Source organism: Pleurodeles waltl, chromosome 6, assembly GCF_031143425.1.
Source record: "Pleurodeles waltl isolate 20211129_DDA chromosome 6, aPleWal1.hap1.20221129, whole genome shotgun sequence".
Classification (NCBI taxonomy): Eukaryota; Metazoa; Chordata; class Amphibia; order Caudata; family Salamandridae; genus Pleurodeles; species Pleurodeles waltl.
Genome location: NC_090445.1, coordinates 1,718,514,287 through 1,718,653,298, shown reverse-complemented (window position 1 = coordinate 1,718,653,298; position 139,012 = coordinate 1,718,514,287). Strand labels below are relative to the sequence as shown.

At 49.5% G+C, this 139,012-nt stretch overlaps 2 protein-coding genes across 2 annotated transcripts; one reads left to right on the top strand and one right to left on the bottom strand.

The window, feature by feature from the left end:
- Positions 1-64,545: 64,545 nt before the first annotated feature.
- LOC138301835 (GATA zinc finger domain-containing protein 14-like) lies at positions 64,546-86,650 on the bottom strand (the record flags this gene model as incomplete). Its single annotated transcript, XM_069242333.1, has 5 exons — positions 64,546-64,661; positions 75,260-78,499; positions 83,036-83,485; positions 85,785-85,975; positions 86,591-86,650. Coding segments are annotated over 5 exons (3,981 nt in total), but the record flags the coding sequence as incomplete, so codon positions are not given.
- A 1,730-nt stretch (positions 86,651-88,380) lies between these two features.
- LOC138301834 (platelet binding protein GspB-like) lies at positions 88,381-122,415 on the top strand. Its single transcript, XM_069242332.1, has 39 exons — positions 88,381-88,426; positions 89,591-89,722; positions 89,912-90,151; positions 91,982-92,113; positions 92,315-92,554; positions 92,816-93,001; positions 94,502-94,633; positions 95,096-95,281; positions 96,743-96,982; positions 97,244-97,477; positions 98,534-98,665; positions 98,768-98,953; positions 100,346-100,477; positions 100,679-100,918; positions 101,168-101,353; positions 101,729-101,860; positions 101,963-102,148; positions 103,541-103,672; positions 103,874-104,113; positions 104,363-104,596; positions 105,752-106,015; positions 106,205-106,444; positions 106,694-107,035; positions 110,510-110,641; positions 110,843-111,082; positions 111,341-111,526; positions 112,982-113,113; positions 113,315-113,554; positions 113,816-114,001; positions 115,400-115,531; positions 115,721-115,960; positions 116,234-116,419; positions 117,899-118,030; positions 118,247-118,378; positions 118,580-118,819; positions 120,578-120,781; positions 120,911-121,150; positions 121,412-121,645; positions 122,129-122,415. Exons 1-39 carry the CDS (start codon positions 88,381-88,383, stop codon positions 122,413-122,415), a joined length of 7,557 nt encoding a protein of 2,518 aa, XP_069098433.1.
- Positions 122,416-139,012: the final 16,597 nt, after the last annotated feature.

Below are 139,012 nucleotides of genomic sequence, written 5' to 3'. Positions count from 1 at the left end.
CTTACCTGTGTTGCTAGCCTATCCTCTTTCCTAGGTAGCCAAACCTCCTTTTCTGGCTATTTAGGGTCTCTGCTTTGGGGAATTCTTTAGATACCGAATGCAAGTGCTCATCAGAGTTCCTCTGCATCTCTCTCTTCACCTTCCGCCAAAGGATCGACGGCTGACTGCTCAGGACGCCTGCAAAACCGCAGCGAAGTAGTAAAGACTACTACTGCAACCTTGTATCGCTGATCCTGCCGCTTTCTCGCCTGTTTCCTGGTGGTGCATGCTCTAGGGGTAGCCTGCCTCCTTCTTGCACCAGGAGCTCTCAAGAAATCTCCTGTGGGTCGACGGAATCTTCCCCCTGCAACCGCAGGCAACAAAAGACTGCATCACCGGTCCTCTGGGTCCCCTCTCAGCACAACGAGCGTGGTCCCTGGAACTCAGCAACTCTGTCCAAGTGACTCACACAGTCCAGTGACTCTTCAGTCCAAGTTTGGTGGAGGTAAGTCCTTGCGTCCCCACGCTAGACTGCATTGCTGTGTACCACGTGATTTGCAGCTGCTCCGGCTCCTGTGCACTCTTCCAGGATTTCCTTCGTGCACAGCCAAGCCTGGGTTCCCGACACTCTAACCTGCAGTGCACAACCTCCTGAGTTGTCCTCCGGCGTCGTGGGACTCCCTTTTGTGTCTTTGGGTGAGCTCTGGTTCACTCTTCTTCGTAGTGCCTGTTCCGGCACTTCTGTGGGTGCTGCCTGCTCCTGTGAGGGCTTCCTGACTTGCTGGGCGCCCCCTCTGTCTCCTCATCCAAGTGGCGACATCCTGGTCCCTCCTGGGCCACAGCAGTATCGAAAAAACTTAACCGCGACCCTTGTAGCTAGCAAGGCTTGTTTGCGGTCTTTGTGCATGGGAACACTTCTGCAAGCTTCTTTACGACGATGGACATCCATCCTCCAAAGGGGAAGTTTCTAGCCCTCTTTGTTCTTGCAGAATCCACAGCTTCTACCATCCAGTGGCAGCTTATTTGCACCCTCAGCTGGCATTTCCTGGGCTTCTGCCCACTCTCGACTTTGTCGCGACTCTTTGACTTGGTCCCCTTGTTCCACAGGTACTCTCGTCCGGAAATCCACTTTGGTTGCTTTGCTGATGTTGGTCTTCCTTGCAGAATTCCCCTATCACGACTTCTGTGCTCTCTGGGGAATATAGGTGCACTTTACACCTGACACTCCTTCCTGCAGTGCACAACCTTTTGAGTTGTCCTCCGGCGTCATGGGACTCCCTTGTGTGACTTCGGGTGGACTCTGGTTCATTTTTCTTCTATGTGCCTGTTCAGGTACTTCTGTGGGTGCTGCCTGCTTCTGTGGGGGCTCCCTACGTTTCTGGCTGCCCCCTCTGTCTCTTCCTCCAAGTGGCAAAATCCTCGTCCCTCCTGGGCCACAGCAGCACCCAAAAACCTCTGCCACAACTCTTGCAGCTAGCAAGGCTTGTTTGCAGGCTTTCTGCGTCGGAACACATCTTCAAGCTTCATCGCAACATGGGACATCCATCCTCCAAAGGAGAAGTTCCTAGTCCTCTTCTTTCTTGCAGAATTCCAAGCTTCTTCCAACAGGTGGCAGCTTCCTTGCACCCTCAGCTGGCCTTTCCTTGGCTCCTGCCCACTCTCGACAGTCGCAACTATTGGACTTGGTCCCCTTGTCTTACAGGTACACAGGTCTGGAAATCCACTGTTGTTGCATTGCTGGTGTTGGTTCTTCCTGCAGAATCCCCCTATCATGTCTTCTGTGCTCTCTGGGGGTAGTAGGTGCACTTTACACCTACTTTTCAGGGTCTTGGGGTGGGCTATTTTTCTAACCCTCACTGTTTTCTTACAGTCCCAGCGACCCTCTACAAGCTCACATAGGTTTGGGGTCCATTCGTGGTTCGCATTCTACTTTTGGAGTATATGGTTTCCGTTGCCCCTATACCTATGTGTTCCTATTGCAATCTACTGTAACTTTACATTGCTTGCATTACTTCCTTTTGCTATTACTGCATATTTTTGGTATTGTGTACACATATCTTGTGTATATTTGGCATCCTCATACTGAGGGTACTCACTTAGATTCTTTTGGTATATTGTCATAAAAATAAAGTACCTTTATTTTTACTATATCTGTGTATTGTGTTTTCTTATATTGTGCATATGACACCAGTGGTATAGTAGGAGCTTTGCATGTCTCCTAGTTCAGCCTAAGCTGCTCTGCTATAGCTACCTTCTATCAGCCTAAGCTACTAGAAACACCTCTTCTACACTAATAAGGGATAACTGGACCTGGTACAGAGTGTAAGTACCCCTTGGTATCCACTACATGCCAGGCCAGCTTCCTACAGGGACGACATCAGGAAGAGGTGGAACGACCTACGGGGGAAGGTGCGTTCCGTGGTCTCCAGACACAGCATCGCGGTACAGCGGACTGGCAGCAGACCCCCACCTCCTCCCCCACAACTAACAACATGGGAGGAGCAGGTCTTGACTATTCTGCATCCTGAGGGCCTCGCAGGAGTCAGTGGAGGAATGGACTCTGGTAAGTCAAAGCTTTAACTACCATATCCCCCAACCTTCCTGCATGCTATCACAGACCCCCACCCTCGTCCGCTCCCCTATCACACCAACTCCTCACAAATGTCCCAGCATCACAAACCACACATCCCAACACCAAGCCCTGCATGCAGCAACAAAGCATGGACACCCATCACTAAAGCATGCCCACTACGCATACCCACACAACCCCCTAAACCATCATCACACAAGGTCCCACACAGGAATGCTAGCACTGGGGTACACGGTCACCCACCCATTGCACACCATGACACACACAGATGCAATAATCATGCCTTTACACCCCTGCAGGACCACAACCCAACATCACCAGACAGGAGGGTCCAGACATCTCCACCCCACCCACAGAGGAGGCCCACAGTGATGACAGCAGCTCTGTCCAACTGGATCCAGATGATCAGCCCGGACCATCGTGGGCCTCGAGACAGTCGGTTTCCCACACCCAGTCACAGGCCACCACAGACCTTCCACCCTCTGGTAACACCAGCACAGCACCCACCCAGCGGGCCCAAACCTCCGTCCCCAGGACACGTCAATCAGCTGTGTGTCCACCACTACAGGGAACCCAGGATAACCCACCACCCCAACAACAACAGGGACCTGGGGGCAGTGGTAGTGGGCACACAGTCCAGGGGACGGAGGCCCAGGAACACAGGGGAACTGGGAGGGCTGCTGTGCGACAGGGGGCGGACAGGCCTAGGGAACCCACTCTCCACGAGGCCCTCTCCTCCATCATGGGAGCATACCACCACTCCCAGGAGACGATGGCAACGGTCCTGGCCAAGTTTCAGGAGACCCAGCACATGCAGGAGGAACAGTATTTGGGCTTCAGAGAGGAACTCAGAACCATCAGCACCGCCCTGGGCACCATTGTAGGGGTGCTGAAGGAGATACTTAACACCAGGAGGGACACTGTGGCACTCCAAGGGGCCCCTGACACTAGCATGGACGATGAACTGCCCACCACCTCCGCCGGCGTTAGTGGACAGGAGGCACTGCCACAGGACCACCACACCAGCACCCCACCCCCTGCAGACAGAGAACCACCCGCAAACGGTCCCTGAGATCCAGGAACAAGACAGAGCACGATGCCAAGACCCCCGCCAAGAAATGATACTACCCTGATTGTGGCAATGCACCTGTGAGACTAATAGACTGGACTATGCCATGGACATTCCTCCACCATCACCCCTCACCATTTTACAACCCCCCTCCAATATTTAGCACTGCAATAAACACCCTTGAAGCACAAAACAATCTGGAGTCAGTCTGTGATTTTGAAAATGTGTATTAGCAATGACAGTGACAAAATGCGTTCTCAAATGTAATGTCAACATAACTATGTCACACATCTCAAGTCCATGAGGAATCTAAGCAAATAACACACGTTGGAAACTACACCTGTGAAACAGTAATGAAAATGTACAACTCAGTTACCATATACTGGTTGAAATCGACAGACAGGATAGAGGTAGAAGTGTGAAAGTACTTGTAGTAGGCAGGAATGTATTCTCACCTGTGTGTCACTGGAAATATTGCTGGATAACTGAGTCTCTGTTGTCAATGTCTTCTTCCTCTGCTTCCTCCTCATCACTGTCCACAGGCTCCACAGCTGCCACAACCCCTTCATCTGGACCATACTCCTGCAAAAAAGGCACCTGTCTTCGCAAAGCCAAATTGTGAAGCATACAGCAGGCTACGATGGTCTGGCACACCTTCCTTGGTGAGTAGAGTAGGGAACCACCTGTCATATGGAGGCACCTGAACCTGCCCTTCAGGAGGCCGAAGGTGCGTTCGATCACCCTCCTAGTCCTCCCATGGGCCTCATTGTAGCATTCCTCTGCCCTGGTCCTGGAATTCCTCACTGGGGTCAGTAGCCATGACAGGTTGGGTTAACCAGGGTCCCCTAATAGCCACACCCGATGCCTCTGAAGTTGACCCATCACATAAGGGATGCTGCTATTCCGCAGGATGTAGGCGTAATGCACAGAGCCAGGGAAAATAGCATTTACCTGGGAGATGTACTGGTCTGCCAAACATACCATCTGTACATTCATAGAATGATAACTCTTCTGGTTCCTGTACACCTGTTCACTCCTGTGGGGGGGGACCAGAGCTACATGGGTCCCATCAATGGCACCTATGATGTTGGGATATGTCCAAGGGCACAGAAGCCACCTTTCACTGTAGGCAAACCCTCCACCTGAGGGAAAACGATGTAGCTCCGCATGTGTTTCAGAAGGGCAGACAACATTCTGGACAACACGTTGGAAAACATAGGCTGGGACATCCCTGATGCCATGGCCACTGTTGTTTGAAATGACCCACTTGCAAGGAAATGGAGCACTGATAACACCTGCACTCGAGGGGGGATCCCTGTGGGATGGCGGATTGCTGACATCAGGTTTGGCTCCAAATGGGTACACAGTTCCTGGATTGTGGCACGGTCAAACCTGTAGGTGATGATCAAATGTCGCTCCTCCATTGTCAACTGGTCCACCAGCGGTCGGTACACCGGAGGATTCCGCCACCTCCTCACATGTCCCAGCGGACAGTGCCTAGGAAGGACAACAGCGATCACAGAGTCAAACAACTCAGAGGTATGTACCCACAGTCTACACAGAACACCATTCATACACAGAATCTGGCCTGTATTTGTGTTGTGCGACAAGGCCTAGGTCTGTGTGACACAATTGGTAATTAAGGCATGTGGGCCCCTGAAATGGCGGGTGCCTGACCTCTAAAGTGGGACAATGGGATGTGAGGTAATTGCGCTGGCGTTGTACACCATCGCGGTAGGCAGTGGAAGACCGCGGCGCAATGCTGTATTGGTTAACATTGGACCCTATGGGTCCCAGGAGCCAATGACGATGTACGCCGGCGGTTATGCTACGCACCGCCGCGGACGTTACCCGCCGCGGACGTGACTGCCATTTTCTAGCTGTTCAATCACTCAATACCTGATCTTTGACAGGAGAGGACCTACACTGCAAGTGCTGCTGTGACCTCGGTCTGGAAGAGACAATGGCTTGTGCTTCTGGGGAAAGGACCCCTGCCTTCACTGCAGAGGAGTTGGAGAAGCTCGTGGATGGGGTCCTCCCCCAGTACACGCTACTCTACGGTCCTCCAGACCAACAGGTAAGTACACAGGGAGCACGTTGTATGGACTATGCCTGTGTGGCGAGGGCTGGTTGTAAGAAAGAAGGGGGCAGAGTTCTGAGTGCATGAAAGACGGTGAATGCATGGGCCACATGGCAAGGGTGGGGATGGGGGCCACTCATTTTGACGGTGCAGTTGTTAATGACTTCTCTTCTTCCCCTGTACATGTCATGTAGGTCAGCGCCCACCAGAAGAAGGATATTTTGCGTGCCATCGCCAAGGACGTCCAGACCCTGGGGGTCCACCACAGACGGAGCACCCACTGCCGGAAAAGATGGGAGGACATTCGCCACTGGAGCAAGAAGACGGCGGAGGCTCAGCTGGGGATGGCCTCCCAACATGGGAGGGGTGCTCGTTGAACTATGACCCCCCTGATGTTCCGGATCCTGGCGGTGGCCTACCCTGAGTTGGATGGGCGCTTGAGGGCATCACAGCAGACACAAGGGGGTGAGTACAACATCATTCAGCTGACTTTGCGCACAGTGAAGGTGTCTGGGTGGGGGAGGAGGGTTGTGGGTTTCCCCAGGCCAGGGCGAGTAACGTAGGCTAGGCCCCTCCGTAATGCAGGCCGTGTGGCACCTCACCCCACATCTGTAGAGTGCCAAGTACAGGTATACATGCCCCTGTGTCATCTATGTGTGCAGTTGTCGATCATAGCCATGTAGGCCATATCCCAGGAATTGCATCTGTAGAGCCCAACAACGCGGTGTAGTGCAGGGGGCTGCTGTGTCTGTATTGTCCGCCAACGGTAGCGGTAAGCCATGCACTCACCTGTCTTTCTTCTGTCGGGCCCCCCCTTTTTGTGGTCTCCCTGTTCTTGTGTGGATCAGCATCATCAGGCGAAGGTACAGTGGCACCGGAGCACGAGGGAGCTGCATCCCACATGGCCATGGAGAGCCACACCACGGACTCGGAATACACCAGGGGAACGGAGGGCGAGGGGAGCTTCACGGCAGTCACAGGATCTGCAACGAGCGACACGGACTCGTCCTCCGATGGGAGCTCCCTTGTGGTGGCGGCAAAATCTGTGCCCCCCCACTTCTACAGGTACAGCCGCCACCCCCCTACCAGCACCGCCCTCCCAGCAGCCCCTCAGGCTTCGCCCCATGCCCGCTCACCCAGGAGGATGAGCATCACCTTCGCCCCAGGAACCTCAGCCCCTGCCCCTGTCACCTCTGCTGCCCTCAGTGAGGAGGCCATTGACCTCCTCAGGTTCCTCACTGTTGGGCAGTCTACCATTTTGAATGCCATCCAGGGTGTAGAAAGGGAATTGCAACAAACAAATGCATTCCTGGAGGGCATTCATTCTGGTCAGGCTGTCCTTCATCAAACCCTGCAAACCCTGGCCTCAGCACTGATGGCAGCCATTGTCCCTGTGTCCAGCCTCCCCCCTCCAACTTCCTCCACCCAGACCCAATCCCCTGTACCTCAGCCTATCCCAAGCACACCATCAGACCAGCATGCACACTCATCAACACACAAGAGTGGCTCAGGCAAACATAAGCACCACACATCCCACAGGCACTCACACAAGCACCATTCCCATGCAGACACAGCAACATCCACTGCCTCCACTGTGTCCCCCTCCTCCACGTCCTTCTCCTCCCTCCCAGTCTCGTCTCCACTCACACCTGCATGCACTACATCCTCAGCCACTGCCTCCATCACCAGCACACCCATCGCCACACACCGCTCATGTGCACTCACCACCCCCACTACCATTCACACATCCCCAGTGTCTTCTCCCAGTGTGTCGGTGAGCCCTCCTCCCAAAGTACACAAACGCAGGCACACACCCACCCAACAGCCATCCACCTCACAACAGCCTTCGGCCCATGCACCTTCACCAAAATTCAGCAGACGTACACCTCCTACAACCACTACCTCTACCTCCACTCCCAAACCCCCTCCATCTTCCCGTCCCAGTGTGTCTAAAAAGCTCTTCCTGGCTAACTTTTACCTCTTCTCTACACCTCCCCCCGTCCTTCTCCTAGGGCCAGGCTTTCCAGGTCCCAGCCCAGCACCTCAACAACCACATCCCCAGACACAGTGGTGCCAGCAACTGCGGGGTCATGGACTGCGCCACCTATCAAGGCTGCCAGTGTGCCACGTAGCGAGGGCAAGGACATTCCGCCTCCTGCCAAGGTGAAAAAGGTGCCCACATCCCGGCGGGAGAAACTGAAAGTACCAGCCACCAAGGGCTCAGCAAAAACCAAAGGGGATAGTGGCAAGACAACTGCGGCACGATCAAAGCTGGGGAAGGGCCAAAAGCTGAAGAGCAGGTCAGGAGAGGGCATGGTGGCACAGACTGAGGGACCAGTGTCACACTTTCCGTCCATGACCACGCCAACCTGTACGGCGGCGAACACCGCTAGCTGCCCGCCACCACAACTGCCACCTGCACTGCCACCTGCACTGCCCCCGGCACATCTACAGCCTCAACAACCGTCCCCAGCCTCTTCCCCAGTGGGCAGCCGTCCGAGGCCGCAGGAGACGTCCTACTGTGTCCCTCAGCAGGTGCTGGCCCATGCACCGCTGCTAGCACCGCCGCCAGCACTGCCGCAACAGACACTGTTGCAAGGACCGCCACCTGCACCGCCCCCGGCACGTCTACAGCCTCAGCGACAGTCCCCAGCCTCTTCCCCAGTGGGCAACCGTCCGAGGCTGCAGGCGACGTCCTGCTGTGTCCCTCAGCAGGTGCTGACCCATGCACCGCCGCCAGCACCGCCGCAACAGACACCGCCGCAAGCACCGCCGCGACCGACACCGCTGTAAGCACCGCCACCAGCCCGAGGCGTCCTCGGACACAGGCACCACCACTGACATGGCTACCATCCCCAGTGGTCAGTCGTCTGAGGCTTGAGGAGAATTCCTGGACCCTGGGCAGCTTCCATGAGGCATTTCTTCCATCACTGTTTGCACCTGCAGGTGGAAGGCACAGCCGCAGCAGTGTGGGGTATGTCGCTACCTCCATGATGTATCATGCTACCTGAACCTCGCAAATCTCATGGCACGCACACTCAGGTGAGGGAATTGTACCGGCCACACTGCACGTGGAGCACTCTGGGCACCATGCCCGCTCCAGAACCAGTGGAGTATCACATCCACTACCTCCGTCCTTGGCAGGATGAAGCACTCTGGGCACCAGGCCCCCTCCAAAACCAGTGGAGTATCACATCCACTACCTCAGTCCTTGGCAGGATGAAGCACTCTGGGCACCAGGCCCCTTCCAGAACCAGTGGAGAGATACATCCACTAACTCAGTCCTTGGCAGGATGAAGCACTCTGGGCACCAGGCCCCCTCCAGAACCAGTGGAGAGATACATCCACTACCTCAGTCCTTGGCAGGATAAAGAACTCTGTTCACCATGCCCCCTCCAGAACCAGTGGAGTATCACATCCACTACCTCAGTCCTTGGCAGGATGAAGCACTCTGGGCAACAGGCCCCCTCCAGAACCGGTGGAGAGATACGTCCACTACCTCAGTCCTTTGCAGGCTGAAGCACTCTGGGCACCAGGCCCCCTCCAGAACCAGTGGAGCGATACATCCACTACCTCAGTCCTTGGCAGGATGAAGCACTCTGGGCACCAGGCCCCCTCCAGAACCAGAGGAGTATCACATCCACTACCTCAGTCCTTAGCAGGATGAAGCACTCTGGGCACCAGGCCCCCTCCAGAACCAGTGGAGTATCACATCCACAACCTCAGTCCTTGGCAGGATGAAGCACTCTGGCCACCAGGCCCCCTCCAGAACCAATGGAGACTGGTATCCACTTGAGAGACTGTGGCTTTGCACTCCCCAGGATACAGTAATGGGCATGGAGCCCCCTCGTGCAGCAGTAGCGTTGTGCGTTCATCAGGCTGAGGTGCCCCCCTGCCCCTCCCCCTGAGGTGCCTGTATGTTTTCGAGCTGATGCCCCAGCAGTGTTCTCTCCGTTTCCAGTCAGGTATCATGTGTGGGCCTCGCCCATGCATTTTGGGCCCAGTGGTCCACGGACAATGATTAGTACATTATCCGGACTTGTGTAGTTGGTGTACATATTTGTATATATTGAATTTGGAGTTTTGACTAATGGATTTTTAATGATTACAATTGTTACAATAATTTCCTTTTGTCCTTGCGTTCTTCCAGGTGGTGAGGGGGGTGTATATGTAATGTTGCTGCATGTATTTGTGTGTATGTTGTTGTGGGTGAGGGTGCAGGGTAGGGGTGTTGCATGTGTGTGTGTCACTCTCTTTCCTCCCCCCTCCCCTGTGTTGTAGGTGCAGTACTCACCGTGGTCACCGCCGTCGCAGTTCGTACTCCTGGTAGAAGAGGAGGTAAACCAACATGGGTTACGCCTGAAGTTCGGGCTCCATGGAGTCCTGGTCCCTCGTTGGGTGTAGAGAGGTGAGTGTTTCCCTTCTGTGTACTGTTTCCGCCGTGCTTTTGATAGTGTTGGTTCCGCCCCAGAAAAGGTGGCGGATAGGCCTCTTGTAATATAGTGAGCGGTACTTTGTCTTCCGCCTGTCTGTTGGCGGTGTCCGCCGTGCTGTTTGTTTCTACCGCCGTGGCGGTCGGAGTGTTAAAGTGGCTGTCTATGTTGGCGGTTTCTGCCACGGTCGTAATCCCATTTTTTTTTCGCCGGCCTGTTTGCGGTATTACTGCCGCTTTAACACCGACCACCAGGGTTGTAATGAGGGCCAAAGTCTCTTTCAAGGACAAAGAACCTGGTTCACAGGAAAAATCTCTGCAAAGGGCCACAGAGGAGGAGAAGAGGGGAAACAAAGGGGTGTGCGTCGATTTCTCAGGCCGCACAATGCGTCGTTTAGTTTCCATGCAGGGACGGCTGCGTGGTGATTTCTGGCGCTCGGTCGTGGATCCTCTTCGGGTTGCGGGGTTTTCAGACGCCCCGGAGTCTGTGCGTAAAATCCAGGGCTCGCGGAGCGAAGTCACAAGCGCTGCGTCGTCCCGGTGGGCATTGCGTGTAACTTTCTCCCACACAGCAGGCGCTGCATCGATTTCCGCTCTGGAAGTCAGGCTGCGTTGTCCCAGGTCGGCTGTGCATCGATCCGGTGGGCCGTGCGTCGAACTTCCGGTCGCAACACAGGTGCAGCGTCTATCTTCTTCTTGCGGAGTCACGCTGCGTCGTTCCGGTTCGGCATGCAGTGAATTTCTCACCGCGGGCAGAATGTACATCGTTTTTGGCATGCTTTGCATCGACGTTTCACAGCACAAGGAGTCCAGTTGCAAGAGTGAAGTCTTTTTGGTCCTGAGACTTCAGGGAACAGGAGGCAAGCTCTAGCCAAGCCCTGAGAGACCACCTCTTCACCACAGCCGGAGAGCAGCAAGGCATCAGGGCAACCGCAAGGCAGCAATCCTTCACAGAAAGCAGTCAGGTGAGTTCCTTTGGGCAGCCAGGCAGTTCTTCTTGGCAGGATGAAAGTTCTGGTTCCAGTTTTAATCTCCAGGAAGTGTCTGAGTTGAAATGGGCAGAGGCCCTGTTTTTATACCCAAATGTGCCTTTGAAGTGGGGGAGGCTTCAAAGAGTGGCTTAGAAGTGCACCAGGTCCCCTTTCAGTTCAATCCTGTCTGCCAGGGTCCCAGAAGGGGGTGTGGCAGTCCTTTGAGTGAGAGCAGGCCCTCCACCCTCCCATCCCAGGAAGACCCACTCAAAATGCAGATGTATGCAAGTGAGGCTGAGTATCCTGTGTTTGGGGTGTGTCTGAGTGAATGCACAAGGAGCTGTCAACTAAGCTCAGCCAGACGTGGATTGTAAGGCACAGAATGATTTAAGTGCAGAGAAATGCTCACTTTCTGAAAGTGGCATTTCTAAAATAGTAATATTAAATCCAACTTCACCAGTCAGCAGGATTTTGTATTACCATTCTGGCCATACTAAATATGACCTTCCTACTCCTTTCAGATCAGCAGTTACCACTCAAACAATGTATGAGGGCAGCCCAATGTTAGCCTATGAAGGGAGCAGGCCTCACAACAGTGTAAAAATGAATTTCAGAGTTTTACACTACCAGGACATGCAAACTACATAGGTACATGTCCTGCCTTTTGCCTACGCAGCACCCTGCCCTATGGGTTACCTAGGGCATACCTTTGGGGTGTCTTATATGTAGAAAAAGGGGAGATTTAGGCTTGGCAAGTACTTTTAAATTCCAAGTCGAATTGGCAGTGAAGCTGCACACACAGACCTTGCAATGGCAGGCCTGAGACAAGGTTAAGGGGCTACTGAAGTGGGTGGCACAATCAGTGCTGCAGGCCCACTAGTAGCATTTAATCTACACACCCTGGGCACATATAGTGCACTCTACTAGGAGCTTATAAGTAAATTAAATAGTCCAATTAGGTATGATCCAATGTTACCATGTTTTTTTTGGTGTTGTAGTTTTTTATTGCATTTAACAGCAAAGAACATGCCAGGTTAATATATTGTGACATATTTCAAACTTACAAGGCAAAAAGAAAAGTTAGTCGATGCAAATTAAATTATAAAACAGCGATTCAAGAATAACATCTTCTTAGGGGAGCACGAAGATGTCGTCCAAGATACATCTATAGGTGAGTGGCACACGTCTCAATGATTGTGGATCCTAACATTTATTGGGGGGGGAGAAGGAAGAGAGAAGAGAGAGAAAGAAAAGAGGGGAAGGGATGGTGAAGAAATAGCAATATAGACCAACAAGAAGAAGTAGTGGATAAGAACAATAGTGGTAATGGTAAAGCTGATACTTCTAATATCAATAATAACAATAATAACATCAAAGGCAATCGCCAATACTCAACAAATCAGGGAATATCAACACGTGTTGGGGGGAATGGGAAATGGGGGGATGAGAAGTGATGTGATGGGGGTAGGGATGAGCAGGGGAATGCAGATCTTCCAGATGTCTTCTGATAGAGGGGGAGGGGGAAGGACAGGGGGATAGAGAGAGTCAACTGACGGTTTCGGACAATTTTCCGGAGTTTGTTTGTCTGCCCCTTTTGAACCTAGAGTCTCCATTTATCGTCTTCTCCCTGACTTGATTGGATTAGGGAGATAGGTTTTTATCCGTCTTAGTTGTGATTTTTCTGGTAGTAGTGGGGGCTATCCGAGGCTGCGTAAGTGGGGATAATAGAAGTTGTTCCCTATTAATCGGGTATTGCAATAACAAGGGGTGTGGTAGTAAAGATGGTATAAGAGTAGCATGATCATGTCTTAGACTGTTAAACAAGGGGTAGTGAGAGAAGGGAGGGAAGGGAGAGAGTATGAGAGACGATACTATGAAGAAGAAGCGGGGTGAGAGGAGAAAGGAGAGAAGGGAGAGGAAAAGAAAAAAAGAGGAAAGAGAGATGAGAGATAAAAAAAGGGATTGGATGAGTGGGAGAGGGGGGGAGTACCTGGTGTCAGAGAGGGGAGAGAGGGGTGGATAACTAAGAAAAGATAGTTAGGAGAGAGGGAATAGGGAGGGGGGGTGGGAGGTGGGAGGTGGTGCAAAGTCCAGTCCGGTGCAGTGATCCCAGGGCTAGAAAAAACAAAGAAGGGGGGTAATATGAGATGTAGAGAATAGGAAACTAGGAAGGGGGGGTGTGGGTGGGGTAGGATGTAAGGGGGAAGGAGGGGAGGGTGATAGGGGAAAGAGAAGGGGAGCTGAAGGCATATGCATGGGGCCAGCTGGTGAGCAGCAGCACTGGCTATGCTGTTGATAAAATATCAGTGAGGAGGGGGGCCCATACCTGAGCAAAGATGGCGGCCTGATCTTGAAGATTATAGATGACTCTCTCATGTGCGGCAATGTTAAACATAGCCACAGTCCATTCCTTGGGCATGGGTTTGCGGACCTCCAGTGTTGCAGGTTGCATATTTTGGCAGTTACCAAGGCTGTGTGTAAGAGTCTTTTTTGTGGTTGTGATAGGGCTGGGAGAGGGGTCATATAATGTGGTATGAGCAACGCAGGGGTAAGGGGGTTGGGAGCGGCATAGAGTCTGCCAGGGCATGCTCCACCGCCTTCCATAACGGTTGCACAGATGGGAGGCTGCTGAGCACATGAAGCAGGTCACAACGTGGTTCCGTACAACGCCAGCACTAGGCATGCGGGAGGAGGCCGGTCTTATGTAACTTCATCGGGCTCCAGTACCAATCATGTAGAATCTTGAAAAGGAAGAACTTTAGGCGAGCCTCGCGGGTCCCTCTGTCCAACGCTTCCACCATGTCTGCCCAGTCCTCCTCCTCAAAGGTCAGCTGGAGACGGGTTTGCCATTGCAGACGCAACTTGTCCAAAACAGTTTGAGAGAATATGTGGCTGACACGGACTTCATACAGGCCAGCCATGACGCCTTTATGTTTCCCCCATGTCTTCAGGTAGGCAATTATGGGTGAGGGTTGCAGTCCCCAATGGATAGTGTCAAGATCTTGACGCTTATAATTCTGGGGTTGTAAATATTTCCACTTCTGCATGGGGTGGAGATGAAATTCCTCTACCAGGCTAGTGAAGGGTTTGAGCCTGCTGGTTTCCAATATCTGGCCTAGGCTAGTTATCCGTCGCTCCAATGCAACCAGTTCAGGGCCGCACCCCCCACGTGTATACTGTCATTATGCCATAGGGGAGCCTGGGAGTGGAGGGAGGGGTGAACCCCTAAAAGACGATGGGCCCTCCTCCATGCTACGCTCGTCGCCTTCAGGATCGGATCGTCATTGTGGCAGTGGTCCTGCGGTACAGTCCATTTAGGCCTCCCCTGTGGGAGAGCAATTCCCTCTCCACTGATACTCATTGGGGCAATTCTGCAGGACTATTGAGAGTGGCAGCCATTGGTGAAAGATGTAGGGCTAGAGCATAGTGTTCCCCCGAAGGAAGTCCCATTCCGCCGTGTGACCTGCGTGCTATAAGCTTGGCCGATGCTAAGCGGGGGCGTGTAGTTCCCCATACAAAGGCCCTGATGGCGGTGTCCACCGACCTCAACGTGGATAGAGGTATCTGAAGAGGGAGAAGACCCAGTACATATGTGAAACGCGGGACTGTGACCAGGCGCACTGCCTGCAACCTGCCCCACATGGAGAGGCCAAGCTGTGTCCATTTGTCAAAATCGAGTCTCATTCGGGCCATGAGAGGGTCTAGGTGTTCCGGCGTCATACGTTCCAGGCCGCGGTTGATCAGGATCCCCAGGTATTTAAGACGCTTCAGGGTCCAGTGGAAGGGACAGCCCAAAATCGATGATTTTGTTGTCTCTCACGACAGCGGGAGGGCTTCACTCTTCGCAGTTTACCCGATATCCCGAGAGGGGAGCAAAGTTCTCTATGATTGCCATTAGGTCGGGCAGTGAGCAATCCAGGTCAGTTAAGGTAAGCAGGATATCGTCAGCATACAGGTAGAGCTTAGAGGTGACATCGCCCCGCAGTGGGATGCCCACTATCCCAGGGGATACACAAATCGTAGCCGCCAGCGGCTCAATTGCCAGTAGAAACAGAAGGGGGGAGAGCGGGCAGCCTTTCCTTGTTCCTCTGCCGACAGGGAAAGGGTCTGAGAGGAAGCCTCCACAATTGACCCGTGCAGTGGGTTGGTCATACAATAGACGTACTTTGTAAATAAATCGATCGCCCAGACCGAATTTGGGAAAAGGTATGGCCATTCTATACGGTCAAACGCTTTTTCGGCGTCGAGTGACAGTTCTAAGGCAGACTCAGGCATATTCCGGACCCCCCAGGGGGCATGTCACAATGTATGAAGGTGATTCTGTGAGCTGCGGCCCGGCACAAAGCCGACCTGCGACAGGTGTATAAGGGATGGAATGACCCTGCATAAACGGTCCGCTACGACGCTGTTTTAATATCACCGTTCAGAAGGGATATTGGCCGGTAGCTGCCGCAGAGCAGAAGGTCCCGGCCCGGTTTTGGTATAACACCGATAACGGCAGAGTTGAATATCATGCCCAGCGAGTTAGTCTGACAGACTTCATCCAGCACTCCGTGCAGAATATCAAGCGTCTCCTCCCCCCCGATTTATAGAATTCCGCAGGGAATCCATCTTCACCTGGTGATTTGTGATACGGGAGACCGGAGACAACCTGTAGAATTTCTTGGCGGGTGATGTCTCCCCCTAGCAGCTCTCGGCCTTCATCGGAAACGTAGGGCAAGGTGACAGTACTGAGAAAAGCCTCCATTTGGGTGGGGGAGGACTGTATTTCCGAGGTATAGAGGCGGTGGTAGAAGGCTGCAAATTCGTCCACTATGTTCTGCGGGTGTGTGAGGATCTCTTCCGACTGAGCCCTGATAGCCGGTATGGCAAGGGCTGACACTCTTTGATGAAGTTGTGCGGCCAGGAGGCGGCCGGCCTTCTCCCCCTGCTCATAATGATGTCCCTGCAGGAGCTGCAATGCATATTCCGCCTGAGAAGTAAAGAGTTCATTCAGAGCCATACGGGCCTACTCCAGGTCTCTGTGGGTGGGAAGGGAGGGATGGGTTGTATACTGTTGCATCAGGAGTGTAATATCAGTCTTTAAGGTAGTTTGTTACTCCACCCTTTCTTTATTTGCCAGTGCGGCGTCGCACATCATCTGACCCATATCGTTGCTTTGGCCGCGGCCCAGAGTATCCTTTTGGATGTCACTAATATTAAATAGGATCTGAAGAGGGTAAATCATTGCCATCTGTTGTTTGGGCGATGTTTTAAAAATAAGTACTTTGCAAGATTGTCCTGGGTATATGTGGATGTGTGTGCTTGCAGCTGCGCCTTCCCCTGAGGGGTTCGGTAGCGTTGTTAGCGAAGCGCCATGGTTTGCGGCCTGGGGACACTATGCCCAACTGAAGGGTTAATAAGATCAGGGAGTGGTCTGACAGGCCCCCACTCAGTATGCGGGAATCTTGGGTTTGTGCTGTGAGGTTGTGCGAAACAAGAAAATAGTCCAGTCGGGACTGGGTGCCGTGAATCAGGAATAAAAAGGTATACTCTCTATCACTCGGGTGCATCAGCCTCCATGGTTCCACCAGGCCGTTGTCGTACATTACGTCGGACTGCAAGGCCCTATCTCCGTTATTGATAGTGTCCAAAGGCCCTGTCCTGTCTAATACGGCATCTCGGGTCAGGTTCCAGTCCCCACCAATAATGTACCGGGCTGCTCCGATCTCTGTTAGGAGACGGTTGATGCGAAGGAAAAATTGTCTCTTGGGGCCTATTGGTGCGTAGACTGATCCCGCGCATAGAGAAGCGCCTCCCAGCTTTAGTTTGGCAAATACGTATCGTCCCTCCGGATCGGCCCATGATTTGGTAGTTGCCCGTGGTCTTGTGAGACGACTGTCAGCCTGGCATCTCCGGTCGTCATCGTGGGACTTGATGATGACCGCGTAGGGGAATGGGGATGGGGGACCAAAAGTATCAGAGGCCCCCTCCCTTAACTGCGGTTGATCCCACTTCGCGTGGATGGGGGATGATTGGAGGATATAAGGGGGGATAAGTTGGAAGGACCCAGAACCTCGTCATGGTTTGGCTGATGAGTGGGTCAGTCCCCTCGGGCGCCGTTGCGTCGCCCGCGCTTCAGCAGTGGGAGAAAACTGCAGACCGGAGGGGAGAGGGTGGGAGAGGGCACTCTGGAGGGTGAGGGGGTGCCGGGTTCCTTTTTTTTTATCATGGGGGGGGTCCACCCCCTGTAGGTCTCTGCAGCAAGTGTAACGCTGGTGCCCACCTCACTTTGATGCGTAGTGATTCCCCGGGTATTGAACCACAATAACGGACTAGCGGGATAGCAGGGCGGGGACGAACTTCAACTGGCGGCCTAGTGAGAGTGTCGGTCAGCTCATGATGATAGACGCCGGCTCTCATATGCTGTTAGTTTCTCCAGGGCTCTCTTTCCTCTCAGGGTGCATTGTGTGGGGGATGGGGCAGGCAAACAATGTCCAGTAGGCTGACCGGTCTCTTCGGTCTCCGTCGTGGCCCCAGATGTCATTGATTCACTGGGAGCTGTCCCCCCCTCCTGGTCAGCTGAGTGCGTGGGGAAGGGGGAGGATGAGGAGGGGGCAGGTGTGTACAGGGGGGAGTAGGGAGGCTCCCAGTGGGAAAAAAAGACAAAGGGGGTCATTCTGACTCCTGCCGGGCGCGGCCACCGCGCGCCCGGCGGGAGCTGCCAAAATACCGTACCGCGGTCGGAAGACCGCAGCGGGTATTTTGAGTTTTCCCCTGGGCTGGCGGGCGGCCTTAAAAAGGCCGCCCGCCAGCCCAGGGGAAAACGACCTTCCCACCATGAAGCCGGCTCGTAATCGAGCCGGCGGAGTGGGAAGGTGCGACGGGTGCTACTGCACCCGTCGCGTATTTCACTGTCTGCTATGCAGACAGTGAAATACAAGCGGGGCCCTCTTACGGGGGCCCCTGCAGTGCCCATGCCGTTGGCATGGGCACTGCAGGGGCCCCCAGGGGCCCCGCGACACCCCCTACCGCCATCCTGTTCCTGTCGGGCGAACCGCCAGGAACAGGATGGCGGTAGGGGGTGTCAGAATCCCCAAGGCGGCGCAGCATGCTGCGCCGCCTTGGAGGATTCTGACGGGCAGCGGAAAACCGGCGGGAGACCGCCGGTTTTCCTGCACTGACCGCGGCCAAAGCGCCGCGGTCAGAATGCCCTAAGGGGCACCGCCAGGCTGTTGGCGGTGCTCCCGTGGTCGGTGGCCCTGGCGGCCACCGGCCGCCAGGGTCAGAATGACCCCCAAAGTCTTGTCTCCTCTTTCTCCCTTGTTTTTCCTTAATTTTTTTTATTCTTTTTTTTATTTTTCCTTATCTTCCCTATTTTTCTCAATTTTTCCTCACTCTTCCTTAGGTCTCTCATTTGTCCTTATTCTTCCTCCTTGGGTCCTACAACCCCTCACGGGGCTCCTACCAGAACTCGTTGCCCCCTCCTCTTGTGGGGGTATGGTTATGTCCTCTTCTTTGTCGTTGCTCCAGAGCTCAGGTCTCACGGAGCTCTCTCCCTGCCCCCACCTCGCACAGCTCCCCAGCAGTCAGGCGGAGGGGAGGGCGATCAGCGCATTGGCTGGGGGTGTGGTGATCAGGGGCTCGGGGAAGAATCGACTCTGCGATGTCACCGCCACTCCCGGGTTGCGCCGAAACCCTGTAATGGCATCGGGTCTCGGCGCTACCAGAGGCAGCGGCTTTAGGTCCTCTCCCTGGCCACCGCGATTCCTTGGAGCCCCCACTCCATGACACTCCTCAAAGGCGGCACTGCCCGTCCGACACTGTCAAGACGACTTCACACCCCTGGGGGGAGATGTTCGTGCCCCCGCTGCGCTCCCGCCCGCAGCCCGGCCCAGCCGCCATGCGGAGCGAAGGAATCAGGCGGACATCAAGCTACGTGGCCAGACCATGCCCCGTTACCATGTTTGAAGGGAGAGAGCATATGCACTTTAGCACTGGTTAGCAGTGGTAAAGTGTGCAGAGTCTAAAAACTAGCAAAAGCAGTGTCCAAAAAGTGGAGGGAGGCAGCAAAAAGTTAGGTGTGACCACTCTAAGGCTGTCAGGTCTAACAGAGTGTTTTTGATGCAACGGGATGGAAAGAGAAAATGGATTGTGTCATATGGATCAAGGACATTGAGAGAATCAGAGACATTATTCTGTCTTTGAAAAAGAGTTATTGGCTTTTGTGTGGGGTGCTGAACATTACAAAATGTTTCTGTGCGGGACCAAGTTTGCTATAAGGACAGACCATAAGCCGTTAGTGAATATGCAGTCACCATGTGGCGATAACAGCAAGATTAGCCAGACTTGCATCCAAACTACAATCCTTCCAATATAGGGTGGAGTATGTTCGAGGATGTAACAATGCGCACACTGACTGTATGTTTAGAAAACCTGTGGAGGTGAATTTTGAAGATTCTGGAGAAGAGAATGAATGTGAAGTGGCATAGGCTTTTTTTTATGTCAGAGATTCAGGAAAAATTGTTATGGGTTTGTATTTTATAACAGAGAACAAAACTGAAAAAGAAGAGGTACTATTGGGAGTTTGACGATATATATGTGGGGGATGCCAGGAGAAAAGGATTTCATAGGTGAACTCAAGGGATTCCACAAAGTACGCGAAGAGCCGGGGGAAAATAATGATATCATTTTGAGAGGGGATAAAATTATACCTCCTTTCGCTTTAAGAATGAGCCTGATACAATTTCCCTGTGAGGGACATTGGGAATTTCCAATACCAGGTGGAGGTTGCGAGAACAATACTGGCGGCCACAAATTGATCTAATGGTTGACAATGAATGAATTAATAATTTATTGTACAGATAATGAAATCCAATAAAATTAAAACAAAAAAAGAAAAACAGTCAATAATACACTTACAATCGAATGTTACATACGAACTGAAAACACTCCATAATTTAAACGCACAAACGACAATAAAAAACATTCCTGTGTGATAATGTAAAACCATCAATAGGAATAAAAATAAGGCCGGACCACCATAGCCCAGGACCCCACATGATACATGATAAACGGAGGGGCTCACAGTGCTGAGGCCCTAAAGTGCTTTAGTGCGTTAAATGAATATTAAGTTAAATACCAGTGATGGTCGGAGCCCAAGGTGTGACATTGAAGCTCAACAACCCAGCGAATTACTACAAACCAATGAGGCAAGAGCTGGAGAAAATTCCAATCATAGTTATCTACTGCTCGCAGTGCCCCTAAATTTGATTTGGGAAATTTAAATAAATTTAGTCAATAAAACATTCAGCATTAAATCCGCAGGATCCAGGAACTTAATCATGGCCTGTCGACAGGAGCGAATCTCCACTTCATTTCATTTACTCCGAAGAAGAGAGGTACATTCCTTAAGTAGATCTGGATAGAAAAACACCACATGTTCAATTGTTTCATCCGCATTACAACAACCCCTGCACATCACACCCTCTCCAGGAGTTGATCGCCATAAGGGTTGATGTTTCAAAAAAGCCCAATCTCCCATCCGTAAGGCCATAAAAGCCTCCTTCAAACAAAACCCGTAGGAGCAGGAGAAATAGCTAGATGAAGTGCCTGGCTTAAAGGAATTAATTACAACCAGGCATGCTTGTGTTTAGCAAGGAGGGAGCACTCTGAATGGTACGAGTGTAACTGTATGATCTTTTTAACACCTAGTTTGAGCAAGGAATGAGGGTGATTACTTACCCAAAGGTCGTCGCTGTTTACATTCAACCAAAAAATGGAAGTGAGATCCCTTTGTTTTCGATGCACTGATTTCTTGTGACAGAACTGCCTCCAAGCTACCTTCCTTGGCCCGACGCAGTTTATGACAAAGCTTCAGGAAAGCGCCGGCACCAACTGTCAACTGATCCGGAAGCCCAAATTCCAACTGTACCTGCATGGGTGAAGCGAGATGCAGTACATGGAAGACTCTCTTATAGATCTTATTAACCAGCCTATTTAATAAGCAGGAGCCTTGGACCACATAGGACAGTGAGGGGATAGTCTTTGCTCTCATAACTTCTACCAGGGGAAGAAGGTTTGGCCCCTTTAAAACTTTGAATAATTTGGAAAAGGCCACCTGCAATGCCACAGCTTTAAGTTCAGTCTCCTTCCAATGCTTGACAAAGCTGCCCCTAGAGTCCAAGTGCACACCTAAATTGTCATAAGACTGGTCTAAAACGAGTTTACTACTCTTGTATTGCTAATGGGTCCCAAATGCTTTTTTCTTCGGAAGGAGACCACTGTAGTTTTGTGTAAATTGACTTCTAATGAATTCACAGGCGTATAAGATGGGAGTTGGCTAAGCAGTTGTTGAAGACCAGTCTTAGTATAATTGAACAATGCAACATCATCAGCCTAAAGCAAGTGGGTAAGCCTAAAACTACCAATCTTGGGGTATGAGAATTAACATCATCAAGAGATGATGACAAATCCGCAATAAACAGATTAAAAAGTAGGGTCGCAAGCACACAACCCTGTTTCACACCACGACCAGTGAAAGTTTTTCCGGAAAGAGAACAATCATCACCAACTTTAATACAGACCCAGGTATCCGTATGTAGTTCCATAATGGCACCCAGGAGAACTGAAGTAATACCCCAGTTTTGTAGTTTTGCTCACAGGGCACTCCTAGGATCTGGTCAAATGCTGCCTTGAAATCAACAATGCGGTGTAAAGCCTGATAGAATCGCTCTATAAAATCAAAATAGAAAGGAGTAATAGGATGGTCGATGTGCCGGAGGCAGCGGAGAACCCTGTTAGAACAATAGGGGTTAGTCCCTTCGATTCAACCCAGGCACAAAGATCTTGCAGCAAAAGACTGGCATAAAACTTGGCCTCATTGTCAAGCAGGGCTTTCATCCTAAAGTTGGCGGGGTAAGACCTTGAACCGCTTTTATATAGCAGGTGAAGAATGGCACCACGCCAGGATTCAGGGATTCTTGAAGTCAGTACTCAAAGAGATGGGCAAGATGAACTGCCCAAAAGGAAGAATCCTGTTTGCACAGCGTCTGTGGAAGGCCATTGGGACCTGGGGTTCCATCTCTCTTCGCCCTTGGGATGATATGAGGGAGACGTGATTGAAAAGAAGTATTCACTCCATGAGGGGGAAACGCAAACCCAGTGGGCACAGAGCAAGACTTAACCAGAGCAGCAATGGTGTAATAAGCCCCCTCATTCGACAGTTTCCCATCCTGCTTGTGCAGAACTGAGTAATCAAATAGGACAGAAAGACTCCTTCAGAAATATTAACAGTGCCAATACCCCTTTGATTACCTTGTAGGTTATCAATAAGGGACAAACATTTCTTAGAATTTGGATCTTTACTCACACTTAAACCTTTAGCCCAAAACTGATTGAGATAAGTCTGATGGTCATCATAAATAGCCTTTTTATGGCCTTTCCTCAGCTGCGTATATTTAATTAATAGACACTCAGAATCAGGGCTCTTCCTAATTCCCCTTGCTAATCTGTTGTAGGAGGCTGGCTTGGCTTGTAGTGGGTACCAGAGGTACTTACACCTTGTGCCAGGTCCAGTTATTCCTTATTAGTGTAGAAGAGGTGTTTCTAGCAGCTTAGGCTGATAGAAGGTAGCTATGGCAAAGCAGCTTAAGCTGAACTATGAGACATGTAAAGCTCCTAGTATACCACTGGTGTCATATGCACAATATCATAAGAATACACAATACACAGAAGTGCTAAAAATAAAGGTACTTTATTTTTATGACAATATGCCAAAAGTATCTCAGTATAAGGATAAGTTATATACACAAGACATATGTACACAAACCAAAATTATGCAGGTAATAGAAAGAAAAGTAATGCAAGCAGTGTAAAGTTACAGTGAATTGCAATAGGAGCACATAGGTATAGGGGCAACACAAACCATATACTCCAAAACTGGAATGCGAACCACGAATGGACCCCAAACCTATGTGAGTTTGTAGAGGGTCGCTGGGACTGTAAGAAAACAGTAAGGGTTAGAAAAATAGCCCACCCCAAGACCCTGAAAAGTAGGTGTAAAGTGCACCTACTACCCCCAGAGAGCACAGAAGACATGATAGGGGGATTCTGCAGGAAGAACAAACACCAGCAATGCAACAACAGTGGATTTCCAGACCTGTGTACCTGTAAGACAAGGGGACCAAGTCCAATAGTCGCGACAGTGTCGAGAGTGGGCAGGAGCCAAGGAAAGGCCAGCTGAGGGTGCAAGGAAGCTGCCACCTGTTGGAAGAAGCTTGGAATTCTGCAACAAAGAAGAGGACTAGGAACTTCTCCTTTGGAGGATGGATGTCCCATGTTGGGATGAAGCTTGCAGATGTGTTCCGACGCCGAAAGCCTGCAAACAAGCCTTGATAACTGCAAGAGTTGTGGCAGAGGTTTTTGGGTGCTGCTGTGGCCCAGGAGGGACCAGGATTTTGCCACTTGGAGGAAGAGACAGAGGGGGCAGCCAGAAACGTAGGGAGCCCTCACAGAAGCAGGCAACACCCACAGAAGTACCTGAACAGGCACATAGAAGAAAAATGAACCAGAGTCCTCCCAAAGTCACACAAGGGAGTCCCATGACGCCGGAGGACAACTCAGAAGGTTGTGCACTACAGGAAGGAGTGTCAGGGACCCAGGCTTGGCTGTGCACGAAGGAAATCCTGGAAGAGTGCACAGGAGCCGGAGCAGCTTCAAATCATGCGGTACCCAGCAATGCAGTCTAGCGTGGGGAGGCAAGGACTTACCTCCACCAAACTTGGACTGAAGAGTCACTGGACTGTGGGAGTCACTTGACAGAGTTGCTGAGTTCCAGGGACCACGATCCTTATGCTGAGAGGGTACCAAGAGGACCAGTGATGCAGTCTTTTGGTGCCTGCGGTTGCAGGGGGAAGATTCCGTCGTCCCACGGGAGATTTCTTCAGAGCTCCTGGTGCAGAGAGGAGGCAGGCTACCCCCAGAGCATGCACCACCTGGAAACAGTCGAGAAAGCCGGCAGGATGAAGCGATACAAGGTTGCTAGTAGTCGTCTTGCTACTTTGTTATGGTTTTGCAGGCGTCCTGAGCAGTCAGTGGTCGATCCTTTGGCAGAAGGTGAAGAGGGAGATGCAGAGGAACTCTGGTGAGCTCTTGCATTCGTTATCTGAAGAATTCCCCAAAGCAGAGACCCTAAATAGCCAGAAAAGGGAGTTGTTCCCACCAAGATGTGGTGCCTGGCACAACTGAAAAGAGTTCAGAAAATTGTCCAAGGAGATTTATGCAGTTGTCTTTCTGTTCTGCAGTCAGACAATCTGCCAAAACTACTCCCTCCACTAAAGCATCATTTTCAGTGGTGGAGAAGAGATCAGGGAGAGGGTCACTCTCTTCTTCCTGTCCCTCATCTGTTGCCATGAGCAGGGTGAGATCAGCCCTGTCATAGTAGGGTTTCAGGCGGTTGACATGAATCACCCTAAGGGGACTCCTGGCAGTGCCCAGGTCTACCAAATAGGTAACCTCACCCTTCTTTTCAACAATTAGATGGGGTACATTCCATTTGTCTTGGAGTGTTCTTTGTGCCACAGGCTCAAATACCCACACCTTCTGTACTGGTTGGTACTGGATCAGAACAGCCTTCTGGTCATGCCATTGCTTTTGCAGCTCCTGGCTGTCCTGAAGGTTTTTACTGGACATTTTCATGTACTCAGCCATTCTGGATCTTAGGCCAAGTACATAATCCACTATGTCCTGTTTAGGAGCTTTTAAAGGTTGTTCCCAACCCTCCTTCACAAGAGTGAGTGGACCTCTAACAGGGTGCCCAAAGAGGAGTTCAAAGGGGCTGAAGCCCACTCCTTTCTGGGGTACCTCCCTTCAAGCAAAAGGAGGCAAGGTAACAGGACATCCCATCTCCTCCTGAGTTTTTCAGGGAGTCCCATTATCATTCCTTTGAGAGTTTTATTAAACCTCTCAATCAGTTCATTTGTCTGTGGGTGGTAAGGGGTGGTGAACTTGTAGGTAACACCACACTCCTTCCACACTGCTTTCAAGTATGCAGACATGAAGTTGCTACCTCTGTCTGATACTACCTCTTTAGGAATACCCACCCTGGAAAAGATTCCCAGGAGGGCCTTTGCCACTGCAGGAGCTGTAGTGGTCCTTAAAGGTACGGCTTCAGGATATCTTGTGGCATGGTCTACAACCACCAAGATACATCTATTGCCTGAAGCAGTAGGAGGGTCAAGGGGGCCAACTATGTCATCCCCTACCCTTTCAAAGGGCACCCCAACCACTGGAAGTGGAATTAGAGGGGCCTTTGGAGTGCCACCAGTCTTGCCACTGGCTTGGCAGGTCACACAAGACTTACAAAAATCTTTGATGTCCTCTGACATACGAGGCCAGTGAAACAAGCGAACAAGTCTTTCCCAAGTTTTTATCTGGCCCAAAAGCCCAGCCAAAGGAATGTCATGTGCTAGAGAGAAGAAACTCTCTGTACTGCAGGGGAATGGCCACTCTCCTGGCTGCTCCAGGTTTTGGGTCCCTTGCCTCTGTGTACAAGAGGTTATCTTCCCAGTATACTCTATGACTGTCACTGACATCCCCATTTTGCTTTTTGACAGCTTGCTGTCTGAGACCCTCTAATGTGGGACAGGTTTGCTGTGCCACACTCAGCTCTTCACTGGCAGGCCCCCCTCCACCCAAAAGCTCAGCAGTATCTGCTGCCAGCTCCTCAGGTGTAGGTTCTGCACAAGGAGGAAATTCCTCTTTTTCAGAAGGGGAATCATCTGTAGAGGGAGGGATAGTGGATAGGGATTTACCCTCGCTACCCCTACACTTGGTCCATTGTTCCAGGATCCAAGTTACCCTGTCCCTTTTGCTTTTTGGCCTGAGCCCTGGTTAAAGCAATAATATGCCCAGGAATGCCCAGCATTGCTACATGAGCCTCCAACTCCACTTCTGCCCAAGCTGATGTCTCTAAATCATTCCCTAGTAGACAGTCTACAGGTAAATCTGAGGCAACCACAACTTTCTTTGGACCAGTAACCCCCCCCCCAGTTGGGATTCACAACTGCCATGGGGTGGCTAAGAGTGTTGTTATGAGCGTCTGTCACTTGGTACTGCTGACCAAGTAGGTGTTGTCCAGGGTGGACCACTTTTTCTATCACCATAGTTACACTGGCTCCTGTGTCTCTGTAGGCCTGAACCTCAACACCATTTATTAGGGGAAGTTGCTTGTACTTATCCATATTAAGGGGACAAGCAACCAAGGTGGCCAAATTAATGGCACCTTCAGAGACTAAAATAGCCTCTGTGGTCTCCCTAACAAGACCAACCCCAACTACATTGCCAATAGTGAGCCCAGCTACACCCTTGGATTGGCTATTAGTAGTAGATTTCCCACCACCACTGCTATTACTAGGGGCACTAGAATTTGCAGCAGGGGTGTGGTGGTGGGAGGTTTGGTGTTTTTCTTTGGACAACTGGAATCAGTTGCCCAATGGCCTTTGACTTTACACAAATAACACCAAGGCTTTTTAGGTTGATTATTGGAAGAGGATTTGGACCCACCACCCCCAGAGGATTTTTGTGGGCCTGATGAAGACTCAGAATGTTTACTTTTGTCCCCACCCTTGTTAGAATACTTACCATCCTTCTTCTTGCCGTCTTGTCACCCCATGTATGAACTTTTCTGTTCACCCTTGTTCTGACCCACTTGTCTGCCTTCTTTCCCAATTCTTGGGGACAGGTCAGATCTGAGTCCACTAGGTATTGGTGCAACAAGTCAGACACACAGTTGTTCAGAATATGCTCTCTCAGAATAAGATTATACAGGCTTTCATAGACAGATACCTTACTGCCATGTAACCACCCTTCCAAGGCCTTCACTGAACAGTCCACAAAATCTGTCAAGTCTTGAGAAGACTCTTTTCTGGAGTCTCTGAACTTAATCCTGTATTGTTCAGTGGTTAAGCCAAATCCATCCAAGAGTGCATCCTTCAATACTGTGTAGTTGTTAGCTTCACTTTCTCTAACAGTAAGGAGCCTATCCCTAACCTTTCCAGTGAAAGATAGCCACAAAATAGCAGCCCACTGCCTTTGAGGGACCAACTGTACCACACAGGCCCTCTCAAGTGCAGCAAACCACTTGTTGATGTCATTCCCCTCCTTGTAAGGGGGGACTATCTTGTGCAGATTCCTGGAATCTTGCTCTCTAACCGGATTACTATCAGGAATACTGCTGCTGCGACCATGGGGAACTAACCCCAACCTCTGTCTTTCCTTCTCAATGTCTAGGGATTCCCTATCTAAGGCCAGCTGTTGCTGTTTAAGCTTCAGTCTGGTCTCTTCAACCCTCAACTTTTTGAGTTCCCTTTCTAACAAGTTATCCTCAGGCTGGGTGGGTTGGGAATGCTTTGACACAGATGACAAATTGGAAACTTCAGAGGGGGACCTGTCCCTAACTGTCTGGACCCTGGTAACCTGGCCTCTAGGAATAAAGGATGCCCTACTGTGATGGGAACCTCTATCACTACCAGCATTACTAGGTGCCCTGTTAGGGGGCAGACCCTGATCAGAACCCTCCCCACCCTTCTCAGGGAACTCTCCTGAGTCAGACTGGGAAGCTTCTACATTTTCTAACCTCTCATTTGATGGGCCAGACTGGTTCTGGTCATCCACAACAAGCATGTTAAAAATAAACTGTTTTGTAGGGTTCTTTCCTATAACTAAACCTCTATGTAGGCAGAGACTCCTTAAACTTTTGTAGTTCAAAATGTCATAAGTAGCATTGACAGTTTTGAGAGTGGAATCTACAACAGACATGATAGTAGAGGGTTTAGAGATAGTGAGAAGAGAGAAAAAGTTTTCGAACTTTTGAAAGCACAGAGAAAAAACGTTTTCTAACTTTTAGAAAACATTTAGAAGTTTTAAGAAACTTTTCAGAACTTTGTAAAAGTTTAAGGATAGAAAAGCAAACTTTTTTGGGTTAAGTGTACATACACTGAACTGTTTGGTATATGATTCTCTTATGAAAAGTACACAATGACAAAGTGATAAAGCATTTACAAGTATTTATCCCACCGCTCCATCACCAATGTAGGAGGCTGGCCTGGCTTGTAGTGGGTGCCAAAGGTACTTACACCTTGTGCCAGGTCCAGCTATCCCTTATTAGTAGAATAGAGGTGTTTCTAGCAGCTTAGACTGATAGACGGTAGCTATGGCAAAGCAGCTTAGGCTGAACTAGGAGACATGCAAAGCTCCTATTATACCACTTATATCATATGCACAATATCATAAGAAAACACAATACACAGAGTTACTAAAAATAAAGGAACTTTATTTTTATGACAATATGCCACAAGTATCTCAGTGAGTACCCTCAGTAAGAAGGTAAGTAATATACACAAGTTATATGTACACAAACCACAAATAGGTAAGTAAGAGTCAAAAAAGTAATGCAAACAGTGTAGAATTACAATAGGTTGCAATAGGCAAGCATAGGTCTAGGGGCAACACAAACCATATACTCCAAAAGTGGAATGCGAATCACGAATGGACCCCAGACCTATGGGAGCTTGTAGAGGGTCACTGGGACTGTAAGAAAACAGTCAGGGTGTCCAAGATACCCCAACCCAAGACCCTGAAAAGTAGGAGTGAAGTACACCTACTATCCCAAAAGAGCACAATAGTCGTGATAGGGGGATTCTGCAAGGACAACAAACACCAGCAGTGCACTGACAACTGATTTCTGGACCTGAGGACCTGCAAGGGGACCAAGTCCAATAGTCGCGACAGTGTCCGGGGGGGCAGGAGCCCAGGAAACGCTGGATGAAGGTGCAAGGAAGCCGCCTCCGGATGGAAGAAGCTTGGAATTCTGCAAGAACAAAGAGGACTAGGAACTTCTCCTTTGGAAGGAAGATGTCCCACGTCGTGATGAAGGTTTCAGAACTATTCCCACGCAGAAATACTGCAAACAAGCCTTGCTAGCTGCAAAGGTCGCAGTAGAGGTTTTTGGGTGCTGCTGAGGACCAGGAAGGACCAGAATGTCACCCGTTGGAGGAGGAGACAGAGGGGGTGCTCAGCAACTCAGAGAGCCCTCACAGAAGCAGGCAGAACATGCATAAGTACCTGAACAGGCAATTGGAAGATTTGTGAATCAGAGTCCACGCAGAGTTACAAAGGAGGGTACCACGACGTCGGAGGCCAACTCAGCGGGTTGAGCACTGCAGGACATAGTGCTGGGAGAGTGCAGAGAAGCCGGAGCAGCTGCAAATCATGCAGTACACAGGTTTGCAATCTAGTGTGGCGAGGCAAGGACTTACCTCCACCAAACGTGGACTGAAGGGCCACTGGACTGTGGGAGTCACTTGGGTAGAGTTCCTGTGTTCCAGGGACCACGCTCGTCAGGATGAAAGGGGACCCAGAGGACCAGTGATGCAGTCTTTCGGTGCCTTCGTTAGCAGGGGGAAGATTCTGTCAACCCACAGGAGATTTCTCCTGAGCTTCTGGTGCAGGGTGAAGGCAGGCGACCCCCAGAGCATACACCACCAGGAAACAGTTGAGAAAGCCGGCAGGATGAGGAGCTACAATGTTGCTGGTAGTCATTTTGCTACTTTGTTGTGGTTTTGCAGGCTTCCTGGAGCAGTCAGCGGTCGATCCTTGGTAGAAGTCAAAGAGGGAGATGCAGAGTAACTCTGGTGACCTCCTGCATTCGTTATCTGAAGAATTACCCAAAGCAGAGACCCTAAATAGCCAGAAAAGGAGGTTTGGCTTCCAAGAAAGGAGGATTGGCTACCAAGAAAGGTAAGAGCCTATCAGAGGGGGTCTCTGACATCACCTGCTGGCACTGGCCACTCACACACACTGGAAGAGCTCTGGGCACCTCCCCTGGGAGGTACTGGTCAGGGGAGTGGTCACTCCCCTTTCCTTTGTCCAGTTTTGCGCCAGAGAAGTGGGGGATCCCTGAACCGGTGTAGACTGGCTTATGCAGAGATGGGCACCATCTGTGCCCATCAAAGCATTTCCAGAGGCTGGGGGAGGCTACACCTCCCCAGCCCTTCACACTTATTTCCAAAGGGAGAGGGTGTAACACCCTCTCTCAGAGAAAATCCTTTGTTCTTCCTTCCTGGGCCAGGGTTGTCTCGACCCCAGGAGGGCAGAATCCTGTCTGAGGGGTTGGCAGCAGCAGCAGCTGCAGTGGAAACCCCGGAAGGGCAGTTTGGCAGTACCCGGGTTCTGTGCTAGAGACCCAGGGGATCATGGAATTGTCCCCCCAATACCAGAATGGTATTGGGGTGACAATTCCATGATCTTAGACATGTTACATGGCCATGTTCGGAGTTACCATTGTGACTCTATACATAGGTAGTGACCTGTGTATACTGCACGCGTGTAATAGTGTCCCCGCACTCACAAAGTCCGGGGAATTTGCCCTGAACGATGTGGGGGCACCTTGGCTAGTGCCAGGGTGCCCACACACTAAGTAACTTGGCACCCAACCTCCACCAGGTGAAGGTTAGACATGTAGGTGACTTATAAGTTACTTATCTGCAGTGAAAAATGGCTGTGAAATAATGTGGACGTTATTTCACGCAGGATGCAGTGGTAGGCCTGTGTAAGAATTGTCTGAGCTCCCTATGGGTGGCAAAAGAAATGCTCCAGCCCAAAGGGATCTCCTGGAACCCCGATACCCTGGATACCTAAGTGCCATATGCAAGGGAATTATATGGGTGTACAAGTGTGCCAATGAGAATTGGTAAATTTTGTCACTAGCCTGCAGTGACAAATTTGGAAAGCAGAGAGAGCATAAACACTGAGGTTCTGGTTAGCAGTGGTTCAGTGATACAGGTAGGCCTCACACAGGGAACACATACAGGGCACATACTATGAGCACTGGGGTCCTGCCTGGCAGGATCCCAGTGACACAAGGGCTAAAACATACACACATACAGTGAAATTGGGGGTAACATGCCAGGCAAGATGGTACTTTCCTACACCCTCTACTCCAGTGCTTGCATTCTTAGCTTGGTCCTTGTGTGATAGTTGGTTTGGGGTCTGTGTGGGTATCTGTACTGGACATGCTTTGGTGATGGGTGTCCATGCATTGGTGTTACATGCAGGGCTTGCTTTTGGGATGTGTGGGTTGTGTTGGTGGGGAATCTGTGGGTTGTTGGGGTGATGGGTTTGAGGGTAAGGGTGGGAGCATGTGATGGCATTCAGGTGGAGTGGGAGGATAAAGTAGTAAAGATTTGCCTTATCAGAGTCCAGTCCTCCTGCTACTCCTGCAAGGCCCTCAGGATGCATTATTGCCAAGACTTGCTCCTCCCATGTTGTTAGTTGTGGGGGAGGAGGTGGGGGTCCACTGCCAGTCCTCTGTACTGCAATCTGGTGTCTGGAGACCACAGAACGCACCTTCCCCCGTAGGTCGTTCCACCTCTTCCTGATGTCATCCTGTGTTCTTGGATGCTGTCCCACTGCTTTGACCCTGTCGACAATTCTCCGCCATAGCTCCATCTTCCTTGCAATGGATGTCTGCTGCACCTGTGCTCCGAATAGCTGTGGCTCTACCCAGACTATTTCCTCCACCATGACCCTGAGCTCCTCCTCAGAGAACCTGGGGTGTCGTTGAGGTGCCATGATGTGGTGTGGGTGATGTGTGGTGGTGTCTGTTGTGATGTGTGAGGGGATATGTTTGTGTGTGTTGTTTGAGGTGCGTGGATGTTGTGTAAGTGATGGTGTTGTGTGTCTGTGGATGCTGCTGTTGTTTTATATAGTGTATCTCTCTGGACTGCTTTAAATTTCTGGTAGTAAGTGCTTGTGGGTAATGTGGGTGTGTGTTATATAGTGTTGTGGGTGTGTGGGTGTGGTGTGTGTATGTGTATCAGGTGTGTGTATTTCGAATTGTCCAATGTGGTGGTGTTTTGTAAATGTTTGTGTATTTTGAGCGCGGCGGTGTGTACCGTCAATGGTTTACTGCGGTTGAAAGACCGCTGCGTTGATTCGTGGGTCGTGATACTGTGGGCGCATTCTTGTTGGCGTGACGGTGTCGGTTTTGTTATTGCTATTTTATCACTGACCTTTGTTGTGGTGGACTTGTGTGGGTGTCTGTATTGTGGTGGATTCCGAGCTGTGGGTCTTAATACCTATAGCGGAATTCCGCGGCCGCAGCGGTATATTGGCTGTATTATGTACGGCGGTCAGCGGAAATTACCACCAGGGTTGTTATGAGGGCCTATATATTGTACCCACCCGGCGGAGGCAGAATGAAAACCTGGATGGATGCTGGCAGGGGGAGTCAGTGGTCCATGGGGCCATAAGAAGGCCCCCTCCCCCAACAGCCCTCAACAATATCTAAAGTTGTTGAGTGCCCTCGGTTACCAAACCAAAAAAAAAACAAAAAAAACATGGTGATAATGAAATGATTGGAGAAACTGCTCTTTTCATATTTACTGCTTCTGCCGAGAAGCAACCGACAATGCCCTACAAGGGCTTTTTGCCTTTATTTTTAGATCCTGGTGAAGTCTCTAGAAAGAGTAGAAGCATCACCAGCATTTTTTGAAAATGTTGGGGGAGAGGTGGCGCCAGGGAGCGCAGCTGCTCCCGATGAAATCACAAAAAACTGGCAGTACTTCTCCTGGATCATTGAATAAAAACCCCAGGAGAGTTTGCCATCTTTTTAGAAGAACTCTCAGCTGGATCTGTATGCTTTTCAGGCGGAGTGCAGGCCCCTTGTGGTTGGTTTTATGGCTGTATTTTGTGTGTAAAATCATAGCCATGTACATGGTAATGCATTGGATTATATTTATTGATAAATTATTGTGGTGATTTCTTGACAAAGCCAATAGGTTTGCTTTATATGTGTTGATGTGTTGACCCCCTGATAAAGCCAATAGGTCTGCTTTTTATATTTTGGACTTCTGACCCTTTGACAAAGTGAGGCGTTCTGCCTTACTTAAATTTACAGCCTTTATAATATTACTTTACGCTACAAAAAACCTCAGAAGTTCAATAAGAAAAAAAAAGGTTCTAGTGACAATATAGTTAGATGATGTATAGTTAGCTGAAACAATCAGTTTAAACTAAGGGCCTTATCACGAGTTTGTCGGTCTGCCAGACCGCCATGTTGGCGGTCTTTGGTGGTCTTTCACACTGCCATATTATGAGGTATACAGGCAGGACTGCCAACCACCAACCAAAAAAGGCAGACAACCTTTGGCTTGGCAGCCTGGATATAGGCGGCCCAACCTCCAATGCAAACTGTCTTGGTACAGGACTCATACATCTAATCTCTGCAACCTACATTACCTGGTACAATCCATGTCCACTTTGTATGTCAAAAAGCATCAGATACCTGCCAATGTCACAACTTGGAAAATGCCCACATGAAGATGCCATGGTGAAGGTGCATGTACAAAGAGCTAAACAAGGAGTATAGGCTTGAAACCATACCTACGACATAAGCCACAGAGCAAGCAATTGGAACCCAAGACATATTGCAAGGTAACTGTCACATACAAAGCAGCATCATCGAGGTGGGAATGTGCCCAAAGCTTACACATCAAGCAGCCTTTGACTGAATATTGCAGAGAATTAGCTCCTTAGCTGTTTCCAAGACACTCAACTCCACACTTTCTCACAACTACAGTTCATTGTACAGTCACAGTCATTACATCACATGACATACTCATTGCCAAGAACTCTCAAACATGTCATGCAACAACTTTAAAAGGAAAGAGAAAAGCAGTAGGAGTATGGGTTACGAAGTATCCACAGTGGAAAAGGCAAAGTCCGTATTGAAAGATGGTTTGCCGAGTCGTGCTACATGTGTTGCAAAGAAAATGCAGAAACGAGGAATCCAAGAAGGCTGACGAGTATTCCAAGGGCTAAGTTGCAGTTTTAGTGTTGCATTCAGTTTTGGTTGCTACAATATGCGTGAGCCGCTAATGAGCTTCGCACTTCAAATGAGACCTGACAGGTATCCAGATGTGTGAGAAGAGCACCTGTTGTGAGGTAAACGTTTTTGAGGCAAGTTCCGCTTCGCACGCTTTAAGAAGGACAATTCAGGTTTAACCTTCAATCATATGTAACCATTAGAAACAAGTTGAACTTTTGTTATGAGGTGACATTTTCTTTGAGGCGAGTTTCGTTTGTACATTATAAAAAAAGATAATTCAAGTTCGACTGTCAATAAATTTGACCTTTATGAACAAATCCTGTGAGGAAAGAATTATCGATGGTTATAAGCTCTAAAAGACATTCTATGAATATTCCAATATATTCAACATTCAATCTGACCTAATTATATTTTGACTATGAAAACAACCAGAGTTCAAAAACTGAATTAACTTTTGGTAATTTGAAGAAGTTAGCGAAGCACACAGGATAAAAAGATTGAAAAAGAAAACATAAATCCAGAAAACAAGTAATTCTTGTTTTCATATCAAAACACCTTTATTTGCTCCTACCTATATATATATATATATATATAGCAACTCCTTAGAACAATAAAGAAAGTTCAGATAACGAACTCAAATATACATAACAGCTCCAGGAGTGAGAAGCAACAAGCATTATATAAACTGACAACCAATACTAGAATCTCATTTCCTACAATTCAACATAAAACATTTACAGAGCAAGAGGGAGGCAGATTCCTCAGATAACTCAGGATAAGAAAGTGAGAAAGGAAATATAAAAGTTCATTAAATAAAACATAGTAAATGTTAAAGATGGTATTAGGTTTAAAGAGTGTCCTCAGTAATTATATTTGTAGTTGTTGCAGATGCTGTCATCCATTTAAGACCAGAAGTGAGTGGCAGACTGAGCATGTGAAGATTGTCAATCTCTGAGGCAGTCTCTCTAAATCCCATTCCCCTTTCAACTTCCAGGGTGCTCAAGACAGGAGTTCAAAGTAGTTGCGAGCAGTTTGGTTGGGATTGAGGACTTACCTTCTTCATTACACTTATATTCATGAAAAGTAGCTGTTAATGAGATCTTTCCACAAGTCAGCTCCTTCCTCTTCACCGCTGTCATCCTCACTTGGATTTCAGGACCCCAGTGTCTGTGCTCTCTCCTCTAAATGTGGTTAATGGTAAACTTTTACACCCACAATTGGCATGCTGGTACACACATACAGTATAAGCCCCTAGTATATGGTACTTAGGTACCTAGGGCATTGGTGTACCAGGGGACTCCCATGGGCTGTAGCATGTATTATGCCACCATTGGGAACCCATGCAAACTGTGTCTGCAGGACTGCCATGGCAGCCTGCGTGAAATGGTGCACACACCTTTCACCTAAAATATAGGGCTTGCCTTAGATCCTATTTGCTAGAATTAGACACTGTAAGTCACCCCTCTGGTAGGCCTTTCAGCTCAAAGGCAGGGTGAGTGTGAGGGTACCTCTGCATGAACATGGTACCCATACAAACCCCAGACTCCATTCCCTGGGCCTTGTAAGTGCGGGGAAGCCATCTTAAAGTATGTAGTGGACACTGGTCTGCACAAATGGTCCAACTATGTAGTGGCATCCTCGAACCTAGGCATGTCTGGTATCAAACATGCTGGAATCATGCAACTACACCAATTCCAGTGCTAGTTTCATGATCCCATTTACTCTGGGGGTTCCTTAGAGGATCCCCCAGTTCTGCCTGTGTAGCCTTAAGGGGTCTAGTTGCCATTGCTGCCGACCCCAGGCACTGTTATGCCCTCCTACTGGTGAGCCTAACTCAAGTAGGGGAAGGCAAAACAACGGATTTCCTGCAAGGAAGAGGTGTGATCACTTCTCCATTTGAAATAAGTGTCTCTGGACTGGGGTGGGGTGGCCTCTGAGGACCACCAGACTGCTATGAATAGGCACCTTTGGTGCCTTCCTTGCATAATCCGGTTTGCGTTACTTGATGAAGCCCCAGTTCCCGCTCTGGTGTGAAACCATACAGAGGAAAAGGTGACCACCTCCTTCTCCAGCTCCTCCCCTACGGAGGTGCACAGAGCACTACCAAGTTGCCGGTTGATTCTGCCATCTTTGAAACAAAGTGGGCAGGGGCCCCTGGGAGCATCTGTGAGAAAGTAGCCTCTTTCTAGCCTTGTTACCCCAACTTTGGGCCTGTTTGTGAGTGTATGTCAGGGTGTTTTCACTGTCTCACTGGTATCCTGCTTGCCAGGGCCCAGTGCTCATAGTGAAAACCCTATGTTTTCAGTATGTTTGTTATGTGTCACTGGGACCCTGCTAGTCAGGACCCCAGTGCTCATAAGTTTGTGACCTATAGGTATGTGTTCCCTGTGTGATGCTTAACTGTCTCACTGAGGCTTTGCTAACCAGAACCTCAGTGGTTATGCTCTCTCTTTACAAATTGTCACTAACAGGCTAGTGACCAATTTTACCAATTTACATTGGCCTACTGGAACACCCTTATAATTCCCTAGTATATGGTACTGAGGTACCCAGGGTATTGGGGTTCCAGGAGATCCCTATGGGCTGCAGCATTTCTTTTGCCACCCATAGGGAGCTCTGACAATTCTTACACAGGCCTGCCACTGCAGCCTGAGTGAAATAACGTCCACGGTATTTCACAGCCATTTTACACTGCACTTAAGTAACTTATAAGTCACCTATATGTCTAACCTTTACCTGGTAACGGTTAGGTGCAAAGTTACTTAGTGTGAGGGCACCCTGGCACTAGCCAAGGTGCACCCACATTGTTCAGGGCCAATTCCCCGGACTTTGTGAGTGCGGGGACACCATTACACGTGTGCACTACATATAGGTCACTACCTATATGTAGCTTCACAATGGTAACTCCGAATATGGCCATGTAACAAGTCTATGATCATGGAATTGCCCCCTCTATGCCATCCTGGCATAGTTGGCACAATCCCATGATCCCAGTGGTCTGTAGCACAGACCCTGGTACTGCCAAACTGCCTTTCCCGGGGTTTCACTGCAGCTGCTGCTGCTGCCAACCCCTCAGACAGGCTTCTGCCCTCCTGGGATCCAGCCAGGCCTGGCCCAGGATGGCAGAACAAAGGACTTCCTCTGAGAGAGGGTGTTACACCCTCTCCCTTTGGAAAATGGTGTGAAGGCAGGGGAGGAGTAGCCTCCCCCAGCCTCTGGAAATGCTTTCATGGGCACATTTGGTGCCCATTTCTGCATAAGCCAGTCTACACCGGTTCAGGGACCCCTTAGCCCTGCTCTGGCGTGAAACTGGACAAAGGAAAGGGGAGTGACCACTCCCCTGACCTGTACTTCCCCTGGGAGGTGCCCAGAGCTCCTCCAGTGTGCTCCAGACCTCTGCCATCTTGGAAACAGAGGTGCTGCTGGCACACTGGACTGCTCTGAATGGCCAGTGCCACCAGGTGACGTCAGAGACTCCTTCTGATAGGCTCCTTCAGGTGTTGCTAGCCTATCCTCTCTCCTACGTAGCCAAACCCTCTTTTCTGGCTATTTAGGATCTCTGTCTCTTGGGATTCCTTAGATAACGAATGCAAGAGCTCATCCGAGTTCCTCTGCATCTCTCTCTTCACCTTCTGCCAAGGAATCGACTGCTGACCGCTCTGGAAGCCTGCAAAACTGCAACATAGTAGCAAAGACGACTACTGCAACTCTGTAACGCTGATCCTGCCGCCTTCTCGACTGTTTTCCTGGTGGTGCATGCTGTGGGGGTAGTCTGCCTCCTCTCTGCACTAGAAGCTCCAAAGAAATCTCCCGTGGGTCGACGGAATCGTCCCCCTGCAACCGCAGGCACCAAAGAACTGCATCACCAGTACCTTGGGTCTCCTCTCAGCACGACGAGCGAGGTCCCTTGAATCCAGCAACTCTGTACAAATGACTCACACAGTCCAGTGACTCTTCAGTCCAAGTTTGGTGGAGGTAAGTCCTTGCCTCCCCACGCCAGACTGCATTACTGGGAACTGCGACTTTTGCAGCTACTCCGGCCTCTGTGCACTTCCGGCGGAAATCCTTTGTGCACAGTCCAGCCTGGGTCCACGGCACTCTAAACTGCATTGCACGACCTCCTAAGTTGTTCTCCGGCGATGTGGGACTCCTTTGTGCGACTTCAGGTGAGCACCATTTCACGCATCCTCGTAGTGCCTGTTTCTGCCACTTCTGCGTGTGCTGCCTGCTGCTGAGATGGTTCCTTGTCTTGCTCGACATCCCCTCTGTCCCCTGACGCAATTTGCGACATCCTGGTCCCTCCTGGGCCACAGCAGCATCCAAAAACCCTTAACGCACGATTTGCAGCTAGCAAGGCTTGTTGGCGGTCTTTCGGCGGGAAAACACTTCTGCACGACTCCCAAAGGCGTGATGGATCCGTCCTCCAAAGGGAAAGTCTCTAACCCTTGTCGTTCTTGCAGAAACCTACGCTTCTACTGTCCAGTAGCAGCTCCTTTGCACCCACAGCTGGCATTTCCTGGGCATCTGCCCATCTCCGACTTGCTTGTGACTTTTGGACTTGGTCCCCTTGTTCCACAGGTACCCTCGATTGGAAATCCATCGTTGTTGCATTGTTGGTTTGTGTCTTTCCTGCAGAATTTCCCTATCACGACTTCTATGTCCTTTGGGGAACTTTAGTGCACTTTGCACTCACTTTTCAGGTTCTTGGGGTGGGCTATTTTTCTAACCCTTACTATTTTCTAATAGTCCCAGCGACCCTCTACAAGGTCACATAGGTTTAGGGTCCATTCGTGGTTCGCATTCCACTTTTGGAGTATATGGTTTGTGTTGCCCCTATCCCTATGTGTCTCCATTGCATCCTTTTGTAACTATACATTGTTTGCACTGTTTTCTAATACTATTACTGCATATTTTGGTATTGTGTACATATATCTTGTGTATATTTGCTATCCTCATACTGAGGGTACTCACTGAGATACTTTTGGCATATTGTCATAAAAATAAAGTACCTTTATTTTTAGTATAACTGTGTATTGTGTTTTCTTATGATATTGTGCATATGACACTAAGTGGTACTGTAGGAGCTTCACTCGTCTCCTAGTTCAGCCTAAGCTGCTCTGCTAAGCTACCATTATCTATCAGCCTATGCTGCTAGACACCCTATACACTAATAAGGGATAACTGGGCCTGGTGCAAGGTGCAAGTACCCCTAGGTACTCACTACAAGCCAGTCCAGCCTCCTACATTGGTTGTGCAGCGGTGGGATAAGTGCTTTGAGACTACTTACCACTCTTGTCATTGTACTTTTCATAAGAGAAAAATATACAAAACAAGTTCAGTGTGTGTACACATAACTAAAAAGTTTTGCATTTCCTCTTTTCACTCTTTTCTAAAGTGCTGAAAAGTACTTCTAAACTTTCAAAAAGTTCTTAAAAGTTTAAAAAGTTTTTTTCTGTCTTTCTAAAAAGCTCTGACAAACTTTTTTCTCTTTTTCTATCACTTTAACTCTTTCTAAAAATGTCTGGCACAGGCCAAAATGTTGATCTGTCCAAACTTGCATATGACCACCTTAGCTGGAAAGGAGCAAGGAGTCTCTGTGTAGAAAGAGGTTTGAGTGTAGGGAAGAATCCTTCCTTGGAATTGTTACTTAACATGCTTAGAGAACAAGATAAGGCTAAAAGTGCCCCATCTGTTGAAAAAGTAGCTAATGGTTCCCAATCTGATCCAGGGACTCCCTCAGGAAAAGATTCAGGAAAGAAACTTCCAAGCCTGCCCATTACTAGACAGTCTAGCATAGTTGGTACTGATGTTGAGTCACACCATACAGATAGTGTTGTCTCACATCATAGCAAGAGCATTCATTCTCATCACAGTAGAAATGATGTTTCTGTTAGCCAAGCTGTTAGGGTGCCCTCTGTAAGGGACAGGTCTCCTTCTGTCAATTCTCATCATACTTCTGTTTCAAGACATGTCCCTCCCACCCACCCTGATGACAGATTGTTAGAAAGGGAGCTCAATAGATTGAGAGTGGAACAAACCAGACTGAAGCTCAAGAAGCAACAGCTGGATTTGGATAGACAGACCTTAGAAGTAGAGAAGGAGAGACAGAAACTGGGTTTAGAAACCCATGGTGGCAGCAGCAGTATTCCCCATAGTCATCCTGCAAAAGAGCATGATTCCAGGAATCTGCACAAGATAGTTCCCCCTTATAAGGAGGGGGATGACATTAACAAGTGGTTTGCTGCACTTGAGAGGGCCTGTGTTGTACAGGATGTCCCTCAAAGGCAGTGGGCTGCTATCCTATGGCTATCATTTAGTGGAAAAGGTAGGGATAGGCTCCTTACTGTGAAAGAAAATGAAGCTAATGATTACAAAGTTCTTAAGAATGCACTCCTGGATGGTTATGGCTTAACCACTGAACAATACATGATAAAGTTCAGAGAGACCAAAAAGGAGTCTTCACAAGACTGGGTTGATTTCATTGACCATTCAGTGAAGGCCTTGGAGGGGTGGTTACATGGCAGTAAAGTGACTGATTATGACAGCCTGTATAGCTTGATCCTGAGAGAGCATATTCTTAATAAGTGTGTGTCTGATTTGTTGCACCAGTACTTGGTGGACTCTGATCTGACCTCTCACCAAGAATTGGGAAAGAAGGCAGACAAATGGGTCAGAACAAGGGTGAACAGAAAAGTTCATACAGGGGGTGACAAAGATGGCAACAAAAAGAAGGATGGTAAGTCTTCTGACAAGGGTGGGGACAAATCTAAAAATGAGTCTTCATCAGGCCCACAAAAACACTCTGGTGGGGGTGGTGGGCCCAAATCCTCCTTTAATCAAAACAAAGAAAAGAAACCATGGTGCTATTTATGTATAGTAAAAGGCCATTGGACAACAGATCCCAGTTGTCCAAAGAAAAGCACCAAGCCTCCTACCACTACAACCCCTACTGTTACACCTAGTGTCCCTACTAATAGCAGTGGTGGTGGGAGCAAACCTACTAATAGCCAATCCAAGGGAGTAGCTGGGCTCACTATTGGTATCTTAGTTGGGGTTGGCCTTGTTAGGGAGGCCACAGAGGCTGTGTTAGTCTCTGAGGGGGCTATTGATTTAGCCACCTTAGTTGCTCGTCCCCTTAATATGGATAAGTACAAGCAGCTACCCCTAATAAATGGTGTTGAGGTTCAGGCCTACAAGGACACTGGTGCCAGTGTGACTATGGTCATAGAGAAACTGGTCCACCCTGAACAACACCTACTTGATCACCAGTACCAAGTAACCGATGCTCACAACAACACACTTATCCACCCCATGGCTGTTGTTAATCTCAACTGGGGGGGGGTTACTGGTCCAAAGAAAGTTGTGGTAGCTTCAGATTTACCTGTAGACTGTCTATTAGGGAATGATTTGGAGACATCAGCTTGGTCAGATGTGGAGTTGGAGGCCCATGCAGCAATGCTGGGCATCCCAGGGCATATTTTTGCTTTGACAAGGGCTCAGGCCAAAAAGCAAAAAGGACAGGGAAGCTTGGATCCTGGAACAATGGACCAAGTGCTCACCTAAAGCTAGGGCTAGTAGAAGTAAAGCACTTCCTACTATCCCTCCCTCTACAGTGGATTCTACTTCTGAGGAAGAAGAATTTCCACCCTGTGCAGAACCTACACCAGAGGAGCTGGAAGCAGACACTGCTGAGCTTTTGGGTGAAGGGGGGCCTGCCAGGGAGGAGCTGAGTGTGGCACAGCAAACCTGTCCCACTCTAGAGGGTCTAAGACAGCAAGCTGTCAAACAGGCGAATGGGGATGTCAGTGACTCTCACAGAGTTTACTGGGAGGACAACCTCTTGTACACTGAAGCAAGGGATCCTAAACCTGAAACTGCCAGGAGGTTAGTGATTCCTCAGGAGTACAGAAAGTTCCTCCTAACTCTAGGCCACGACATTCCCCTAGCTGGACATCTGGGGCAAATGAAAACTTGGGACAGGCTTGTTCCCTTGTTTCATTGGCCTAGGATGTCTGAGGACACAAAGGAATTTTGTAAGTCCTGTGAAACCTGTCAAGCCAGTGGCAAGACAGGTGGCACCCCAAAGGCACCCCTTATCCCACTGCCTGTGGTTGGGGTTCCCTTTGAAAGGGTAGGGGTTGACATAGTTGGCCCCCTTGACCCTCCTACTGCTTCAGGCAATAGGTTTATCTTGGTGGTAGTGGACCATGCCACAAGATATCCTGAAGCTATTCCTTTAAGGACCACTACAGCACCTGCAGTGGCAAAGGCCCTCCTGGGAATATTTTCCAGGGTGGGCTTCCCAAAGGAAGTGGTATCAGACAGGGGAAGCAATTTCATGTCTGCATACTTAAAGGCCATGTGGAAGGAGTGTGGTGTAACTTACAAGTTCACAACACCCTATCATCCACAAACAAATGGACTGGTGGAGAGATTTAACAAAACTCTCAAAGGCATGATTATGGGTCTCCCTGAAAAACTCCGCAGGAGATGGGATATCATGTTACCATGCCTCCTTTTTGCCTACAGGGAGGTACCCCAGAAAGGAGTGGGCTTCAGCACCTTTTGAACTCCTCTTTGGACACCCTGTTAGGGGTCCACTAACACTTGTCAAGGAGGGTTGGGAACAACCTTTAAAAGCTCCAAAGCAAGATATTGTGGATTATGTACTTGGCCTCAGATCAAGGATGGCTGAGTATATGAAAAAAGCCAGCAACAACCTTCAGGCCAGCCAAGAGCTCCAGAAGCAATGGCATGATCAGAAGGCTGTTTTGGTTCAGTACAAACCAGGGCAGAAAGTGTGGGTCTTGGAGCCTGTGGCCCCAAGAGCACTCCAAGATAAATGGAGTGGACCCCACACAGTTGTTGAGAAAAAGGGTGAAGTCACCTATTTAGTTGACTTAGGCACTGCCAGGAGTCCCCTTAGGGTGCTCCATGTCAATCGCCTGAAACCCTACTATGACAGGGCTGATCTCACCCTGCTCATGGCAACTGATGAGGGACAGGAAGAAGACAGTGATCCTCTACCTGATCTCTTCTCTTCCACAGAACAAGATGCTCTTGTGGAAGGTGTAGTTTTGGCTGATTGTCTTACTGCTGAGCAGAAAGACCATTGCATAAATCTCCTGGGTCAGTTTTCTGAACTCTTCTCTACTGTGCCAGGAACCACTTCTTGGTGTGAGCACACTATAGATACTGGAGACAGTTTACCTGTCAAAAGTAAGATCTATAGGCAGCCTGACCATGTCAGGGACTGCATAAAGCAAGAGGTGCAGAAAATGCTAGAACTGGGAGTGGTTGAGCACTCTGAAAGTCCATGGGCTTCTCCTGTGGTACTTGTACCAAAACCCCATTCCAAAGATGGAAAGAAGGAAATGTGGTTTTGTGTAGACTACAGAGGTCTCAACCAGGTAACCAAAACTGATGCTCACCCTATACCCAGGGCAGATGAGCTCATAGATACACTGGCATCTGCCAAGTATCTAAGCACTTTTGATTTCACTGCAGGGTATTGGCAGATCAAATTATCAGAAGATGCTAAACCTAAAACTGCATTTTCAACCATTGGAGGACATTACCAGTTCACTGTAATGCCTTTTGGATTGAAAAATGCACCTGCCACTTTTCAGAGGTTGGTGAACACAGTCCTGCAAGGGCTGGAAGCTTTCAGTGCAGCATATTTGGACGATATAGCTGTCTTTAGCTCCAGCTGGGATGATCACCTGGTCCACCTATGGAAAGTTTTGGAGGCCCTGCAAAAGGCAGGCCTCACTATCAAGGCTTCAAAGTGCCAGATAGGGCAGGGTAAGGTGGTTTATCTGGGACACCTTGTTGGTGGTGAACAGATTGCACCACTACAGGGGAAAATCCAAACAATTATTGATTGGGTTCCCCCTACCACTCAGACTCAGGTGAGAGCCTTCCTACGCCTCACTGGTTATTACAGGAGGTTCATTAAGAACTATGGCTCCATTGCAGCCCCTCTTAATGACCTCACATCCAAGAAAATGCCTAAAAAGGTATTATGGACAGCAAACTGTCAGAAAGCTTTTGAGGAGCTGAAGCAGGCCATGTGCTCTGCACCTGTCCTGAAAAGCCCTTGTTACTCTAAAAAATTCTATGTCCAAACTGATGCATGATGAATGATGATGAATTAGGAGTAGGGGCAGTCCTATCACAACTTAATTCTGAGGGCCAGGATCAACCTGTTGCTTTTATTAGTAGGAGGTTGACCCCTAGAGAAAAGCGTTGGTCTGCCATAGAGAGGGAGGCCTTTGCTGTGGTCTGGGCTCTGAAGAAGTTGAGGCCATACCTGTTTGGCACTCACTTCATTGTTCAGACAGACCACAAACCTCTACTTTGGCTAAAACAAATGAAAGGTGAAAATCCTAAATTGTTGAGGTGGTCCATATCCCTACAGGGAATGGACTATACAGTGGAACATAGACCTGGGAGTAGCCACTCCAATGCAGATGGACTCTCCAGATATTTCCACTTAGACAATGAAGACTCATCAGGTCATGGCTAGTCTTATTGTCCTTCGTTTGGGGGGGGTTGTGTAGGAAAGTACCATCTTGCCTGGCATGTTACCCCCATTTTTCACTGTATATATGTTGTTTTAGTTGTATGTGTCACTGGGACCCTGTCACCCAGGGCCCCAGTGCTCATAAGTGTGCCTGAATGTGTTACCTGTGTAGTGACTAACTGTCTCACTAAGGCTCTGCTAATCAGAACCTCAGTGGTTATGCTCTCTCATTTCTTTCAAATTGTCACTAACAGGCTAGTGACCAATTTTACCAATTTACATTGGCTTACTGGAACACCCTTATAATTCCCTAGTATATGGTACTGAGGTACCCAGGGTATTGGGGTTCCAGGAGATCCCTATGGGCTGCAGCATTTCTTTTGCCACCCATAGGGAGCTCTGACAATTCTTACACAGGCCTGCCACTGCAGCCTGAGTGAAATAACGTCCACGTTATTTCACAGCCATTTTACACTGCACTTAAGTAACTTATAAGTCACCTATATGTCTAACCTTTACCTGGTAAAGGTTAGGTGCAAAGTTACTTAGTGTGAGGGCACCCTGGCACTAGCCAAGGTGCCCCCACATTGTTCAGGGCCAATTCCCCGGACTTTGTGAGTGCGGGGACACCATTACACACGTGCACTACATATAGGTCACTACCTATATGTAGATTCACAATGGTAACTCCGAATATGGCCATGTAACATGTCTATGATCATGGAATTGCCCCCTCTATACCATCCTGGCATAGTTGGCACAATCCCATGATCCCAGTGGTCTGTAGCACAGACCCTGGTACTGCCAAACTGCCCTTCCTGGGGTTTCACTGCAGCTGCTGCTGCTGCCAACCCCTCAGACAGGCATCTGCCCTCCTGGGGTCCAGCCAGGCCTGGCCCAGGATGGCAGAACAAAGGACTTCCTCTGAGAGAGGGTGTTACACCCTCTCCCTTTGGAAAATGGTGTGAAGGCAGGGGAGGAGTAGCCTCCCCCAGCCTCTGGAAATACTTTCTTGGGCACAGGTGTGCCCAATTCTGCATAAGCCAGTCTACACCGGTTCAGGGGACCCCTTAGCCCTGCTCTGGCGCGAAACTGGACAAAGGAAAAGGAAGTGACCACTCCCCTGACCTGCACCTCCCCTGGGAGGTGTCCAGAGCTCCTCCAGTGTGCTCCAGACCTCTGCCATCTTGGAAACAGAGGTGCTGCTGGCACACTGGACTGCTCTGAGTGGCCAGTGCCACTAGGTGACGTCAGAGACTCCTTCTGATAGGCTCCTTCAGGTGTTGCTAGCCTATCCTCTCTCCTAGGTAGCCAAACCCTCTTTTCTGGCTATTTAGGGTCTCTGTCTCTGGGGAAACTTTAGATAACGAATGCAAGAGCTCAACCGAGTTCCTCTGCATCTCTCTCTTCACCTTCTGCCAAGGAATCGACTGCTGACCGCGCTGAAGCCTGCAAAACTGCAACATAGTAGCAAAGACGACTACTGCAACTCTGTAACGCTGATCCTGCCGCCTTCTTGACTGTTTTCCTGGTGGTGCATGCTGTGGGGGTAGTCTGCCTCCTCTCTGCACTAGAAGCTCTGAAGAAATCTCCTGTGGGTTGACGGAATCGTCCCCCTGCAACCGCAGGCACCAAAGAACTGCATCACCGGTCCCTTGGGTCTCCTCTCAGCACGACGAGCGAGGTCCCTTGAATCCAGCAACTGTGTCCAAGTTACCCCCACAGTCCTGTGACTCTTCAGTCCAAGTTTGGTGGAGGTAAGTCCTTGCCTCCCCACGCCAGACTGCATTGCTGGGAACCGTGACTTTTGCAGCTACTCCGGCCCCTGTGCACTTCCGGCGGAAATCCTTTGTGCAAAGCCAAGCCTGGGTCCACGGCACTCTAACCTGCATTGCACGACTTTCTAAGTTGGTCTCCGGCGTCGTGGGACTCCTTTGTGCGACTTCGGGTGAGCACCATTTCACGCATCCTTGTAGTCCCTGTTTCTGGCACTTCTACGGGTGCTACCTGCTGCTAAGAGGGCTCCTTGTCTTGCGTGATGTCCCCTCTACCCCCTGGTCCAATTTGCGACCTTCTGGTCCTTCCTGGGCCACAGCAGCATCCAAAAATGCTAACCGCATGATTTGCAGCTAGCAAGACTTGTTGGCGTTCTTTCGGCAGGAAAACACTTCTGCACAACTCTTCACGGCGAGTTGGAAATGTCCACCAAAGGGGAAGTTTCTAACCCTTGTCGTTCCTGCAGAAACCTCAGCTTCTTCTGTCCAGTGGAAGCTTCTTTGCACCCACAGCTGGCATTTCCTGGGCATCTGCCCATCTCCGACTAGCTAGTGACTTTTGGACTTTGTCCCCTTGTTCCACAGGTACCCTCGACTGGAAATCCATTGTTGTTGCATTGCTGGTTTGTGTCTTTCCTGCATTATTCCTCTATCACGACTTCTTTGTCCTTAGGGGAACTTTAGTGCACTTTGCACTCACTTTTCAGGGTCTTGGGGTGGGCTATTTTTCTAACCCTCACTATTTTCTAATAGTCCCAGCGACCCTCTACAAGGTCACATAGGTTTGGGGTCCATTCGTGGTTCGCATTCCACTTTTGGAGTATATGGTTTGTGTTGCCCCTATCCCTATGTGTCCCCATTGCATCCTATTGTAACTATACATTGTTTACACTGTTTTCTAAGACTATACTGCATATTTTTGGTATTGTGTACATATATCTTGTGTATATTTCCTATCCTCTCACTGAGGGTACACTCTGAGATACTTTGGCATATTGTCATAAAAATAAAGTACCTTTATTTTTAGTATAACTGTGTATTGTGTTTTCTTATGATATTGTGCATATGACACTAAGTGGTACTGTAGGAGCTTCACTCGTCTCCTAGTTCAGCCTAAGCTGCTCTGCTAAGCTACCATTATCTATCAGCCTATGCTGCTAGACACCCTATACACTAATAAGGGATAACTGGGCCTGGTGCAAGGTGCAAGTACCCCCAGGTACTCACTACAAGCCAGTCCAGCCTCCTACACGTCCCCTAACGGACGATCGACTTACCTTGTCTGTCGATTATCCGGGAGGGGACGGGAGCCATGGGGGCTGCTCCGCCGACACCACACCACCAACAGAACACCGCCGCGCCAAATCACAGGACGTGATTCGCTGGGCAGTGTTCTGTTGGCGTGGAGGTGGAGCAACCTCCACTTCCCCGCCGACCGCCAGTATGGTTGTTGGCGGCTCTCCGTCGTACAAAGGACGGAGAGCAGCCGACAGTCATAATACGCTGAGCGGCAAACCGCCACTACTGGCGGTCTTCCGCACGGTGGTCCCTCGGCGGTCTTGTTAAAAGACCGCTGAGGTTGTAATGACCACCTTAGTGTGATCCATCATGCTGGGGCCAAGAAAAGGAGTAGATCCCAAAATGTGTTTTCTGCATGAATTTTCCCAAAGGAACATTAACAGTGATACAGCAATGGCTGAACGAAATTACATCAAATTTGGCCGAAAGCTAGACCTTGATTAAGAAACTGTGCTTTTTGTTTTTTGGTGTGGTGGTGGTTTTTGTGAAATTAAGGTTTAAATGTGTGTATATTTCACACCGTGAAGGATCTGCAGCCCCGACAGATCAACAGATAACATCTGATTTGCTGCCACAACATCAACAAAGATATTGCAGCGTCTACTTTAGACCTTGTGGACTCAGTTCTCTGTCCTTCATTTTTAAAGCATTTAGGGTGGGCAGAGGAGGGATACTTTGACCCCCTTGGCCTGATGGGTCAAAAAACAGATTGTTTTTGGTATAACCGCAGAGTATTCGCAGATCTACAGTCTTGTAAAAAAACAGTGGGTCCTCACCTTTTTCATTTTTAATCCCCCCTGGTGGGCTGGGGCGTCGGGGTTCACATCTTTATTATTTTAGGGTAGGGGCATGCATTTCCCCTCCCTCGAGCCATTACACGGCCCACGGACCCCATACTCTGGGGCCACATCATGTTTTTAAGGAGGGAGGGTGGCCCCCTCAATCCTTAAGCATTTACATTTCCCCAGCCCTAAGGGCTGCATCATGTTTTTAAAGGGGGGGGGGTATACATCCCTTCTTCCTAAAGACATGCCCTCGAGACCCCATCACCCTGGCCTCAGCAAATAAAAAATACTGTGGGTGCCCCAGTCCCACTCTAGTTATCCATTATATTTACAGCGTTTGGGGCCACAGGGGAATCCTAAGGGGATCTCCCGATTTATCCTGCCGGCTTCCCTCCTTGCACTTATCCCAGGTGTGATGGAATGCATAAGTTTGCTCTTGCTTGGCAGGAGCAGCTTTTTTCTATATTCCATGCCTGGGAGAGTACAGGAGGGAGATGGATTTTTTTCCCTGCCTTCACTTCCCCGGGCAGGGAACAAGTCACTGTCCCAGGAGATGGGATCCCCAGAACACTGCTGCTATGGCCATCTGCCCTCCACCTCAAATAAAAAAATACATTGACCCCAGGAGATGGGGCTTCTGGGGCCTTTTAAATACTAGGAAAGGGAGACTGCACACCCTCTATCCAATTAAAAAAGGAATTTGCCCATGGGGAGGGAACCTTTAAAAGGCTCAAGGGGTGGGGCTTTATGCCCCACCCTAATAAAAAGATATCAGTCCCAGAGATAAAGTCTCTGGGTCCTTCCAAAGCGCCTCTTCTCAACTAAGAAATGCATTGAGCCCCGGGGGATGGGGTCCCTAGGATACTAAATTCCTCAGGAAGGAAGAGTGCACCCCTCACATGCAAATAAGAAAATAAATAGAATGCAGAAATGTGAAATGAGCAGAGCAGCCCCCCAATTTCCTCTTCACTGACCCGGCTAGGCATTGTCCCAAAAGATGCTGCAAGGGCTTTTTTCCAAACAATTGGTATATGAGTGTGGTGCCCCTGAGCTTTTTTTTAAATGTTCTGGGGGACTACAGGAAGCGCAGCAGCCACCCTAAGAACATTTGTAGAAAAAGTTGCATTCTCCTGGGCCATTGAATGCTTTACCCCAGGAGAGCACTTTCAGCTGGAGCTGTATTGTTTCAGCTTGGGCCAGTCGTAACTCAGGTAATTCTGTGCGGCGGGATCACACACAGTAACACAGAAATTCTGCAGAATTTCATGAGAAGAGTGATTCTGTATTTAGCTCTATTTCCTTAGCGCATAAATGCCCTCTTGCAGGCAAAATGAAAGCAAGGATGCATTTTGCACTAAGCAATAGACTAATGGGGTCATTATGATCCTGACGGTCACTAGGCACTGTTTCTCTGTTTCCGCCTACTGGCCAAGCAGGGAAGCCATAATAGGGCCGGCGGGGCTGAGACCTCAGGCATCCTGGTGGCGGTATGACATTGGCAGGAGGCCTCCGCCGCCCGCCAAGGTTAAAGTGAGGGCCTAAATGCAGCAGAACATGAATAGAGAGCGCAAGCACCTGCTCGCCAAATGTGCATTTGGGGTGATATGTCAACTTAACTTACTATTGGCATTTAGTGCTATTTTCGTAGTGCAAAATGTAACCTGTTTCAAAAATGGATGTAAGAATGCATTTTGCATTAAGGAATAGCACTAAAAGCAGCAGTACACGAAAAGCGAGCACCAGCGGCCTCTTACACTTGCTAAATATACTCTTGTGGTAGGATATTTTCCCCCAAATTACTCTTAGTTATGCAAGTGGGAAGAATTTTGCTATTATTGATTATTCCATGTTACTCCAGTAAAAGCGTAACTACCAAAATTACTGAGTTGTAATTGAAATTTCACCCAGGTTTATTTTTATCTGTACTGCAAGGACCTCTTGTGGTTGGTTTTATGGCTGCATGTTGTGGCCTGACGAGTGCAAAAGAAAGACTCAAACACATATTTAGAGTTGTTTGAAATAAAAATGATTTTTTGGGGACAATAACTTTTATTGTGTGTATTTAAAAGTATTATTTTAAAATGTGGTTATTGATAAATTATTTTGCTACCTTTTTCTTCATAAAGCCCCTAGCTCTGCTTTACCTAGGTTGATGTGCTGAATCCTTTCTAAAAGCAATAGTCCACCCTTTTATATTTTGGTATTCTGATTCTTTGACAAAGCCATTAGGTCTGCCTTACTCAAAATGACATATATTTATATTGTTACTTTACGTTAGAGAAAACCTCAGAAACCTCAAAATCCAGTGAAAAAACAAAGGTCAAAGTATTGTTATGGAAAGGTCAAAATGTTGCTTAACATAACGTTTTAAACTAAAAAAACATTGAAATTCACCAGTTATTGCTAACTGAAGTAACTCTAAAGCATGCCCTCGCCAAACACTGCATATGACTGCCACAAATCTTTCCAAAAAGGTGCTACTCTTCAACCAGTTTGTACATGGAAAGTGTTGGAGTGACCTGTCAAGTGGGCTGAGAAGAAAAGGGGGGTCGCAAAATGCAAAATCCCCCATGCACTTTCCATAGACTGCCTTAGACAGGGCAAAATCCCCCATGCACTTTCCATAGACTGCCTTAGACAGGGCAAAATCCCCCATGCACTTTCCATAGACTGCCTTAGACAGGGCTGCAGCGAAAACTGCTGAACAGAATTGCAACAAATTTGTCAAGAAGGTGGGACTTGGTACACAGATTGTGCTTAGCGTGATTTGGTGTAAATCAGTTCAGGAGGTTTTGAGAAATTAAGGTTAAAAAAATATAAATATCTGGGCAGTTGGGTCTGTGAGAGGCGAGAGAGACTTTCGCGATAGCGCCAGTTTGAAAATGAAGTGTTCTGATTGGCCTAGGGAGCATTTTCCCCTTGGGCCCATTTGCTCCTGCTGGAGTCTGATTGACCTGCAAAAACATCGGAAACATGTTGCTGGCAGCCATTGCAGGACTCAGAACTTGGTCCCTTGCCCTGGAGGGTTAAATAAAAAAAAAAAATCAAATGTCAGGGTGGGGGTACCTTTCCCCTCATGCCATTTAGGTGGGGACTTAGAGAAACTGCCCGGGACCAAAAGAGATGTTAAAAATCAGCAATTTTTGTAGCGATCCTTGGCTGCTGTCTTTCATTAAAGGAAGGGGACTCACTGCTCACCTTGTTGAGTTTTTATAGGCCCCAGGGGTCCCACTCCTGTATTCAATATGCGGAGGGGGCCATGTAGCTCCCCTTCCTGAACCATTATAGGCCCTGGGGAGCCAACTTTAGCGCTAAAATCATACAAAAAGGGGAAGGGAACATGTTCCCCCTCCTTGAGACACCACATGCCCCGGGGAGCCCACCCCTACGGCTGGAATGTAATCAAAAGGAGAGGAGGGACCCCCTTACAGTGCTGTGAAAAGACCTGGGGGACCTCATCCCTCAGGCCTACTACCTTTTTTAAAAGGGATCAGGGCCCCCTTCCCTCAGCCAATATTGGCCCTAAGGACCCCAACCGCCAGGGCCAGCTCACATGCTGTGTCTGGGAGAACCCACTACCGGGACACAGTGGTTTTCCTACTTGCACCAGCGTGGACAGGGAAATCTGTGTTTCCTTCCACCTGGCAGGATTATTTTAAAACTCTTGCCAAACTGGAGCAAGCACTGAGGGCCTCATTACAAGTCTGGTGGTCTGACAGTCAAATTAGGAGTTTGGAGGTCGAACTGCCAAAAGACCACTGTCTCCGCTGGGAACATTTCTCCCGACGGGCTGATGGTGGTCCTAGTTGTAATCAGCCAGGGCGGCACTCATGCCATGAAAAGGCTGGTGGAAAATAAGTGCAGGGGGCCAATGGGGGGGGGTCTCTGCACTGCCCATGCCTGTGGCATGGGTAGTTCAGGGGTCCCCTGCCCAGCAGCCTTGAAATGTGCACTGTCTGCCGTGCAGATGGTGCGCATTTTGAGGGTGTTTCCCCGTCTTTCCCACTGGACTGACTGGACCGGCCAGCCCAGTGGGAAAGTTATAAAGGGGTCAGTGGAGAGTTCGAGAGCACCGCGGCGATCTTCCCGTCGGGATTTCAGCAAATGGATGTTTCCATCCGCCAAACTCACAATCAGCCCCTGAGTCCGTCCCCAATGGGTGGGAGGTTTCAAAATGCTCCTGCCGAGTGGGAGCAGACATTTGATCTATTTTTCTGTCCAAACTGATGTGGGCAGAGAAACAGAACAAGATCTTTCTCCCATCCGGAGGGAGCAACATAAATAGCTGCTCAATCTGGGCAGTAGTAATATCAGTGACGTCATCAACTATGTCATTTGAGACATCATCAGTAATGTCGTACATGATGTCATAGAACATGTCATGAATGAAATAATATGTGATGGCCGATGTAGTGTGTGGGAGGGGCGCAAGTTATAGTTAGCTCTGCATGTCCCAGACCCAGCCCTACACATGCTGCTGCATCGCTCTTCTTCATGTCTTCTCCTTGCTTTTCTCCCATTTTTTGGGTGCCTTCTTCTTGCTTTTCCGTTCTTCAGCTTTCTCCTTGCCTCCCTCCCCCCCCTGTTTTTTGTGTGCCTTTTCCTTGGTTTTCCCACATTTTTCTGCTTTCTCCTTGTTTTTTTCACCCATTTTCGGAGTGCCTTCTCCTTGCTTTTCTCTTGTTCTCACTGTTTTCTCTATGTTTTCCCCCTGTTTTTTGTGTGCCTTTTCCTCTCTTTTCCCTAATTGTCACTACTTTAGCCTTGTTTTTCCCTCATTTTTGTGTGCCTTCTCCTTACTTTTCCCTCGTTTCACAATGCTTTCTCCTTGCTTTTTCCTCTGTTTTTTGACCTGGCTGATCGAATGAGCCATCGGCACCTGAAAGTGCATGGATACCCTGTCGGATGATTAGTCTCACTTTACACATCCTGATTATCTGATAACTGGTGAATCTCCGTTGGTTTTTTTTTTAGTTCAAAACTTTAATGTTGTCACTGATATATTCACCTAACTATAATGTTATCTTAACCTTTGTGTTTTCAGTGAATTTCTATGGGTTTTTTTAAAACACAAAATGTATACCTATAACATTACTTTAACCCTTTTTTTTCAGTGAATATATATATATATAATTTTTTTTGGTAAAAAAAAATGAAATAGCTTTTTAGATATACATTAATCAGAATTAAATGTATATTTTGGTCAATTATATTTTTTGTAAATTTTTGAACTTTACATTACATGTATGTAAAGTTTATACATTGCTTACCAATATTTTGATAATTATATTTTGCTATTTTTAATTACATGCTATTTTTGTGGTTTATATTCTTTCATTTGACCAAGTTTTGAGGCCACTGATTTTCCCGTGCCACCATTGAATGGAGTTACCCTTTCCACTGCGCCAACGCTTTTTTTACGTTTGCTCTGAGACTGTATGGTTGTTTGTGTCAGGTGGCTATAACCTTAATACTGGGTCTGATTATGGGTATTACAGTCAGCAGGGGGATTGATCTTATTATAAACCTCAGTGTCCGGTACTCACATTGGTTTTGACTGTAGTTCTTACAGTCAGGGTGGTGATTGATCCTGTCATATTTCTTAGTTTCAGGTGGTTATAATCTTAAGATTGAGTCTGTTTATAGGCTTTACAGCCAGGGTGGCGACTGATCTTATATTTCTTAGTGTCAAGTGGTTATACCCTTAAGATTTAATCTATTTATATATTTGTAGGTCTTGCAGCCAGGGTGCTGACTGATCTTAGTGTTAAGTGGTGATATTCTTAAGATTGGGTCCGGTTGTAGATCTTACAGTCAGGGTTGTGAATGATCTTATTTTAGTCCTTGGTGTAAGGTGGTTATAATCTTAAGATTGGGTCTGATCATTGGCTTTACAGTCAGCTAAGTGATTGATCTTTTTTTAGTCCTCAGTGTGAGGTGGTTCTAATCTTAAGTTTGGGTCTGATTGATCTCATTTTAGTCTAACTGTGAATTGGATATAATACTCACATGGGGTTTGATTATAGGTCTTACAGTCACTGTGATGATTGATCCTGTTTGAGTTCTTAGTGTTAGGGGGTTATAATCTAAACATTTAGGTGGTCATTCTGACTTCGGCGGTCTTTTCCTAAGACCGCTGAAGCCACAGGCACCAGAATACCACCATATTATGAGTACTGAAGGATTTCCGCAACACTTTGGGCAGAAATCCTCCAGAGGTCGTGCTGGCGGTAGGTGGCACAGAGACGGTTCCACTACTGGCAGCACCCCACCAAAAGGACTCGGCCAGCCATGTTACGAACTGTAATACGGTCTGGCGGTGTCCTGATGACGCGGTACTGTCGGCGGTGGGAGCGTCGGATCCCGTTCCCTCAGGGAGGAGCAACTCATCAGAAGAGGTAAGTGTCCTGCGCAAGGGAAGGGGGGTGGGGAGTGTGAATGGATGTGTGTCAGTGTGTGTATGCATGTCATGAATGGGAGGAGCGCCTGTGCATGCATGTGTGTGTGTCTATGTGTAAATGTGGTGGTGGCGATGCAAGTATGGGTCAATGTGAATGCTGGGTTGGGGTGCGTGTGTGCACGCATGTAGACAGGGGTGGGGTTGTGTGCGTATGTATGTTGAGGAAAAGAGGGGGTGGGGGATGGAGTGTGTATGTGTGTCAATGGGGGTGAATGTATTGAGTGCGTGTGTGAGTGGGGGTGTTGTGCATGTGTGTGTGTGTGTATATGGATTGGGGTGTTGCATGTGTCTGTGCACGTGAGTGTAAGGGTGTTATGACAGTGAGTGAGTGAGTGTCAGGGTATGCGTGTCTGTGGGTGCATGCGTGTATGGGATGGGGGTAAGTAATGGGATCAGGGAGGGGAGTGAGTACGTCTATGCGGGGATGGGGTGTCACCACTGGGAGCGGTGGGTACTGGGTGGGACTGTTGTAAGGGAAGGGGGGTAGGGGGCTCTTGGGTAGATGAGGGACTGGGTGAGTCGTCTACTGGTGACAGCAATCCAAATTCCTGTCATCGGTAGCCTTTCCGGTAGGGAGTTCATGGAGGTGCTACTGCCACGAAATACCTGGCAGAAAGGGGACTCGTGATACCGCCGGCAGTACTGGGTGGAACGCCGGGTTGGAGATGCTTGTCTCCGGCCTGCCGGTCTGACCGCCCTGGCGGTAAGCATAGGAAAATGGTGATTTGGCACAGGCCAAGCCGCCACACTCGTCTTTAGACCGCCAGAATGCCCACCTTAGAGGGTGATTTAGAGTTTGGCAAATGGTTTACTCCATCACAAGCGTGACAGATATCCCATCTGCCACATTACAATTTCCATAGGATACAATGGAACCATAATAAGGCGGACGGGCTCTCTGTCACGTCTGTGATGGAGTAACCCAATCCGTCAAACTCTAAATCAGGCCCTCGGTCTGATTATAGGTCTTACCATCAGATTAGTGGTTGATCCTGCTATAGTGCTGTGTATCAGGTGCTTATAACCTTGAGAATAGTTTTTACAGTTCGGTGGTTATTGCCCTAACAACAAATGTGCTCTTATTTCTTATTATTTGACTTAGTTGCATGTCTTATCGTGTGATTTTACAAAGAACACATCAGGGTCCTTTTGAATCTTAGATCTAAATCTTGGAGTTGGCGAGACATGGAGAGATAATCAGAAGCTTCTAAAAGACTCATTAAGGAAATGACTGCGAGTCCGATGTGTAGGCCAGGGTTCTGCAAAGTCGGTCCTGGAGAGCCGGGTCCATGCTAGATGTTTAGCATATCCACATTTATAAAAATGTAGATTTCGGAAACATCTTTTTTCTAAATGTGGATATGCTAAAAACCTGGCATGGACCCGGCTCTCCAGGACCGACTTTGCAGAACCCTGGTATTGGCAATTCTTTCTTCTGATGCTAACAATCCTACCAAACATTCAGAAGCTCCTATTCACAGATGGCCTGCTGTCTGAAAGGGGAATGTTGTCAAGACTCTTGCTTGTTTGTCAGACTATAGTTTACAAAAATATCATCCCAGTGGGTGTACATTTTCTATTACTAAAGTAGGGTATATATTTGAAAACAATATTTAAGACAATATTTCTGTCATAGTACTTAATTTTTTAAACGATACTCAGTGGGGTTTGGGTGAGAAGTCCATGGCTAACACTTTGATTATCAGGGATGCTTAATGTAAAGGCTGTGTTTTGATTCTGTCTCTTGCCTCTTTCATCCACCATCAAATTCTACCGCCCTCTTTATGTCACTTGTGCAGATTTGTTTTCTTCCTTACATTCTCCGTTTGTCACTGTTTTCTGTCTTTCTTTTCCTGCTTCTTTCTTTTTCATTCTCCATGAAAATCTGAGAAAAAAAAAACTGCCAGTCCCCAAAAATGATTAGCCCAACCTGCAACCACTGGCTTAAATTAAGCACTGTCTGTCAGACGGCAGTTTAGTTACAATATCCAGATACCATACGCCCACACTGATCAGCGTTCAGTGTCCTAGAACAGAGACAAACTGCATTAGCAAAGATTAAAACAGGATGCTGAATAGGCTATTTTTTAAGTAACTTCATTTTATTGTAAGTGCATGGGTTGGGTTTCTAGACGGTCTTCACAAGCAGTTCATCATTAGCCATGATGTGCATTTATGGTGTTTTTTTCATTCATGCCAACAAGACCATCCACCTCACCTTAATTCACATACACTCAGAATGTCTGAATGCCTCACAGATATACAGAGAGTATAAATTAATTAATTGCATTATAAATATCAATAATAAATACGTTGCAGTGTAGATTAGCACACAAGATGCCGTTTCAGACATACAGGAGACACAGAGCTGTAGTCCACCAGTAAGGGCTACTCATAGTTCTAGTGTCCGTTTAAGTGTGGCTGAAGACCCTCAACGCAGCCTACTTCCACCACGCAAGAGAGTGTCAATAAGTGCATAGTCTGCCCCTCTTTGCTAGGTGGAGGGAATGAGTGTAGACTTCACTCCATCTTCCCCACCAAGAAGTGTTTGGGCTGGATCACTGAGCCATAGAGGGTTTTCTGCAATTGGAGCACCAGCTTGACAAGGAGGGTGTTAGGTAGCAGAAAGTTACATTCTCTTTATCAAACTGGGAACCTGAGAAATGTTGACTGATTAGCTTGAAGGAATGTCGATTGGGTTCATATTGTGTGCTATGGCCTCTGAGCAGGGAAGCATTATTTTGTGGGCGAATTGCTGAAGCTCAGGAGGCAATCATCAGAAGGAGTCAGTTCCTCAAGGGTAAAACCGATACATTCTCCTGTTATGTTCCCCATTATCGTCATTTCTGTCTTGGTGGTGATGATCCCAGATATTGTCTCGAGCCCTGTGTCCATTGCGGCGATCCAGGGTGTGGTGGTGGGATGGTTCCCATTGACCCTGAAGTTGAGGACCTCTTTGATGATAGTGAGTGTTGTATCTTGGTATGTTCGATGTCAAATCTGTCCTGGCGCTGGCAGAGCTGGCAGCTGTTAGTGAATAGGAGCCCCCAAAGATCCCAAACAATCCTCCTGAGGCAAGCTGAAAGAGAAGGAAGGAAGAATGTGTAAATAGCAGCACCAAACCAATGAGAGATGTAGTCAAGACAGAATGACATAATTAACAGACTAATGGCAAGCACTGGAAGAGATTCCTCAAAATCAAATATGGGCAACACCACAAGACTTTTCTTAATATTAGAAACCTTGCAACACCCGCTGATGTGGGGAGAGCTTCATAATGAAGAGATGCTCGGTGAACAACAACTTCCACAGGGGGTGGAAGTAGCTGTCGCTAGATGTCCTTCTTAGGGACGTGTGTTCTTATCATACATATGTCCCTACAGAACAATGTTTTCAAGCTGTGGAGAGATGTTTATTCACACAATTCTCAAGTTATAGAAATTATCACCGTACATAAAGACATCCTGGAGCTGTGGAAAATCGCTAGTATCAGGGACATGGCTTCTCGTCATTAATAACCCCCATACAGAACGACATACCCTGGAGCTGTGGAGAGATGTTTCCATCAGAGACACATCTTATCATAATTATTGACCCCCTACAGAAGGACATATCCTAGAGCTGTGGAGAGATGTTTCTATCAGGGACAATATGATCATCATTAATGACTCTCTTACAGAAGGACATCCTGGAGCTGTGAAGAATCGTTAGTATCAGGGGCATGTCTTATCATAATTAATGTCTCCCTTACACAAGGACATCCTGGAGCTGTGAAGAATTGTTAGTGCCAGGGATATGTCTTATCATAATTAATGACCCCCTTACAGGAGAACATCCTGGAACAGTGAAGAATTGTTAGTATCAGGGGCATGTCTTACCATAATGAATGCCTCCCTTGCACAAGGACATCCTGGAGCTGTGAAGAATCATTAGTATCAGGCACATGGCTCATCATCATTAATGACCCCCTTACAGAAGGACATCCTGGAGCTGTGGAGAATTTTTAGTATCCGGGACATGTCTTATCATCATTAATGCACCCTTACAGAAGGACATCCTGTAGATGTGGGGAGATGTTTCTAAAAGAAGAACCAGAACCAGAAGGAGCTGGAGCTGGGCATGGACGTTTCTTTATGCAATTGTGATTCTATATAAATTATGTTTCAACATCCTGGAGCTGTGAAAAGATATTTATTTCAAGGAGATATCACATAAAGTAGAAATCATGCACCAGATTTAAAACTCTGGTGGCATGTTCCAGGTCCAATTTGGCCACTAGACGTAAGGCCCCAGTACATGTTTTTTTATAACAATCTTTGTTAGCACTCTTATGTGTTCAGGATGGCAGACTGCCCAATAGTTTAGTAATGGCAGATTGTGTTTCCATTACATTAATAGTTCTGCCTTGCTGAATGCCCTTGGCATTACGTATTGCGGGAGACTGGGAAAGAGGAGGCACTGATCGGTCCATTGATTTATCCAACACACAGTTTAAATCACCCCCAATAATTCGCTGTGCATGTATCCAGTTCACAAGGCAGGTGATAGATGGCACCATTATTTAGTTTGGTACTTTTTGGGGCACACCTACCTCTAAGTAGTACCTGAGAACCCTCATCATCAACATATGTTCATCCAACATTGAAGGAAACAACAGACTTCATCCCAATTAAAGCCCACCTCATGTATGCCAAGAATCTTGTGCTGTTTAGTTTTCCACACCAACAGCATTGCAGTTTGGGAACTTTCACACATACAAGATAGGTCTCTTGCTTTGCAAAAAACCAACCTGGGTTTTCCACCCCAGTAAAGCAGAGTGAACTTTGTGATGTTTCTACATAGAATTAATTCCCCTTTATTTCAATGTTATGCACTTATATAGAATTGCGAATGGTGCAGCATAGATAATGTGCAAAGAAAAATTACTGACTAAACATATAACTTTTTAGGACTACGATCAGAATAGCATGTCTGTCACAATAATTTTTAATTCTGGTGTAAATTGGCCTTGGTTGTGATCCTGGAGGTGGGCTTCTCACTGTGTCTCTGTGAGTCTGTTCCACTACAAACTGCAAAGATATGGGGCCAGATGTAGGAAAAATTGATTTTCGCGTTGCAATCCAGAATGTAGGATGGTGTCCCTGACACCATCTGCGACTCGCAAGGTGGTCGCAAAGGCCCACCTCATTAATATTAATGAGGTGGGTCGCAATTTGAGACCCCCTTGCGAACGGCGGCCCTCACAGGGATGGTGGCCTGCTGCGGACAGCAGACCACCATGTCTGTGACTGCTTTTAAATAAAGCAGTTTTTTTTTAATGTAGCCCGTTTTCCTTAAAGGAAAACGAGATGCATTACAAAACTAACAAATGAAAGGTTTCCGTTTCATTTTTTCAGAGCAGGCAGTGGTCCATAGGAAAATGTTTTATATGCCATTCACAAAGGGGAAGGGGTCCCATGGGGACCATTTCCCTTTTGCGAATGGGTTACCACCAGTGCACTGGTGGTAACCGCGATTGCTTTGCAACCGCGTTCGCGGTCACAAAACAATACAGCATCGCGCTGCGACTCGCAATTAGGAAGGGGAACACCCCTTCCTAATTGCAACTCACAGTCCTGTTTTGCGAGTCGGTAACCAGGTTATCAACTCGCAAAATGTGGATTGGGCATCGCAATGTGCTTTTTGCACGTCGCAAATAGCAAAATTCGCTGTTTGCAACGTGCAAAAAGGATTGTACATCGGGCCCATGGATTCAGAAACTATATAGTTTTTTAAGGAGTTTTTAATATAGCGAGCTGCATCTGTGTCTACAAGGCCTTTTGGCAAGCCTATAATGTGTACATTATTGCAGCTGGAGCAGCACTCTAAATCTTCAAGTCTGTCTTCCATGAATTGCACCCGCTCTGCAAGATCGTGACCCTGCCAAGCTAAAGCATCTGCGCGATAATGCAATTTTGTGAGAGCACGGTAGGTGTTTGGAGGTTTCTAAGTAGTTTGCATTGATTTTCACATAGTAGAGCAGAGTCAAAGCTGAATGCATCTCTGCTATTGTCATCAAAATCTAGTCTAGCTCATCAGGTATATCATCATAACCCCGAAAGAGGGCTAAAATAGTCTCAATATCGGACGTATCTGTGCTTGCAGCATAAGCAGTCCGTTGCTTATCACTATTAGAAAGATGTTTTTTTACCTGAACTGTGGAATTCCTGTGTGCCCATTTGCAACTAGAAGTGTCAGTGTAATCAATGTGGAGCTATAGATCAAAAGACAAACCAATGCATGTTATGTCAGACTAAGAATAAAAGTTGCAGGTCAGTATTATGTAGTGGCCAATAAAGAGACTGGGATTGCTGGTGGTGGTTGTGAACATGAAAAAGGGCCCACCACGCCCAGTGCTTACTGGTCATTTTCATTACTCCGAGACCTGGTCTTCCTTGATCCAGTTCTGAGTCTTGCCATCCCACTTTCTGATTTTTGGGATCATAAGACGTTTAGATGTTGATGAGCCAAGTTATTACCAAGCAGAAGTATACGTATTAATCTCCTTTAATAGAAATTGCGGACCCTCACCTTGGAGAGCTTTAAGAGCAAGGTCGTACATTTTGAAACTAATTCTACACTCCTACTGCACCCAGTAGTGGGGTCTTAGGATATACCTTGGCAATTTGTGAATCAGTCTGCCTGCTTCGTTCTGAATGGCCTGAACTCTATGGCTCAACATTTTCAGAAGAAGTATTGCAATAGTCCTTAAAGCGGTCAGTGAAGTTGGAATATTGCAACACTCTCTCATGCAATCTGTGAGGGTGGAGTATTTCAAAAGTCCCCTATAGGGGCTATTGAGAGTAGAGAACTACATTAGCTCCATAATCTGCCAATGAGGGTGGGGTATTACAATAGTCTGTAAAAACGGCCAGGGAGGGGGGAGTATTGCAATAGCACCTGAAGCGGCCAGTGAGTGTTGAGTACTGCAAATATCTCCCAACATGCCCAGTGAGGATTGAGTATTGAAATAGCCCTTAAACTAGTCAGTCAGGATGGTGTATTTCAATAGCCCTTAAAGCTGCCAGTGAGGGTGGTGTCTTACAATAGTCTCTAAAGGGGTCAGTGAAGGTGGAGTATTTCAGTAACCTCAAAAACATTCAGTGTGGTTGCCGATTTTCAACAGTCCTTAAAACTCTCACTGAAGTTGGTTTATGGCAATACGCTCTAACTCAGTCTGCGAGGGGTGAGTATTGCAATATCTCTGATAGCAGCCAGTGAGGGTGGAATATTGCAGAAAGCAGTGAGTGAGGGTGGAAACTTTTAATAGTCCCTAAACCCTTCAGTGAAGGTGAAACACTGTAATACTCTCTAACATGGTCTGTGAGAGTGGAAGGTGGCAAAAGCCTCTAAAGCAGCCAGTGAAGGTGGAATATACCAATAGTTTCTACGGCGGTCAGTGAGTGTGGACTCCTGCAGTAGTTTCTGAGGTGGCCACTGAGGGTAGAACATTACAATGCTCTTTGACACAGCCTCTTAGAATAGAGCATTGCCAGAACCCCTAGAGCAATCCGTGAGGGTGGAATATTGCAATAGTCCCTAATGGGTCACTGAGGGTGGAGTCGTTCAACATACCCTAAAGTGGTATGTTTACACAATGTGAGGAAGAGTGAGCACTATCAAAACCAAGACTGAAAGAAATTCTTTAGAATGGGAACATCCAAACTCAGCGGGATCTTGGAGCCGGGTCAAAGCTTCTCCGTAGGGTTCTCTCTTGGAGATTTGCACTTGACTCCCACCAAGAACAAGCACCACTCTTTGGATTAAATTTAAGAGGTATCCATGGGAGAGAACCTACTATCAATCCTCTTAAAAAAAAACTGGTTCCACTGCACATATAATACTCCGGTGTATAATTCCCAGCAAAGGCTCATTCTTTATAGTGGGTTTTGTCATTCCGTTGCTGTCACTTCCATACAAGATAACAGGTAAATACAAGGTTGTCACCTGTTACTGTTGTCTACACAAGAATCATGATCATTCACCCTCAGTGGCTCAAAGAGCATCTCTCCAACAATGACTCATAACAAAGATTCTGAAATTGGGATGTTTGCTATTAATTCCTCACTCATACTCAGCATGGCATTTGACTATGTAAATGATGCCCCTCCGAATGATTGTACGTAAATGTCTCTCTCATGGATATCCAGAAATCTGCTATAGATTCAGACGTTGCAGATGCGCATGTACGCGCCCAAAGCCAGCAACACTTGTTTGATGAATCCCTGACTCCCCAACCCATAACTCAGAATTTTTTATTTCCTGTTTATTGACTCTTATTCAAAGTCCATGAATGAATACAAAATGAAGACACATTTAAATCCAATTATCTCCAATCACAAATTTCCATTAGCTGACACCCAATCAGAGACTCCAAATCAATTACCCTTCTGCTCTTAAACAACAACTAACAATGTATTCCTTCTAGTGACCCTCAGTCATTAAAGACCAAGGAGAACTTAGAACAGAGAACTTGCAATCAACAGCTCTCAAAAAGTTACTCAAAATAAATGTCTCCCAGTAACCTTCAACTATTGACTCCAATTGCTGTCTCTAAATCAGTGACTCTAAACAATCAATCCAACTGATGACGTCAATTAATGACTACTAATTAATGACTCCCAGTTAACCAATCTAATCAACGCCTCCAAATCGATGACTCTAAACTGACTCTGAATCTTTGACTCCCATTTATTATTCACCCAAACAATGACTCAGATTGAGGGATTTTTATTGATTATCCCCATTGAATGAGTGCCATTCAACAGGTGCCATCCTAAGACTAAAGACTACAGAGAATGGGAGCAATTTGATGACTCCTAAGCAATGATCTCTGATTGATACTAACTGGTAACCTAATTCAATCACTACAATCAATCACTCAGAATTAATGACACACAATTAATCAAGACTTCCTGCCAATCACTTGCTCCTGGTGGAGCACTCATGATCAAGGCCTCTCAAAGCATAATGCTCAGTTTTTAACTCTAGATCAATGATTTCATGTCACTGACTCCCAGTCCTTGGCTGCCAGTCTCTGGAGCCTGTGGTCTTTGACCCCAGATCAGGTGCCTGCAATTGATGGTTTCTGATCGATTATTGATGGTACCTCAGTGATCACTGCCAAATGCTACCAATCAGTTCCTTCACTCTGTAGTTACCAGTCAAGGAGCATCATGAACAGACACCTGATTCAGGATCTCATTTAGTGAACTGTCTGGAATTACTCCCAGTCAGGGACCACTAATTGATCAAACTATCCCACTTCTGATGATCTCATTCAATGTTTCACCCTAAACGACTCTCAAACGCTCAATTAACAACTCACATTCAGTCATCTCCATTTACGTACCACCATCCCATGAATGCCATTCAGTAACTGTATTCAGACTTCCATTTAGATGCTTCTATTTAGTGACGTATATTCAGGGACTCACTCCCAGAGACTACCAGTCACTGACTCATAGTCAGTGACTGAAGCTCAGTGATTCCATTTAAGCAATTTCCCTTTTAGATTTCTATTGTGTCTGTCGCTCACAGTCAGTGATTCTCACCAAGTATTTTTGTTCAGTGACCCCCATTCAGGAGGCCCTGCCCCATGTATCAAGTATTTCCACCATCCCGCCAAGCCTCAGCGATGATGATGCGGCCGCCATGTTTGTCCTTACCATGAAGAAGAGCCCGACCAGCGTGGCTGCGACCCCAATAGCCCCCAGGCTGATGAGGATGATCTGCCAGTCACTCAGGCCTTCAACACTGACTGAGCCCCCTCCGCTGAGCTTGGTTGTCCCTAGGGGAGATGCAAGAAAAAAGGGTTAGGGGTGTTGGGTGCAACAGTCTTTGGCAGTCCTTACATGACTTTTATTAAACCACCCAGTAGTTTTCTAGATGTAGATGAGGCTGTTTGCAGACCACCTCCAAGGGCACACACAAGGGGACCAATGGAAGTCATTCCGCCCTTAAGAAGACTGCAGGTGGCCAGGACTGAACCCAATGCCATACCAAGTCTGACTACTTCAGGTCAGTGTTCCTATAGGCTGGCAGTGGCACTAAGACTACCTGAAGACTGCAGGAGGTAGGGGTGTTACAGACATCTCCCCCCCCCAGGCCCAGTAGTGCGTGGCACCAGTCTCTGTCTCCTATGGGGGACCCCTCAGTCCCTTGTTACATCTTGCAGCAGGCTCCAGACTTCTCTTCTGTGTGCAGAGACCAAGAGGCTGGTGCTGCTCTGCAAAAAGTAAAGGAACAAACGTCCTATTTTGTTTCAGTTTGTAAACCCTGGGCATGGTCCAAGCAGCAGTCTTCTCATGTCAGAAGTGGGTGTGGGCCCATGGAGATAGGCACACAGTGGAGCAGTGAGTGAGCTGGGCCCCTCAGTCAGTGTTAACCTGAAAAGATGACACAAATCAAGAGAAATCTGTGTTTCCGTTGTATGCTTTGTCTGGAAGTGGCAGCAGCCTCTCCGAGTGACAGCTGGAAACGAGTGGAGCTACGACTCACAACTCAGCAGCTGTTGGACAGGTGAGCACAGGGTAAAGCATTCCTTATTGGCTAATTCCTTGTTGGGTTACAACACATGCCTTCACCAAGCTATGCTTTTTATATATATATATATTTTTTTTAACCTGATCGCCAGTAGGTAGGTATATTTTGGACCTAGTTTCCATAGGAAGAGTGTCTTTTATTTTGCCCATAACTTTGGCGATTCTTGACGAATCTTCACAAAATTTTCAAAACCTATACTTTAGTCAGTTCAGCTACTGTCTTGAAAGTTCCGGGGTGAACCTTCAAGCAGGGGCCTATGAAAAGGGAGGGTCCTGAAACATGTTTTCCCAATGCATTTTCCCGTAGGGATTTTGAACATGACTTCAACCAGAACCGCTGGATGGAATTACACCTAATTTGGCAGAAAGATAGCTCTTCGTCCAGAAACAGTGCTCTTTGTGATTTTATGTAAATCTGTGGAGTAGTTTTTGAGATATTAGATTTTCAAAAATATAGATATCTAGGCATGCAGATATTCCACGGATCCAACTGGTGATATCTGATTGTCTGCCAACACTTCAACAAGGGAGTGTTGGCAGCCATCTTGGTACTTTGCTTGAGCTGAGTCGCACATAAATAGCTTAAAAAAGGAAACGTTGCCAGGGTAGGGTCACCCAGAGACCCTAGCCTTGGTCTAGGGGTCCCCCATGGATCTCCGCCAGGGCAAAAAAGCAATTTCTGAAAATCAATCTCAGAAAAATCTGACCTTTGGTTTTATTTTGCTATCTGGTGGGACACATGTGCCTGCTCCAAGGGCTTTTATTATCTCTGGGTCTGGTGGGAGTGGGACACATGTGCCTGCTCCAAGGGCTTTTATTATCTCCGGAGATGACCACCTTCCCGGAGCAATCAGAGATAAAAATGTGGGTGGCCGTGGGGCCCCACTGTGCTCCTGGGGACCACCATGTCCGTGGGCCAAAACGTTATGTTGATAGGGGGAAGGCCGGTATGGCCTTCCACAGAGTCCTGGGGACCACCACCTCCCCAGGGCAAAATCAAATTTGCATGTGCGGGGCCACCACCTCCCTGGGACAAACACAAATTAGACCTGGGGGTGCAGCATAGCTCCCCACAGCCTCAGAGACCACCACCTTCCCAGAGCAAATATTGAATTGCAAGCTGGAACTGAATGCCCCTCCTGCAGCCCCGGGGTCCGCCACCTCCCCGGGGCTGAAAGAAAAGAAGGAAAGGAGTCCATTACGAGCCCCGCGGACCACCACCTCCCTGGGGCAAATACAACCTAGGAGGGGGGCTATGTGCACCCCTAGTAGAGCCATACATGGCCCTGGGTACCACCACCTCCCAGGACCGGCTCTTTCTAAGTTCCCAGGTGCCCACCCCCGGGACATAGCCGTTTGCTTTTGCTTAGTGGGAACTGACAGCACTCACCAAGCAAAAGCAAACATAATTGCGCTTTCTGCAAGTGGGAGGTGTCAAACAGCTCCTGTATGCAGAAATGTGAGTTTTCATCTGTTTTCCTGCACACAAACATGCATGCGGGGAAACAGATGAAAACATTGTTTCCATAAGCAGGGAGCCGCTATTTACAACAGCTCCCTGCTTGCGGGAGCAATGCTGGCTCCCACAGCATGCCAGAAGCTGCCTAGAACCATGGGGGCTATCAGGCTGCCCCCACTGCACTCCGTTGGCAGCAAGCAACTTGCTTGCATGCCACTTTGAAGTTAGTCCATGGAGAGAATATGGCAATAACAACAGTCTCTCCATAGAATGACTTCAAAGCGGCACACAAGCAAGATGTTTGCTTGCAAATGCTATAGCTTTGTTTTGGGGCTCAGCAGATGCAAGTCTCTTATGGCCTTCTGGCAAGGCTCCTGCACTGTTACTCAGTAGGTTGAAGGTCCAAGTCCTGGTATCTCATGCAGAGTGTCCGTTTACTTACTAGTGTTTTGACTGTTAAACATTCCTAGTGATGAAACATTTACATCTTTTTGCCACAAACTTGCAATGTCTTTCCTGTGGCCTTGAGGTAAAGGTCTCAGACGTTCACTCCAAAGGACGAGGGTTCCACTCTAGGTTTTTCAGTAGTCATATTCCTGTTTTATAATCTTTTTAAATGCAAATATTTAGGATGTATGCTGAAATGTAATTGCACTCTTTGTACTTGACAATTACATTTTTCTTATCAATATGGCCTAAAATATATAATTTTAACTACATCATTTATTAAAGCTTAGAAAAACTCTCTGGCCGTGGGTGGCGAGGGTTGGATGGATATAGGGGTTGGCCGCTGGCTACGTGGTGTGGGGTTGGGTGGCCACAGGCCAGACCCTGTGGCCAACCCCTGCCATGCACTGCCAAAACCTGTGTGCAGCACAAGTTTGGGTGGCAATAGGGACTCTGCAGTCAACCTTTGCCACGCACGGCTGAAGGCCATGCGCAGCAGTGATTGGATAAAAGTATAGGGATTGAAATTACTTTACATTAAAAACCCTAGAAATTCATTGAAAAAAAACAAAGGTTACAGGGACGTTATAGTTAGGAAAATAGAATTTAAAAAACCTTAGAAATTCACTAAAAAAAGCAAAGGTTATGATGACGTAATAGTTAGGTTCTGAATTTACTAGCACAAAACCAGAGAAATTCAACAGTTATAGTTGGAGTTATTACAAGTGACTCTAACTCCCCCCCTTTACCGTCCACTGCTAATTATCCCACAAATTACAGCACTCATGACATCTTTGATAACATCATTGATAATGTCACTGTAACATCTGCAGGAAAATTACTGATCAGATACCTCTGCATGGTAGGGGTGCAAGTTATAGCTACCTTAGGGTGCGAGTAATAGTTATGTATATATATATATATATATTTTCCACCTCAATGTTTTTCTTTCCAGTTCCCTGTCGTGGCAGGTCATAACCGAGTAGCAACTCCCCTTACATCCATAACTTCCGTTTCTCACTGCTGACGCCAAGTAAACAGTCACGGCCACCAACTTGTCATTTCAGTAGCAGTTTATTTTCATAAACGTGACAGCTCTTCTAGTGCCCAACGCGTTTCAGATACTCAATCTCCTTAAGAGCCGTGATCAAGGACACTGAGTCTCCGAAACACGTTGGGCACTAGAAGAGCTGTCACATTTATGAAAATAAATTGCTACTGAAATGACGAGTTGGTGGTCGTGACTATTTACTTGTCGTCAGCACAGAGAAACAGGAGTTATGGATGTATACATAATATAGTTAGGCTCACATTTTAAGAATACGGAACCATAGAAATTCACCAGTTATAGTTAAGAGTTTCCCCAGGTAACTATAACTCGTGCCTCAAGGTAACTATAACTCGCGCCCTCGCCATGTACAGTTTTTTTAATGAAAAATGTAATTGTAAATATTACATTACTCTCAAAGATGTTATCAAAGCTGTTATGAGTGCCGTAGTTTGTGGGGTCCTTAGCAGTACATGGCAAGGGCACGAGTCATAGGTACCTTAGGGCAAGAGTTATAGTTTCTAAAGGTAACTCTAACTATAACTTGTGAATTTCTATGGTTTCATGCATTTAAAATGTGAGCCTAACTATAACGTTCCTGTAACCTTTGTTTTTTTAAATTACTTTCTTTTTTTTTTTATTCTCTTTCTTAACTATAAAGTCCCTGTAAACTTTGTTTTTTTTCATTGAATTTCAATGTTTTTTTCAACATAAATGAATTTTCATTACTATACGTTAATCCAACAACCGCTGTGCACTGCCGTACACGGCAGCTGTGGGCCTTAGGGCCCGACCTTGAGGCAAACCCTCTATACGCACCTAACCTTGCACCATGCACGGCCTTCATCTGTGTGCAGCGGAGGTTGCCTGCAAAACGTGGCCTGCAGCCAGACCCTGCGGCCAACCCCATTAACCACCCAACCCCATGCTGTGCACATCATTTTGGCAGTGTGCAGTGGAAGTTGGCTGCAGACTCTCTGGGTGTCAAAATAGGTGTGGGAAGGTGTTTCTGGGGGTGAGATTGGCTGTGAGAGTGTCTGGGTGTGAAAGTGCGTACATCAGTGTTTTAGTGAGTGTGTGTGGGCAGGATTGTGAGTGGGTGCACGAAGCTGTCAGTGGGTCTGTGAGTGGGTACGTGACTGTCTGAGAGGTTCTGTGAGTGGGTGCGTGAGGGTCTGAGAGGTTCTGTGAGTGGGTGCGTGAGGGTCTTCCTGGAGATATGTAAGTGTGTGCACAAGGGACTGAGTGGGTCTGTGAGGGGGTGCGTAACTGTCTGAGTGGGTCTGTGAGTGGGTGCGTGAGGGTCTGACTGGAGATATATAAGTATGCACAAGGGACTGAGTGGGTCTGTGAGTGGGTGTGTGAGGGTCTGACTGGAGATATGTAAGTGTGTGCACAAGGGACTGAGTGGGTCTGTGAGTGGGTGCGTAACTGTCTGAGTGGGTCTGTGAGTGGGTGCGTGAGGGTCTGACTGGAGATGTGTAAGTGTGCACAAGGGACTGAGTGGGTCTGTGAGTGGGTGCGTGAGGGTCTGAGAGGTTCTGTGAGTGGGTGCGTGAGGGTCTTCCTGGAGATATGTAAGTGTGTGCACAAGGGACTGAGTGGGTCTGTGAGGGGGTGCGTAACTGTCTGAGTGGGTCTGTGAGTGGGTGCGTGAGGGTCTGACTGGAGATATATAAGTATGCACAAGGGACTGAGTGGGTCTGTGAGTGGGTGTGTGAGGGTCTGACTGGAGATATGTAAGTGTGTGCACAAGGGACTGAGTGGGTCTGTGAGTGGGTGCGTAACTGTCTGAGTGGGTCTGTGAGTGGGTGCGTGAGGGTCTGACTGGAGATGTGTAAGTGTGCACAAGGGACTGAGTGGGTCTGTGAGTGGGTGCGTGAGGGTCTGAGAGGGTCTGTGAGTGGGTGCGAAAGGTATGAGTGCAAGTGTGAGTGGGAGAAAAAGATTGAAAGAGAGAGAAAAAGAGCGAGGGGGAGAGAGATAGAGATTTTTTTAGGTTTTGATGTATGATCTACTTAGAATACGATATTTCTGTACAATTTAAAATAAAACAAGTATCTGTCATTCTTTTGCAATTTTGCAAATTAAAATATTTTGTAATTTTAAAAAAATGAAAGCGATTCTGGCTGGACTCAAACCCTCGCACTGAGATATTGTTTTTTTTTTTCAATAGTTTTTTTGCCTTTGTAGCCTTTTTTGGGCTATCTGGGACAGCAAAGGATCCCTCAAGGGCTCCCCAGCGTTCCCTACATATTAATTAATGTATTTATTTTTTTGTTTCACAAAAATGCTATCCGGCACTGCAGGGGAAACCTTAAGGCTTCCCTCGTGGTGCCATTGCTTCAGCAAGCAAAGAGCTGCTTTGGCAGGAAATACAAATTTGAATTTCCCTTAAATTCTCAGAAACTACTGAATGGATTTACCGTAACCACAATCTGCATACCGAAATCTACCTTTCTGCCAAATTTGGCGTAATTCCTTCCAGTGGTTCAGGCTGTAGACATGTCTAAAGGTCCTATGGGAATTAACATGGGAAACACAACTTTTTTGACCCCCCCTTTTTTCTCATCCTCCACTTGATGGATCACCCCGAAACTTTCCATGTGCAACAAGAAGCAACACAAAATGTTTTTTTTGGGAAAATGTTCGTGAAAAGACGTCAGAGGGTGCCAAAGATATAGACAAGTCAAAAAATGCTTTTACTATGGAAACGTGGTCTTTACTATAACTACAGAATGACATCCGCCACTAGGTAAAATATATATATAAATATGTATTACGTTTCTAAAATGTAATATATTTTTTTTTCCATGGGGAAATTCCAAACACCCCTTTTCTTTTTAATTTATTTGTAACCTCCCTTTACCACTACACTCCCCATTGCACTAAAATTAACTTTACCCTCCTTTGCCTCTACAGGAGGTACTCCCCCAGTTTTATACCCTGAGAATTGCTGGATTCTCATCTTTTTCTGCTCAAGCTCCTGAACTTCTAAGCTATCCTAGGTGCAGTTGATTTGTGACAAATTACTTGAGATGGAAAAGCTTCACTGTCACATTTTTCTTCTCAGTTCACTTAGAGGAGGCGCGTGTGCAAATAGGCTTTTGTTATTCTGGTTAACTCTGACTGTCGTCATTGCGCCACCCTGTCCTGGCTCCACACCTCATGGCCGTGACCCATTTTGCCACCAGTCTCCGCCTCACTCCTTATGCGGGTTCCCAAAATAGGATTGTCTTGTTCACGCATTGGTCCACCAAGCTCTCACACTGACTTTATCTTCTAGCAAAGAACATTCTCTAGCAATTCAGCTCAGTGTAATGATGTACCTCCTATACTAGTGGCTGTGTTGCCTCCTGTGGTGCTGGTCGTAGTGGTACCCCCAGCAGTGGTGATAATGGTGTCTCCATCAGAGGAAGTAGTGGTGCCTCCTGTGGTAGTGCTGGTGCCTCCTGTGATAGTGGTGGTGCCTCCTGTGATAGTGGTGGTGCCTCCTTTGATAGTGGTGGTGCCTCCAGCAGTGGTAGTAGAGGTGCCTCCAGCAGTGGTAGTAGAGGTGCCTCCAGCAGTGGAAGTAGTGGTGCCTCCAGCAGTGGTAGTAGTGGTGCCTCCAGCAGTGGAAGTAGTGGTGCCTCCTGTGATAGTGGTGGTGCCTCCTGTGATAGTGGTGGTACCTCCTTTGATAGTGGTGGTGCCTCCTGTGGTAGTAGTGCTGCCCCCAGCAGTTGTAGTAGAGGTGCTACCAACAGTGGTAGTAGTGCTGCCCCTAGGAGTGGTAGTAATGGTGCCTCCAGCAGTGGTAGTAGTGGTGCCCCCAGCAGTTGTAATAATGGTGCCTCCAGCAGTCGTAGTAATGGTGCCTCCAGCAGTGGTAGTACTGGTGCCTCCAGCAGTGGTAGTAGTGGTGCCTCCTGTGGTAGTAGTGGTGCCTCCAGCAGTGTTAGAAGTGGTGCCTCCAGCAGTAATAGTAGAGGTGCCTCCAGCAGTGGTAGTAGTGGTGCCTCCAGCAGTGGTAGTAGTGGCACCTCCAGCAGTGGTAGTAGTGGTGCCTCCAGTAGGGGTAGTAATGGTGCATCCTGTGGTAGTAGTGGTGCCTTCAGCAGTGGTAATAGTGGTGGCTCCTGTGGTAGTAGTGGTGCCTCCAGCAGTGGTAGTAGTGGTGCCTCCAGCAGTGGTAGTAGTAGTGCCTCCAGTAGTGGTAGTAATGGTGCCTCCTGTGGTAGTAGTGGTACCCCCAGCAGTGGTAATAACGGTGTCTCCATCAGAGGAAATAGTGGTGCCTCCTGTGATAGTGGTGGTGACTCCTGTGATAGTGGTGGTGCCTCCTTTGATAGTGGTGGTGACTCCTGTGGTAGTAGTGCTGCCCCCAGCAGTCGTAGTAGAGGTGCTACCAGCAGGGGTAGTAGTGCTGCCTCCAGCAGTCATAGTAATGGTGCCTCCAGCAGTGGTAGTAATGGTGCCTCCAGCAGTGGTAGTAGTGGTGCCTCCAGCAGTGGTAGTAATGGTGCCCCCAGCAGTGGTAGTAATGGTGCCCCCAGCAGTGGCAGTAATGGTGCCTCCACCAGTGGTAGTAGTGGTGCCTTCCGTGGTAGTAGTGGTGCCTCCCGTGGTAGTAGTGGTGCCCCCAGCAGTGGTAATAATGGTGTCTCCATCAGAGGAAGTAGTGGTGCCTCATGTGATAGTGGTTGTCCCTCCTGTGGTGGTAGTGGTGCCTGCAGCAGTGGTAGTAGAGGTGCAACCAGCAGTGGTAGTAATGGTGCCTCCAGCAGTGGTAGTAGAGGTGCCTCCAGCGGTGGTAGTAGTGGTGCCTCCAGCAGTGGTAGTAGTGCTGCCCCCAGCAGTGGTAGTAATGGTGTCTCCAGCAGTGGTAGTAGTGGTGCTACCAGCAGAGGTAGTAGTGCTACTCCCAGCAGTGGTAGTAGTAGTGCTACCAGCAGAGGTAGTAGTGCTACCCCCAGCATTGGTAGTAATGGTGTCTCCAGCAGTGGTAGTAATGGTGTCTCCAGCAGTTGTAGTAGTGCTGCCCCCAGCAGTGGTAGTAATGGTGTCTCCAGCAGTGGTAGTAGTGGTGCTACCAGCAGAGGTAGTAGGGCTGCCCCCAGCAGTGGTAGTAATGGTGCCTCCAGCAGTGGTAGTAGTGGTGCCTCCTGTGGTAGTAGTCGTGCGTCCAGCAGAGTTAGAAGTGGTGCCTGCAGCAGTGGTAGTAATGGTGCTTCTAGCAGTGGTAGTAGTGGTGCCTCCTGTGGTAGTAATGGCTCCTCCAGCAGTGGTAGTAATGGTTACCCCAGCAGTGGTAGTAATGGCACCTTCAGCAGAGGTAGTAGTGGTGCCTCCTGTGGTAGTAGTGGTGCTTTTAGCAGTGGTACTTGTAGCACCTCCTAGGGTAGTAGTAGTGACACCTCCATCTTTGGTAGTAGGGCTACCCCCAGCAGTGGTAGTAATGGTGCCTCCAGCAGTGGTAGTAGTGGTACCTCCTGTGGTAGTAATGGTGCCTCCAGCAGTGTTAGAAGTGGTGCCTGCAGCAGTGGTAGTAGTGGCACCTTCAGCAGAGGTAGTAGTGGTGCCTCCTGTGGTAGTAGTGGTGCTTTTAGCAGTGGTACTTGTAGCACCTCCTAGGGTAGTAGTAAGGACACCTCCATCTGTGGTAGTAGTGGTGCCTCCAGCAGTGCTAGAAGTGTTGCCTGCAGCAGTGGTAGTATTGGCACCTCCAGCAGATGTAGTAGTGGTGCCTTCTGTGGTAGAAGTGGTGCCTTTAGCAGCAGTAGTACTTGTAGCACCTCCTAGGGTAGTAGTAGTGACACCTCCATCTGTGGTAGTAGTGGTGCCTCCAGCAGTGGTAGTAGAGGTGCTACCAGCAGTGGTAGTAATGGTGCCTCCAGCAGTGGTGGTAGTGGTGCCTCCTGTGGTAGTAGTGGTGCCTCCAGCAGTGTTAGAAGTGGTTCCTGCAGCACTGGTAGTAGTGGTACCTTTAGCAGTGGTACTTGTAGCACCTCCTAGGGTAGTAGTATTGACACCTCCATCTGTGGTAGTAGCAGTGGTAGTAGTGGTGCCTCCAGAAGTGGTAGTAGTAATGCCCTCAGTGGTCCCTGCAGCAGTAGTAATGGTAGAGCCTCATACAGTAGCAGTAGTAGTTGTGCTCTCTGTGGTAGCAACATTCCCTCCTGTGGTTACTGTGTCATCTGAGCTGTTGTTCCCACTCCTGTCATTGTAGTGGCTGTTGCTGCTGGAATGGCATGGGTTGTGGCTGCAGTTGTGGCTACTGTTGTGGCTGCTGTTGTCCCTGTTGTGGTGGAAGCTGTTGTTGCTCATGTTGTTGCTTCTGTTGTTGCCGGGAGTGGTTCATGGGGCTTTGATGGGTGATGGGTGGTGCATGTGGGAGGTGTGGGGCTGGGTGCGGGGGCAAATGAATAAAAAAACAAAAAAAATCACTTACCTGCTTTGCTGCCGCCGCACCGCTCCTCTCCTGCACTACAGGCACAGGCTCCCAGCCTGCCCTGCAGCCAATCCGAACGCTGCTGATGGCAGCATTTGGATTGGCTGGGACAACCCAGCCAGGGTGCTCCCAGGCAGATTAGAAGACTGTGCTTGCTCTCTCCCAGTGCACATGTGTGTTTGGCCGGCCCGCGATGGCCGGCCAAACATACATGCGCACGGGGGGGAGTGCTGAGCACTGTACCTCGCTCCCATTATAGCCCGTGGCTACGCCCTTTTATTACAAAACAATAATAAATATAGTTTATTATCATTTTGTAGTAAACAGTTTGCAGTTGCTACTGCTGGCGGGGGGTGACTCTCCTCCGCCATAGCGGAAGAGCCTCGCCTGGCTGTTGCAGCTGTTGTTGTTGCTGTTGTAACTGCTGTTGTTGCAGCTGTTGTGGCTGTTTTTGTACCTGCTGTGGTGGCTGCTGCTGTTTCTCCTGTTGTTGCAGCGACAGTTGCTGCTGTTGTTGCTGCTGTGCTGGGAGCCGAAGTGACTGCTGTTGTCCCTGGTGTGGTTGCTGCTGTTGTTGTTGCTGTGGTGGCAGATGTGGTAGGAGCTGTTGTTGCTGTTGTTGTTGCTGCTGTGCTCCCTGCTGTGGTTGCTGCTGTTGTGGCAGCTGTTGTTGCTGTGGTGGCAGCGATTGTTTCTGCAGTAGTGGCAGCCGTGGTGACAGCTGGTGTTGCTGCTGTTGTGGATGCTGTTGTTCCTGTTATGGCTGCTGTTGTTGCTGCTGTGGTTGCTGCTGTTGTGGTAGCTGTGGTTGCTGCTGTTGTGGCTGCTGTGGTTGCTGCTGTTGTGGCTGCTGTTGCTGCTGTTGTGGCTGCTGTGGTGACTGACGTTGTTACTGTTGTGGCAGCCGTGGTTGCTGATGTAGTTGCTGTTGCTGTGGTTGCTGCTGTTGTAGCAGCAGTTGTTCCTGCTGTACTGGCAGCTGTTGTAGCAGATGTTGTTGCAGCTGTTGTTCCTGCTGTAGTGGCTACTGTTGTTGCAGAAGGTGTTGCTGCTGTTCTGGTTGCTGTTGTTGCAGTGGTTGTTGTTGCAGTGGTTGCTGCGGCAGTAGTGGCTGCTGTTGCAGCTGTTGTTTCTGCTGTTGTGGCAGATGTTGTGGCTACTGTGGTGGTAGCTGTTGTGGTTCCTGTTGTAGCTGCTGTAGTTGCTCTCGTTGTTGCTTCTGTGGTGGCAGCTGTGGAAGAGGCTGTTGTGGCTGCTGTGGTTACTGCTGCTGTAGCTGCTGTGGTAGCTGCTGTTGTTGTTGATGTTGTAGTTTCTGCTATGGTTGCTGCTGTTGTTGATGCTGTGGTGGGAGTTGTTGTGGCTGATGTGGTTCTTGCTGTTGTTCCTGCTGTTGTGGCTGCTGTGGTTTCTGCTGTTGTGGCTGCTGTGGTTCCTGCTGTTGTAGCTGCTGTGGTTCCTGCTGGTGTGGCTGCTGAGGTTGCTGCTGTTGTTGCCACTGTGGTGGGAGCTGTTGTGGCTGCTGTTGTTCCTGGTGTTGTTGCTGCTGTACTGGCAGATGTTGTAGCTGCTGTTGTTGCAGTTGTTGTAGCTATTGTGGCAGTGGTTGTTGCTGTTGTACTGGCAGCTGTTGTGGCTGCTGTTGTAGCCACTGTTGCTGCTGTTGTTCCTGTTATGGCTGCTGTTGTTGCTGCTGTTGTTGCTGCTGTTGTTGCTGCAGTTGTGGTAGCTGTGGTTGCTGCTGTTGTGGCTGCTGTGGTTGCTGCTGTTGTGGCTGCTGTTGCTGCTGTTGTGGCTGCTGTGGTGACTGAAGTTGTTGCTGTTATGGCAGCTGTGGTTGCTGATGTAGTTGCTGTTGCTGTGGTTGCTGCTGTTGTAGCAGCAGTTGTTCCTGCTGTACTGGCAGCTGTTGTAGCAGATGTTGTTGCAACTGTTGTTCCTGCTGTAGTGGCTAACATTGTTGAAGCAGGTGTTGCTGCTGTTGTGACAGCTGTTGTGGCTGCTGTTGTTGCTGCTGTTGTGGTTACTGTTGTTGCAGTGGTTGTTGTTGCAGTGGTTGTTGCGGCAGTAGTGGCTGCTGCTGCAGCTGTTGTTTCTGCCGTTGTGGCAGCTGTTGTGGCTGCTGTGGTGGTAGCTGTTGTGGCTGCTGTTGTAGCTGCTGTAGTTGATCCTGTTGTTGCTTCTGTGGTGGCAGATGTGGAAGCGGCTGTTGTGGCTGCTGTGGTTAATGCTGCTGTAGCTGCTGTGGTAGCTGCTGTTGTTGTTGATGTTGTAGTTTCTGCTATGGTTGCTGCTGTTGTTGATGCTGTGGTGGGAGTTGTTGTGGCTAATGTGGTTCCTGCTGTTGTTGCTGCTGTTGTAGCAGCTGTTGTTGCTGCTGTTGTGGCTGCTGTGGTTTCTGCTGTTGTGGCTGCTGTGCTTCCTGCTGTTGTAGCTGCTGTGGTTCCTTCTGTTGTGGCTGCTGAGGTTGCTGCTGTTGTTGCCGCTGTGGTGGGAGCTGTTGTGGCTTCGGTGGTTCCTGGTGTGGTTGCTGCTGTACTGGCAGCTGTTGTAGCTGCTGTTGTTGCAGCTGTTGTGGCTATTGTTGTGGCAGTAATGGTTGCTGCTGTACTGGCAGCTGTTGTAGCTGCTGTTGTTGCAGCTGTAGTGGCTGTTGTTGTGGCAGTGGTTGTTGCTGTTGTACTGGCAGCTGTTGTGGCTGCTGTTGTAGCTGCTGTTGTTTCTGCTGTGGTGGCTGCTGTTGCTACAGCAGTTGTTGCTGCTGTGGTGGCAGTTGTTGTGGCTGATGTTGATGCTGTTGTTGCTGCTGTTGTGGCAGCTGTGGAAGCAGCTGGTGTTGCACTTGTTGTGGCTGCAGTGGTTACGGGTGTTGTTTCTGCTGTGGTGGCAGCTGTGGTGGCTGCTGTTGTAGTTGCTGTTGTTGGTGCTGTTGCTGCTGTTGTGGCTGCTGAGGTTGCTGCTGTTGTTGCCACTGCGGTGGAAGCTGTTGTGGTTGCAGTTGGTCCTGGTGTGGTTAATGCTGTTGTAACAGCCGTTGTTGCTGCTGTACTGGCAACTGTTGTAGCTGTTGTTGTTGCAGCTGTTGTTGCAGCTGTTGAGGCTGCTGTGGTGGCTATTGTTGTGGCAGTGGTTGTTGCTGTTGTAGTGGCAGCTGTTGTGGCTACTGTTGTAGCTGCTGTTGTTGCTGCTGTGGTGGCTGCTGTTGTTGCAGCAGTTGTTGCTGCTGCTGTAGTGACAGCTGTTGTTGCAGGTGTTGTTTCCGCTGTGGTGGCAGCTGCTGTGGCTGCTGTTGTTTCTGCTGCTGTTGTAACACCTGTTGTTGTTGCTGTAGTGGCAGCTGTTGTTGCAGCAGTTGTTTCTGCTGTAGTGGCAGCTGTTGTGGGTGCAGTTGTTGCAGGTGTTGTTTCTGCTGTGTTGGCAGCTGTTGTGGATGCTGTGGTGGCTGCAGTTGTAGCTGCTGTAGTTGCCGCTGTTGCTGCTGTGGTGGAAGCTGTTGCAGCTGCTGTTGTTGCAGCTGTTGCTGCTGTATTGGCAGCTGTTGTTGCAGCTGTTGTGGCTACTGTTGTGGCTGCTGTTGTTGCAGGTGTTGTTTCTGCTGTTGTGGCTGCTGTAGATGCTGCTGTTGTTGTTGTGGTAGCTGCAGTTGCTGCTGTTGCTGCTGCTGTGGTGACAGCTATTGTTGCAGGTGTTGTTGCTGCTGTTGTGGCTGCTGTGGTGGCAGTTGTTGTGGCTGCTGTAGTTGCTGCTGTTGTTGCTGCTGTTTTAGCTGCTGTTGTTGCTGTTATAGTTACAGCTGTTGTGGCAGCTGTGGTTTCTGCGGTTGTGGCTGCTGTTGTGGCTGCGGTTGTGGCTGCTGTTGTAGCTGCTGTAGTTGCTGCTGTTGCTGCTGTTGTAGGTGTTGTTGTAGTTGCAGCTGTTGTGGCAGCTGTGGTTTCTGCAGTTGTGGCTGCTGTGGTGGCTACTGCAGTGGCAGCTGTTGTGGCTGCTGTAGTTGCTGCTGTTGTTGCTGCTGTTGTGGCAGCTGTGGTAGCGGATGTTGTTGTTGCTGCTGTTGTGGCTACTGTTGTGGCTCCTGTTGTTGCAGGTGTTGTTTCTGTTGTTGTGGCTGCTGCAGTTGCTGCTGTTGTTGCTGCTGTTGCTGCTGTAGAGGCAGCTGCTGTTGTAGCTGTTGTGGCTATTGTTGTGGCTGTTGTTGTTGCAGGTGTTGTTTCTGCTGTGGTGGCAGCTGTTGTGGCTGCTGTTGTGGCTGCTGTAGTTGCTGCTGTTGTTCTTGCTGTTGTAGCTGCTGTTGTGGATGCTGTAGTTGCTGCTGTTGTTGCTGCTGTTGTTGCAGCTGTTGTGGCTGCTGTAGTTGTTGTTGTTGCTGCTGTTGTGGCTACTGTTGTGTCTGCTGTTGTTGCAGGTATTGTTTCTGCTGTGGTGGCTGCTGTTGTGGCTGCTGTGGTGGCAGCTGTTGTGGCTGCAGTAGTTGCTGCTGTTGCTGCTGTTGTAGCTGCTGTTGTTGCTGTAATACTTACAGCTGTTGTGGCAGCTGTGGTTTCTGCGGTTGTGGCTGCTGTGGTGGCAGCTGTTGTGGCTGCTGTAGTTGCTGCTGTTGTTGCTGTTGTTGTAGCTGCTGTAGTTGCTGTTATAGTTACAGCTGTTGTGGAAGCTGTGGTTTCTGTGGTTGTGGCTGCTGTTGTAGCAGCTGTACTTGCTGTTGTTGTTGCTGCTGTTGTAGCTCCTGTTGTAGTTGTAGCTGTTGTGGTAGATGTGGTTTCTGCAGTTGTGGCTGCTGTGGTGGCTCCTGCAGTGGCAGCTGTTGTGGCTGTTGTAGTTGCTGCTGTTGTTGTGGCAACTGTGGTAGTGGCTGTTGTTGTTGCTGTTGTGGCTACAGTTGTGGCTGCTGTTGTTGCAGGTGTTGTTTCTGCTGTTGTGGCTGCTTTAGTTGCTGCTGTTGTTGCTGCTGTTGTGGCAGCTGTGGTAGCGGCTGTTGTTGTTGCTGATGTTGTGGCTACTGTTGTGGCTTCTGTTCTTGCAGGTGTTGTTTCTGTTGTTGTGGCTGCTGTAGTTGCTGCTGTTGTTCCTGCTGTTGCTGCTGTAGAGGCAACTGCTGTTGTAGCTGTTGTGGCTATTGTTGTGGCTGTTGATGTTGCAGGTGTTGTTTCTGCTGTGGTGGCAGCTGTTGTGGCTGCTGTTGTGGCTGCTGTAGTTGCTGCTGTTGTTCTTGCTGTTGTAGCTGCTGTTGTGGATGCTGTAGTTGCTGCTGTTGTTGCAGCTGTTGTGGCTACTGTAGTTGTTGTTGTTGCTGCTGTTGTGGCTACTGTTGTGTCTGCTGTTGTTGCAGGTATTGTTTCTGCTGTGGTGGCAGCTGTTGTGGCTGCTGTAGTTGCTGCTGTTGCTGCTGTTGCAGCTGCTGTTGTTGCTGTTATACTTACAGCTGTTGTGGCAGCTGTGGTTTCTGCGGTTGTGGCTGTTGTTGTGGCTGCTGTGGTGGCAGCTGTTGTGGCTGCTGTAGTTGCTGCTGTTGTTGCTGTTGCTGCTGTAGTTGCTGTTATAGTTACAGCTGTTGTGGAAGCTGTGGTTTCTGTGGTTGTGGCTGCTGTTGTAGCAGCTGTAGTTGCTGTTGTTGATGCTGCTGTTGTAGCTCCTGTTGTAGTTGCAGCTGTTGTGGTAGCTGTGGTATCTGCAGTTGTGGCTGCTGTGGTGGCTCCTGCAGTGGCAGCTGTTGTGGCTGTTGTAGTTGCTGCTGTTGTTGTGGCAGCTGTGGTAGCGGCTGTTGATGTTGCTGCTGTTGGGGCTACTGTTGTGGCTGCTGTTGTTGCAGGTGTTGTTTCTGCTGTGGTGGCAGCTGTTGTGGCTGCTGTTGTGGCTGCTGTAGTTGCTGCTGTTGTTCTTGCTGTTGTAGCTGCTGTTGTGGATGCTGTAGTTGCTGCTGTTGTTGCTGCTGTTGTTGCAGCTGTTGTGGCTGCTGTAGTTGTTGTTGTTGCTGCTGTTGTGGCTACTGTTGTGTCTGCTGTTGTTGCAGGTATTGTTTCTGCTGTGGTGGCTGCTGTTGTGGCTGCTGTGGTGGCAGCTGTTGTGGCTGCAGTAGTTGCTGCTGTTGCTGCTGTTGTAGCTGCTGTTGTTGCTGTAATACTTACAGCTGTTGTGGCAGCTGTGGTTTCTGCGGTTGTGGCTGCTGTGGTGGCAGCTGTTGTGGCTGCTGTAGTTGCTGCTGTTGTTGCTGTTGTTGTAGCTGCTGTAGTTGCTGTTATAGTTACAGCTGTTGTGGAAGCTGTGGTTTCTGTGGTTGTGGCTGCTGTTGTAGCAGCTGTACTTGCTGTTGTTGTTGCTGCTGTTGTAGCTCCTGTTGTAGTTGTAGCTGTTGTGGTAGCTGTGGTTTCTGCAGTTGTGGCTGCTGTGGTGGCTCCTGCAGTGGCAGCTGTTGTGGCTGTTGTAGTTGCTGCTGTTGTTGTGGCAACTGTGGTAGTGGCTGTTGTTGTTGCTGTTGTGGCTACAGTTGTGGCTGCTGTTGTTGCAGGTGTTGTTTCTGCTGTTGTGGCTGCTTTAGTTGCTGCTGTTGTTGCTGCTGTTGTGGCAGCTGTGGTAGCGGCTGTTGTTGTTGCTGATGTTGTGGCTACTGTTGTGGCTCCTGTTCTTGCAGGTGTTGTTTCTGTTGTTGTGGCTGCTGTAGTTGCTGCTGTTGTTCCTGCTGTTGCTGCTGTAGAGGCAACTGCTGTTGTAGCTGTTGTGGCTATTGTTGTGGCTGTTGATGTTGCAGGTGTTGTTTCTGCTGTGGTGGCAGCTGTTGTGGCTGCTGTTGTGGCTGCTGTAGTTGCTGCTGTTGTTCTTGCTGTTGTAGCTGCTGTTGTGGATGCTGTAGTTGCTGCTGTTGTTGCAGCTGTTGTGGCTACTGTAGTTGTTGTTGTTGCTGCTGTTGTGGCTACTGTTGTGTCTGCTGTTGTTGCAGGTATTGTTTCTGCTGTGGTGGCAGCTGTTGTGGCTGCTGTAGTTGCTGCTGTTGCTGCTGTTGCAGCTGCTGTTGTTGCTGTTATACTTACAGCTGTTGTGGCAGCTGTGGTTTCTGCGGTTGTGGCTGTTGTTGTGGCTGCTGTGGTGGCAGCTGTTGTGGCTGCTGTAGTTGCTGCTGTTGTTGCTGTTGCTGCTGTAGTTGCTGTTATAGTTACAGCTGTTGTGGAAGCTGTGGTTTCTGTGGTTGTGGCTGCTGTTGTAGCAGCTGTAGTTGCTGTTGTTGATGCTGCTGTTGTAGCTCCTGTTGTAGTTGCAGCTGTTGTGGTAGCTGTGGTATCTGCAGTTGTGGCTGCTGTGGTGGCTCCTGCAGTGGCAGCTGTTGTGGCTGTTGTAGTTGCTGCTGTTGTTGTGGCAGCTGTGGTAGCGGCTGTTGATGTTGCTGCTGTTGGGGCTACTGTTGTGGCTGCTGTTGTTGCAGGTGTTGTTTCTGCTGTTGTGGCTGCTGTTGTTGCTGCTGTTGCTGCTGTAGAGGCAGCTGCTGTTGTAGCAGTTGTGGCTACAGTTGTGGCTGCTGTTGTTGCAGGTGTTGTTTCTGCTGTGGTGTCAGCTGTTGTGGCTGCTGTTGTGTCTTCTGTAGTTGCTGCTGTTGTAGCTGCTGTTGTGGCTGCTGTTGTTGCTGCTGTTGTGGCAACTGTGGTAGCGGCTGTTGTTGTTGCTGTTATGGCTACTGTTATGGCTGCTGTTGTTGCAGGTGTTGTTTCTGCTGTTGTGGCTGCTGTAGTTGCTGCTGTTGTTGCTGCTGTTGTGGCAGCTGTGGTAGCGGCTGTTGTTGTTGCTGATGTTGTGGCTACTGTTGTGGCTCCTGTTGTTGCAGGTGTTGTTTCTGTTGTTGTGGCTGCTGTAGTTGCTGCTGTTGTTGCTGCTGTTGCTGCTGTAGGGGCAGCTGCTGTTGTAGCTGTTGTGGCTATTGTTGTGGCTGTTGTTGTTGCAGTTGTTGTTTCTGCTGTGGTGGCAGCTGTTGTGGCTGCTGTTGTGGCTGCTGTAGTTGCTGCTGTTGTTCTTGCTGTTGTAGCTGCTGTTGTGGATGCTGTAGTTGCTGCTGTTGTTGCTTCTGTTGTTGCAGCTGTTGTGGCTGCTGTAGTTGTTGTTGCTGCTGTTGTGGCTACTGTTGTGTCTGCTGTTGTTGCAGGTATTGTTTCTGCTGTGGTGGCAGCTGTTGTGGCTGCTGTGGTGGCAGCTGTTGTGGCTGCTGTAGTTGCTGCTGTTGCTGCTGTTGTAGCTGCTGTTGTTGCTGTTATACTTACAGCTGTTGTGGCAGCTGTGGTTTCTGCGGTTGTGGCTGTTGTTGTGGCTGTTGTGGTGGCAGCTGTTGTGGCTGCTGTAGTTGCTGCTGTTGTTGCTGTTGTTGTAGCTGCTGTAGTTGCTGTTATAGTTACAGCTGTTGTGGATGCTGTGGTTTCTGTGGTTGTGGCTGCTGTTGTAGCAGCTGTAGTTGCTGTTGTTGCTGCTGTTGTAGCTCCTGTTGTAGTTGCAGCTGTTGTGGTAGCTGTGGTTTCTGCAGTTGCGGCTGCTGTGGTGGCTCCTGCAGTGGCAGCTGTTGTGGCTGCTGTAGTTGCTGCTGTTGTTGCTGTTGTTGTAGCTGCTGTAGTTGCTGTTATAGTTACAGCTGTTGTGGAAGCTGTGGTTTCTGTGGTTGTGGCTGCTGTTGTAGCAGCTGTACTTGCTGTTGTTGTTGCTGCTGTTGTAGCTCCTGTTGTAGTTGTAGCTGTTGTGGTAGCTGTGGTTTCTGCAGTTGTGGCTGCTGTGGTGGCTCCTGCAGTGGCAGCTGTTGTGGCTGTTGTAGTTGCTGCTGTTGTTGTGGCAACTGTGGTAGTGGCTGTTGTTGTTGCTGTTGTGGCTACAGTTGTGGCTGCTGTTGTTGCAGGTGTTGTTTCTGCTGTTGTGGCTGCTTTAGTTGCTGCTGTTGTTGCTGCTGTTGTGGCAGCTGTGGTAGCGGCTGTTGTTGTTGCTGATGTTGTGGCTACTGTTGTGGCTCCTGTTCTTGCAGGTGTTGTTTCTGTTGTTGTGGCTGCTGTAGTTGCTGCTGTTGTTCCTGCTGTTGCTGCTGTAGAGGCAACTGCTGTTGTAGCTGTTGTGGCTATTGTTGTGGCTGTTGATGTTGCAGTTGTTGTTTCTGCTGTGGTGGCAGCTGTTGTGGCTGCTGTTGTGGCTGCTGTAGTTGCTGCTGTTGTTCTTGCTGTTGTAGCTGCTGTTGTGGATGCTGTAGTTGCTGCTGTTGTTGCAGCTGTTGTGGCTACTGTAGTTGTTGTTGTTGCTGCTGTTGTGGCTACTGTTGTGTCTGCTGTTGTTGCAGGTATTGTTTCTGCTGTGGTGGCAGCTGTTGTGGCTGCTGTAGTTGCTGCTGTTGCTGCTGTTGCAGCTGCTGTTGTTGCTGTTATACTTACAGCTGTTGTGGCAGCTGTGGTTTCTGCGGTTGTGGCTGTTGTTGTGGCTGCTGTGGTGGCAGCTGTTGTGGCTGCTGTAGTTGCTGCTGTTGTTGCTGTTGCTGCTGTAGTTGCTGTTATAGTTACAGCTGTTGTGGAAGCTGTGGTTTCTGTGGTTGTGGCTGCTGTTGTAGCAGCTGTAGTTGCTGTTGTTGATGCTGCTGTTGTAGCTCCTGTTGTAGTTGCAGCTGTTGTGGTAGCTGTGGTATCTGCAGTTGTGGCTGCTGTGGTGGCTCCTGCAGTGGCAGCTGTTGTGGCTGTTGTAGTTGCTGCTGTTGTTGTGGCAGCTGTGGTAGCGGCTGTTGATGTTGCTGCTGTTGGGGCTACTGTTGTGGCTGCTGTTGTTGCAGGTGTTGTTTCTGCTGTTGTGGCTGCTGTTGTTGCTGCTGTTGCTGCTGTAGAGGCAGCTGCTGTTGTAGCAGTTGTGGCTACAGTTGTGGCTGCTGTTGTTGCAGGTGTTGTTTCTGCTGTGGTGTCAGCTGTTGTGGCTGCTGTTGTGTCTTCTGTAGTTGCTGCTGTTGTAGCTGCTGTTGTGGCTGCTGTTGTTGCTGCTGTTGTGGCAACTGTGGTAGCGGCTGTTGTTGTTGCTGTTATGGCTACTGTTATGGCTGCTGTTGTTGCAGGTGTTGTTTCTGCTGTTGTGGCTGCTGTAGTTGCTGCTGTTGTTGCTGCTGTTGTGGCAGCTGTGGTAGCGGCTGTTGTTGTTGCTGATGTTGTGGCTACTGTTGTGGCTCCTGTTGTTGCAGGTGTTGTTTCTGTTGTTGTGGCTGCTGTAGTTGCTGCTGTTGTTGCTGCTGTTGCTGTTGTAGGGGCAGCTGCTGTTGTAGCTGTTGTGGCTATTGTTGTGGCTGTTGTTGTTGCAGTTGTTGTTTCTGCTGTGGTGGCAGCTGTTGTGGCTGCTGTTGTGGCTGCTGTAGTTGCTGCTGTTGTTCTTGCTGTTGTAGCTGCTGTTGTGGATGCTGTAGTTGCTGCTGTTGTTGCTTCTGTTGTTGCAGCTGTTGTGGCTGCTGTAGTTGTTGTTGCTGCTGTTGTGGCTACTGTTGTGTCTGCTGTTGTTGCAGGTATTGTTTCTGCTGTGGTGGCAGCTGTTGTGGCTGCTGTGGTGGCAGCTGTTGTGGCTGCTGTAGTTGCTGCTGTTGCTGCTGTTGTAGCTGCTGTTGTTGCTGTTATACTTACAGCTGTTGTGGCAACTGTGGTTTCTGCGGTTGTGGCTGTTGTTGTGGCTGTTGTGGTGCCAGCTGTTGTGGCTGCTGTAGTTGCTGCTGTTGTTGCTGTTGTTGTAGCTGCTGTAGTTGCTGTTATAGTTACAGCTGTTGTGGATGCTGTGGTTTCTGTGGTTGTGGCTGCTGTTGTAGCAGCTGTAGTTGCTGTTGTTGCTGCTGTTGTAGCTCCTGTTGTAGTTGCAGCTGTTGTGGTAGCTGTGGTTTCTGCAGTTGCGGCTGCTGTGGTGGCTCCTGCAGTGGCAGCTGTTGTGGCTGTTGTAGTTGCTGCTGTTGTTGTGGCAACTGTGGTAGCCGCTGTTGTTGTTGCTGCTGTTGTGTCTACTGTTGTGGCTGCTGTTGTTGCAGGTGTTGTTTCTGCTGTTGTGGCTGCTGTTGTTGCTGCTGTTGCTGCTGTAGAGGCAGCTGCTGTTGTAGCAGTTGTGGCTGCTGTTGTTGCAGGTGTTGTTTCTGCTGCGGTGGCAGCTGTTGTGGCTGCTGTTGTGGCTGCTGTAGTTGCTGCTGTTGTAGCTGCTGTTGTGGCTGCTGTTGTTGCTGCTGTTGTGGCAACTATGGTAGCGGCTGTTGTTGTTGCTGTTGTGGCTACTGTTGTGGCAGCTGTTGTTGCAGGTGTTGTTTCTGCTGTGGTGGCAGCTGTTGTTGCTGCGGTTGTGGCTACTGTTGTGTCTGCTGTTGTTGCAGGTGTTGTTTCTGCTGTGGTGGCAGCTGTTGTTGCTGCTGTTGTTGCAGCTGTTGTGACTGCTGTTGTGGCTACTGTTGTGTCTGCTGTAGTTGCTGCTGTTGTTGCTGCTGTTGTAGCCGCTGTTGTGACTGCTGTAGTTGCTACTGTTGTTGCTGCTGTAGTTGCAGCTGTTGTGGCAGCTGTGGTTTCTGCGGTTGTTGCTGCTGTTGTCGCAGTTGTGGTAGCAGCTGTTGTTGCTGCTGTTGTGGCTGCTGTTGATGCAGGTGTTGATTCTGATGTTGTGTCTGCTGTAGTTGCTGCTGTTGTTGCTGCTGTCATGGTAGCTGTTGTTGTTGCTGCTGTTGTTGCTTCTGTAGTGACAGCTGTTGTTGCAGCTGTTGTGGCTACTGTTGTGGCTGCTGTTGTTGCAGGTGTTGTTTCTGCTGTTGTGACTGCTGTAGTTGCTGCTGTTGTTCCTGCTGTTGTAGCTGCTGTTGCGGCTGCTGTAGTTGCTGCTGTTGTTGCTGCTGTTGTTGCAGCTGTTGTGGCTGCTGTAGTTGCTGCTGTTGTTGCTGCTGTTGTGGCTACTGTTGTGTCTGCTGTTGTTGCAGGTGTTGTTTCAACTGTGGTGGCAGCTGTTGTGGCTGCTGTTGTGGCTGCTGTATTTGCTGTTGTTGTTCCTTCTGTAGTTTCTGCTGTTGCGGCACCCGTGGTAGCAGCTGTTGCTTCTGTTGTAGCTACTGTTGTGGCTACTGTTGTGGCTGCTGTTGTTGCAGGTGTTGTTTCTACTGTTGTGGCTGCTGTAGTTGCTGCCGTTGTTGCTGCTGTTGTGGTAGTTGTAGTTGCTGCTGTTGTTGCTGGTGTAGGGGCAGCTGTTGTCGCAGGTGTAGTTTCTGCTGTGGTGGCAGCTGTTGTTGCTGCGGTTGTGGCTACTGTTGTGTCTGCTGTTGTTGCAGGTGTTGTTTCTGCTGTGGTGGCAGCTGTTGTGGCTGCTGTAGTTGCTGTTGTAGTTGATGCTGTTGTTGCTGCTGTTGTGGCTACTGTTGTGTCTGCTGTTGTCGGAGGTATTGTTTCTGATGTGGTGACAGCTGTTGTGGCAGCTGTTGTGGCTGCTGTTGTAGCTGCTGTAGTTGCTGCTGTTGTTGCTGCTGTTGTAGCTGCTGTTGTGTCTGCTGTAATTGCTACTGTTGTTGCTACTGTAGTTGCAGCTGTTGTGGCAGCTGTGGTTTCTGCGGTTGTTGCTGCTGGTGTCACAATTGTGGTAGCGGCTGTTGTTGCTGCTGTTGTGGCTACTGTTGTGGCTGCTGTTGTTGCAGGTGTTGTTTCTGCTGTTGATGCAGGTGTTGTTTCTGCTGTTGTGGCTGCTGTAGTTGCTGCTGTAGTTGCTGCTGTAGTGGCAGCTGTTGTTGCTGATGTTGTTTCTGCTGTGGTGGCAGCTGTTGTAGCTAATGTAGTTGTTCCTGCTGTTGCTGCTGTTGTGGCTACTGTTGTGGCTGCTGTAGTTGCTGCTGTTGTTCCTGCTGTTGTAGCTGCTGTTGTGGCTGCTGTAGTTGCTGCTGTTGTTGCTGCTGTTGTTGCAGCTGTTGTGACTGCTGTAGTTGCTGCTGTTGTTGCTGCTGTAGTGGCTACTGTTGTGTCTGCTGTGGTTGCAGGTGTTGTTTCAGCTGTGGTGGCAGCTGTTGTGGCTGCTGTTGTTTCAGGTGTTGTTTCTGCTGTGGTGGCAGCTGTTGTGGCTGCTGTAGTTGCTGTTGTAGTTGATGCTGTTGTTGCTGCTGTTGTGGCTACTGTTGTGTCTGCTGTTGTCGGAGGTATTGTTTCTGCTGTGGTGGCAGCTGTTGTGGCTGCTGTAGTTGCTGCTGTAGTTGCTGCTGTTGTAGCTGCTGTTGTGGCTGCTGTAGTTGCTGCTGTTGTAGCTGCTATTGTGTCTACTGTTGTGTCTGCAGTTGTGGGTGCTGTTGTTGCTACTGTTGTGGCTGCTGTTGTTGCAGGTGTTGTTTCTGCTGTTGTGGCTGCTGTTGTTGTTACTGTTGTTTCAGATGTTGTTTCTGCTGTGGTGGCAGCTGTTGCTGCAGCTGTTGTGGCTGCTGTAGTTGCTGCTGTTGTTGCTTCTGTAGTTGCTGCTGTAGTTGCTGCTGTTGTGGCTACTGTTGTGTCTGCTGTTGTTGCAGGTGTTGTTTCTGCTGTGGTGGCCGCTATTGTGGCTTGTGTTGTGGCTGCTGTAGTTGCTGCTGTTGTTGCTGCTGTTGTAGCTGCTGTTGTAGCTGCTGTTGTTGAAGCTGTTATGTCTGCTGTTGTTGCAGGTGTTGTTTCTGTTGTTGTGGCTACTGGTATGTCTGCTGTTGTTGCAGGTGTTGTTTCTGCTGTGGTGGCAGCTGTTGTGGCTGCTGTAGTAGCTGCTGTTGTAGCTGCTGTTGTGTCTACTGTTGTGTCTGCAGTTGTGGGTGCTGTTGTGGCTACTGTTGTGGCTGCTGTTGTTGCAGGTGTTGTTTGTGCTGTTGTGGCTGCTGTTGTTGCTACTGTTGTTTCAGGTGTTGTTTCTGCTGTGGTGGCCGCTATTGTGGCTGCTGTTGTTGCTGCTGTAGTTGCTGCTGTAGTTGCTGCTGTTGTGGCTACTGTTGTGTCTGCTGTTGTTGCAGGTGTTGTTTCTGCTGTGGTGGCCGCTATTGTGGCTTCTGTTGTGGCTGCTGTAGTTGCTGCTGTTGTTGCTGCAGTTGTAGCTGCTGTTGTAGCTGCTGTAGTTGCTGCTGTTGTTGCTGCTGTTGTTGCTGCTGTTGTGGCTGCTGTAGTTGCTGCTGTAGTAGTTGCTGCTGTTGTGGCTACTGTTGTGTCTACTGTTGTTGCGGGTGTTGTTTCTGCTGTGGTGGCAGCTGTTGTGGCTCCTGTTGTTTCAGGTGTTGTTTCTGCTGTTGTGGCTGCTGTAGTTGCTGCTGTTGTTGCTGCTGTTGTATCTGCTGTTGTTGCTGCTGTAGTTGCTGCTGTATTTGCAGCTGTTGTTGCAGGTGTTGTTTCTGCTGTGGTGGAAGCTGTTGTGGCTGCTGTTGTATCTGCTGTTGTAGCTGCTGTAGTAGCTGCTGTTGTTGTTGCTGTAGTGGCTACTGTTATTTCTGCAGTTATTGCAGTTGTTGTTTCAGCTGTGCTGGCAGCTGTTGTGGCTGCTGTTGTTTCAGATGTTGTTTCTGCTGTGGTGGCAGCTGTTGCAGCAGCTGTTGTGGCTGCTGTAGTTGCTGCTGTTGTTGCTGCTGTAGTTGCTGGTGTTGCGGCTACTGTTGTGTCTGCTGTTGTTGCAGGAGTTGTTTCTGCTGTGGTGGCCGCTATTGTGGCTTCTGTTGTGGCTGCTGTAGTTGCTGCTGTTGTTGCTGCTGTTGTAGCTGCTGTTGTAGCTGCTGTAGTTGCTGGTGTTGTTGCTGCTGTTGTTGCTGCTGTTGTTGCAGCTGTTGTGGCTGCTGTAGTTGCTGCTGTTGTTGCTGCTGTTATGTCTGCTGTTGTTGCAGGTGTTGTTTCAGCTGTGGTGGCAGCTGTTGTGGATGCTGTTGGTTCATGTGTTGTTTCTGCTGTGGTGACAACTGTTGTGGCTTCTCTTGTTGCTGCTGTTGCTGCTACTGTTGTGTCTGCTGTTGTTGCAGGTGTTGTTTCTGCTGTGGTGGCAGCTATTGTGGCTTCTGTTGTGGCTGCTGTAGTTGCTGCTGTTGTTGCAGGTGTGGTGGCTGCTGTTGTAGCTGCTGTAGTTGCTGCTGTTGTTGCTGCTGTTGTTGCAGCTGTTGTGGCTGTTGTAGTTGCTGCTGTTGTTGCTGATATGTCTGCTGTTGTTGCAGGTGTTGTTTCTGCTGTGGTGACAGCTGTTGTGGCTGCTGTTGTTGCAGGTGTTGTTTCTGCTGTGGGGGCAGCTGTTGTTGCCACCGTGGTGGCAGCTGTTGTGGCTGCTGTTGTATCTGCTGTTGTAGCTGCTGTAGTTGCTGCTGTTGTTTCTGCTGTTGTGGCTACTGTTATTTCTGCAGTTATTGCAGGTGTTGTTTCAGCTGTAGTGGCAGCTGTTGTAGCTGCTGTTGTTTCAGGTGTTGTTTCTGCTGTGTTGACAGCTGTTGTGGCTGCTGTTGTGGCTGCTGTAGTTGCTGCTGTAGTAGTTGCTGCTGTTGTGGCTACTGTTGAGTCTGCTGTTGTTGTGGGTGTTGTTTCTGCTGTGGTGGCAGCTGTTGTGGCTGCTGTTGTTTCAGGTGTTGTTTCTGCTGTTGTGGCAGATGTTGTGGCAGCTGTTGTGGCTGCTGTAGTTGTTGCTGTTGTTGCTGCTGTTGTATCTGCTGTTGTTGCTGCTGTAGTTACTGCTGTTGTTGCTGCTGTAGTTGCAGCTGTTGTTGCAGGTGTTGTGGCTACTGTTATTTCTGCAGTTATTGCAGGTGTTGTTTCAGCTGTAGTGGCAGCTGTTGTACCTGCTGTTGTTTCAGTCGTTGTTTCTTCTGTGTTGACAGCTGTTGTGGCTGCTGTTGTTGCTGCTGTAGTTGCTGCTGTATTAGTTGCTGCTGTGGTGGCTACTGTTGTGTCTGCTGTTGTTGCAAGTGTTGTTTCTGCTGTGGTGGCAGCTGTTGTGGCTGCTGTAGTTGCTGCTGTTGTAGCTGCTGTTGTGTCTACTGTTGTGTCTGCAGTTGTGGATGCGGTTGTGGCTACTGTTGTGGCTGCTGTTGTTGCAGGTGTTGTTTCTGCTGTTGTGGCTGCTGTCGTTGCTACTGTTGTTTCAGGTGTTGTTTCTGCTGTGGTGGCAGCTGTTGCGGCAGCTGTTGTGGCCGCTGTAGTTGCTGCTGTTGTTGCTGCTGTTGTGGCTACTGTTGTGCCTGCTGTTGTTGCTGCTGTAGTTGCTTCTGTGGTGGCTACTGTTGTGTCTGCTGTTGTTACAGGTGTTGTTTCTGCTGTGGTGGCAGCTGTTGTGGCTGCTGTTGTTTCAGGTGTTGTTTCTGCTGTGGTGGCAGCTGTTGTGTCTGCTGTTGTTGCAGGTGTTGTTTCTGCTTTTGTGGCTGCTGTCGTTGCTACTATTGTTTCAGGTGTTGTTTCTGCTGTGGTGGCAGCTGTTGCGGCAGCTGTTGTGGCCGCTGTAGTTGCTGCTGTTGTTGCTGCTGTTGTGGCTACTGTTGTGCCTGCTGTTGTTGCTGCTGTAGTTGCTGCTGTGGTGGCTACTGTTGTGTCTGCTGTTGTTACAGGTGTTGTTTCTGCTGTGGTGGCAGCTGTTGTGGCTGCTGTTGTTTCAGGTGTTGTTTCTGCTGTGGTGGCTACTGTTGTGTCTGCTGTTGTTGCAGGTGTTGTTTCTGTTGTTGTGGCTACTGTTATGTCTGCTGTTGTTGCAGGTGTTGTTTCAGCTGTGGTGGCAGCTGCTGGGGCTGCTGTTGTTGCAGGTGTTGTTTCTGCTGTGGTGGCAGCTGTTGTGGCTGCTGTAGTTGCTTCTGTTGTAGCGGCTGTTGTGTCTACTGTTGTGTTTGCAGTTGTGGATGCTGTTGTGGCTACTGTTGTGGCTGCTGTTGTTTCAGGTGTTGTTTCTGCTGTTGTGGCTGCTGTCGTTGCTACTGTTGTTTCAGGTGTTGTTTCTGCTGTGGTGGCAGCTGTTGCAGCAGCTGTTGTGGCTGCTGTAGTTGCTGCTGTTGTTGCTGCTGTAGTTGCTGCTGTTGCGGCTACTGTTGTGTCTGCTGTTGTTGCAGGTGTTGTTTCTGCTGTGGTGGCCGCTATTGTGGCTTCTGTTGTGGCTGCTGTAGTTGCTGCTGTTGTTGCTGCTGTTGTAGCTGCTGTTGTAGCTGCTGTAGTTGCTGGTGTTGTTGCTGGTGTTGTTGCTGCTGTTGTTGCAGCTGTTGTGGCTGCTGTAGTTGCTGCTGTTGTTGCTGCTGTTATGTCTGCTGTTGTTGCAGGTGTTGTTTCAGCTGTGGTGGCAGCTGTTGTGGATGCTGTTGGTTCAGGTGTTGTTTCTGCTGTGGTGACAACTGTTGTGGCTTCTGTTGTTGCTGCTGTTGCTGCTACTGTTGTGTCTGCTGTTGTTGCAGGTGTTGTTTCTGCTGTGGTGGCAGCTATTGTGGCTTCTGTTGTGGCTGCTGTAGTTGCTGCTGTTGTTGCAGGTGTGGTGGCTGCTGTTGTAGCTGCTGTAGTTGCTGCTGTTGTTGCTGCTGTTGTTGCTGCTGTTGTTGCAGCTGTTGTGGCTGTTGTAGTTGCTGCTGTTGTTGCTGATGAGTCTGCTGTTGTTGCAGGTGTTGTTTCTGCTGTGGTGACAGCTGTTGTGGCTGCTGTTGTTGCAAGTGTTGTTTCTGCTGTGTGGGCAGCTGTTGTTGCCACTGTGGTGGCAGCTGTTGTGGTTGCTGTTGTATCTGCTGTTGTAGCTGCTGTAGTTGCTGCTGTTGTTTCTGCTGTTGTGGCTACTGTTATTTCTGCAGTTATTGCAGGTGTTGTTTCAGCTGTAGTGGCAGCTGTTGTAGCTGCTGTTGTTTCAGGTGTTGTTTCTGCTGTGTTGACAGCTGTTGTGGCTGCTGTTGTGGCTGCTGTAGTTGCTGCTGTAGTAGTTGCTGCTGTTGTGGCTACTGTTGTGTCTGCTGTTGTTGCGGGTGTTGTTTCTGCTGTGGTGGCAGCTGTTGTGGCTGCTGTTGTTTCAGGTGTTGTTTCTGCTGTTGTGGCAGATGTTGTGGCAGCTGTTGTGGCTGCTGTAGTTGTTGCTGTTGTTGCTGCTGTTGTATCTGCTGTTGTTGCTGCTGTAGTTGCTGCTGTTGTTGCTGCTGTAGTTGCAGCTGTTGTTGCAGGTGTTGTTTCTGCTGTGGGGGCAGCTGTTGTTGCCACTGTGGTGGCAGCTGTTGTGGCTGCTGTTGTATCTGCTGTTGTAGCTGCTGTAGTTGCTGCTGTTGTTTCTGCTGTTGTGGCTACTGTTATTTCTGCAGTTATTGCAGGTGTTGTTTCAGCTGTAGTGGCAGCTGTTGTAGCTGCTGTTGTTTCAGTCGTTGTTTCTGCTGTGTTGACAGCTGTTGTGGCTGCTGTTGTGTCTGCTGTTGTTACAGGTGTTGTTTCTGCTGTGGTGGCAGCTGTTGTGGCTGCTGTTGTTGCAAGTGTTGTTTCTGCTGTGGTGGCAGCTGTTGTGGCTGCTGTAGTTGCTGCTGTTGTAGCTGCTGTTGTGTCTACTGTTGTGTCTGCAGTTGTGGATGCGGTTGTGGCTACTGTTGTGGCTGCTGTTGTTGCAGGTGTTGTTTCTGCTGTTGTGGCTGCTGTCGTTGCTACTGTTGTTTCAGGTGTTGTTTCTGCTGTGGTGGCAGCTGTTGCGGCAGCTGTTGTGGCCGCTGTAGTTGCTGCTGTTGTTGCTGCTGTTGTGGCTACTGTTGTGCCTGCTGTTGTTGCTGCTGTAGTTGCTTCTGTGGTGGCTACTGTTGTGTCTGCTGTTGTTACAGGTGTTGTTTCTGCTGTGGTGGCAGCTGTTGTGGCTGCTGTTGTTTCAGGTGTTGTTTCTGCTGTGGTGGCAGCTGTTGTGTCTGCTGTTGTTGCAGGTGTTGTTTCTGCTGTTGTGGCTGCTGTCGTTGCTACTATTGTTTCAGGTGTTGTTTCTGCTGTGGTGGCAGCTGTTGCGGCAGCTGTTGTGGCCGCTGTAGTTGCTGCTGTTGTTGCTGCTGTTGTGGCTACTGTTGTGCCTGCTGTTGTTGCTGCTGTAGTTGCTGCTGTGGTGGCTACTGTTATGTCTGCTGTTGTTACAGGTGTTGTTTCTGCTGTGGTGGCAGCTGTTGTGGCTGCTGTTGTTTCAGGTGTTGTTTCTGCTGTGGTGGCTACTGTTGTGTCTGCTGTTGCTGCAGGTGTTGTTTCTGTTGTTGTGGCTACTGTTATGTCTGCTGTTGTTGCAGGTGTTGTTTCAGCTGTAGTGGCAGCTGCTGTGGCTGCTGTTGTTGCAGGTGTTGTTTCTGCTGTGGTGGCAGCTGTTGTGGCTGCTGTAGTTGCTTCTGTTGTAGCTGCTGTTGTGTCTACTGTTGTGTCTGCAGTTGTGGATGCTGTTGTGGCTACTGTTGTGGCTGCTGTTGTTTCAGGTGTTGTTTCTGCTGTTGTGGCTGCTGTCGTTGCTACTGTTGTTTCAGGTGTTGTTTCTGCTGTGGTGGCAGCTGTTGCAGCAGCTGTTGTGGCTGCTGTAGTTGCTGCTGTTGTTGCTGCTGTAGTTGCTGCTGTTGCGGCTACTGTTGTGTCTGCTGTTGTTGCAGGTGTTGTTTCTGCTGTGGTGGCCGCTATTGTGGCTTCTGTTGTGGCTGCTGTAGTTGCTGCTGTTGTTGCTGCTGTTGTAGCTGCTGTTGTAGCTGCTGTTGTAGCTGCTGTAGTTGCTGGTGTTGTGGCTGCTGTTGTTGCTGCTGTTGTTGCAGCTGTTGTGGCTGCTGTAGTTGCTGCTGTTGTTGCTGCTGTTATGTCTGCTGTTGTTGCAGGTGTTGTTTCAGCTGTGGTGGCAGCTGTTGTGGATGCTGTTGGTTCAGGTGTTGTTTCTGCTGTGGTGACGACTGTTGTGGCTTCTGTTGTTGCTGCTGTTGCTGCTACTGTTGTGTCTGCTGTTGTTGCAGGTGTTGTTTCTGCTGTGGTGGCAGCTATTGTGGCTTCTGTTGTGGCTGCTGTAGTTGCTGCTGTTGTTGCAGGTGTGGTGGCTGCTGTTGTAGCTGCTGTAGTTGCTGCTGTTGTTGCTGCTGTTGTTGCTGCTGTTGTTGCAGCTGTTGTGGCTGTTGTAGTTGCTGCTGTTGTTGCTGCTATGTCTGCTGTTGTTGCAGGTGTTGTTTCTGCTGTGGTGACAGCTGTTGTGGCTGCTGTTGTGGCTGCTGTAGTTGCTGCTGTAGTAGTTGCTGCTGTTGTGGCTACTGTTGTGTCTGCTGTTGTTGCGGGTGTTGTTTCTGCTGTGGTGGCAGCTGTTGTGGCTGCTGTTGTTTCAGGTGTTGTTTCTGCTGTTGTGGCAGATGTTGTGGCAGCTGTTGTGGCTGCTGTAGTTGTTGCTGTTGTTGCTGCTGTTGTATCTGCTGTTGTTGCTGCTGTAGTTGCTGCTGTTGTTGCTGCTGTAGTTGCAGCTGTTGTTGCAGGTGTTGTTTCTGCTGTGGGGGCAGCTGTTGTTGCCACTGTGGTGGCAGCTGTTGTGGCTGCTGTTGTATCTGCTGTTGTAGCTGCTGTAGTTGCTGCTGTTGTTTCTGCTGTTGTGGCTACTGTTATTTCTGCAGTTATTGCAGGTGTTGTTTCAGCTGTAGTGGCAGCTGTTGTAGCTGCTGTTGTTTCAGTCGTTGTTTCTGCTGTGTTGACAGCTGTTGTGGCTGCTGTTGTGTCTGCTGTTGTTACAGGTGTTGTTTCTGCTGTGGTGGCAGCTGTTGTGGCTGCTGTTGTTGCAAGTGTTGTTTCTGCTGTGGTGGCAGCTGTTGTGGCTGCTGTAGTTGCTGCTGTTGTAGCTGCTGTTGTGTCTACTGTTGTGTCTGCAGTTGTGGATGCGGTTGTGGCTACTGTTGTGGCTGCTGTTGTTGCAGGTGTTGTTTCTGCTGTTGTGGCTGCTGTCGTTGCTACTGTTGTTTCAGGTGTTGTTTCTGCTGTGGTGGCAGCTGTTGCGGCAGCTGTTGTGGCCGCTGTAGTTGCTGCTGTTGTTGCTGCTGTTGTGGCTACTGTTGTGCCTGCTGTTGTTGCTGCTGTAGTTGCTTCTGTGGTGGCTACTGTTGTGTCTGCTGTTGTTACAGGTGTTGTTTCTGCTGTGGTGGCAGCTGTTGTGGCTGCTGTTGTTTCAGGTGTTGTTTCTGCTGTGGTGGCAGCTGTTGTGTCTGCTGTTGTTGTAGGTGTTGTTTCTGCTGTCGTTGCTACTATTGTTTCAGGTGTTGTTTCTGCTGTGGTGGCATCTGTTGCGGCAGCTGTTGTAGCTGCTGTTGTTTCAGTCGTTGTTTCTGCTGTGTTGACAGCTGTTGTGGCTGCTGTTGTGTCTGCTGTTGTTACAGGTGTTGTTTCTGCTGTGGTGGCAGCTGTTGTGGCTGCTGTTGTTGCAAGTGTTGTTTCTGCTGTGGTGGCAGCTGTTGTGGCTGCTGTAGTTGCTGCTGTTGTAGCTGCTGTTGTGTCTACTGTTGTGTCTGCAGTTGTGGATGCGGTTGTGGCTACTGTTGTGGCTGCTGTTGTTGCAGGTGTTGTTTCTGCTGTTGTGGCTGCTGTCGTTGCTACTGTTGTTTCAGGTGTTGTTTCTGCTGTGGTGGCAGCTGTTGCGGCAGCTGTTGTGGCCGCTGTAGTTGCTGCTGTTGTTGCTGCTGTTGTGGCTACTGTTGTGCCTGCTGTTGTTGCTGCTGTAGTTGCTGCTGTGGTGGCTACTGTTGTGTCTGCTGTTGTTACAGGTGTTGTTTCTGCTGTGGTGGCAGCTGTTGTGGCTGCTGTTGTTTCAGGTGTTGTTTCTGCAGTGGTGGCTACTGTTGTGTCTGCTGTTGTTGCAGGTGTTGTTTCAGCTGTAGTGGCAGCTGCTGTGGCTGCTGTTGTTGCAGGTGTTGTTTCTGCTGTGGTGGCAGCTGTTGTGGCTGCTGTAGTTGCTTCTGTTGTTGCAGGTGTGGTGGCTGCTGTTGTAGCTGCTGTAGTTGCTGCTGTTGTTGCTGCTGTTGTTGCTGCTGTTGTTGCAGCTGCTGTGGCTGTTGTAGTTGCTGCTGTTGTTGCTGATGAGTCTGCTGTTGTTGCAGGTGTTGTTTCTGCTGTGGTGACAGCTGTTGTGGCTGCTGTTGTTGCAGGTGTTGTTTCTGCTGTGGGGGCAGCTGTTGTTGCCACCGTGGTGGCAGCTGTTGTGGCTGCTGTTGTATCTGCTGTTGTAGCTGCTGTAGTTGCTGCTGTTGTTTCTGCTGTTGTGGCTACTGTTATTTCTGCAGTTATTGCAGGTGTTGTTTCAGCTGTAGTGGCAGCTGTTGTAGCTGCTGTTGTTTCAGGTGTTGTTTCTGCTGTGTTGACAGCAGTTGTGGCTGCTGTTGTGGCTGCTGTAGTTGCTGCTGTAGTAGTTGCTGCTGTTGTGGCTACTGTTGTGTCTGCTGTTGTTGTGGGTGTTGTTTCTGCTGTGGTGGCAGCTGTTGTGGCTGCTGTTGTTTCAGGTGTTGTTTCTGCTGTTGTGGCAGATGTTGTGGCAGCTGTTGTGGCTGCTGTAGTTGTTGCTGTTGTTGCTGCTGTTGTATCTGCTGTTGTTGCTGCTGTAGTTGCTGCTGTTGTTGCTGCTGTAGTTGCAGCTGTTGTTGCAGGTGTTGTTTCTGCTGTGGGGGCAGCTGTTGTTGCCACTGTGGTGGCAGCTGTTGTGGCTGCTGTTGTATCTGCTGTTGTAGCTGCTGTAGTTGCTGCTGTTGTTTCTGCTGTTGTGGCTACTGTTATTTCTGCAGTTATTGCAGGTGTTGTTTCAGCTGAAGCGGCAGCTGTCGTTGCTACTGTTGTTTCAGGTGTTGTTTCTGCTGTGGTGGCAGCTGTTGCGGCAGCTGTTGTGGCCGCTGTAGTTGCTGCTGTTGTTGCTGCTGTTGTGGCTACTGTTGTGCCTGCTGTTGTTGCTGCTGTAGTTGCTTCTGTGGTGGCTACTGTTGTGTCTGCTGTTGTTACAGGTGTTGTTTCTGCTGTGGTGGCAGCTGTTGTGGCTGCTGTTGTTTCAGGTGTTGTTTCTGCTGTGGTGGCAGCTGTTGTGTCTGCTGTTGTTGCAGGTGTTGTTTCTGCTGTTGTGGCTGCTGTCGTTGCTACTATTGTTTCAGGTGTTGTTTCTGCTGTGGTGGCAGCTGTTGCCGCAGCTGTTGTGGCCGCTGTAGTTGCTGCTGTTGTTGCTGCTGTGGTGGCTACTGTTGTGTCTGCTGTTGTTACAGGTGTTGTTTCTGCTGTGGTGGCAGCTGTTGTGGCTGCTGTTGTTTCAGGTGTTGTTTCTGCTGTGGTGGCTACTGTTGTGTCTGCTGTTGTTGCAGGTGTTGTTTCAGCTGTAGTGGCAGCTGCTGTGGCTGCTGTTGTTGCAGGTGTTGTTTCTGCTGTGGTGGCAGCTGTTGTGGCTGCTGTAGTTGCTTCTGTTGTAGCTGCTGTTGTGTCTACTGTTGTGTCTGCAGTTGTGGATGCTGTTGTGGCTACTGTTGTGGCTGCTGTTGTTTCAGGTGTTGTTTCTGCTGTTGTGGATGCTGTCGTTGCTACTGTTGTTTCAGGTGTTGTTTCTGCTGTGGTGGCAGCTATTGCAGCAGCTGTTGTGGCTGCTGTAGTTGCTGCTGTAGTTGCTGCTGTTGCGGCTACTGTTGTGTCTGCTGTTGTTGCTGGTGTTGTTTCTGCTGTGGTGGCCGCTATTGTGGCTTCTGTTGTGGCTGCTGTAGTTGCTGCTGTTGTTGCTGCTGTTGTAGCTGCTGTTGTAGCTGCTGTTGTAGCTGCTGTAGTTGCTGGTGTTGTTGCTGCTGTTGTTGCTGCTGTTGTTGCAGCTGTTGTGGCTGTTGTAGTTGCTGCTGTTGTTGCTGCTGTTATGTCTGCTGTTGTTGCAGGTGTTGTTTCAGCTGTGGTGGCAGCTGTTGTGGATGCTGTTGGTTCAGGTGTTGTTTCTACTGTGGTGACAACTGTTGTGGCTTCTGTTGTTGCTGCTGTTGCTGCTACTGTTGTGTCTGCTGTTGTTGCAGGTGTTGTTTCTGCTGTGGTGGCAGCTATTGTGGCTTCTGTTGTGGCTGCTGTAGTTGCTGCTGTTGTTGCTGCTGTTGTATCTGCTGTTGTTGCTGCTGTAGTTGCTGCTGTTGTTGCTGCTGTAGTTGCAGCTGTTGTTGCAGGTGTTGTTTCTGCTGTGGGGGCAGCTGTTGTTGCCACTGTGGTGGCAGCTGTTGTGGCTGCTGTTGTATCTGCTGTTGTAGCTGCTGTAGTTGCTGCTGTTGTTTCTGCTGTTGTGGCTACTGTTATTTCTGCAGTTATTGCAGGTGTTGTTTCAGCTGTAGTGGCAGCTGTTGTAGCTGCTGTTGTTTCAGTCGTTGTTTCTGCTGTGTTGACAGCTGTTGTGGCTGCTGTTGTGTCTGCTGTTGTTACAGGTGTTGTTTCTGCTGTGGTGGCAGCTGTTGTGGCTGCTGTTGTTGCAAGTGTTGTTTCTGCTGTGGTGGCAGCTGTTGTGGCTGCTGTAGTTGCTGCTGTTGTAGCTGCTGTTGTGTCTACTGTTGACCCTGCAGTTGTGGATGCGGTTGTGGCTACTGTTGTGGCTGCTGTTGTTGCAGGTGTTGTTTCTGCTGTTGTGGCTGCTGTCGTTGCTACTGTTGTTTCAGGTGTTGTTTCTGCTGTGGTGGCAGCTGTTGCGGCAGCTGTTGTGGCCGCTGTAGTTGCTGCTGTTGTTGCTGCTGTTGTGGCTACTGTTGTGCCTGCTGTTGTTGCTGCTGTAGTTGCTTCTGTGGTGGCTACTGTTGTGTCTGCTGTTGTTACAGGTGTTGTTTCTGCTGTGGTGGCAGCTGTTGTGGCTGCTGTTGTTCCAGGTGTTGTTTCTGCTGTGGTGGCAGCTGTTGTGTCTGCTGTTGTTGCAGGTGTTGTTTCTGCTGTTGTGGCTGCTGTCGTTGCTACTATTGTTTCAGGTGTTGTTTCTGCAGTGGTGGCAGCTGTTGCGGCAGCTGTTGTGGCCGCTGTAGTTGCTGCTGTTGTTGCTGCTGTGGTGGCTACTGTTGTGTCTGCTGTTGTTACAGGTGTTGTTTCTGCTGTGGTGGCAGCTGTTGTGGCTGCTGTTGTTTCAGGTGTTGTTTCTGCTGTGGTGGCTACTGTTGTGTCTGCTGTTGTTGCAGGTGTTGTTTCAGCTGTAGTGGCAGCTGCTGTGGCTGCTGTTGTTGCAGGTGTTGTTTCTGCTGTGGTGGCAGCTGTTGTGGCTGCTGTAGTTGCTTCTGTTGTAGCTGCTGTTGTGTCTACTGTTGTGTCTGCAGTTGTGGATGCTGTTGTGGCTACTGTTGTGGCTGCTGTTGTTTCAGGTGTTGTTTCTGCTGTTGTGGATGCTGTCGTTGCTACTGTTGTTTCAGGTGTTGTTTCTGCTGTGGTGGCAGTTGTTGCAGCAGCTGTTGTGGCTGCTGTAGTTGCTGCTGTAGTTGCTGCTGTTGCGGCTACTGTTGTGTCTGCTGTTGTTGCAGGTGTTGTTTCTGCTGTGGTGGCCGCTATTGTGGCTTCTGTTGTGGCTGCTGTAGTTGCTGCTGTTGTTGCTGCTGTTGTAGCTGCTGTTGTAGCTGCTGTTGTAGCTGCTGTAGTTGCTGGTGTTGTTGCTGCTGTTGTTGCTGCTGTTGTTGCAGCTGTTGTGGCTGCTGTAGTTGCTGCTGTTGTTGCTGCTGTTATGTCTGCTGTTGTTGCAGGTGTTGTTTCAGCTGTGGTGGCAGCTGTTGTGGATGCTGTTGGTTCAGGTGTTGTTTCTGCTGTGGTGACAACTGTTGTGGCTTCTGTTGTTGCTGCTGTTGCTGCTACTGTTGTGTCTGCTGTTGTTGCAGGTGTTGTTTCTGCTGTGGTGGCAGCTATTGTGGCTTCTGTTGTGGCTGCTGTAGTTGCTGCTGTTGTTGCAGGTGTGGTGGCTGCAGTTGTAGCTGCTGTAGTTGCTGCTGTTGTTGCTGCTGTTGTTGCTGCTGTTGTTGCAGCTGTTGTGGCTGTTGTAGTTGCTGCTGTTGTTGCTGCTATGTCTGCTGTTGTTGCAGGTGTTGTTTCTGCTGTGGTGACAGCGGTTGTGGCTGCTGTTGTTGCAGGTGTTGTTTCTGCTGTGGGGGCAGCTGTTGTTGCCACCGTGGTGGCAGCTGTTGTGGCTGCTGTTGTATCTGCTGTTGTAGCTGCTGTAGTTGCTGCTGTTGTTTCTGCTTTTGTGGCTACTGTTATTTCTGCAGTTATTGCAGGTGTTGTTTCAGCTGTAGTGGCAGCTGTTGTAGCTGCTGTTGTTTCAGGTGTTGTTTCTGCTGTGTTGACAGCTGTTGTGGCTGCTGTTGTGGCTGCTGTAGTTGCTGCTGTAGTAGTTGCTGCTGTTGTGTCTGCTGTTGTTGCGGGTGTTGTTTCTGCTGTGGTGGCAGCTGTTGTGGCTGCTGTTGTTTCAGGTGTTGTTTCTGCTGTTGTGGCAGATGTTGTGGCAGCTGTTGTGGCTGCTGTAGTTGCTGCTGTTGTTGCTGCTGTTGTATCTGCTGTTGTTGCTGCTGTAGTTGCTGCTGTTGTTGCTGCTGTAGTTGCAGCTGTTGTTGCAGGTGTTGCTTCTGCTGTGGGGGCAGCTGTTGTTGCCACCATGGTGGCAGCTGTTGTGGCTGCTGTTGTATCTGCTGTTTTAGCTGCTGTAGTTGCTGCTGTTGTTTCTGCTGTTGTGGCTACTGTTATTTCTGCAGTTATTGCAGGTGTTGTTTCAGCTGTAGTGGCAGCTGTTGTAGCTGCTGTTGTTTCAGGTGTTGTTTCTGCTGTGTTGACAGCTGTTGTGGCTGCTGTTGTGGCTGCTGTAGTTGCTGCTGTAGTAGTTGCTGCTGTTGTGGCTACTGTTGTGTCTGCTGTTGTTGCTGGTGTTGTTTCTGCTGTGGTGGCCGCTATTGTGGCTTCTGTTGTGGCTGCTGTAGTTGCTGCTGTTGTTGCTGCTGTTGTAGCTGCTGTTGTAGCTGCTGTTGTAGCTGCTGTAGTTGCTGGTGTTGTTGCTGCTGTTGTTGCTGCTGTTGTTGCAGCTGTTGTGGCTGTTGTAGTTGCTGCTGTTGTTGCTGCTGTTATGTCTGCTGTTGTTGCAGGTGTTGTTTCAGCTGTGGTGGCAGCTGTTGTGGATGCTGTTGGTTCAGGTGTTGTTTCTACTGTGGTGACAACTGTTGTGGCTTCTGTTGTTGCTGCTGTTGCTGCTACTGTTGTGTCTGCTGTTGTTGCAGGTGTTGTTTCTGCTGTGGTGGCAGCTATTGTGGCTTCTGTTGTGGCTGCTGTAGTTGCTGCTGTTGTTGCTGCTGTTGTATCTGCTGTTGTTGCTGCTGTAGTTGCTGCTGTTGTTGCTGCTGTAGTTGCAGCTGTTGTTGCAGGTGTTGTTTCTGCTGTGGGGGCAGCTGTTGTTGCCACTGTGGTGGCAGCTGTTGTGGCTGCTGTTGTATCTGCTGTTGTAGCTGCTGTAGTTGCTGCTGTTGTTTCTGCTGTTGTGGCTACTGTTATTTCTGCAGTTATTGCAGGTGTTGTTTCAGCTGTAGTGGCAGCTGTTGTAGCTGCTGTTGTTTCAGTCGTTGTTTCTGCTGTGTTGACAGCTGTTGTGGCTGCTGTTGTGTCTGCTGTTGTTACAGGTGTTGTTTCTGCTGTGGTGGCAGCTGTTGTGGCTGCTGTTGTTGCAAGTGTTGTTTCTGCTGTGGTGGCAGCTGTTGTGGCTGCTGTAGTTGCTGCTGTTGTAGCTGCTGTTGTGTCTACTGTTGACCCTGCAGTTGTGGATGCGGTTGTGGCTACTGTTGTGGCTGCTGTTGTTGCAGGTGTTGTTTCTGCTGTTGTGGCTGCTGTCGTTGCTACTGTTGTTTCAGGTGTTGTTTCTGCTGTGGTGGCAGCTGTTGCGGCAGCTGTTGTGGCCGCTGTAGTTGCTGCTGTTGTTGCTGCTGTTGTGGCTACTGTTGTGCCTGCTGTTGTTGCTGCTGTAGTTGCTTCTGTGGTGGCTACTGTTGTGTCTGCTGTTGTTACAGGTGTTGTTTCTGCTGTGGTGGCAGCTGTTGTGGCTGCTGTTGTTCCAGGTGTTGTTTCTGCTGTGGTGGCAGCTGTTGTGTCTGCTGTTGTTGCAGGTGTTGTTTCTGCTGTTGTGGCTGCTGTCGTTGCTACTATTGTTTCAGGTGTTGTTTCTGCAGTGGTGGCAGCTGTTGCGGCAGCTGTTGTGGCCGCTGTAGTTGCTGCTGTTGTTGCTGCTGTGGTGGCTACTGTTGTGTCTGCTGTTGTTACAGGTGTTGTTTCTGCTGTGGTGGCAGCTGTTGTGGCTGCTGTTGTTTCAGGTGTTGTTTCTGCTGTGGTGGCTACTGTTGTGTCTGCTGTTGTTGCAGGTGTTGTTTCAGCTGTAGTGGCAGCTGCTGTGGCTGCTGTTGTTGCAGGTGTTGTTTCTGCTGTGGTGGCAGCTGTTGTGGCTGCTGTAGTTGCTTCTGTTGTAGCTGCTGTTGTGTCTACTGTTGTGTCTGCAGTTGTGGATGCTGTTGTGGCTACTGTTGTGGCTGCTGTTGTTTCAGGTGTTGTTTCTGCTGTTGTGGATGCTGTCGTTGCTACTGTTGTTTCAGGTGTTGTTTCTGCTGTGGTGGCAGCTGTTGCAGCAGCTGTTGTGGCTGCTGTAGTTGCTGCTGTAGTTGCTGCTGTTGCGGCTACTGTTGTGTCTGCTGTTGTTGCAGGTGTTGTTTCTGCTGTGGTGGCCGCTATTGTGGCTTCTGTTGTGGCTGCTGTAGTTGCTGCTGTTGTTGCTGCTGTTGTAGCTGCTGTTGTAGCTGCTGTTGTAGCTGCTGTAGTTGCTGGTGTTGTTGCTGCTGTTGTTGCTGCTGTTGTTGCAGCTGTTGTGGCTGCTGTAGTTGCTGCTGTTGTTGCTGCTGTTATGTCTGCTGTTGTTGCAGGTGTTGTTTCAGCTGTGGTGGCAGCTGTTGTGGATGCTGTTGGTTCAGGTGTTGTTTCTGCTGTGGTGACAACTGTTGTGGCTTCTGTTGTTGCTGCTGTTGCTGCTACTGTTGTGTCTGCTGTTGTTGCAGGTGTTGTTTCTGCTGTGGTGGCAGCTATTGTGGCTTCTGTTGTGGCTGCTGTAGTTGCTGCTGATGTTGCAGGTGTGGTGGCTGCAGTTGTAGCTGCTGTAGTTGCTGCTGTTGTTGCTGCTGTTGTTGCTGCTGTTGTTGCAGCTGTTGTGGCTGTTGTAGTTGCTGCTGTTGTTGCTGCTATGTCTGCTGTTGTTGCAGGTGTTGTTTCTGCTGTGGTGACAGCGGTTGTGGCTGCTGTTGTTGCAGGTGTTGTTTCTGCTGTGGGGGCAGCTGTTGTTGCCACCGTGGTGGCAGCTGTTGTGGCTGCTGTTGTATCTGCTGTTGTAGCTGCTGTAGTTGCTGCTGTTGTTTCTGCTTTTGTGGCTACTGTTATTTCTGCAGTTATTGCAGGTGTTGTTTCAGCTGTAGTGGCAGCTGTTGTAGCTGCTGTTGTTTCAGGTGTTGTTTCTGCTGTGTTGACAGCTGTTGTGGCTGCTGTTGTGGCTGCTGTAGTTGCTGCTGTAGTAGTTGCTGCTGTTGTGTCTGCTGTTGTTGCGGGTGTTGTTTCTGCTGTGGTGGCAGCTGTTGTGGCTGCTGTTGTTTCAGGTGTTGTTTCTGCTGTTGTGGCAGATGTTGTGGCAGCTGTTGTGGCTGCTGTAGTTGCTGCTGTTGTTGCTGCTGTTGTATCTGCTGTTGTTGCTGCTGTAGTTGCTGCTGTTGTTGCTGCTGTAGTTGCAGCTGTTGTTGCAGGTGTTGCTTCTGCTGTGGGGGCAGCTGTTGTTGCCACCATGGTGGCAGCTGTTGTGGCTGCTGTTGTATCTGCTGTTTTAGCTGCTGTAGTTGCTGCTGTTGTTTCTGCTGTTGTGGCTACTGTTATTTCTGCAGTTATTGCAGGTGTTGTTTCAGCTGTAGTGGCAGCTGTTGTAGCTGCTGTTGTTTCAGGTGTTGTTTCTGCTGTGTTGACAGCTGTTGTGGCTGCTGTTGTGGCTGCTGTAGTTGCTGCTGTAGTAGTTGCTGCTGTTGTGGCTACTGTTGTGTCTGCTGTTGTTGCAAGTGTTGTTTCTGCTGTGGTGGCAACTGTTGTGGCTGCTGTAGTTGCTGCTGTTGTAGCTGCTGTTGTGTCTACTGTTGTGTCTGCAGTTGTGGATGCGGTTATGGCTACTGTTGTGGCTGCTGTTGTTGCAGGTGTTGTTTCTGCTGTTGTGGCTGCTGTCGTTGCTAATGTTGTTTCAGGTGTTGTTTCTGCTGTGGTGGCAGCTGTTGCGGCAGCTGTTGTGGCCGCTGTAGTTGCTGCTGTTGTTGCTGCTGTTGTGGCTACTGTTGTGCCTGCTGTTGTTGCTGCTGTAGTTGCTGCTGTGGTGGCTACTGTTGTGTCTGCTGTTGTTACAGGTGTTGTTTCTGCTGTGGTGGCAGCTGTTGTGGCTGCTGTTGTTTCAGGTGTTGTTTCTGCTGTGGTGGCTACTGTTTTGTCTGCTGTTGTTGCAGGTGTTGTTTCTGTTGTTGTGGCTACTGTTATGTCTGCTGTTGTTGCAGGTGTTGTTTCAGCTGTGGTGGCAGCTGCTGTGGCTGCTGTTGTTGCAGGTGTTGTTTCTGCTGTGGTGGCAGCTGTTGTGGCTGCTGTAGTTGCTTCTGTTGTAGCTGCTGTTGTGTCTACTGTTGTGTCTGCAGTTGTGGATGCTGTTGTGGCTACTGTTGTGGCTGCTGTTGTTTCAGGTGTTGTTTCTGCTGTTGTGGCTGCTGTCGTTGCTACTGTTGTTTCAGGTGTTGTTTCTGCTGTGGTGGCAGCTGTTGCAGCAGCTGTTGTGGCTGCTGTAGTTGCTGCTGTTGTTGCTGCTGTAGTTGCTGGTGTTGCGGCTACTGTTGTGTCTGCTGTTGTTGCAGGAGTTGTTTCTGCTGTGGTGGCCGCTATTGTGGCTTCTGTTGTGGCTGCTGTAGTTGCTGCTGTTGTTGCTGCTGTTGTAGCTGCTGTTGTAGCTGCTGTTGTAGCTGCTGTAGTTGCTGGTGTTGTTGCTGCTGTTGTTGCTGCTGTTGTTGCAGCTGTTGTGGCTGCTGTAGTTGCTGCTGTTGTTGCTGCTGTTATGTCTGCTGTTGTTGCAGGTGTTGTTTCAGCTGTGGTGGCAGCTGTTGTGGATGCTGTTGGTTCACGTGTTGTTTCTGCTGTGGTGACAACTGTTGTGGATTCTGTTGTTGCTGCTGTTGCTGCTACTGTTGTGTCTGCTGTTGTTGCAGGTGTTGTTTCTGCTGTGGTGGCAGCTGTTGTGGATGCTGTTGGTTCACGTGTTGTTTCTGCTGTGGTGACAACTGTTGTGGCTTCTGTTGTTGCTGCTGTTGCTGCTACTGTTGTGTCTGCTGTTGTTGCAGGTGTTGTTTCTGCTGTGGTGGCAGCTATTGTGGCTTCTGTTGTGGCTGCTGTAGTTGCTGCTGTTGTTGCAGGTGTGGTGGCTGCTGTTGTAACTGCTGTAGTTGCTGCTGTTGTTGCTGCTGTTGTTGCAGCTGTTGTGGCTGTTGTAGTTGCTGCTGTTGTTGCTGATATGTCTGCTGTTGTTGCAGGTGTTGTTTCTGCTGTGGTGACAGCTGTTGTGGCTGCTGTTGTTGCAGGTGTTGTTTCTGCTGTGGGGGCAGCTGTTGTTGCCACCGTGGTGGCAGCTGTTGTGGCTGCTGTTGTATCTGCTGTTGTAGCTGCTGTAGTTGCTGCTGTTGTTTCTGCTGTTGTGGCTACTGTTATTTCTGCAGTTATTGCAGGTGTTGTTTCAGCTGTAGTGGCAGCTGTTGTAGCTGCTGTTGTTTCAGGTGTTGTTTCTGCTGTGTTGACAGCTGTTGTGGCTGCTGTTGTGGCTGCTGTAGTAGTTGCTGCTGTTGTGGCTACTGTTGTGTCTGCTGTTGTTGCGGGTGTTGTTTCTGCTGTGGTGGCAGCTGTTGTGGCTGCTGTTGTTTCAGGTGTTGTTTCTGCTGTTGTGGCAGATGTTGTGGCAGCTGTTGTGGCTGCTGTAGTTGTTGCTGTTGTTGCTGCTGTTGTATCTGCTGTTGTTGCTGCTGTAGTTGCTGCTGTTGTTGCTGCTGTAGTTGCAGCTGTTGTTGCAGGTGTTTCTGCTGTGGGGGCAGCTGTTGTTGCCACTGTGGTGGCAGCTGTTGTGGCTGCTGTTGTATCTGCTGTTGTAGCTGCTGTAGTTGCTGCTGTTGTTTCTGCTGTTGTGGCTACTGTTATTTCTGCAGTTATTGCAGGTGTTGTTTCAGCTGTAGTGGCAGCTGTTAGTGCTGCTGTTGTTTCAGTCGTTGTTTCTGCTGTGTTGACAGCTGTTGTGGCTGCTGTTGTTGCTGCTGTAGTTGCTGCTGTATTAGTTGCTGCTGTGGTGGCTACTGTTGTGTCTGCTGTTGTTGCAAGTGTTGTTTCTGCTTTGGTGGCAGCTGTTGTGGCTGCTGTAGTTGCTGCTGTTGTAGCTGCTGTTGTGTCTACTGTTGTGTCTGCAGTTGTGGATGCGGTTGTGGCTACTGTTGTGGCTGCTGTTGTTGCAGGTGTTGTTTCTGCTGTTGTGGCTGCTGTCGTTGCTACTGTTGTTTCAGGTGTTGTTTCTGCTGTGGTGGCAGCTGTTGCGGCAGCTGTTGTGGCCGCTGTAGTTGCTGCTGTTGTTGCTGCTGTTGTGGCTACTGTTGTGCCTGCTGTTGTTGCTGCTGTAGTTGCTTCTGTGGTGGCTACTGTTGTGTCTGCTGTTGTTACAGGTGTTGTTTCTGCTGTGGTGGCAGCTGTTGTGGCTGCTGTTGTTTCAGGTGTTATTTCTGCTGTGGTGGCAGCTGTTGTGTCTGCTGTTGTTGCAGGTGTTGTTTCTGCTGTTGTGGCTGCTGTCGTTGCTACTATTGTTTCAGGTGTTGTTTCTGCTGTGGTGGCAGCTGTTGCGGCAGCTGTTGTGGCCACTGTAGTTGCTGCTGTTGTTGCTGCTGTTGTGGCTACTGTTGTGCCTGCTGTTGTTGCTGCTGTAGTTGCTGCTGTGGTGGCTACTGTTGTGTCTGCTGTTGTTACAGGTGTTGTTTCTGCTGTGGTGGCAGCTTTTGTGGCTGCTGCTGTTTCTGCTGTGGTGGCTACTATTGTGTCTGCTGTTGTTGCAGGTGTTGTTTCTGTTGTTGTGGCTACTGTTATGTCTGCTGTTGTTGCAGGTGTTGTTTCAGCTGTGGTGGCAGCTGCTGTGGCTGCTGTTGTTGCAGGTGTTGTTTCTGCTGTGGTGGCAGCTGTTGTGGCTGCTGTAGTTGCTTCTGTTGTAGCTGCTGTTGTGTCTACTGTTGTGTCTGCAGTTGTGGATGCTGTTGTGGCTACTGCTGTGGCTGCTGTTGTTTCAGGTGTTGTTTCTGCTGTTGTGGCTGCTGTCGTTGCTACTGTTGTTTCAGGTGTTGTTTCTGCTGTGGTGGCAGCTGTTGCAGCAGCTGTTGTGGCTGCTGTAGTTGCTGCTGTTGTTGCTGCTGTAGTTGCTGGTGTTGCGGCTACTGTTGTGTCTGCTGTTGTTGCAGGAGTTGTTTCTGCTGTGGTGGCCGCTATTGTGGCTTCTGTTGTGGCTGCTGTAGTTGCTGCTGTTGTTGCTGCTGTTGTAGCTGCTGTTGTAGCTGCAGTTGTAGCTGCTGTAGTTGCTGGTGTTGTTGCTGCTGTTGTTGCTGCTGTTGTGGCTACTGTTGTGCCTGCTGTTGTTGCTGCTGTAGTTGCTTCTGTGGTGGCTACTGTTGTGTCTGCTGTTGTTACAGGTGTTGTTTCTGCTGTGGTGGCAGCTGTTGTGGCTGCTGTTGTTTCAGGTGTTGTTTCTGCTGTGGTGGCAGCTGTTGTGTCTGCTGTTGTTGCAGGTGTTGTTTCTGCTGTTGTGGCTGCTGTCGTTGCTACTATTGTTTCAGGTGTTGTTTCTGCTGTGGTGGCAGCTGTCGTTGCTACTATTGTTTCAGGTGTTGTTTCTGCTGTGGTGGCAGCTGTTGCGGCAGCTGTTGTGGCCGCTGTAGTTGCTGCTGTTGTTGCTGCTGTTGTGGCTACTGTTGTGCCTGCTGTTGTTGCTGCTGTAGTTGCTTCTGTGGTGGCTACTGTTGTGTCTGCTGTTGTTACAGGTGTTGTTTCTGCTGTGGTGGCAGCTGTTGTGGCTGCTGTTGTTTCAGGTGTTGTTTCTGCTGTGGTGGCAGCTGTTGTGTCTGCTGTTGTTGCAGGTGTTGTTTCTGCTGTTGTGGCTGCTGTCGTTGCTACTATTGTTTCAGGTGTTGTTTCTGCGGTGGTGGCAGCTGTTGCGGCAGCTGTTGTGGCCGCTGTAGTTGCTGCTGTTGTTGCTGCTGTTGTGGCTACTGTTGTGCCTGCTGTTGTTGTAGTTGCTGCTGTGGTGGCTACTGTTGTGTCTGCTGTTGTTGCAGGTGTTGTTTCTGTTGTTGTGGCTACTGTTATCTCTGCTGTTGTTGCAGGTGTTGTTTCAGCTGTGGTGGCAGCTGCTGTGGCTGCTGTTGTTGCAGGTGTTGTTTCTGCTGTGGTGGCAGCTGTTGTGGCTGCTGTAGTTGCTTCTGTTGTAGCTGCTGTTGTGTCTACTGTTGTGTCTGCAGTTGTGGATGCTGTTGTGGCTACTGTTGTGGCTGCTGTTGTTTCAGGTGTTGTTTCTGCTGTTGTGGCTGCTGTCGTTGCTACTGTTGTTTCAGGTGTTGTTTCTGCTGTGGTGGCAGCTGTTGCAGCAGCTGTTGTGGCTGCTGTAGTTGCTGCTGTTGTTGCTGCTGTAGTTGCTGGTGTTGCGGCTACTGTTGTGTCTGCTGTTGTTGCAGGAGTTGTTTCTGCTGTTGTGGCTACTGTTATGTCTGCTGTTGTTGCAGGTGTTGTTTCAGCTGTGGTGGCAGCTGCTGTGGCTGCTGTTGTTGCAGGTGTTGTTTCTGCTGTGGTGGCAACTGTTGTGCCTGCTGTTGTTGCTGCTGTAGTTGCTTCTGTGGTGGCTACTGTTGTGTCTGCTGTTGTTACAGGTGTTGTTTCTGCTGTGGTGGCAGCTGTTGTGGCTGCTGTTGTTTCAGGTGTTGTTTCTGCTGTGGTGGCAGCTGTTGTGTCTGCTGTTGTTGCAGGTGTTGTTTCTGCTGTTGTGGCTGCTGTCGTTGCTACTATTGTTTCAGGTGTTGTTTCTGCTGTGGTGGCAGCTGTTGCGGCAGCTGTTGTGGCCGCTGTAGTTGCTGCTGTTGTTGCTGCTGTTGTGGCTACTGTTGTGCCTGCTGTTGTTGCTGCTGTAGTTGCTGCTGTGGTGGCTACTGTTGTGTCTGCTGTTGTTGCAGGTGTTGTTTCTGTTGTTGTGGCTACTGTTATGTCTGCTGTTGTTGCAGGTGTTGTTTCAGCTGTGGTGGCAGCTGCTGTGGCTGCTGTTGTTGCAGGTGTTGTTTCTGCTGTGGTGGCAGCTGTTGTGGCTGCTGTAGTTGCTTCTGTTGTAGCTGCTGTTGTGTCTACTGTTGTGTCTGCAGTTGTGGATGCTGTTGTGGCTACTGTTGTGGCTGCTGTTGTTTCAGGTGTTGTTTCTGCTGTTGTGGCTGCTGTCGTTGCTACTGTTGTTTCAGGTGTTGTTTCTGCTGTGGTGGCAGCTGTTGTGGCTGCTGTAGTTGCTGCTGTTGTTGCTGCTGTAGTTGCTGGTGTTGCGGCTACTGTTGTGTCTGCTGTTGTTGCAGGAGTTGTTTCTGCTGTGGTGGCCGCTATTGTGGCTTCTGTTGTGGCTGCTGTAGTTGCTGCTGTTGTTGCTGCTGTTGTAGATGCTGTTGTAGCTGCTGTTGTAGCTGCTGTAGTTGCTGGTGTTGTTGCTGCTGTTGTTGCTGCTGTTGTTGCAGCTGATGTGGCTGCTGTAGTTGCTGCTGTTGTTGCTGCTGTTATGTCTGCTGTTGTTGCAGGTGTTGTTTCAGCTGTGGTGGCAGCTGTTGTGGATGCTGTTGGTTCACGTGTTGTTTCTGCTGTGGTGACAACTGTTGTGGCTTCTGTTGTTGCTGCTGTTGCTGCTACTGTTGTGTCTGCTGTTGTTGCAGGTGTTGTTTCTGCTGTGGTGGCAGCTATTGTGGCTTCTGTTGTGGCTGCTGTAGTTGCTGCTGTTGTTGCAGGTGTGGTGGCTGCTGTTGTAGCTGCTGTAGTTGCTGCTGTTGTTGCTGCTGTTGTTGCTGCTGTTGTTGCAGCTGTTGTGGCTGTTGTAGTTGCTGCTGTTGTTGCTGATATATCTGCTGTTGTTGCAGGTTTTGTTTCTGCTGTGGTGACAGCTGTTGTGGCTGCTGTTGTTGCAGGTGTTGTTTCTGCTGTGGGGGCAGCTGTTGTTGCCACCGTGGTGGCAGCTGTTGTGGCTGCTGTTGTATCTGCTGTTGTAGCTGCTGTAGTTGCTGCTGTTGTTTCTGCTGTTGTGGCTACTGTTATTTCTGCAGTTATTGCAGGTGTTGTTTCAGCTGTAGTGGCAGCTGTTGTAGCTGCTGTTGTTTCAGGTGTTGTTTCTGCTGTGTTGACAGCTGTTGTGGCTGCTGTTGTGGCTGCTGTAGTTGCTGCTGTAGTTGCTGCTGTTGTGGCTACTGTTGTGTCTGCTGTTGTTGCGGGTGTTGTTTCTGCTGTGGTGGCAGCTGTTGTGGCTGCTGTTGTTTCAGGTGTTGTTTCTGCTGTTGTGGCAGATGTTGTGGCAGCTGTTGTGGCTGCTGTAGTTGTTGCTGTTGTTGCTGCTGTTGTATCTGCTGTTGTTGCTGCTGTAGTTGCTGCTGTTGTTGCTGCTGTAGTTGCAGCTGTTGTTGCAGGTGTTGTTTCTGCTGTGGGGGCAGCTGTTGTTGCCACTGTGGTGGCAGCTGTTGTGGCTGCTGTTGTATCTGCTGTTGTAGCTGCTGTAGTTGCTGCTGTTGTTTCTGCTGTTGTGGCTACTGTAATTTCTGCAGTTATTGCAGGTGTTGTTTCAGCTGTAGTGGCAGCTGTTGTAGCTGCTGTTGTTTCAGTCGTTGTTTCTGCTGTGTTGACAGCTGTTGTGGCTGCTGTTGTTGCTGCTGTAGTTGCTGCTGTATTAGTTGCTGCTGTGGTGGCTACTGTTGTGTCTGCTGTTGTTGCAAGTGTTGTTTCTGCTGTGGTGGCAGCTGTTGTGGCTGCTGTAGTTGCTGCTGTTGTAGCTGCTGTTGTGTCTACTGTTGTGTCTGCAGTTGTGGATGCGGTTGTGGCTACTGTTGTGGCTGCTGTTGTTGCAGGTGTTGTTTCTGCTGTTGTTGCTGCTGTCGTTGCTACTATTGTTTCAGGTGTTGTTTCTGCTGTGGTGGCAGCTGTTGCGGCAGCTGTTGTGGCCGCTATAGTTGCTGCTGTTGTTGCTGCTGTTGTGGCTACTGTTGTGCCTGCTGTTGTTGCTGCTGTAGTTGCTTCTGTGGTGGCTACTGTTGTGTCTGCTGTTGTTACAGGTGTTGTTTCTGCTGTGGTGGCAGCTGTTGTGGCTGCTGTTGTTTCAGGTGTTGTTTCTGCTGTGGTGGCAGCTGTTGTGTCTGCTGTTGTTGCAGGTGTTGTTTCTGCTGTTGTGGCTGCTGTCGTTGCTACTATTGTTTCAGGTGTTGTTTCTGCTGTGGTGGCAGCTGTTGCGGCAGCTGTTGTGGCCGCTGTAGTTGCTGCTGTTGTTGCTGCTGTTGTGGCTACTGTTGTGCCTGCTGTTGTTGCTGCTGTAGTTGCTGCTGTGGTGGCTACTGTTGTGTCTGCTGTTGTTACAGGTGTTGTTTCTGCTGTGGTGGCAGCTGTTGTGGCTGCTGTTGTTTCAGGTGTTGTTTCTACTGTGGTGGCTACTGTTGTGTCTGCTGTTGTTGCAGGTGTTGTTTCTGTTGTTGTGGCTACTGTTATGTCTGCTGTTGTTGCAGGTGTTGTTTCAGCTGTGGTGGCAGCTGCTGTGGCTGCTGTTGTTGCAGGTGTTGTTTCTGCTGTGGTGGCAGCTGTTGTGGCTGCTGTAGTTGCTTCTGTTGTAGCTGCTGTTGTGTCTACTGTTGTGTCTGCAGTTGTGGATGCTGTTGTGGCTACTGTTGTGGCTGCTGTTGTTTCAGGTGTTGTTTCTGCTGTTGTGGCTGCTGTCATTGCTACTGTTGTTTCAGGTGTTGTTTCTGCTGTGGTGGCAGCTGTTGCAGCAGCTGTTGTGGCTGCTGTAGTTGCTGCTGTTGTTGCTGCTGTAGTTGCTGGTGTTGCGGCTACTGTTGTGTCTGCTGTTGTTGCAGGAGTTGTTTCTGCTGTGGTGGCCGCTATTGTGGCTTCTGTTGTGGCTGCTGTAGTTGCTGCTGTTGTTGCTGCTGTTGTAGCTGGTGTTGTAGCTGCTGTTGTAGCTGCTGTTGTGGCTGCTGTAGTTGCTGCTGTTGTTGCTGCTGTTATGTCTGCTGTTGTTGCAGGTGTTGTTTCAGCTGTGGTGGCAGCTGTTGTGGATGCTGTTGGTTCACGTGTTGTTTGTGCTGTGGTGACAACTGTTGTGGCTTCTGTTGTTGCTGCTGTTGCTGCTACTGTTGTGTCTGCTGTTGTTGCAGGTGTTGTTTCTGCTGTGGTGGCAGCTATTGTGGCTTCTGTTGTGGCTGCTGTAGTTGCTGCTGTTGTTGCAGGTGTGGTGGCTGCTGTTGTAGCTGCTGTAGTTGCTGCTGTTGTTGCTGCTGTTGTTGCTGCTGTTGTTGCAGCTGTTGTGGCTGTTGTAGTTGCTGCTGTTGTTGCTGATATGTCTGCTGTTGTTGCAGGTGTTGTTTCTGCTGTGGTGACAGCTGTTGTGGCTGCTGTTGTTGCAGGTGTTGTTTCTGCTGTGGGGGCAGCTGTTGTTGCCACCGTGGTGGCAGCTGTTGTGGCTGCTGTTGTATCTGCTGTTGTAGCTGCTGTAGTTGCTGCTGTTGTTTCTGCTGTTGTGGCTACTGTTATTTCTGCAGTTATTGCAGGTGTTGTTTCAGCTGTAGTGGCAGCTGTTGTAGCTGCTGTTGTTTCAGGTGTTGTTTCTGCTGTGTTGACAGCTGTTGTGGCTGCTGTTGTGGCTGCTGTAGTTGCTGCTGTAGTAGTTGCTGCTGTTGTGGCTACTGTTGTGTCTGCTGTTGTTGCGGGTGTTGTTTCTGCTGTGGTGGCAGCTGTTGTGGCTGCTGTTGTTTCAGGTGTTGTTTCTGCTGTTGTGGCAGATGTTGTGGCAGCTGTTGTGGCTGCTGTAGTTGTTGCTGTTGTTGCTGCTGTTGTATCTGCTGTTGTTCCTGCTGTAGTTGCTGCTGTTGTTGCTGCTGTAGTTGCAGCTGTTGTTGCAGGTGTTGTTTCTGCTGTGGGGGCAGCTGTTGTTGCCACTGTGGTGGCAGCTGTTGTGGCTGCTGTTGTATCTGCTGTTGTAGCTGCTGTAGTTGCTGCTTTTGTTTCTGCTGTTGTGGCTACTGTAATTTCTGCAGTTATTGCAGGTGTTGTTTCAGCTGTAGTGGCAGCTGTTGTAGCTGCTGTTGTTTCAGTCGTTGTTTCTGCTGTGTTGACAGCTGTTGTGGCTGCTGTTGTTGCTGCTGTAGTTGCTGCTGTAGTAGTTGCTGCTGTGGTGGCTACTGTTGTGTCTGCTGTTGTTGCAAGTGTTGTTTCTGCTGTGGTGGCAGCTGTTGTGGCTGCTGTAGTTGCTGCTGTTGTAGCTGCTGTTGTGTCTACTGTTGTGTCTGCAGTTGTGGATGCGGTTGTGGCTACTGTTGTGGCTGCTGTTGTTGCAGGTGTTGTTTCTGCTGTTGTGGCTGCTGTCGTTGCTACTATTGTTTCAGGTGTTGTTTCTGCTGTGGTGGCAGCTGTTGCGGCAGCTGTTGTGGCCGCTGTAGTTGCTGCTGTTGTTGCTGCTGTTGTGGCTACTGTTGTGCCTGCTGTTGTTGCTGCTGTAGTTGCTTCTGTGGTGGCTACTGTTGTGTCTGCTGTTGTTACAGGTGTTGTTTCTGCTGTGGTGGCAGCTGTTGTGGCTGCTGTTGTTTCAGGTGTTGTTTCTGCTGTGGTGGCAGCTGTTGTGTCTGCTGTTGATGCAGGTGTTGTTTCTGCTGTTGTGGCTGCTGTCGTTGCTACTATTGTTTCAGGTGTTGTTTCTGCTGTGGTGGCAGCTGTTGCGGCAGCTGTTGTGGCCGCTGTAGTTGCTGCTGTTGTTGCTGCTGTTGTGGCTACTGTTGTGCCTGCTGTTGTTGCTGATGTAGTTGCTGCTGTGGTGGCTACTGTTGTGTCTGCTGTTGTTACAGGTGTTGTTTCTGCTGTGGTGGCAGCTGTTGTGGCTGCTGTTGTTTCAGGTGTTGTTTCTGCTGTGGTGGCTACTGTTGTGTCTGCAGGTGTTGTTGCAGGTGTTGTTTCTGTTGTTGTGGCTACTGTTATGTCTGCTGTTGTTGCAGGTGTTGTTTCAGCTGTGGTGGCAGCTGCTGTGGCTGCTGTTGTTGCAGGTGTTGTTTCTGCTGTGGTGGCAGCTGTTGTGGCTGCTGTAGTTGCTTCTGTTGTAGCTGCTGTTGTGTCTACTGTTGTGTCTGCAGTTGTGGATGCTGTTGTGGCTGCTGTCGTTGCTACTGTTGTTTCAGGTGTTGTTTCTGCTGTGGTGGCAGCTGTTGCAGCAGCTGTTGTGGCTGCTGTAGTTGCTGCTGTTGTTGCTGCTGTAGTTGCTGGTGTTGCGGCTACTGTTGTGTCTGCTGTTGTTGCAGGAGTTGTTTCTGCTGTGGTGGCCGCTATTGTGGCTTCTGTTGTGGCTGCTGTAGTTGCTGCTGTTGTTGCTGCTGTTGTTGCTGCTGTTGTTGCAGCTGTTGTGGCTGCTGTAGTTGCTGCTGTTGTTGCTGCTGTTATGTCTGCTTTTGTTGCAGGTGTTGTTTCAGCTGTGGTGGCAGCTGTTGTGGATGCTGTTGGTTCACGTGTTGTTTCTGCTGTGGTGACAACTGTTGTGGCTTCTGTTGTTGCTGCTGTTGCTGCTACTGTTGTGTCTGCTGTTGTTGCAGGTGTTGTTTCTGCTGTGGTGGCAGCTATTGTGGCTTCTGTTGTGGCTGCTGTAGTTGCTGCTGTTGTTGCAGGTGTGGTGGCTGCTGTTGTAGCTGCTGTAGTTGCTGCTGTTGTTGCTGCTGTTGTTGCAGCTGTTGTGGCTGTTGTAGTTGCTGCTGTTGTTGCTGATATGTCTGCTGTTGTTGCAGGTGTTGTTTCTGCTGTGGTGACAGCTGTTGTGGCTGCTGTTGTTGCAGGTGTTGTTTCTGCTGTGGGGGCAGCTGTTGTTGCCACCGTTGTGGCAGCTGTTGTGGCTGCTGTTGTATCTGCTGTTGTAGCTGCTGTAGTTGCTGCTGTTGTTTCTGCTGTTGTGGCTACTGTTATTTCTGCAGTTATTGCAGGTGTTGTTTCAGCTGTAGTGGCAGCTGTTGTAGCTGCTGTTGTTTCAGGTGTTGTTTCTGCTGTGTTGACAGCTGTTGTGGCTGCTGTTGTGGCTGCTGTAGTTGCTGCTGTAGTTGCTGCTGTAGTAGTTGCTGCTGTTGTGGCTACTGTTGTGTCTGCTGTTGTTGCGGGTGTTGTTTCTGCTGTGGTGGCAGCTGTTGTGGCTGCTGTTGTTTCAGGTGTTGTTTCTGCTGTTGTGGCAGATGTTGTGGCAGCTGTTGTGGCTGCTGTAGTTGTTGCTGTTGTTGCTGCTGTTGTATCTGCTGTTGTTGCTGCTGTAGTTGCTGCTGTTGTTGCTGCTGTAGTTGCAGCTGTTGTTGCAGGTGTTGTTTCTGCTGTGGGGGCAGCTGTTGTTGCCACTGTGGTGGCAGCTGTTGTGGCTGCTGTTGTATCTGCTGTTGTAGCTGCTGTAGTTGCTGCTGTTGTTTCTGCTGTTGTGGCTACTGTTATTTCTGCAATTATTGCAGGTGTTGTTTCAGCTGTAGTGGCAGCTGTTGTGGCTGCTGTTGTTTCAGTCGTTGTTTCTGCTGTGTTGACAGCTGTTGTGGCTGCTGTTGTTGCTGCTGTAGTTGCTGCTGTATTAGTTGCTGCTGTGGTGGCTACTGTTGTGTCTGCTGTTGTTGCAAGTGTTGTTTCTGCTGTGGTGGCAGCTGTTGTGGCTGCTGTAGTTGCTGCTGTTGTAGCTGCTGTTGTGTCTACTGTTGTGTCTGCAGTTGTGGATGCGGTTGTGGCTACTGTTGTGGCTGCTGTTGTTGCAGGTGTTGTTTCTGCTGTTGTGGCTGCTGTCGTTGCTACTGTTGTTTCAGGTGTTGTTTCTGCTGTGGTGGCAGCTGTTGCGGCAGCTGTTGTGGCCGCTGTAGTTGCTGCTGTTGTTGCTGCTGTTGTGGCTACTGTTGTGCCTGCTGTTGTTGCTGCTGTAGTTGCTTCTGTGGTGGCTACTGTTGTGTCTGCTGTTGTTACAGGTGTTGTTTCTGCTGTGGTGGCAGCTGTTGTGGCTGCTGTTGTTTCAGGTGTTGTTTCTGCTGTGGTGGCAGCTGTTGTGTCTGCTGTTGTTGCAGGTGTTGTTTCTGCTGTTGTGGCTGTTGTCGTTGCTACTATTGTTTCAGGTGTTGTTTCTGCTGTGGTGGCAGCTGTTGCGGCAGCTGTTGTGGCCGCTGTAGTTGCTGCTGTTGTTGCTGCTGTTGTGGCTACTGTTGTGCCTGCTGTTGTTGCTGCTGTAGTTGCTGCTGTGGTGGCTACTGTTGTGTCTGCTGTTGTTACAGGTGTTGTTTCTGCTGTGGTGGCAGCTGCTGTGGCTGCTGTTGTTTCAGGTGTTGTTTCTGCTGTGGTGGCTACTGTTGTGTCTGCTGTTGTTGCAGGTGTTGTTTCTGTTGTTGTGGCTACTGTTATGTCTGCTGTTGTTGCAGGTGTTGTTTCAGCTGTGGTGGCAGCTGCTGTGGCTGCTGTTGTTGCAGGTGTTGTTTCTGCTGTGGTGGCAGCTGTTGTGGCTGCTGTAGTTGCTTCTGTTGTAGCTGCTGTTGTGTCTACTGTTGTGTCTGCAGTTGTGGATGCTGTTGTGGCTACTGTTGTGGCTGCTGTTGTTTCAGGTGTTGTTTCTGCTGTTGTGGCTGCTGTCGTTGCTACTGTTGTTTCAGGTGTTGTTTCTGCTGTGGTGGCAGCTGTTGCAGCAGCTGTTGTGGCTGCTGTAGTTGCTGCTGTAGTTGCTGCTGTTGCGGCTACTGTTGTGTCTGCTGTTGTTGCAGGTGTTGTTTCTGCTGTGGTGGCCGCTATTGTGGCTTCTGTTGTGGCTGCTGTAGTTGCTGCTGTTGTTGCTGCTGTTGTAGCTGCTGTTGTAGCTGCTGTAGTTGCTGGTGTTGTTGCTGCTGTTGTTGCTGCTGTTGTTGCAGCTGTTGTGGCTGCTGTAGTTGCTGCTGTTGTTGCTGCTGATATGTCTGCTGTTGTTGCAGGTGTTGTTTCAGCTGTGGTGGCAGCTGTTGTGGATGCTGTTGGTTCAGGTGTTGTTTCTGCTGTGGTGACAACTGTTGTGGCTTCTGTTGTTGCTGCTGTTGCTGCTACTGTTGTATCTGCTGTTGTTGCAGGTGTTGTTTCTGCTGTGGTGGCAGCTATTGTGGCTTCTGTTGTGGCTGCTGTAGTTGCTGCTGTTGTTGCAGGTGTGGTGGCTGCAGTTGTAGCTGCTGTTGTAGCTGCTGTAGTTGCTGGTGTTGTTGCTGCTGTTGTTGCTGCTGTTGTTGCAGCTGTTGTGGCTGCTGTAGTTGCTGCTGTTGTTGCTGCTGTTATCTCTGCTGTTGTTGCAGGTGTTGTTTCAGCTGTGGTGGCAGCTGTTGTGGATGCTGTTGGTTCACGTGTTGTTTCTGCTGTGGTGACAACTGTTGTGGCTTCTGTTGTTGCTGCTTTTGCTGCTACTGTTGTGTCTGCTGTTGTTGCAGGTGTTGTTTCTGCTGTGGTGGCAGCTATTGTGGCTTCTGTTGTGGCTGCTGTAGTTGCTGCTGTTGTTGCAGGTGTGGTGGCTGCTGTTGTAGCTGCTGTAGTTGCTGCTGTTGTTGCTGCTGTTGTTGCTGCTGTTGTTGCAGCTGTTGTGGCTGTTGTAGTTGCTGCTGTTGTTGCTGATATGTCTGCTGTTGTTGCAGGTGTTGTTTCTGCTGTGGTGACAGCTGTTGTGGCTGCTGTTGTTGCAGGTGTTGTTTCTGCTGTGGGGGCAGCTGTTGTTGCCACCGTGGTGGCAGCTGTTGTGGCTGCTGTTGTATCTGCTGTTGTAGCTGCTGTAGTTGCTGCTGTTGTTTCTGCTGTTGTGGCTACTGTTATTTCTGCAGTTATTGCAGGAGTTGTTTCAGCTGTAGTGGCAGCTGTTGTAGCTGCTGTTGTTTCAGGTGTTGTTTCTGCTGTGTTGACAGCTGTTGTGGCTGCTGTTGTGGCTGCTGTAGTTGCTGCTGTAGTAGTTGCTGCTGTTGTGGCTACTGTTGTGTCTGCTGTTGTTGCGGGTGTTGTTTCTGCTGTGGTGGCAGCTGTTGTGGCTGCTGTTGTTTCAGGTGTTGTTTCTGCTGTTGTGGCAGATGTTGTGGCAGCTGTTGTGGCTGCTGTAGTTGTTGCTGTTGTTGCTGCTGTTGTATCTGCTGTTGTTGCTGCTGTAGTTGCTGCTGTTGTTGCTGCTGTAGTTGCAGCTGTTGTTGCAGGTGTTGTTTCTGCTGTGGGGGCAGCTGTTGTGGCTGCTGTTGTATCTGCTGTTGTAGCTGCTGTAGTTGCTGCTGTTGTTTCTGCTGTTGTGGCTACTGTTATTTCTGCAGTTATTGCAGGTGTTGTTTCAGCTGTAGTGGCAGCTGTTGTAGCTGCTGTTGTTTCAGTCGTTGTCTCTGCTGTGTTGACAGCTGTTGTGGCTGCTGTTGTTGCTGCTGTAGTTGCTGCTGTATTAGTTGCTGCTGTGGTGGCTACTGTTGTGTCTGCTGTTGTTGCAAGTGTTGTTTCTGCTGTGGTGGCAGCTGTTGTGGCTGCTGTAGTTGCTGCTGTTGTAGCTGCTGTTGTGTCTACTGTTGTGTCTGCAGTTGTGGATGCGGTTGTGGCTACTGTTGTGGCTGCTGTTGTTGCAGGTGTTGTTTCTGCTGTTGTGGCTGCTGTCGTTGCTACTGTTGTTTCAGGTGTTGTTTCTGCTGTGGTGGCAGCTGTTGTGGCTGCTGTTGTTTCAGGTGTTGTTTCTGCTGTGGTGGCAGCTGTTGTGTCTGCTGTTGTTGCAGGTGTTGTTTCTGCTGTTGTGGCTGCTGTCGTTGCTACTATTGTTTCATGTGTTGTTTCTGCTGTGGTGGCAGCTGTTGCGGCAGCTGTTGTGGCCGCTGTAGTTGCTGCTGTTGTTGCTGCTGTTGTGGCTACTGTTGTGCCTGCTGTTGTTGCTGCTGTAGTTGCTGCTGTGGTGGCTACTGTTGTGTCTGCTGTTGTTACAGGTGTTGTTTCTGCTGTGGTGGCAGCTGTTGTGGCTGCTGTTGTTTCAGGTGTTGTTTCTGCTGTGGTGGCTACTGTTGTGTCTGCTGTTGTTGCAGGTGTTGTTTCTGTTGTTGTGGCTACTGTTATGTCTGCTGTTGTTGCAGGTGTTGTTTCAGCTGTGGTGGCAGCTGCTGTGGCTGCTGTTGTTGCAGGTGTTGTTTCTGCTGTGGTGGCAGCTGTTGTGGCTGCTGTAGTTGCTTCTGTTGTAGCTGCTGTTGTGTCTACTGTTGTGTCTGCAGTTGTGGATGCTGTTGTGGCTACTGTTGTGGCTGCTGTTGTTTCAGGTGTTGTTTCTGCTGTTGTGGCTGCTGTCGTTGCTACTGTTGTTTCAGGTGTTGTTTCTGCTGTGGTGGCAGCTGTTGCAGCAGCTGTTGTGGCTGCTGTAGTTGCTGCTGTTGTTGCTGCTGTAGTTGCTGCTGTTGCGGCTACTGTTGTGTCTGCTGTTGTTGCAGGTGTTGTTTCTGCTGTGGTGGCCGCTATTGTGGCTTCTGTTGTGGCTGCTGTAGTTGCTGCTGTTGTTGCTTCTGTTGTAGCTGCTGTTGTAGCTGCTGTAGTTGCTGGTGTTGTTGCTGCTGTTGTTGCTGCTGTTGTTGCAGCTGTTGTGGCTGCTGTAGTTGCTGCTGTTGTTGCTGCTGTTATGTCTGCTGTTGTTGCAGGTGTTGTTTCAGCTGTGGTGGCAGCTTTTGTGGATGCTGTTGGTTCAGGTGTTGTTTCTGCTGTGGTGACAACTGTTGTGGCTTCTGTTGTAGCTGCTGTTGCTGCTACTGTTGTGTCTGCTGTTGTTGCAGGTGTTGTTTCTGCTGTGGTGGCAGCTATTGTGGCTTCTGTTGTATCTGCTGTAGTTGCTGCTGTTGTTGCAGGTGTGGTGGCTGCAGTTGTAGCTGCTGTAGTTGCTGCTGTTGTTGCTGCTGTTGTTGCTGCTGTTGTTGCAGCTGTTGTGGCTGTTGTAGTTGCTGCTGTTGTTGCTGCTATGTCTGCTGTTGTTGCAGGTGTTGTTTCTGCTGTGGTGACAGCTGTTGTGGCTGCTGTTGTTGCAGGTGTTGTTTCTGCTGTGGGGACAGCTGTTGTTGCCACCGTGGTGGCAGCTGTTGTGGCTGCTGTTGTATCTGCTGTTGTAGCTGCTGTAGTTGCTGCTGTTGTTTCTGCTGTTGTGGCTACTGTTATTTCTGCAGTTATTGCAGGTGTTGTTTCAGCTGTAGTGGCAGCTGTTGTAGCTGCTGTTGTTTCAGGTGTTGTTTCTGCTGTGTTGACAGCTGTTGTGGCTGCTGTTGTGGCTGCTGTAGTTGCTGCTTTAGTAGTTGCTGCTGTTGTGGCTACTGTTGTGTCTGCTGTTGTTGCGGGTGTTGTTTCTGCTGTGGTGGCAGCTGTTGTGGCTGCTGTTGTTTCAGGTGTTGTTTCTGCTGTTGTGGCAGATGTTGTGGCAGCTGTTGTGGCTGCTGTAGTTGCTGCTGTTGTTGCTGCTGTTGTATCTGCTGTTGTTGCTGCTGTAGTTGATGCTGTTGTTGCTGCCGTAGTTGCAGCTGTTGTTGCAGGTGTTGTTTCTGCTGTGGGGGCAGCTGTTGTTGCCACCGTGGTGGCAGCTGTTGTGGCTGCTGTTGTATCTGCTGTTGTAGCTGCTGTAGTTGCTGCTGTTGTTTCTGCTGTTGTGGCTACTGTTATTTCTGCAGTTATTGCAGGTGTTGTTTCAGCTGTAGTGGCAGCTGTTGTAGCTGCTGTTGTTTCAGGTGTTGTTTCTGCTGTGTTGACAGCTGTTGTGGCTGCTGTTGTTGCTGCTGTAGTTGCTGCTGTATTAGTTGCTGCTGTGGTGGCTACTGTTGTGTCTGCTGTTGTTGCAAGTGTTGTTTCTGCTGTGGTGGCAACTGTTGTGGCTGCTGTAGTTGCTGCTGTTGTAGCTGCTGTTGTGTCTGCAGTTGTGGATGCGGTTATGGCTACTGTTGTGGCTGCTGTTGTTGCAGGTGTTGTTTCTGCTGTTGTGGCTGCTGTCGTTGCTACTGTTGTTTCAGGTGTTGTTTCTGCTGTGGTGGCAGCTGTTGCGGCAGCTGTTGTGGCCGCTGTAGTTGCTGCTGTTGTTGCTGCTGTTGTGGCTACTGTTGTGCCTGCTGTTGTTGCTGCTGTAGTTGCTGCTGTGGTGGCTACTGTTGTGTCTGCTGTTGTTACAGGTGTTGTTTCTGCTGTGGTGGCAGCTGTTGTGGCTGCTGTTGTTTCAGGTGTTGTTTCTGCTGTGGTGGCAGCTGTTGTGGCTGCTGTAGTTGCTGCTGTTGTTGCTGCTGTTGTAGCTGGTGTAGTTTCTGCTGTTGTTGCTGCTGTATTTGCAGCTGTTGTTGCAGGTGTTTCTGCTGTGGAGGCAGCTGTTGTTTTCACTGCAGTGGCAGCTGTTGGGGCTGCTGTTGTATCTGCTGTTGTAGCTACTATAGTTTCTGATGCTAATAAACAAAAGAAATACACATTTAGCAATTTATATCCATCAAATATTAAGGTAAAAAGCACTTTGTGAAGGGAAAGCCACCAGTACACAGAAGCACAGACCTGGTGGCAACAGCCTCAATATGAGGTGAAACGAGCAAAGCCACCAAGCAGAGTGAAGGGCATGAAGATGGGAGATACAGAGCTTACAAGTAGAAGTGAAGTAATAAGGGGCACTAGTGGCATGGGGCAAAGGCCTGTGTCCAGCTGGAGAGATCATATGCACCAGGTAGGTGCTGCTCAGCAGCAGTCAGTGAAGAAGGCAGCTGAGAGCACAGACTGCAAGCTGCAGCAGAGGCAGCTGAAGGGGGCACCAACAGCTGCATATAATCCAGGTAACAACAGGGAGTGTAGATGTCCAGGTGGAGATCTGCCAGCTTAAGGGAGCACCACCAGCAGTAAGTCACTGTGGTAACACCAGGGATCATAGATGTCCAAATGGAGAGGTGCAAGCTTAAGGGAGCACCACCAGCAGTATGTCACCATGGTAACAGCAGGGAGCTGATGGAGCTGTGTTATCTTAAGGGAGCACCACCAGCAGTATGTCACCATGGTAAAACCAGGGAGCATAGATGTTCAGCTGTAACGGTGCCAGCTTAAGGAAGCACCACCAGCAGTATGTGTTAGAAAGTGTCTTCTTTCTAGCATGGTTACCCCCACTTTTACCCTGTTTGTGAGTGTGTGTCAGTGTGTTTTGCCTGCCTCACTGGGATCCTGTTGGTGAGGGCCCCAGTGCTCATAGGTTTTGGCCTAATGTGTGTGTTGTCAGGAGCACTTAACTGTGTCACTGAGGCTATGCTAATCAGAACAAAAACAACAAGTGATGGACGGAATGCTGAACATTGTCAAACACTCACCCCCAGTCACAGATCTGGGTTTAATCCATCGTTCTTTTGCTCACCATGCCACCCCAGTTTGGACCCAGCCATATGCAAATCAGTCTTGACCCTGTTCCTCATGGGAACAGTCCAGCCCGAACTGCCAAGCCAGGTCCTCACTGGACCGGAAACAAGCATTCTGGGATCGGTTTCGGGGTTTCACCCCTCATCAGCTAGGCTAGCTTGAATCCAGTGGCATGGGAAGCACGGGACCCACGTCTGGGCATACCCTTCCCACTTAGGGCAACAAAGCAAAAACAACAAGTGATGGACGGAATGCTGAACATTGTCAAACACTCACCCCCAGTCACAGATCTGGGTTTAATCCATTGTTCTTTTGCTCACCATGCCACCCCAGTTTGGACCCAGCCATATGCAAATCAGTCTTGACCCTGTTCCTCATGGGAACAGTCCAGCCCGAACTGCCAAGCCAGGTCCTCACTGGACCGGAAACAAGCATCCTGGGACCGGTTTCGGGGTTTCACCCCTCATCAGCCAGGCTAGCTTGAATCCAGTGGCATGGGAAGCACGGGACCCACGTCTGGGCATACCCTTCCCACTTAGGGCGACAAAGCAAAAACAACAAGTGATGGACGGAATGCTGAACATTGTCAAACACTCACCCCCAGTCATAGATCTGGGTTTAATCCATCGTTCTTTTGCTCACCATGCCACCCCAGTTTGGACCCAGCCATATGCAAATCAGTCTTGACCCTGACCCCAAACTGGGGTGGCATGGTGAGCAAAAGAACGATGGATTAAACCCAGATCTATGACTGGGGGTGAGTGTTTGACAATGTTCAGCATTCCGTCCATCACTTGTTGTTTTTGCTTTGTCGCCCTAAGTGGGAAGGGTATGCCCAGACGTGGGTCCCGTGCTTCCCATGCCACTGGATTCAAGCTAGCCTGGCTAATGAGGGGTGAAACCCCGAAACCGGTCCCAGGATGCTTGTTTCTGGTCCAGTGAGGACCTGGTTTGGCAGTTCGGTCTGGACTGTTCCCATGAGGAACAGGGTCAAGACTGATTTGCATATGGCTGGGTCCAAACTGGGGTGGCATGGTGAGCAAAAGAACGATGGATTAAACCCAGATCTATGACTGGGGGTGAGTGTTTGACAATGTTCAGCATTCCGTTCATCACTTGTTGTTTTTGCTTTGTCGCCCTAAGTGGGAAGGGTATTCCCAGACGTGGGTCCCGTGCTTCCCATGCCACTGGGTCAAGCTAGCCTGGCTGATGAGGGGTGAAACCCCGAAACCGGTCCCAGGATGCTTGTTTCCGGTCCAGTGAGGACCTGGCTTGGCAGTTCGGTCTGGACTGTTCCCATGAGGAACAGGGTCAAGACTGATTTGCATATAGCTGGGTCCAAACTGGGGTGGCATGGTGAGCAAAAGAACGATGGATTAAACCCTGATCTATGACTGGGGGTGAGTGTTTGACAATGTTCAGCATTCCGTCCATCACTTGTTGTTTTTGCTTTGTCGCCCTAAGTGGGAAGGGTATGCCCAGACGTGGGTCCCGTGCTTCCCATGCCACTGGATTCAAGCTAGCCTGGCTGATGAGGGTTGAAACCCCGAAACCGGTCCCAGGCTTGGCAGTTCGGTCTGGACTGTTCCCATGAGGAACAGGGTCAAGACTGATTTGCATATGGCTGGGTCCAAACTGGGGTGGCATGGTGAGCAAAAGAACGATGGATTACACCCAGATCTATGACTGGGGGTGAGTGTTTGACAATGTTCAGCATTCCGTCCATCACTTGTTGTTTTTGCTTTGTCGCCCTAAGTGGGAAGGGTATGCCCAGACGTGGGTCCCGTGCTTCCCATGCCACTGGATTCAAGCTAGCCTGGCTAATGAGGGGTGAAACCCCGAAACCGGTCCCAGGATGCTTGTTTCCGGTCCAGTGAGGACCTGGCTTGGCAGTTCGGTCTGGACTGTTCCCATGAGGAACAGGGTCAAGACTGATTTGCATATGGCTGGGTCCAAACTGGGGTGGCATGGTGAGCAAAAGAACGATGGATTAAACCCAGATCTATGACTGGGGGTGAGTGTTTGACAATGTTCAGCATTCCGTCCATCACTTGTTGTTTATGCTAATCAGAACCTCACTGCTTATGCTCTCTCTGCTTTTAAATTTGTCACTATTGTCTAGTGACTTCATTTACCAATTCCAGTTGGCACACTGGATCCCCCTTATAAGTTCCTAGTATATGGTACCTAGGTACCCAGGGCATTGGGGTTCCAGGAGATCCTTATGGGCTGTAGCATTTCTTTTGCCACCCATAAGGAGCTCAGACAAACCCTTTCACAAGACTGCCACTGCAGCCTTCGTGAAATAGTGCACATATCATTTCACAGCCATTTTCACTGCACTTAAGTAAGTTATAAGTCACCTATATGTCTAACCTTCATTTACTGAAGGCTAGGTGCAATGTTACTAAGTCTGAGGGCTCCCTTGCACTAGCAAGGTTGCCTCTATGCAGTCCAGGGACAATTTCCCCAGACTTTGTGAGTGCAGGGATGCAATTATACACATGCACTACATATAGGTCAATACCTATATGTAGCTTCACAATGATAACCCCGAATATGGCCATGTGAGGTGTCTAAGATCATGGAATTGTCCCCCCCATTCCAAATCTAGCATTGTGGAGCCAATTCCATGCATCCTGGGGCTCCACCATGGACCCCCAGTACTGCCAAACCAGCTCTCTGAGGCTTGCACTGCAGCTACAGCTGCTGCCACCTCACAGACAGGGTTTCGCCCTCCTGGGGTCAGAGCAACTCGGTCCCAGGAAGGCAGAACAGAACAAAGCATTTCCTTTGGGAGCAGGGTGTTACACCCTCTCCCTAAGGAAATAGGTGTTACAGGCTGGGGAGGGGTAGCCTCCCCCATCCTCTGAAAATGCTTTGAAGGGCACATAAGCCATCTACACCATTTCAGGGACCCCCAGTCCCTGCTCTTGCGTGAAACTGAACACAGGAAAGGGGAGTGACCACTCCCCTGTCCATCACCACCCCAGGGGTGGTGCCCAGAGCTCCTCCAGTGTGTCCCAGACTTCAGCCATCTTGCTTTGCAAGGTGTGGGGGCACCCTAAAGGCCTCTGAGTGGCCAGTGCCAGCAGGTGACGTCAGAGACCCCTCCTGATAGGTCCATACCTGATAAGGTAGCCAATCCTCCTCTCAGGGCCACTTAGGGTCTCTCCTGTGGGTTTCTCTCCAGATTCTACTTGTAAGTTTACAGCAGGATTCCACTACAACAACCACTACATCCTCTGACCTCGGATCGACCACAGACTGCTCCAGGGACCGCTGTAAAAGCAACAAAATATCCAGAAGGGCTACTTTTCCTCAGCAACTTCAGCTCCAACCAGCAACTGCAACAGTTTCCATGGTGATCACACTTTGGGGACTCCCTGTTTTCATCCTGCACCAGAAGGACAAAAGAAATCTCCTGTTGGGTGACGGAGACACTCCCCTTCTCAAGCAGGCACCTTCTAAGTCGACGACCAGTAACTCCTGGACTCCTCTTCTGGCGACGAGCATGCTTCTTGGAACACAAGTGGTGGACCCCTTTGACACAGACTGTCCTAAGGTCCTGCTATCCAAATCTGGACGAGGTAAGAGCTTGCCTTCCCCGTTAGCGACAGTACCACTGTGCACCGCGTCATATTCACCTCCTGGGGCCTCTGTGCACTATTTTCAAGAATCCTTCGTGCACAGCCTGGCCCAGCACTCTATCCTGTGACTCTCAACTCGCTGAGTTGACCTCCGGCGGCATGGGAACTTTTTTTGTAATGCTGTACCATCCGCAATTTGCACCTTCTTTGTCCTCGTGTCTTGGGACTTTCGTGGGTGCTTCCTGGTCATCTGTAGGTTCCCTCCAGTGTTGGGAGCCTCCTCTGCCTCCTCAGTCCGAGTTGAGGTCCCCAGGTGCTTCCTGGGTCCAGCCAGCGCCACTTTGACGCAAAACGTGACTTTGCTTGAACCAAGGCTTGTTAGACAAATCCAGCTCGGAAACTCACCTGCATCCAACATCTCTTCGTGGGACTTCCATTGCATCATGCAGGAACCCACAGCCATCTTCCTTTGGTGCATTTCTGTAGTCTTCGTCCAACCGCGGACTATTCTTGTTCACCCTCTTCTAGGTTGGCAGGGGCTCCTGTCCTTCCTGGAACTTTTATCGACTTCTGGACTTGGTCTCCTTCTTTTGCAGGTATTCAGGTCCAGAAATCCACTGTTTGTTGTTTGCAGACTTGGTTGGTTCTTGCATTAATCCCAGTCACAAGGTGTAGTGTGTTCTAAGGACACTTGCAGTACTTTACTCCTGCTTTGCTGGGCTCTGGGGATGGGTAATTTACTTACCTTTACTGTATTCTTACTCTCCCAGCAATTCTGCACACACTAAACTTTCTAGGGTGGAATTTGTGATTCGCATTCTACTTTCTTAGTATATGGTTTGTGTTGACCCTAGACATATTTTCTCCCATTGCATTCTATAGCATTTCCTATTGTTTGCACTATCCTATGTCTAATTACTTACCTTATTTTGGTGTCTAGTGTATATATTGTGTATAATAATTACCTCCAGGAGTATTGTCTCTAAGATATTTTTGGTACTGTGTCACCCAAATAAAGACTTTTATTTTTGGTAACACTGAGTATTGTCTTTACTTGTGCATAAGTACTGTGTAACTATGGGCCAGATGTATGAAAGCTTTTTGCATTCGCAAACGGTGCGAACGCCCATTTGCGAATGCAAAAAGCCATTTCAGAATGTATGAAAGACATTGTGAACGCAATTTTAAGGAATCGCTAAAATAGCAATTCCATAAAATTGCGACCCTGTTTAGCGAGTCGCAAATTGTGACTCTCTAAATAAGAAATCGCAAATCAGGATTCCTTATTTGCGATTTCTAAGCACATGTAAGAAGCAATTCCTAAAAGCGAATTGAGCATTTAGGAATCGCTATTTACCACTAAGTTGAACTTGATGGTAACCATGTGCAAATAAAAAAAATGCATTTAAAATGCATTTTTTAAATTTACACGTAAAGCACACATGCACTTTTGGCATGTGTGCACCTTAAATGTTGCAAACAAATATTTTGGGGTGCAGCAGAGGGGGCCTGAGGCCCCCACCACCCTGAGGTTTTGCATTTCCAAAACTGCGAGTTCTGGTTAAGAAATCGCAATTTTGGAAATGCAAAAAATTTGCAGATATGGGCCTAGAGGCCCATAGGTGCGAATAGGGCCGTATCGCAATTTGGGATTCGGTAATAGCATTTGCGAATTTTAAGAAATTGCTATTACCGATTCACAAATGTGATATATTGCATTTTGTGAATCAGAAACAGCGATTTCTTAAAAATCGCTATTTCCAACTCACAAAAGGCCTCCTTGATACATCTGGCCCTATAAGTGGTATTGCATGAGCTTTGCATGTCTCCTAGTTCAGCCTAAGCTGCTCTGCTATAGCTACCTCTATCAGTCTAAGCTGCTAGAACACTACTACATTTCACTTATAAGGGATAACTGGACCTGGTATAAGGTGTAAGTACCCAAGGTACCCACTACAAACCAGGCCAGCCTCCTACAGTATGTCACCATGGTAACAGCAGGGATCATAGATGTCCAGGTGGAGTGGTGTCAGCTTAAGGGCTCACCACCAGCAGTAAGTCACTGTGGTAATAGCAGGGAGAATAGATGTCCTGATGGAGCGGTGCCAGCTTAAGGGAACACCAGCAGCAGTAAGTCACCGTGGTAACAGCAGGGAGAAAAGATGTCCGGATGGAGCTGTGCGAGCTTAAGGGAGAACCACTAGCAGTGTGTCACCGAGGTAACATCAGGGATTATAGATATCGAGATGGAGATCTGCCAGCTTAAGGGAGTGCCACCAGCAGTATGTCACCGTGGTAACATCAGACATCATAGATGTCCAGGTGGAGATCTGCCAGCTTAAGGAAGCACCACCAGTAGTAAGTCACCATGGCAACAACAGGGTGAATAGATGTCCAGGTGGAGTGGTGCCAGCTTAAGGGAGCACCACCAGCAGTGTCACTGTGGTAACAGCAGGGATCATAGATGTACAGGTGGAGGGGTGCAAGCTTAAGGGAGCACCACCAGCAGTATGTCACAGTGGTAACAGCAAGGATCATAGATCTCCAGGTGGAGCAATGCCAGCTTAAGAGAGCACCACCAGCAGTATGTCACCGTGGTAACAGCAGGGAGCATAGATGTACAGGTGGAGCAGTGCCAACTTAAGGGAGCAGCACCAGCAGTATGTCACCGTGGTACAGCAAGGATCATAGATCTCCAGGTGGAGCGATGCCAGCTTAAGGGAGCACCACCAGCAGTATGTCATCATGGCAACAGACGGGAGCATAGAAGTACAGGTGGAGCAGTGCCAACTAAAGGGAGCAGGACCAGCAGTATGTCACCGTGGTAACAGCAGGGAGCATAGATGTACAGGTGGAAAAGTGCCAGTTTAAGGGAGCAGCAATATGACCCTGGCAGCAGGAGAGAGTGTAGGTGTGAAGCTAGAGAAGAGCCAGCTGATGAGAACACAGGCAGCAGGAGGGAGCACAGACAGCCAAGGAGTGCACAGGTACCAGACTGGATGACTGCTATCTAGAAGAGCACAACCAAGAGAAGGGAGTGCCACCAGCAATGACTGGTGGCAGGAGAGAGCGTAGGTGTCAAGGTAAAGAAGAGCCACGCCCGCATGCAAATGAGGAAACACCCTCTGGTGATAGCACTGGTGCTATATCTGGCCCAGTGCTATATGAATTACAGAAAGGGCCGCACGTGTCTGTGGCCATTTCTGTAATACCAATGTACCCCGAGGGCATGCCAAGTAGGCGCACATGCCCTATGCGCCCTGTGGCATATTGTATAATACGCCCACTGGTAATTAAAGAGAGAAGGTAGTGCAGAGCTCGTACCACTAGGGACAGGCCAGTCTGTTCCTGTTCATTAAAGAGAGAAGGCGGTGCAGAGCTCGTATCACTACGGACAGGCCAGTATGAGAGAGGGTGGTGCAGAGCTCACACCACTAGGGACAAAGAGATCTGTTCCTGCTCACTAAAGAGAAAGGGTGGTGCAGAGCTCATACCACTAGGGACAGGCAGGTCTGTTTCTGATCATGAAAGAGAGAGGGCGCTGCAGAGCTCGTACCACTAGGCACAGGAAGGTCTGTTTCTGATCATTAAAGAGAGAAGGCGGTGCAGAGCTCGTATCACTACGGACAGGCCAGTATGAGAGAGGGTGGTGCAGAGCTCACACCAGTAGGGACAAACAGATCTGTTCCTGCTCACTAAAGAGAGAGGGCGCTGCAGAGCTCGTACCACTAGGGACAGGCAGGTCGTTCCTGGTCATTAAAGAGAGAGGGCGCTGCAGAGCTCGTTCCACTATGGGCAGGCCAGTATGAGAGAGGGTGGTGCAGAGCTCACACCACTAGGGACAGGCAGGTCTGTTTCTGATCATTAAAGAGAGAGGGCGCTGCAGAGCTCGTACCACTAGGGACAGGCAGATATGTTCCTGGTCATTAAAGAGAGAGGGCGCTGCAGAGCTTGTTCCACTAGGGACAGGCCAGTATGAGAGAGGGTGGTGCAGAGCTCACACCACTAGGGACAAACAGATCTGTTCCTGCTCACTAAAGAGAAAGGGTGGTGCAGAGCTCATACCACTAGGGACAGGCAGGTCTGTTTCTGATCATTAAAGAGAGAGGGCGCTGCAGAGCTCGTACTACTAGGGACAGGCAGGTCTGTTTCTGGTCATTAAAGAGAGAGGGCGCTGCAGAGCTCGTACCACTAGGGACAGGCGGGTCCGTTCCTGGTCATTAAAGAGAGAGGGCGCTGCAGAGCTCGTACCACTAGGGACAGGCAGGTCTGTTTCTGATCATTAAAGAGAGAGGGCGCTGCAGAGCTGGTACTACTAGGGACAGGCAGGTCTGTTTCTGGTCATTAAAGAGAGAGGGCGCTGCAGAGCTCGTTCCACTAGGGACAGGCAGATCTGTTCCTGGTCATTAAAGAGAGAGGGCGCTGCAGAGCTCGTACCACTAGGGACAGGCAGGTCATTCCTGATCATTAAAGAGAGAGGGCGCTGCAGAGCTCGTACCACTAGGGACAGGCAGGTCTGTTTCTGATCATTAAAGAGAGAGGGCGCTGCAGAGCTCGTACCACTAGGGACAGGCAGGTCGTTCCTGGTCATTAAAGAGAGAGGGCGCTGCAGAGCTCGTACCACTAGGGACAGGCAGGTCTGTTTCTGATCATTAAAGAGAGAGGGCGCTGCAGAGCTCATACCACTAGGGACAGGCAGGTCGTTCCTGGTCATTAAAGAGAGAGGGCGCTGCAGAGCTCGTACCACTAGGGACAGGCAGGTCTGTTCCTGGTCATTAAAGAGAGAGGGTGCTACAGTGCTCGTACCACTAGGGACAGGCGGGTCCGTTCCTGGTCATTAAAGGGAGAGGGCCCTGCAGAGCTCATACCTCTAGGGACAGGCGGGTCCGTTTCTGGTCATTAAAGAGAGAGGGCGGTGCAGAGCTCGTACCACTAGGGACAGGTAGGTCTGTTCTTACCACTAGGGACAGGCAGGTTTGTTCCTGGTCATTAAAGAGAGAGGGTGGTGCAGAGCACATACCACTAGGGCCAGGCAGGTCTGTCTTTGTCAGTATAATTAAAAAGAGAGGGTGGTGGAGAGCTTGTACCACTAGGGCCAGGCTGGTCCGTTCCTAGTCATTAAAGAGAGCGTGTGATGGAGAGCTTGTACGACTAGGGATAGGAGGGTATGAGAGAGGGTGTTTGTAGGAGGCTGGCCTGGTTTGTAGTGGGTACCTTGGGTACTCACACCTTACACCAGGTCCAATTATTCCTTGTTAGTGAATGTAGTAGTGTTCTAGCAGCTTAGGCTGATAGAGGTAGGTATAGCAGAGCAGCTTAGGCTGCACTAGGAGACATGCAAAGCTCAAGCAATACCACTTATAGTTACACAGTACTTATACACAAGCAAAGACAATACTCAGTGTTACCAAAAATAAAGGTATTTATTTGGGTGACACAGTACCAAAAATATCTTAGAGACAATACTCCTTCTGGAGGTAAGTATTATACCCAATATATACACTAGACACCAAAAATAGACAAGTAAATAGTCATAGAACAAGGCAAACAGTAGGAAATCCTATAGAATGCAATGGAAGAAAAATAGGTCTAGGAGCAACATAAACCATATACTAAAAAAGTGGAATGTGAACCACAAATTCCCCCTTAGACAAGTTTAGCATGTGCAGAATCGATGAGAGAGTAAGAATACAGTAAAGGTAAGTAAATTACCCCACCCCAGAGCCCAGAAAAGCAGGAGTAAAATACTGCAAGTTTCCTTAGGACACACTACACCTTGTTTTTGGAATTTTGCAGCAGTCAACCAAGTCTGCAAAGAACAACTGCTAGATTATTGGACCTGAAGACCTGCAAAGGAAGGGGACCAAGTCCAGAAGTCGAAAGCAGTTCCAGGAAAGACAGAAGCCCCTGCCAACCCAGAAGAAGGGTGCAAAAGAAGAATCCCTGGTTAGTAGAAGACTACAGAAATGCACACTAGGAAGATGCCAGCGGGTTCCTGCATAATGCAAAAGATGTCCAACGGCGTGAAGATTGTTGCAGATGAGATTTCGTGTTGGAAGGCACCAACAAGCCTTGGCTATGACAAAAGTGCGTTTTTCATCAAAATGGCGCTGGATGGACCTAGGAGGAACCTGGGGGCCTCAACTCTGTGAGAGGAGGAAGAAGGGGCTCTTAGCACTTCAGGGAGCCCTAAGGATGGCCACCAGCACCCCCAGAAGCCGCAAGATCCAGGTTCAAAGGAGGTGCAAAACATGGCTGATGCAGCACAACAAAAGAAGGTCCCACGCCACTGAAGAACAACTCATTGAGTTGAGCGTCACAGGGTGGAGTGCTGGGGACCTGGGCCAGAATGTGCATAAAGGAATTTTGCAAAGAGTGCACAGAGGCCTCAGGAAGCAAAGAAGACATAAAACACAGGGTACCGTTGTTCTTGGGGAAGGCAAGGTCTTACCTCCTCCAAATTGCGTCAGCAGGACCTCAGGACACCCTGTGCCAATGATGTCCACCCTCTGTGTCTTTAGGAGCACGCTTGTCACCGTGAGAGGAGTCCCAGGGTACGGGTCGTCACCTTGGAAGGTGCCTGCTTGGAGCAGGGGAGTGACTCCGTCACTCCACAGGAGATTTCTTTGATCCTTCTGGTACAGGATGAAGACAGGGAGTCCCCAGAGCATGCACCTCGTGGAAATTGTTGCAGGTTGCTGACTTGGAGCTGAGGTTGCTGAAGAAAAGTGTCTCTTGTAGACACTTTGTTGCAGTTACAGCGTTTCTTGGAGCAGGCAGCGGTTGATACGAGGTCAGAGGATGCTGAAGTTGTTGCAGAGGATTCCTGAAGGAAACCTGCAAGCAGAATCTGAAGAGAACCCACATGAGAGACCCTAAATAGCCCTGAGAGGGGGATTGGCTACCTTATCAGGTATGGACCTAAAAGGACGGGTCTCTTACGTCACCTGCTGGCACTGGCCACTCAGAGCCTTCCAGGGTGCCCCCACACCTTGCAAAGCAAGATGGCTGAAGTCTGGGACACACTGAAGGGGCTCTGAGCACCACCGCTGGGGTGGTGATGGACAGGGGAGTGGTCACTCCTCCTTCCTTTTTCCAGTTTCCCACCAGAGCAGGGGAGAAGGGGTCCCTGAACTGGTGTAGACTAATTTATGCAAAGAGGGCACCATCTGTGCGCTTCAAAGCATTTTCAGAGGCTGAGGGAGGCTACCCCTCCCCAGCCTGTAACACCTATTTCCAAAGGGAGAGGGTGTAACACCCCGCTCTCAGAGGAAATGCTTTGTTATGCCTTTCTGGGACTGGGCTGCCCAGACCCCAGGAGGGCAGAACCCTGTCTGTGAGGTGGCAGCAGCTGTAGCTGCAGTCAAGTCTCAGAGAGCTGGTTTGGGAGCACTGAGGGCCCATGGTGGAGCCCCCAGGATGTATGGAGTTGGCCCTCCAATACCAGATTTGGACTGGGGGGACAATTGCATGATCTTAAACATGTTACATGGCCATGTTCGGAGTTACCATTGTGAAGCTACACATAGCTATTGACCTATATGTAGTGCACGCGTGTAATGGCATCCCCGCACTCACAAAGTTTGGGGAAATGGCCCTGAACTATGTGGGGGCACCTTTGCTAGTGCAAGGGTGCCCTCACACTTAGTAACTGTGCACCTAACCTTCAGCAAGTGAAGGTTAGACATATAGGTGACTTATAAGTTACTTAAGTGCAGTGAAAATGGCTGTGAAATAGTGTGTGCACTATTTCACGCAGGCTGCAGTGGCAGTCCTGTGTAAGGGTTTGTCTGAGCTCCCTATGGGTGGCAAAAGAAATGCTGCAGCCCATATGGATTTCCTGGAACCCCAATGCCCTGGGTACTTTGTTACCATATACTAGGGACTTATAAGGGGGTTCAGTATGCCATTTGAAAATTTTAAACGTAGTCACTGGCCTACAGTGACAAATTTAAAAGCAGAGAGAGCATAAGCACTGAGGTTCTGGTTAGCAGAGCCTCAGTGACACAGTTAGGCACTACAAAGGCATACATATTAGGACAAAAACTATGAGAACTGGGGTCCTGGCTAGCAGGATCCCAGTGAGACAGGCAAAACACACTGACATATAGGTTTTTATCTATGAGCACTGGGCCCTGGCTAGCAGGATCCCACTGACACAGTAAAAACACACTGACACACACTCACAAATATGCCAAAAATGGGGGTAACCATGCTAGAAAGAGGCTACTTTCATACAGTGGTGCAGAACTCACACGACTAGGGCCAGGCAGGTCCCTTCCTGGTCAATAAAGAGAGAGGGAGGTGCAGAGCTCACACTACTAGAGACAGGTAGGTCCGTTCCTGGTCATTAAAGAGAGTGATCGGTTCAGAGCTCGTACCAATAGGGACAGGCCAGTCTGGTCTTACCACTAGGGACAGGCTGGTCCGTTCCTGGTCATTAAAGAGAGAGGGCAGTGGAAAGCTCATACCACTAGGGACAGGCCGGTAAGAGGGAGGGTGGTGCAGAGCTTACACCACTAGGACAAGGCGGGTCCATTCCTGGCCATTAAAGAGAGATGCAAGTGCAGGTCTCATACCACTGGGGACAGGCAGGTCTGTTTGTACCACTAGGGCCAGGCTCGTCTGATCCTGATCATTAAAGAGAGAGGGCAGTGAAGAGCTCATACCACTAGGGACAGGCCGGTATGAGAGGGTGGTGCAGAGCTCAGACCACTTGGGCAAGGTGGGTCCATTCCTGATCATTAAAGAGAGAGGGTGGTGCAGAGCTCTTTCCACTAGGGGCAGGTGGGTCCGTTCCTGGTCATTAAAGAGAGAGGGCGCTGCAGAGCTCGTACCAATAGGGACAGGCAGGTCTGTTTGTACCACTAGGGCCAGGTGTGTCTGTTCCTGGTCATTAAAGAGAGAGGGCGCTGCAGAGCTCGTATCACTAGGGGCAGGCAGGTCTGTTCCTGGTCATTATTAGAGAGAGATTGCTGCAGAGCTCGTACCACTAGGGGCAGGCGGGTCCGTTCCTGGTCATTAAGGAGAGAGGGCGCTGCAGAGCTCGTACCACTAGGGGCAGGCGGGTCCGTTCATGGTCATTAAAGAGAGAGGGCGCTGCAGAGCTCGTACCACTAGGGGCAGTTGGGTCCGTCCATGATCATTAAAGAGAGAGGGCGCTTCAGAGCTCGTACCACTAGGGGCAGGCGGGTCCGTTCCTGGTCATTAAGGAGAGAGGGCACTGCAGAGCTCGTACCACTAGGGGCAGGCGGGTCCGTTCATGGTCATTAAAGAGAGAGGGCGCTGCAGAGCTCGTACCACTAAGGGCAGGAGGGTCCGTTCCTGGCCATTGAAGAGAGAGGGTGCTGCAGAGCTCATACTGCTAGGGCCAGGCAGGTCATTCCTGGTCATTAAAGAGAGAGGGCGCTGCAGAGCTCGTACCACTAGGGGCAAGCGGGTCCGTTCATGGTCATTAAAGAGAGAGGGCGCTGCAGAGCTCGTGCCACTAGGGGCAGGCAGGTCCATTCCAGGTCATTAAAGAGAGAGAGCGCTGCAGAGCTCGTACCAGTAGGGACAGGCAGGTCCGTTCCTGGTCATTAAAGAGAGAGGGTGCTGCAGAGTTTGTACCACTAAGGGCAGGCAGGTCCGTTCCTGGTCATTAAAGAGAGAGGGCGCTGCAGAGCTCGTACCCCTAGGGACAGGCAGGTCAGTTTGTACCACTAGGGACAGGAGTGTCTGTTCGTGGTCATTAAAGAGAGAGGGTGCTGCAGAGCTCGTACCACTACGGACAGGCAGGTCCGTTCCTGTTCATTAAAGAGAGAGGGTGCTGCAGAGCTAGTACCACTAGGGGCAGGCAGGTCCATTCCTGGTCATTAAAGAGAGAGAGCGCTGCAGAGCTCGAACCAGTAGGGACAGGCAGGTCTGTTACTGGTCATTAAAGAGAGAGGGTGCTGCAGAGCTCGTACCACTGGGGGCAGGCAGGTCCGTTCATGGTCATTAAAGAGAGAGGGCGCTGCAGAGCTCGTTCAACTAGGGACAGGCAGATCTGTTCCTGGTAATGAAAGAGTAAGGGCGCTGCAGAGCTCGTACCTCTAGGGACAGGCAGGTTTGTTTCTGATCATTAAAGAGAGAGGGCACTGCAGAGCTCGTACCTCTAGGGGCAGGCGGGTCCGGTTCTGGTCATTAAAGAGTAAGGGCGCTGCAGAGCTCGTACCTCTAGTGACAGGCAGGTTTGTTTCTGATCATTAAAGAGAGAGGGCGCTGCAGAGCTCGTTCCACTTGGGACAGGCATATCTGTTCCTGGTAATTAAAGAGAGAGGGCGCCGCAGAGCTAGTATTACTAGGGGCAGGCAAGTCTGTTCCTGGTCATTATTAGAGAGAGATCGCTGCAGAGCTCGTACCACTAGGGGCAGGCGGGTCCGTTCCTGGTCATTAAGGAGAGAGGGTGCTGCAGAGCTCGTACCACTAGGGGCAGGTGGGTCGTTCAAGGTCATTAAAGAGAGAGGGCGCTGCAGAGCTCGTACCACTAGGGGCAGGCGGATCCGTTCATGGTCATTAAAGAGAGAGGGCGCTGCAGAGCTCGTACCACTAGGGGCAGGCGGGTCCTTTCCTGGTCATTAAGGAGAGAGGGCGCTGCAGAGCTCGTACCACTATGGGCAGGCGGGTCCGTTCATGGTCATTAAAGAGAGAGGGCGCTGCAGAGCTCGTACCACTAGGGGCAGGCGGGTCCGTTCCTGGCCATTAAAGAGAGAGGGCGCTGCAGAGCTCGTACCGCTAGGGGGAGGCAGGTCATTCCTGGTCATTAAAGAGAGAGGGCACTGCAGAGCTCGTACCACTAGGGGCAGGCGGGTCTGTTAATGGTCATTAAAGAGAGAGGGCGCTGCAGAGCTCATACCACTAGGGGCAGGCGGGTCCGTTCATGGTCATTAAAGAGAGAGGGCACTGCAGAGCTCGTACCACTAGGAACAGGTGGGTCCGTTCCTGGTCACTAAGGAGAGAGGGCGCTGCAGAGCTCGTACCACTAGGGGCAGGCAGGTCCGTTCATAGTCATTAAAGAGAGAGGGCGCTGCAGAGCTCGTACCACTAGGGGCAGACCGGTCCGTTCCTGGCCATTTCAGAGAGAGGGCGCTGCAGAGCTCGTACCGCTGGGGCCAGGCAGGTCATTCCTGGTCATTAAAGAAAGAGGGTGCTGCAGAGCTCGTACCACTAGGGGCAGGCGGGTCCGTTCATGGTCATTAAAGAGAGAGGGCGCTGCATAGCTCATACCACTAGGGGCAGGCGGGTCCAGTCCTGGCCATTAAAGAGAGAAGGCGCTGCAGAGCTCGTACCTCTAGGGACAGGGAGTTCAGTTTGTACCACTAAGGACAGGTGTGTCCCTTCCTGTTCATTAAAGAGAGAGGGTGCTGCAGAGCTAGTACCACTAGGGGCAGGCAGGTCCGTTCCTGATCATTAAAGAGAGAGGGCGCTGCAGCGCTCATACCACTAGGGACAGGAAGGTCCGTACCTGGTCATTAAAGAGAGAAGGCGCTGCAGAGCTCGTACCACTAGGGGCAGGCAGGTCCGTTCCTGGTCATTAAAGAGAGAGGGCGCTGCAGAGCTAGTACCACTAGGGGCAGGCAGGTCCGTTCCTGGTCATTAAAGAGAGAGAGCGCTGCAGAGCTCGTACCAGTAGGGACAGGCAGGTCCGTTCCTGGTCATTAAAGACAGAGGGTGCTGCAGAGCTCATACCACTGGGGACAGGCAGGTCCGTTCATGGTCATTAAAGAGAGAGGGCGCTGCAGAGCTCGTTAAACTAGGGACAGGCAGATCTGTTCCTGGTAATGAAAGAGTAAGGGCGCTGCAGAGCTCGTACCTCTGGGGACAGGCAGGGTTGTTTCTGATCATTAAAGAGAGAGGGCACTGCAGAGCTCGTACCTCTAGGGGCAGGCGGGTCCGGTTCTGGTCATTAAAGAGTAAGGGGGCTGCAGAGCTCGTACCTCTAGTGACAGGCAGGTTTGTTTCTGATCATTAAAGAGAGAGGGCGCTGCAGAGCTCGTTCCACTTGGGACAGGCATATCTGTTCCTGGTAATTAAAGAGAGAGGGCGCCGCAGAGCTGGTATTACTAGGGGCAGGCAAGTCTGTTCCTGGTCATTATTAGAGAGAGATCGCTGCAG

Bases quoted from the DNA above. Each gene is read 5' to 3' on its own strand.
- LOC138301834 (XM_069242332.1), top strand. From the start codon at position 88,381: ATGTCTGCTGTTGTTGCAGGTGTTGTTTCTGTTGTTGTGGCTACTG. The intron at 88,427-89,590 runs GTATGTCTGCTG...CTGTTGTTGCAG, and splicing joins TTCTGTTGTTGTGGCTACTG to GTGTTGTTTCAGCTGTGGTG. The intron at 106,016-106,204 runs GTGTTGTTTCTG...CTGTTGTTGCAG, and splicing joins TGTGTCTGCTGTTGTTGCAG to GTGTTGTTTCTGCTGTGGTG.